Raw genomic sequence first — 118,130 nt, 5'->3', positions numbered from 1 at the left:
GTATTGTGTGTTTGAATTTAATACTTCGGAAATCTACGAGTGACAATGTCTCACTACAATATAGAGTACTGGGCATACTGGCCTTACCTGAGAGTCAGCTAAGAGGACAACCATTTCTCCTTCAAAACGATTGCACATTTGTGAGTAGCACATGGGTCCATCTCAGCAACCCACTGAGCTTTATTTTTATCACCTCTCCCAGGCTGTCTCTTTCTCTATATTTTCAATCCTTCCTGATTCCAAATACCAATGGTAATTTGAGATGGGAAGGGAAAACACCGGCTGATGTCCGTGTTCTACTTGCATACATTGCGTCTATTCAGATACACGAACACTTGATCATGGCTGGTATTTTTCCTTGTGTGAAACCGTCTCTGGCTCCTACATGGGGGAACAGAAGATCCCACGTGACTCTAGCATAAGTCTTCACCATGGTTCACACCACACTGAGTTGGGATAGAATGCTCACTCACTCACTAGTCTAGGTGGGGGAGGGATTTTACCTTAACTCATGTTAACTCTGACCCAGCATCATAGTATCTGTTTATACAGACACTTTAAAGGTTTGACGAGTGAATGTGTATAAACATGAAGAAATAAAAAAAATTGTCACTAGACTTTAGTTTGGTTATTATTCCTCAGCATCTCTTACCTTTGGTTTATGACTTACTATAGCCATTCGAGAATTATCAAAGACTGTCTGGGGTGTTATGATTCTCTTAAATAACAGACAAAATGTAATTTTATGAAGATTTAATGATTCAATATCATTGCCAGCTGGTTTTATCACTCATGAAATTTAATAGAAAACTTGTTAACATTATCTTTAACTTGTTTAAATATTTATAAACATTGCTTTCAAGAGAATTCATATCTTGGATATTGTTTTATAGAATTCATTTCAGTATAGTTTCAAATACTTGGTGGTTCATCTTGCATGATTAGGTCCTGATAGGATGGTCTGTGTCTGAGCAGGAATCAATTTGCATCTTATTTCTGCTGATGCACCTTTCAGGACCCCAAACTGAAGTATTGTTGTATCACAAAGATCTGTGAACATTCAGCAAAGCAGTCCTGATCACAGATCATCATCATCTGAGATGGAATCGAGATAATCTGTATCAACATATAGGAGAAACCCAGAGAATAAGCTGTCTGCCCATCCGGGGTCTGAGAAGAGGCCATTCTGGTCCGTGAAGAAGATCTCCAACCACACCTCATCTTCTGGCTGCAGGTAAATGACTGTGGACCCTGAAGCTACATCATGGTTTCCTGTGTTGGCGTCGAAGGTCTTTATTCTGTACTGCCCATTGTGGACCAGTCCTATGGCCAGGTGCTTGTTTGCCAAAGTGATATCATAAGAAAAGTAATAGATTCCTGGAAAAGCACAGATGAACTTGCCTGTGGTTGGATTGTAGTGTTCTCCCTCATTGAAGAGGACCTTGTTAAATACAATCGGTAGCCTTTCCTCTGGGTAGCTGGTCGTGATGCCAACAGAAAAGGCCGATTTGAGCACGATGCTGCCACATCTACAGACTCCAGGTGGCCCAGGGTCGCCATGCTCACCTCTGTCTCCCTTGAGTCCGGGAGCCCCAGTGGGACCCACCTCTCCTTTCTCTCCCTCTGGCCCTATGGGTCCTTTCTTGCCGGTCTCTCCTTGGTCCCCTTTCTCTCCAGCGAGGCCCAGGGGTCCAGTCTTACCTCTCAAACCTTCAAAGAGAGTTTAGTATTTAATTAATAGTTTCTCTAAATATAGAGTCAAACAGCATGTCACACAGTCCCAGATACACCCAAATTTCCCTTGTCCACAAATCTTCAAAGAATATGACAGATAATAATTGTTAAAAATTGAGACATTAACATGGAAGTAGAAAAATTTCATCTGGATTTCAAGAAAAGTTTCCAGATTACATGGAAAGTCACTAAAATCCCACATAATTAAAAAGCTACCACTTTTGTGATGATTCATCAGTCATAAAATTAGGCATATAGAGATGTTGTACACTACAGTAGGAATTCAATAAGCATGATAGCTTTATTCCCCAGAGTGAGGTAAGAGGATTGGAATTACATCAATCTTTGGAGGTTATTTAATCTCATACCTCATTCCATTTATATTATTTTAATTGGAAATAGAAGAATAAAATTATTTTTTTTAATTGGATTAGTTCATATCTATCAAACTTTTATAGTATACCATCAACAGTGCTTTATTTACATGCATTATCTTTATGTGTGTGTGTGTGTGTGTGTGTGTGGTGATAGAAATAGAAGTCTTCTGGAGTACAAAATGTTTGTTGAATGAGTAATGCATGAGTAGATGGATGGATGGGTGATGGACAGATGAATATGGGACTAAAACTGGCCTAAATGGTAAAATTGTACCAATTTGGAACACACTACATATTCTGAATACATGTCCATAGACATATCTTTAAATGGCATTTGAAACCACCTGATGAAGCAGATGACACTTTTCTAGTTAATTATATCATTGTTATTCAACCATGATATACATGCAGAATATCTCTTGTCCTGCTTATTGATCCACAGAAAAGCAGTTATAGCCAAGGCAACAGCCCAGTGCTTTTCAACATTTCTGTTCCTGCAGACTGCCTGGTGGACTGTCTGTGGACCAGTGGTTGAAGACTTTGGATAATAAAATTTTATATTTTTCCACATATTTCAATGGCAATGCAATAGGTAATAATAACTTATACTGGGTGCTTCTCACATAGTAGTTATTCTGTTGAGTCTTTTATTACAGACGGTCATTCATCTCCACCATCACATTTCCTACCCCAATTTACAAATGAGAAAATGGATTCAGAGAGTCTTGAAGAGTCTCTTTACCCAAGGATGCTAAATGATTGGAGAAGCCAAGTTTGAGTGTAAATTGTTATGACTCCGACACATGTTTGCATAACCACTACATTATTGCTTCCAGACACAGTAAATGAAAAGGGCTGGTAATCTATAACTGCGATACTATGTTATTACAGGATCAAGGATTTTTATGATCAGACACAGCAGTAGGTTGCCACTATTTGTATTGCCATGTAGAAGACTTTGCAAAGTAAAATTAAGCTCCAGTTGTTTGTAGATTTGATACTTACTGATTTGACAAGCATTTTTATGACTAATTTAGAAATAAATTACTCTCCAATAATTTGAGTGTAGAGTATATTGTTTCAAGGGAGACCAATAAACTGGGAGCAATGGATGCACTGAGACGTGTTTCTTAGATCTATTGATTTTTCCTTCACACTTCCCTGCCCCCCGCCCCAAATCTTACAACCACAAAATTAGTTTTTGGAGATTGATTCCAAATCACTTCCTCTTTTCTAGTCAGCACAGCCTCGCTAGAATTTCAGCTCAGTTATTCTGAGGATTGTAGAAACTGGCAAGCTTCCTCAGTCCTCTTGTTAATGGAGGAAAAAGTGAAAATTACTGAAGGATGAGGGGACAATTGTGTGCTGTAAAAAGCAGTAACAAATCCACTTTCCAGATGCTATGGGTCAGGTGGGAAAGATGCACTGGAAACTATTGTCATCTCATCTGGGGAAAGTAGCATCCAGAAGAGTCTTTTTCATAGTCTGCTGATAGTATGAAGGCAGTGCAGGACAACATCTGTGCTTTGTCTCCAAATTTCCTTATTTATTTTATTTGGAGAGATCTCCCAAGAGGTGCTCAGAAGACCAGGGGTCCCTCCTAAAATTCTCAGTTAGTCTGGCTTGAAATTCATTGTAGAGGCTGATTGGGGACATCCAGGTTTATAGCCAGCCTGCTCGGGAGATCATATGGTGCTGGGATTGGAGCAGCGTCAGCCATATGCAAATCCCTGGCACTAGCTCTCTATCCCCTTGGATCCTACTTTTTGCACCTCCTTAGTCTGTCCATCTCCCTTTCTGTCCATCTGTCCATCTAATCCCCCATGCCCTGGCACCGGGAGCCATTGCCTTCTCATCATCACAGCCCAGAGGTCACAGGCATTTGGCTTTGCCAGCTACTAGCAGAGACCATGACTAGCATTCACCATGGTTCATTTAGCCCTCGACCACAGGCTGTTCTTCTCTGTCAAGTAAGATCATGCCCACCCACAGCCTAGTCATTACTGAGTGCAATAAGAATTGAAGTGAAGAGTATGAAGAGGTACAGTCCATAAATACCTGTGATTGCTGAAGGTGTTCACCTGCAAAGGGATTTACAGAACGGGTGTCATGTAAATAAAGAAAAGGTGGAATTTTAAGGTGGGATTAGAAGAGGAGAGTTTACCAGAACATCATTGTTCATTACCTTCAGCCCCCTTTTCACCTTTTTCTCCTTTCCTGCCGTCTCTACCGTCACGTCCCGGAAGGCCGATCCGACCATGAGGTCCAGGAGAGCCATTGGCTCCAGGAGGCCCTGGAGGCCCAGGTAAGCCGGGAATGCTACAGATATACCTTGGGGAGTAGTTCTCCCCTTTGAACTGGGTGTTCCGTGACTGTCCACTTGCATAAATGGCAAAACTTGTAACATAGAGCAAGACGAACATCTTTGGCTCTGAAAGAGAAACACAAACATAAACATACCCTCCCAGGTGGGGGATTTGATATAATTGTATGCAAAAACAGGCCTTTGTGACCATCGTCTCTCGTACTCACATGTCGGTGAATTTATAGAAATCCTATCTATGCTCATAATTCAGGGAAGCTAATAGCAGATGATTGATTTATATTTATTTAGCAGATATTTGGTGCACTACCTGAAGGTTGTTCATGATGAAGAATTGATTCAAAGTCTTCTAAAATATGATAATTAATATCTCTATGAAGCTAAGTCCCTGAAATTTCACAATATTATAAACCAATGATAAGTGAACAAAAAGAGAAAATTACAGAACTAAAATACTAAAAAATTAATTATTTTGTTACTTTTTTTTTTAAATCTGGGGACGTGGGCTTAGAGCAGGAATGCCCCTGGGGTCACAGTCACCGTCTGTGGTCAGGGCCCCTGCCCTGTGCTGGCTGGCACAGACCCACGGGGAGCCCCCAAGGGGACTCGGATTCTCGCAGCGGCGGTTTTCTAGAAAGCGGCGACGCAGGAAGGGTTCTTTTTAGAAGCCCAGAGGAAGAGACAAAGATTCTGAGAGCAGCCTTCCCAGCCCTCCTCCCCTTTTCTTTTTTCCCCTCTTCCGAGAGCAGAGAAACCTTGCAGGGGTGCGGGAATCAAGTGATCCACCCCCGGACGGGGCCGGATTACCCTCACCCCCAACCTTCCCCTTTCATCCCAAGCAGCTTCATGGCAACACTTTCTTCTTCCAGGAAGCCACCAAGCATCACCATGACCACATTTGTTTAAAGTATAGACCCCCCCCCCTCAGGAGAGAGAGAGCCCAACCAGCTTCCACCCACTCCAAATATTAAGGTTCCGCAGAAAGCATCTTCCCACCCCCTCGCAAAGGGATAAGGGACCGCAGAAAATGAACTGTTACTTTTTTCTACAAGAATCAGTGAATGACTTTGAAGAAGATTGTTTTCTATTTGCAAAAGCAATGCATTTTTAAAGGACAAGAACAAATAAAATAAACATCAACACTATTTTTAGCTCCCAAGGTGTAATTTTGATAACTACTTCTTTCCACTCTATACCATGGAAAAGTTAATGTCATGTTTTTCTTAAAAATCTTAAACTTTTTTCACTTAACTATGTATCATGAACATCTTTCCATGTCAAAAAGTATTTATTCCAATAAAAAGTTATATTTGTCCTACTATATTTTAGGTACACTATTCCCTATTGGAGCCATATGTTTCCATTCTCTGCCAATATAAATACCACACTAGATATCTTTATGTCTCATGTTCTCATGTACTCATGATCATTCTTTTTAGCGTTTATGGGCTTTTTAAAGCAAGAGAAAGGAAATGGCATTTTAAAGAAAATCATGTTTTTCACTCGATAATCATGTGTTCTGCCAATTAGCGTTAACTGGAGTACTGTGCATGTCCGGGGAGGGTGCTCTCAAGCTTTAATTTAAAATCTGTGGGATATGGGGCCACGGTGTCCCATTAAGCCGTAAGCACTGGGGCTCAATTAGAGTTGAGTGAAATGAAACCCAGTATAGTGCCACTTACTCAGAGTGAAGCAGGCAAGAAACCTAATCTGACAGGATTTGAGGTCTTTTTTTTTTTTAAATGCAAAGCCCCAGCGTCTGAGAATGGTGTACCATTTGTTAGTGTGGCATTTAGCACAGAGGCTGAGGGGTGGGCGGCGTAGGCAGGGGACACCTGATTCTGCAGGTGAACTGGTCTTTAGAGTGAGAGAGTGTGTGAGTGAGCTTTCTGGGACGGTGTAAGTGGGCAATCTCTGTGTAGTTGGATTTGTGCTTTAATAAATCTGAATAGCGCTTGTATAGATATGCCTTGCACATGTTTACCCAAAAGAAATAATCATATAATGTTGGAAAAGCAGTTAGATCCTTTTTTTTAAGACTACCACATCAGAAAACTAGTCAGGTATATGTTTATGATACCCATGGGGTATATCATAACACCTTGGAATTAGGCCCAGAAACTTTCCCAAGCATCAGAATGGCAAAATGCTGAAAAAATACTGTACACATAGTTCAAAAATAAGACTTTTTCTAGAAGTATCATTAATGAAAAATTTAAACAACTGATTCAAATATAGGCTATGTATCTTTGACCATATCTCTGTCATGCAAATACTGTCTTCTCCTTTTTTCCCAACTCTAGAAAGCATATGTTGCCATGTACCATCTGCTTGATCTGTTGTAAGAGCATAAAGTGAAACTTAATGGTCCTATTGTTAGGATTGGGATACTTTCTGAAAATCCTAGTGGATCCGATCAAAGGGTCAGTACTGTCAAAGGCATGTTGAATGAAAGAAAAATGAAAAGAATGTGAAAAATGTACATCTACACAATCTAATTTTAGAAAGTTTCACAATTATAAAGATTTTCATATACTAGCAGTCACCCACATAAAATGCTTTGAAGGATTGTATTGAATTATGCAAATATATGTAGAATGTGCACTAAAATGTATTTATTCTACCTTTGTGCTCCTGCGGGGTTAGAAAACCAGAGCTTTGAGAAGTATTGTTAGTCTTGCACACATCTGTTCTGGATGCAAATTGTAAATCACTTTTCTATCCCATTTTCCTGTAGGGATTATGGAACATGCTTTTTATATGCTCTACATAATTACAGTGACACACCTTAGTTTTTAAAATTACTTTATGGTGCTGTAGATTGCAGAGCCGGTACATGAATATATTTTGAATCTATAAAGCAGTAATATGGTATATAGAGTTTTGTAGAATTTTCTTTATTCAGACAACCATTTGTTACTGCTCACTTATCCATGGAAAATACTTGAATGAATATATAAATCCAAAAATTATACTAGAAAATGTGTCCACTAATTGAGATTCTTACATGAATATCACATTTTCCCCTTCTCTTATAAGCAAAATGAAGTCATGTGCATTCTGTTAATTAATATTCAACAACAGATCCAGAAATACTCAACAGGTCAAGAATAATCTGTTTAATAAATGACACTGGGAAAACTGGATATTCACACATAAAAGAATAAAATTGGACCTTGATTTTACAATAATCAAAAAATATACCTTGAAATGGTTTGAAGACTCAAATGGAAGATATGAAATCATTAAGCCTCTAGAAGAAAACATAGGGGGAAGTCTCTGTGCCACTGTCTTGATAACAGTCTTTTCAGGGGGAGGTTTGGGCCACATCCAGTGTTTATGCTGGGTTTATGCCGGGCACTGTGCTTGGAGTGGTTGCTCACGTAACTAGTGCCAGGGATTCAAACAAGGGTTGGTGGATTCGAGACAGGCACCTTAATTTGTACTATCTCCCTTGTGTAACAGTTTTTTTTAGGGACCATTGTTTGCATATGACACCAAAGTGTTCATAAGAAAATAAACTCACAGGAGTATATCAAACCAAGAAGTATCTGCTTTTTTTGCACAAGGAATATTCAAAATGAAATGCAACTTATAAAATGGGAGAAAATATTTACAAACTGTGTATTCAACGTGCACTAATATTCAAAACGTATAAGGAACTCGAACTCAAGCAACTTATAGCCAAAAACAAAGAGTTCAGTGAAAAATGTCTCTCAAAGATGATACACACCAGAGATGTGAAAAATGTTCCGTAATGTTATTCATCAAAATAGGGTAATTCCAAACCGTAATGAGACAACATCTCTAACTGCGGTGACAGCTATTATTCGAGAGCCAAGAGGCGAGTGTTGGTGGGAGGGGGAGAAAAGGGAGCGAGCGTGCGTGTGTGAGTGGTGGCAAGGCCCATTTTGCAGCCTCTCTGGAAAACACGAGCCAGGTTCCTGAGGAAATTAAGACTAGATTTTCTACCTACTTCAGCCGCCTCCCTCACTGCTGAGCTTCTAACTTGGAAAAAGTGACAGCAGGGACTGAAACATATACAAGTGTTCAGGTCAGTGTCTAAGTCCGAAGGCGGAAGCAGCCCGAGTGTCCATCAATAAGTGAACTGGGAATCCAGGCGTGGTTGATAATCAGCCTTTGTTCACTCAGCAGAGTATCTGCTATCCTTAAAGGAAAGAACATTTTGAAGCTTAAGGTTATTTGTATTGTTTTATGTTACTCTGGTTTTGCTGGGAATTAAGCACAGAGCCTTATGCCACTTATGTCACTTTCGTCAAAGACATCAATTACTTAACTCCCACGGCACTTTGATGATGCAGGCGTTCTCTTCACTTTATAAGGCAAATGCCCTATGGTTGAATTATGTGGCCCCAGTGCTACTGCAGAGAAAATTGACAACTGCCACAAAAACTTTATGCCCTGGAAATAAACTAATCGCAAAAGAACAAATATGGGACCAGGGCAAGTAGGGTGTTTGCTTTGTATGCAACCTACCCAGGCTTGATACCTGGCATCCTATATGGTCCCCTGAGCACCTCTAGGAGTTATCCCTCAATGCAGAGCCAGGAGTAAGACCTGAGCACTGCTGGGTGTGGCCCCCAAACAAAATAAAACAACAAACAAGCAAAAAGCCCAAAACTAAAACCCAAAACCACAAAGGACAAATATTTGATTATTGTAAAAGTGTCTAAAGCACTATAGATATGGGGCTGGAGAGATTGTAAAATGGTTAGAGCATTTGCCTTGCATCAGCTGACCTGGGTTTGATCCCCGGCACCTCATATGGTCTCCTGAGCCCCGCCAGGAGTGATCCCAGAGAGCAGAGCCAGGACTACGCCCTGAGTCCTGCCATGTGTGACCCCCCCCCGCCCCAAATAAAAAGAAAATACTATAGTTAGAGAATAGACTGACTGTTGCCAAAGGGGAGGAGGATAATTCGCCGATAACCATTAGAATCTATGTTCAATGGATACTTGTTTTCTGTAGGAAAGAAGGAAGAAATCTGAAGTTGGGCGGTGGTATGAAAATGCTGGATATTGGGGTACTGGTAAATACTGGTGGTATCATGTACATTTTACCACAATGGAAAAATAGGCCAAGTATAAGACAATGGAATGGGGAAACACACAGGGATTTGAGTCCTGTAGCACTTATGTCAAAGGCATTAATTACCTAACTCCCACATCACTGTGACGATGCAGGGGCTGTTCTCATTACAAAGAAAAACCACGGAGATTCTGGGGTCCCTGCAATGTAGTTCATCATTGGGGTGCCTGCCCTACAGGCATGAGGAGTGTATTAGATCCCTGGCACTGCTTCACACAGAACCAAAGGAGGGGACCCTGCTGTTTGGTCTCCCTGGCATTACAGCCAGGTGTGTGCATGATGCATTGTGTACAAACAGCACAGCTAAAGGTACAAGGAGCCGGGGCTGAGACTTCTGGTGTTTTCAGCAACAACAAAGCAACCACAGAGGAAAGGAGCAAAACTGGAAATCCAAAATAAAGAAAAGAACTTGAACATGGAGCCTGCGAGCTCCAGCTCCACAACCAGACAGACGGCAGAAAAAGATTTCGAATGAAGTGCTTTTGTCTCCAACACTTGCATTTTCGCCGTATCGTTTGAGCGAAACTGTAATGTTCTCTTCATGACAAAGAGCTGGATTTGATTACAAAATTAAGTTGAAAAATGAGTGTTGCCTGGAAATTGTTATGTAGAGGCTAGGTGACGAGCAGCAGCCAAAATGAGACAGATGCTGGCGCGCTGAGGTGGACATTGCACAAGACCAGGGTTGTCCCTCACCAGTTGCTGAGGGGGGCGGGGGATTAGGTGTCCCATCCCTTCCACTCATGACTCCTTCCTTGGCTGTCCTGGTCTCCTGCTTTCCTCCTCAGAATGGCTTGTCCTCTTAACCAGGTATTCCGGAGCTTCCTCTAGGGGGACCCTTACAACACTCCTACATGACCACCAACCCTGTGGTACGCCATCTTCTAAAATTTGTTTTTTCTCCACCAAAATGTCAAGTCAGTGCCACCCATAGCAGAGATGCCACACTGGTCGAAAGCATTCGTTCATCACTTTTTCTTACCAACAACTCATGGTGTATAAACCCTTGACCCATTCATGCAAAAGGCTACCACAGCACGGCAGTGATCAACACATTTTCTAGTCTAAAGAGAAGACAGGCTACCATCGTCTTTCCAAAGACTGCTCTCTGGGTGGCAGGTTGGGCAGGGAGCTGTCCATAGAACTCGTGGTACTTGTCTTTGGTTACAGAATTGGGGTTAGGCCAGCGATTTAAAGCTAGGTTTTCCATCACCATCCATTATTTGTTTCACAAACTTAAAAATTGCCATAGTGAAGAAGGCATCGTATTCACATGTGCCAATTTTTTAAAATCAAAAGATAAAAAGAACAGCACCATACTTTGTCTGGGAAAGATGTGCTGCTCCAGAATTCTCTATCCACAAGAGAATAAGGGTCTTTCACAAATGCTCAGAGGAAACCTGGATTTGGTACCAGACAGGAAAATAAATAAATCAAACAGATCCAAGTTCTCAGAGGTTTCCAAATAGCTGTGCTAAAAAAAATTCTCCTATTAGTCCCCAGAGCCAGAGCCAGGGGTCCTGGAAAATATTCACCAGTGAGACTTGGTCCGGTGGGGGTGGGTTGGCAGCGGGAACAGATCAAAGATCAAAGGGTGGTTTTATTTGAGATAAGGCTCTAGTGCCTGCCTTTTCTAGCTGTTTGTTCAGTTTTGAGGCATCTTACTTTCTCCATGTTGTGGCCTCTCTTTCATATTTGTTTGCTTAATTGTTTTCATCTTTATTTTCTAGAGTGGATATTGTTGGGGATTGGAGGAATAAGCACTGGAAATTCAAAGTTAATTTAGAGAAAAGTGATGCTTCCTATTTGGCAATTGTCAAGATATTATCTGCCAAATTTTGACCGTTGGGTTGTTATTTCATAAAATAACATGGGGAAGTGTCCCTATTCTTGATAAATATGGCAGGAAAATGGCCCCTCATCCTATGTGCTATTAAACAAAAAAGGGTTACAAAAACTATCCTGATGTTTTCTTTGTTCTCTGCTGAATGGATAAGAGATTGGTTATTTTTAGGAGACTAATATGTCTTTGTTCCTACGGGGAACTGATCATAACAATTCAGAGAACAGAATGGTTCTCCAAACCCATGACTATTCCTCTTTGGTGCAATCAATTTCTTTGTTTCCTTCTGCTATATCTCCTTAGCAACAGCACTATATAATTCATGATGTCATTTATGGAAAATAAGAGACTGAGAAATCTTGTCTTTGTCTTTCCTTCTCCACCATTGTTCTCAGGCATCTGAGGCTCAGAATTGGAAGAGGTATTTCCAAAGTTAGGGAAGTAGACCCTGACCAGAAATTTGACCCAAAAGTTTTGCAAGTGCCTCATTCTGAGATGTTTTATTTTGCCTTAGTTATCCATCATCTCATATGGTAGAAATGGTCTTTTCAAGTTTGTTGATCACTATTTTGTGAAATCTGCCACAAAATAGTAAAAACACAGAAGAGAGGTATAGTTTTTGCATAGTGAAAGTAAGTTCTTTATCACAGAGAGTATCTGGGTTTTTTTTTTTGCCCGGCGATGCACAGGGGTTACTCTTGGCTCTGCACTCAGGAATTACTCCTGGCGGTGCTCAGGGGACCATATGGGATGCTGGGATTTGAACCCGGGTCTCTGCGTGCAAGGCAAACGCCCTACCCGCTGTGCTATCGCTCCAGCTCTGAGTATCTGGGTTTTTGTCCTTGGTTCTTTCTAAGCTTTCTCAGAGTTCTCAGTATCTGTCAACAAAATGTGCCCGTGTCTAATAAGATAGAACTCAAAATAATGATGTCAGTCGTTTCTTTACATGTAGGTAGAGATACAAGAAACACATATTAGGGTTACTGAGAAAAGTCACTCAAAGGATTCCAGTATTGCAGTGTATATAAAGAGGTTCTTAGTAAGTAACCTATTGAAATTTTTCCTCTGAAGGAACCTGAGCTGGAGAGGGGCTGAGATGGCTAGTTTAAAATATCTAGCAGCTTCTGTAAGGAAAGGAGTGAAGGGTCTAACTCCTCTACATGATACAAAGTTAGGAAAATTGATGGTGGACTACAGGGTAATCCTGGCCCCAAGCCTGCTGAGAAGAAAGATATTGTGGACCTATGATTGACAGATTACCTAGTCAATTCATCAATCATAGGTAATCTGAAGGAAAAAGCCAAAAGGATTTTGGCAATTGGATGGTTTCGGTGGATGAATGAGGTTGAATGCTTGTTTGTTGTTCTGTATTAGCAACTTCCTTTGGGAGGTAGTAGTTGAACATGTGGTAGTTAATGAAAAGGTCATTATAGCACACTTTAATTTGGAGGGAATCATGTGTTCCCTAGTCATGGACAAGCATTGACCAGATGAGACATGGTTGGAATTCTTTATTGTTGTCTTTTGGTGGCAGTTAACACAACCAGAGTGGACAATCTAATGTGTGTGTGTGTGTGTGTGTGTGTTTTCACTTCTACTGGCATTAGAAGAAATTACCAACCCCCTTCAAACCAAATAAAGTCCCAGAATCCTTTCATCATGCCTGGAGAGAGGATTTTTTAGTTTTATGACCAAAGCAATTCAGGTTTTTGATTTTTTCAATTTTTAAAAACAAACCCACTGTTGTTGGAAAAGTGTGTGCCTGAGACTCAACCATGAAGAGCTTTTAAACTCCGTAATGCACCGTGATTCAATAAGAATACATTCCATAAAGATTCAATAAGAATAATTTGGTCATTCACTGTGATTCAATAGGTATCATTTTCTGTGTTAGACAGGTGTGTAGTTGTGTGCTGGCTGGAGAGGAGGATTTAGAGCTTGCCTGAGCTATTCACTAGTAAAAGTCAGGAAGATCCTAGCAACTAATTGAAAGGGGGACTCTACTAGAACTTGAGTTGACAGAGCAGGTGAGAGTGTTTTCCTTAGTTTACTCCTAAAAGGACATCAGACAATGACTATTGTCCTTTGTCATGCGTAAAAGTCTTCACTGTCTAACTTAAAGGACATCTGCTTCCTCGCACTCTACACTGTTCTCCTAAAAGCTCAATTTGAAAACCAGTCTTTCTAAGTCCAATTTGAGACCTTTTGAATATGTTGGTTATTTACCAGTGATGACTGTTTCTTCGTCGCACTTTCTTTCGCACTCACTTTGGAAATAGAGCAATTCCTGTTAAAGAACTTGGATGCTTTAAAAAGTTGTTGGGGCTGGAGCCATTGCACAGCGGGTAGGGCATTTGTCTTGCACGCCACCGACCCAGGAATGATTCCCAGCATCCCATATGGTCTCCTGAGCACCGCTAGGAGTAATTCCTGAGTGCATGAGCCAGGAGTAACCCCTGTGCATCTCCACGTGTGACCCAAAAAGCAAAAAAAAAAAAGTTGTTGACTTATTGACTTTAAAAAGAGCTGGATATAGACTTCATTTCCTCCTTTTCCCTGACCAAGTATTGATGCCATTTATAGGGTATTAATTATTTTTCCATCACATACAATTTATACTCTATTTCTACATTTAATTTTCACAGAACGGACTAAGCATTGAAATTGCCTCTTTAGAGTATTTTTGACCTCATTGTAGCTTTAGTTCTTGACTGTCTATCTCATTTGGTCATTTTCACAATTATAGTAGAGACAGTGATGGGTAGAAAAATATGCTATGGGAGTATTGAGTGAAAAACTAGACTATTTTTACCAGCATTCACACACTCACACATCCTAATTTGTCTTTCTTGCATGGAACACTTTCCCCCTTTCAGCTTGTACTTTTTTGTTTTTCTATAGCCTTAACTCACTTTCAAATTAAATTCAGTTCCATCTAAGCCAATTTGATCAGTGTTCACAGAGTCTATAACAGTGCATTGGCAAAGTAGCTCTAAAAACAAAAAGTTCATATTTGCAGTTTAGTCCGTTTTCTTGGTGTAAATATACCCTTCATGGTGAATGTTGAATCACCCTTCAATGAATGCAAAGTAGGGAAGATTGAGGAATAGGCCCATTTTAGCTGGTCTAAGAGACTTAACAGTATATTAAAGATAATATACTACACTTATTTACATGTAAAAAGCCACTGGCAAGGTACTAGGATTATTGAAATAAAGAAGATTCTAGTTGTTATATAATTATATGGTAATGCATTGCATTCCATCATTGCTTGCTTTGATAAAATCTCTTGAAGTGAGGAAAGTTATATCTTCCTTTGATACATGAGAAATTTAGGCAGTTGACTCATTCATAGTGGACTCATCTAACCACTCTCCGTGCACCTCCCTAGGGTTTTGTTAAGTTAATGAAATAAGGTTATTGCATCCGAACAGCAAAAGCTAGGTAGATGAGAGAAATAGTAGAGCAGGTAAGTCATTTGCCTTGCATAAGGCATATCAGGGTTCAATCCCCTGCACCCTAATTGGTCTCCAAGCACCACCAAGAGTGATCCCTGCATTGAGAGCCAAGAGTAAACCCTGAGCACTGCTGGGTATGGCCCCTAGTAAAACATAACATGTCTTAATTTTTTTGTGCTAGGGCTGGAGCAGTAGCACAGTAGTAGGGCATTCGCCCCGCACACGGCCGACCTGGGTTTGATTCCTCCGTCCCTCTCAGAGAGCCCAGCAAGCTACTGAGATTATCTCGCCCGCACAGCAGAGCTACCCATGGCGTATTCAACATGCCCAAAACAGTAACAAACAAGTCTCACAATGGAGACTTACTGGTGCCCGCTTGAGCAGATTGATGAGCAATGGGATGACAGTGACAGTGACAGTGATATTCACAGACTTCCTTATAATACATTGCATGTTCTGAAATGTGATTTTATGTGGTTCTCAACGTTTCCTGGGAAGTTTTCTGAGGACTGGGGCAGCTCCCAGTGGAATTGTTACAGAGATTCCAAGAAGACTTGGCCTCGTGCAAGTCCTGTTTGTGGCCCGGGGACTGGGAGAGGAAGAGGGAGTGGAGCTGGTCTTCCATCCCACGGGAAGGGGTGAGGCTGCTGCCAAGGATCCAAGTTTTGTCTTTTACTAAAACCTGTGAGATCATCCTATGGTTGTTTAGCAAATACTAGAGTAACTGGTGCTCCCTGCCCCAACACACAGATATTTACATTCACTCTCACACGCCCCTTTCTTTCATTGACATCATTATTTACGTTACAGAATTTTAGCAGTTTAGCTTCATGCTTCTGTACGAGGATAGATTCACCAACACCACTTCCAAAATCCCAGTGCTTTCTGACACAAGATTCTTTTACCCATTCTTGTCTCACACCCACCCCTTGCCCTGCAATTACCAGCACATTTCTTACCAAATCCAGGAGTTAGGTTATTTTTGTTTTCATTTTGTTTTGGTTTTCAGGCAACACCCAGCTATGCTGAGGGCTTACTCCCAACTCTAGGTTCAGGACTTAATCCTGGGGAGGCTTGGAGGACCATATGGGATGCTGGGGATTGAACCCGGGTTGGCATGAAAAGCGAGTGCCCTACCAACTGTACTACTTCTCTGGTCCCTCTTTGCTGTTTTTTTTTTTTGAAACTTTATTATTATTATATTTTTTATGCATGGATGAAACAATTTTGTACTTGTATTTCTCTTCCTTAATAATTTTCTTGAGCAGAAGCACCTCAGAGTCCATCCATGTGGTCCTAATAAAGGGACAAAAAAAAATCAAACTAAGGCTTCCCAGCCTCCATGCCATCCCGCCTGCCGGTGCACACCATCCTCCAGCGCCAGGACTTTGCTCCATGTGCCAGGTTGGTGAAGGACCCTGGCTACCAACCCCGGGCCCACGCCTTGGGACCTGGAGCCCTCCCTGCCCTTGCATCCGGGGCAGCCATCCTGCCCAAAGGTGCAAGCCGTCTTCCCTCCAGGACCTGGACTTTGCTCCCTGCACCAGGTGGGGGACTCCCCGGCCCCCCAACAGCAGCCCAACTATAGTGCCACAGGGGACGTGGCCTCCGCAGCTGTGGGCGTGGCCTCGGCCGGGGGCTGCAGCAGTTATTTTCCTCTTTCCCAGCAATCTGAAGTCACATGTCAATCTTTATTACCCAATTCTGTAAGGAACATCCTAGCTGTCTTAAACACGATAGGCCAATAGTCCATTAGTCTATTCCAATTTCACCAGAATACTGGTGAACACAAGAAGTTGCACAAGCCCAATATAAAGGATCACATCCTCTGAAAGCTTCACTGGAGACCTTACATAAGTTGCAGAGGAATACCTGAGAGGAAAGACGTACTCTAGAAGGGGAAAAAAGGTGACCACCATCAACCGAACTCATCCAGAATCCTTTCTTGAAACAAGAGGGAACAGCGATAGTGAACTGGAAGGTCACACCGCCATACAATCACAACAACATGAAGAAACAGTGAAAATCCCTATAACAAGGAGAGGATGAAGAAAGGAGTCCAGAAGCATCAATAGGCAGTTCCCACAAAGAGGATCTCTCTGACAAAGAATTCAGAGATGAAGTGCTGAAGATGTTCAATGAACTCAAAGAAACAGTGGAACGGACAGCCAAGAAAATACAGGAAGAAGTGAGAGCAAAAATTAGTAAGCTATACACAGAAGTGTCATAAATAAAGGATCTGGTAAATGAAATAAAAAACTCACTTGATGCCCTCAACAATAGAATGACTACAACCAAAGACAGAATCAGTGAGCTTGAAGATGAGCTGCAGGAAGCTTATAGGCAACAACAAACAATGGGAAAAGAACTCAAAATAGCTCTAGGGTGGATCAGAGACCTAGGAGATGATTACAGGAGGAACAACATTGCATTATTAGAGTACCAGAGGGTCAGGGAGGCAACCCCAATGAAAAAGCCACAGTTAAAGAAATCATTGCTGAACAGTTCCCAGAGCTGGAGAATGCAGGCATCCAGATCCAAGGAACCCGAAGGGTGCCAGTTAAAAGAGACCCTAATAAAAACTCTCCAAGACACATTATAGTTAGAATGACTGATGTCACGGATAGAGACACAATACTGCAAGCAGCAAGGTCAAAGAAGGAAATCACATACAAAGGAGCACCCCTGAGGTTTACAGCAGACCTAACAGAGGAAACCCTCCAAGCCTGAAGACAATGGTGGGATATAGTGAAAAAACTTAAAGAAATGAACACTTCACCTAGAATACTTTATCCGGCTAAACTCTAACTCAAACTCAAAGAAATGATACACTATTTTATGGATAGACAACAGCTCAGGAACTTCATAAACACAAAACAAAACTTAAAAGAAGGACTAAAGGGACTACTGTAAGACAAGAAAAACCTCCACAAGCACAAGAAACCCTCACAAAAAGATGGCACAAAACCCCATGACAACAATCTTTCTCAATATCAACGGTCTAGATGTACCAATTTAGAGTGGCAAATGCATTCAGAAACTGAACCCAACATTCTGCTGCCTACAAGAAACACATCTGAACAGTGAGAGCAAACACAGACTAAAATTCAAAGAATGGAAAACAACCCTGCAAGCAAACAACTCCTGAAAAAAGCTGGGGTGGCCTTACTAGTAACTGACAACATAGATTTCAAGTTGAAAAAGATTAGGAGGGACAGAGAAGGCCATTTTTTTTCATTAATCAAAGGATATGTAGAGCAGGAAGAAATCACACTCCTAAATGTGTATGCACCCAATGAGGGACCAGATAAATACCCACAAGAACTGCTAAAAATAACCTTAAGAAGGACATTTCGAGCAACACAATAGTAGTTGGAGACTTCAACACCGCCCTATCACCTCTGGATAGATCAAGAAGTTTAGCAAGGAAATATTGGCTTTGAAGGAAGAAATAGAAGAGAGAGGGCTAATAGAGCTATATTATATATATATCCCCCCAAAAAGAATACACATTCTTTTCCAGTGCACATGGAACATTTTACAGAATAGACCATGTACTGGGCCACAAAACATACCTCAACAGAATCAGGAAGACAGACATTGTATCAGCTATCTTTTCAGACTATGATGCACTGAAAATAGAAGTTAATCATGTACAGACACAGAAAACCAAATCAAACACCAGGAAACTAAACAACTCAATATTGAGCAATGATTGGGTCAGGAAGGAAATCAAGGAAAAAATCAAAAGGTACCTGGAAACAAAAAGAATGAAGACACGAGTACCAGAACCTGTGGGACGCAGCTTAAGCCGTGTTAAGGGGGAAATATATAACTCTGCAAACATTTATCAGGAAGGAAGAAAGGGCCCACATAAATAACTTTACTTCATAGCTCAATATTTTAGAAAAGGACTAACAAAAGGAGTCCAAACCAGGCAGAAGGAAAGAGATAATAAAATTTAGAGCAGAAATCAACAAGGTAAAAATCCAAAAGACAGTCTGAAAGATCAATTAAACCAAGAGCTTGTTCTTTGAGAAAATAAACAAGATTGATAAGCCACTAGCAAGACTCACAAAGAAAGAGATAGAGAGAAATCTGATAAACCGAATCAGAAATGAAAAGAGGAATATCATAACAGAAACCAAATTCAAAAGATCGTCAGAGACTACTTTCAAAGTATGTATGCCACGAAACAAGAGAACCTAGAAGAAATGGATAAGTTCCTGGATTCCTATAATCTCCCAAGGCTGAATCAAGAAGATTAATAGTCCTATTAATATCAAGGAAATTGAAACTGTAATCAAAAGTCTTCCCAAAAACAAAATCCCAGGTCCAGATGGATTCACTGGCAAATTCTTCAAAACACTTAAAAAGGACCTGTTTCCAGTTCTCCTCAAGCTTTTCTAGGAATTTGAAGAAACAGGAACTCTCCCAGTTTCTATGAGGCACATGTCTCCCTAATACCAAAAGCAAACAAAGACACCACAACAAAAAGAAAATTATAGACCAATATCCCTGATGAACACTGATGCGAAGATCCTCAACAAAATATTAGCAAATAGAATCCAACAACTCATCATAAAGATCATACACCATGACAAAGTGGGATTCATCCCGGGGATGCAAGGATGGTTTAACATTTAGAAATCAATAAACATAATCCATCATATCAACAAAAGAAAAGAACCATATGATCATCTCAAAGATACAGAGAAAGCATTTGACAATATCAAACACCCGTTCATGATGAAAACTCTCACCAAAATGGGTTTTGGAGGAACTTTCCTTAAGATAGTCAAAGCCATCTACCACAAACCTATGGCAAGCATTATCCTCAATGGGGAAAAACTAAGGGCCTTTCTTCTAAGATCAGGGATAAGACAAGGATGCCCACTCTCACCACTTCTGTTCAATATAGTACTGGAAGTACTTGCAATAGTGGTTAGGCAAGAAAAAGATATTAAGGGCATCCAGATAGGAAAGGAAGAAATCAAACTCTCACTATTTGCAGTCGATATGATACTATATCTAGAGAAGCCTAAAGCCTCTACAAAGAAACTCTTAGAAACAATAGGCTTGTATAGTAAAGTTGCAGGCTATAAAATCAATACCCAAAAATCCATGGCCTTCCTATATGCAAACAATGAAACAGAGAAAATTGACATGAAAAAAGCAATCCTGTTCACAATTGTGCCCCAGAAAATCAACTATCTCAGAATCAGCTTAACTAAGGAAGTAAAGGACCTCTACAAAGAAAACTACAGGACGCTACTCCATGAAATAAAAGAGGACATGAGGAAATGGAAACATATCTCCTGCTAATGGATAGGGAGAATCAACATTGTCAAAATGGCAATACTCCCCAAAGCATTATACAGATTCAACACAATCCTTATAAGGATACCCATGAAATTCTTCAAAGAAATGGATCAAGCAATCTTGAAATTCATATGGAACACAAAATGCCCACGGATAGCTAAGACAATTCTTGGGAAAAAGACAATGGGAGGCATCACCCTCCCCAACCTCAAACTCTACTACAAAGCAGTAACAACTAAAACAGCATGGTACTGGAACAAAGGCAGAGCCTCAGACCAATGGAACAGGGTGGAATATCCCTAGACACAACCCCAAATATATGATCATTTCATGTGCCTTTTGGCCATTCAAATATCTTCTTTGAGATAGTTTCTGTTATCTTATCTTTGAAAGAAAGTTTTTTTTAATCTTTAATAAGGGAGCAAGAAATGTGAAGTGGAAGCAAGGAAAGCCTCTTTAACAAATGGTGCTGGCAAAACTGGACAGCTACATGCAAAAAAATGGGCTCAGACCTCTACCTAACACCATGTACAAAAGTTTGATCAAAATGGATTAAAGACCTCAATATCAGACCAGAATCCATAAGGTGCATTGAAGACAAGGTCAGAAAAACCCTCCGTGACATTGAAGCTAAAGGTATTTTCAAAGATGACATGTCACTGGCCAAGTAAGTAGAAACAGAGATAAACATATGGGACTATCTTAAACTAAGAAGCTTCTGTATCTCAAAAGAAACCGTGACCGGAATACAAAGACAGTCTACAGAATGGTAAAGAATATTCACCCAGTACCCATCTGATAAGGGGTTGATATAAAGGATATACAAGGCACTGGTTGAACTCTACAAGAAGAAAACATCCAACCCCATCAGAAAATGGGGCGATTAAATAAACAAAAACTTTCTCAAAAAAGATATTCGAATGGCCAAAAGGCACATGAAAAAATGCTCTTCATCACCAATCATCAGGAGATGCAGATCAAAACAATAATGATATATCATCTCACACCACAGAGACTGGCCAAAAGAACAAAAGTGACCGGTGTTGGCACAGATGTGGGAAGAAAGGGACTCTCCTTCACTGCTGGTGGGAATGCTGACTGGTTCGGCCCTTTTGGAAAACAATATGGACGATTCTCAAAAAATTAGAAATTGAGCTCCCGTTTGACCCAGCAATACCACTCCTGGGAACATATCCTGGAGATACAAAAAAGTATAGTCGAAATGACATCTGCACTTGTATGTTCATTGCAGCACTGTTTACAATAGCCAGAACCTGGAAAAAACCCGAGTGCCTGAGAACAGATGACTGGCTAAAGAAACTTTGGTACATCTGCACAATGGAATACTATGTAGCTGTTAGAAAAGATGAAGTCATTAAATTTGCATATAGGTGGATCAACATGGAAAGTATCATGTTAAGTGAAATGAGTCAGAAAGAGAGGGACAGACATAGAAAGATTGCACTCATCTGTGGAATATAAAGTAACAGAATGGGAGACTAACATCCAAGAATAGTAGAGATAAGGACCAGGAGGTTTGCTGCACGGCTTGGAAGCCGGCCTCACATGCTGGGGGAAAAGGCAGTTCAGATAGAGAAGGGACCACCAAGTAAAGGGTGTTTGGAGGACACTCTCCGGATGGGAGATGCGGGCTGAGAGTAGGCTATAGACTGAACACGATGGCCACTCAATACCTCTATTGCAAACCACAACATCCAAAAGGAGAGAACAAAAGGGAATTCCCTGCCACAGGGGCAGGGTGGGGCGAGGGAGGGTGGGGGGTGGGAAGATACTGGGATCATTGGTGGTGGAGAATGAGCACTGGTGGAGGGATGGGTACTCGATCATTTTGTGACTGGAACGCATGCATGAAAGTTTATAACTCTGTAATTATACCTCACAGTGATTCACTAATAAAAAATTAAAACCAAACCAAACCAAACCAAGATCAGATCATCCCAGAATCTGGGAACAGAAAAATTAACAGGGTGACAGTGACTTGATGATATGTGTGTGTGTGTGTGTGTGTGTGTGTGCAGGAAGAGTGGGTAGGGGCTAGGTGGGGGGCCTTAAAAGCAGACAGGTGCAAAGTGGAGCAGTTGATCCCCGCAGTGGGTCTCAACAAGGCTGCCTTACTCCCACCATCCCCACCATGGTACAGTCAGGAAAGAGAGGCAAGGCTGCTCAGAAAGTGACAAGCAGGACAGCACAACAAGGGGACCTAATCCTCTACCATGCAGGAGGTCTCTGGATGCAGGAGACAGATGGGCACAGTTGGGGAGTAGCAGAACTGTACTCCAAACCCTCTGCTCCTTATGCCTCAGCCATATGGCCAACTCCAAGGACTATGGTTTGGGAGTCTGTCTTCATGACATTCCGTGGCAATGAGCACAGGAAACTTCCATTAAAACGTGCTGTTCCGAACCTTAGTGTGGACATGGGGGAAGCAGGCTCAAGAAGAAATGGCTTCTCCTCCTATTTTCGATGCCAGAGGGAGGGATTTTCCCCTAGCATACCACCCTCTTACTTTTTCTACTCCAGGGAAGCAGGAAGGATGGCTCTAAGGGGCACTGGGAAGAATGCTTAGGCTTGCTCACTTCCGCTGCCTGGAGATGAAACGCTGCCCAGTTTCAGAGAACCCGGAATCAGATTGCCTCTAGGCCATCTAAGCAAAAATTTAAAAATTCTTTTAAGAAGGGGAATAATTTACAAAAAGGAAAATCCACTCTGGCTGTATGCACAGTTTCGAAGTTTGGGGCCAGTGTAGGAAGTTGTGTAACCATTGCCTAATAGACATGGAGCATTTATGCTTCCTCTACAGTGTTTTCCCCAAGTTTTTTGACACTTCCCAGGCCTAGCCACCAACATCCCTTAGTCTTCTATGTGGTCCGATAGTGCAGACATTTCCAGAATTGCAGGTAAGTGGAATCTTGGAACCCGTGAGAACTCAAGTCCATCTTCTTTCACTGAGCAGAATGTTTTGGACAGACATTTTGAGAATAATAATAGCAATAGAAAATATTTTCTTTATTGCTGAGCAGTGTTCTGTTTTTTGGGTGTGTCAGTGCCCTGTGCCTGGGAGCTCCCAGGGAGCTCAGGGGCCACATCTTTCAGAGAGGCAGACTTCCCTCTTCCGGATGTGGAGGGTAGTCTGTGTCATGTTAGCCAGACATGAAAATAGAGATGATGATAATAATAATAGTAATAATTACGTTAACTGAAAACTCCTAAAATTCCTTTACAAATTCTTATCTCAGGCCTCTTTGAACTGGTTGGGTTTTTCTGCATATCTACGTAGGTAGAGGGTAGAACTCTCATATTCTCTTTACTTATTGAACAAATTCTATGGAGGAGCGGGGTGGGCATAAGCCAATTTCAGGGTCAACATCTACCACTGGCCAACAAGGTAAACACTGAGCTGTAGGAATAACCTCTTGCCCATTTTGAAGAGTATCTTCCAGCCTTGTCAATATTCTTGACTCCAAAACAGTGGAGAAAGAGCTGAGATTTACAAATTGCTCATAGGGAGAGTGGAAAGAAACTCATCAGAGCAGTTTTGGCAGAAAGAAAGAAAGAAAGAAAGAAAGAAAGAAAGAAAGAAAGAAAGAAAGAAAGAAAGAAAGAAAGAAAGAAAGAAAGAAAGAAAGAAAGAAAGAAAGAGAAAGAGAAAGAAAGAAAAAGAAAGAGAAAGAAAGAAAAAGAAAGAGAAAGAAAGAAAGAAAGAAAGAAAGAAAGAAAGAAAGAAAGAAAGAAAGAAAGAAAGAAAGAAAGAAAGGAAGGAAGGAAGGAAGGAAGGAAGGAAGGAAGGAAGGAAGGAAGGAAGGAAGGAAGGAAGGAAGGAAGGAGGGGGAAAGGGAGGGAGGGAGAGAGGAAGGAAGGAAGGAAGGAAGAAAGGAAGGAAGGAAGGAAAGAAGGAAGAAAGGAAAGAGAGGAAAGAAAGAAAAAAGGAAGAAATAAAGAAAGAAGAAAAAGAGAGAGGAGACAATGAAATGTCACCATAATCTAAGTCATCAGGAATCTCAACATCTTCTGTTGTCCTAGGGTGATTCCTTGTGGCAGCAGGGGGTATAAATAGATTTCTGTTTTGAAGGTCAAAGTTTTCATTGATCAACCATCAATGAACTTTCTGAACTCTGTTAATCCCTTCAAGACATGGAAATTAAAGAAGTGCTCAAACCAAGACAGGTCATTATGAAGATGAACACCATGATGACTTTCACTGGCCAACTTTCAGGATACGATACTTATCAAAGGTTGGTTTCTGATGGTGGAAGGAGCAGTAGCTCTAAGTCAGTGTCATTTTACTCCCCTTTTTAAAAATAAATTTGGAATAATTTCCTCCTTCTCCTCCTCCTTCTCCTTCTTCTTCTCCTCCTCCTCCTCCTCTTTCACATTAAGCAATGTTTAGGGCTTACTCCTTATTCTGTGCTCAGGGATTACTCTCGGCAGTGCTCAAGTGCCAGGGATTAAACCTGTGCCAACTGTGTGCAAGACAAACACTTTACATTCTGCACTACATTTACAACCCCTAGCATTTACTTTCTTATTGGGGCTAAGGCATGCATGTCTTTGAAGATTAAGATTAGGGATTAAGATTAGGTTTACTCAATAAAATCTTTCAAAATCTCTGCCATACAATTCAAGAAACTCATTGTGAGGGAAAACTTCCAAGCAATTTCATGAGAATTGGAGGGTGATTGTGAGGTGCCCTATCAATTGGATGGAAGGTAGGGTAGACTTTACAAGCAGAGAGAACAGGATAGTGGGAGAAGGTGTGCAAGGTTGGAGTTGATAGAGCTGAGGAGGAACACTAGAGAGGTTAGTCATATGGCAACTCCATATGATGGGGTTCTTGAGCTTAATCTAAAGGGCAAGAAAAAGTCTGTGAAGAGGAAGCTTGGGAGTGACAAGACTATTTGCATAATATACTGGCAAGAGATTTCTCAGCCGGATGTGTGGAGAGGGATTTGAGGAAAGTAAGACCAAGGATTATCGTAGATAGTGCCTCCATTAAGGAGATGTAAGAAAACCACCCAACCATTGACAGTGACTCTAATAAAATAGAATTCTAATAGAACCAGTAACAGATTCACTCAGTGTTGAATTATCTCCTTCAATTACTTTTTCCTCTTCGGAGCTGACAGTTTTTTAAATCAAAGTATATATGCTGTTTCTACTTTAGCATTTATTTTCTAGACTCCAAATGATAAATATACTGTCATCTAGAATTAGTCATGTTTTATTTTAAATATGCCCCATTAAAGAAAATTTATACAAAAGGTAAATATAGAAAAGATAAAAGAATATTTATTGGGGCTGGGGCGATAGTACAGCAGGGATCTCTGGCATCCCATATAGCTCCCGAACACCGCCAGGAGTAACTCCTGAGTGCAGAGCCAGGAGAAACCCTGAGAATCATCAAGTGTGACCGCCCCCCCCCCCAAAAAAAAAAGCAAAAAAAAAAATAAAAGAATATTTACATTTATATCTCTCAGAAAACCACTGTTATCATCATAGCTATTTCTTTTGTTAATTTTTGTTCTGCACACATAGATTTTTTTTCAAAGATTTGTTTAGTTGGGGCTGGAGCAATAGCACAGTGGGTAGGGTGTTTGCCTTGCATGAGACCAACTGACCCAGGTTCGATTCCCAGCATCCCATATAGTCCCCTGAGCACTGCCAGGTGTGACCCAAAAAGCAAAACAAAAACAAACCCATAAAAAATCTCAAAGATTTGTTTAGCTATCTGTAGAATGTGTCTGCCAGCAAGAACTGTTTTTTGTACTATTGTATCACAAGCAATTCTTTGCTATCCACTGGAAGTATTAATGACCAGACAATATCCATTAGATAGTTATACCATAATTTAGTTAATCCCATTTCCTGCTTTGTTTGGACAATTAGGCTCTTCCAATTTTTTTCTATTATAAATGAGACAGAAAATTGAACAATTTCATGCATACACTTGTATTTAAGATTATTTCCTTAGGATAGCTTCCCAGAAATGGAGTTACCAGGTCAAAAGCTTTGAATGCTTAATATCTCTCTTAGTGCAAGCTGCCAAATTGTTTTCCAGAATAATGGTGTAAATTTATACGGCCCCATTCCTGAATGAATACTAAATCCAAGGGAAGCAAGCTTCTCAGGCCTCGGGCATCATTTTTATAGTGTTTAAAATTTTTTTTTCTATGAGAGAGAGGGGGCCAGAGATAGTATAATGGACAGGGTGTTTGGCCAACCGAGGTTCCAACCCTGGCATCCCATGTGGTCCGTCCCCTAAGCCTGTCAGGAGTGATCTTTGAATACAATAGCTAGGAGAAAACCTTGGTCAAAACTGGGCGTGGCTCCCCAACCAAAAACCAATTTGTTTTCTGGGAGAGACAATGAGTATATTTCTCTGGTCTTAAAGAATTGATGAATGCTACATTAAAAACTCACTCTACCTGTCAAAAAAAAAGCTTCCTGGGTGGGTGAAAAATGCATGAATATCTCTTTTTTAATCAATTATTTAAAAAAATGGAATCACCATGAGATTAAGCAGTCACAAATTTGTTCATGATTGGGTTTCAGTCATACAATGTTTCAACACCGACCCCTTCTCCAGTGTATGTTTCCCACCACCAATACGCCCAGTCCCTCGCCACCGCCCCACCGCCTCTATGGCAGACACTTTCCTTCTCTCTCTCCCTCTCTCTCTCTCTCTCTCTCTCTCTCTGGGCCTTCTGGTTTGTAAAAAAGATACTGAAAGGTTATCAGGTATATCCCTTTTCCTACTTTCAACACTCAGTTCCTGTCCAAAATGATCATTTCCAACTTTTATTTTCATACTCTTCCCTTCTCTGGTCTTTTTTCCCAACCAAAAAAAATATTGATAATAGAAAAGATTGCATTTGTTTCATTGTGTTTTCTTTCTTCTTCTTGATCTTCTTCTTTTTGTTCTTTTACATACAAGTTAATTCTTTTTATTCTTGTGCCAAATTGAAGCATTTTGTTAAACTCCTAAATTCCTTATTCTCTACTTTTTCATTGAAGAATTCAAAAGCAGAGTCCTGCAGTTTATACATGGAGGAAATGGCCAGAATCTAGAGTTTATTTTGTGAAAATATGTGTTTGTTCAGTTAAGCAAGTGTGAAGCAAAAGCTTTCAGAGAGTCAATTAATCTTTGCAGCCTGAGTGGTGTCAGGGTCTACTTGTTTCAGTCTTATGATGTTGGATTTCGTAAGAATGTGTTTGGTTTCAAGGCATTGGCCTCTGTTCTCTGTTGACTAGGAACAAATTTAGAGTATGGAAAGCATCTTGAATTTTTTCCCAAACCTACTTTGCTTTTTAATCATCAACGGGAACGCTGAGGTGGTGATGACTAACACATTTGTGAGTTCATGAAAACATTTGTTTTAATAGGAGAAAAAAGGCCAACAAAACAGCTCAAAGCCAGAATGTCCAATACTAGTTTTTGCCAAAAGATTCCTGGTGGAAGGTTTTAGTGAGAGACTTAGGATAACTGTTCCTATTTCTCACACTGAGAACAAAAATAATGGAGATATCTCTGTTGAGGACGCTCCTTTGAGACATTCTTAAAGGTAAAGAAATGGGAAAAGGGATTTCTAACAGGGCTGGTAAATGAATGGCTGATTTATCAGAGGTAGGACACAGCAGAATTCTCTGCTATACATACCAAAGTGAGGTTGCTAACATGCCTAGTGACATAAAAGTTGTATGTGTCCGCCAATAACCATATCAGAACATTCCTTAGACTCAATCAAACCTCAGAACACTGAAATGGCATGGGGAAATGCTTGTGTTTTTCTGTCTGAAGAAAAAGCCACAACATGAAAGTATGTGTCTATCATTTTGTAAGGAGAAAAACTTTGTAAAAGAGAGAAAGAAGAACCAGAGGGAAATATACAAAAATGTTTTATTTATTTTTTGGCTGTGATCCTGGAGAACCTGATTATTGCCTTCTACCTTTCTCTACTTTCTCACATACTTAATGATCATACATTACTTTTATATCATTAGAAAAACTCATTCATGCCTCCAACGCACAGGAGCCTATCACAAAGTTAGAGCTTCAAACACTGATTAAATGAGTTGTCTGTCATGAAGAAATTTAGTATTTTAGAGGAGAGAGACAAGTAGATGAGAAGTGAACAGCCGCCAGGAGAATATGTAGGTCAATCTATGAATTCTAACATCAGTGGCTATTATACTTAAGTGCAAAGTAAAAATTTTAAAATGATTCAATGCACATTACCATGATGAGAATGTCTTATCTACATGAAAAAATATCTTCCTAGCTGGAGAGATGGTACAGCTGAGAGGGTACTTGCCTTGCACATGGCCAACCGGGTTCAACTCCCAGCATCCCATACATCTCTCTGAGCTCAAGCAGCAGTGGCCCCTGAGTGCAGAACCATGAACAAGCCCCGAACCCTCCCCTGGACGTGGCTCCTAAAGCAAACGAAAATACTTTTTTGAGTTTAGATGATTCTGTCTTGTAGGTCTCAGAGGGTTTAACTAAAGCCTGAGATGGTCCGCTCAGGAGGAGGCTGAGTGAGGTGCACGGTGTTGGTTTTGGAGCTTTGAAATGTTCCATTTTCAGAAATATAATCACTTGGTCTCAGAACCCTGGTGTCCATCTGCAGACGCCGTGACTTACTGCTGCCTCTCTGGAATGCTCTGAAGCCAATAGAAGAGTGTGGTTACCTCATTCCTTGGAATTGTATATTTTAGATGGATCGTCTTCTCAATTTTATCTACAACTGAAGCATATCCATTATTACTCTTTTTTGCAGGAAGTAGAGCAATAGAGAGTGCTACAAATTGGTTAGAAATAGCTTTTTAAAAAGAGAACACGAGCTCTGGATTAAGTCTCAAGAGATTTTCCAGAGATAGTGCATTAGCTTGGATTCAGGGTTGCTTATTTTGGCTGTGGAGCAGTCCTTTGGGGATGATCATCCGTTTTTACCATCCCATCCATGTGGTAAGTGGTTCAGGATGCTTTGCTCATTAATTCTGCATCAAAGGAGTGTTACTCATTCATTACACAAACATTTGTTTACTAGGTGGCTGGCCTGCTCTCAGAGTTGGAATGACCACAGCAATAGACATGTTCCTTACTATGTAGCAAGATAGATAATAAGCCACAGACAAAATAAATTAACAAACAAACAAATCCAACAATCAGGAAGTAGTTCAAACTTCACTGCTTCCATGAACTATTTCCTGATTGTTGGATTTGTTGGACTGTGTGTAGATAGACAGCTCAGTTGGCTCATTCTGATCAACCTTGTTGTGAGGTTAGGACGACACTGGAATTTGAGGGCAAAGTCATGTGGATCCTCATTAGTGGCCTGAATCCTACTCTCTCAACTGGTTGTGTGATCCTGGGAGAGTTACAGGAGGAATCAGAACCTTGATGTTCTCACCTCTGGAGAGCAGAGACGCCCCCTGTCAGGACTGTGGAGATGAAATGAATGGAGATGAGAGGAGTGTGCACACCTGATTGGATGCTTAAGACGAGAGGGGTTCATAGATATTTTTATTCAATTTTTGTCTCCTGTTGCTGGCTTTGTTGGGATTCCTGGGATTCTTCACCGAAAGCTGTTCCCCTCTTTGTGTCCTTCCAGAAAGCAACCACACAGACCAACTTGTTTTTCTGCTTTCTTGACTTTCTAGGTATGGTCCAACAAGATGTGGTCTTACACCCTAAACCCCCTATTCTGACTGGAGATGTGCCACCTTGAATGGAAGTAAGTTAAGGGCTTGAGATGTCCCAGATGAACCCTAAATCCCATGAGGTCATCACGGTCCTCTGAGGCAGGCTGGAGGGCAGAGTTAGAGAGAAAAGGTGAAGAGAAGTCAAATAGGCAGATAGTCAGAGAAAGAAGATGCACTCAGATGACATCAAAGATTCAGGAAGGGGCCAGTAGCCAAGATATGTTGATGGCCTCTGGAAAGGGCAAGATCAATCTCCCTGAGAGCCTCATGCCAAAATGCCTCTCTGCCCGTACTGCCCACGTCTGCTCTGTCCTAGGTGAGTTGTGCTGGCAGTTGTAGGGAATGGATACACTGGGAGAAACTGAGCCTGCCTGAACCCTGGGCGGCTGCAAGATGGGTCTCCCATCAGGGAAAGGCGAGGATTCCCAAGCCAGCCTGCCTGGGGGGTGCTTGACTCCCGCCTCTATTCTGATCAGAGAGTCTTGAGGAGGAGATGGCAGCTCTGTACCTCAGTGCCTTTTAGAAAATGGAGATAAGCATCAGTGTTCCCGATCCCTATAAAGACAGCAGCCGGTGGTAGGAGCTCAGTGGATGTAAATTGCTTTGGAATAAATTTCGTAGTAGATGAAGGTACTGCCTCTCTGGAAGAGTGGGAGTTGAAGGAGTTGCTGCTGTCAAGATGCTGGTGGAAACTCACTAGACCTATCACTAGATAGTTGCGGAACAGTCCAAAATTTCTTTTTCTTAGCAACTATGTACAAAGCATCTCTTCCCCTTCCTGTTCCAGTGTAGAAAAAGGAATACAAATGAATGGCAGGTACTGATCCTTTTTAAACCTCTGGATTGGCTTTTGACAGTGGCTTAAAATTTATGCTGAAGCTGTAACACCCTCAGTGTATTCCCCTTCTAAACTTTTGAAATTTGGCTTGTCTCTGGTCCATCACAGGCAATCTTGTTTTTGATTTTAAAAGTTATCGTCCTGATCATTCTGAAAAGCAGGGAGAAAGCAAGTGCCTATAAAGCGGCTGCTCTTTCCTAAGTTTATTTTGTTATGGCAATATGCCCTCTAATGTAATTTTATATTTAAAAATACTACCATTTGTGTGAAGTTATCTTACTTCATAATCTGCTAAAAATATTTACACACAAAGATATTCTTTGCAGCATGATTAAAAACACCAAGAAGGGGGCTGGAGTGATAGCACAGCGGGTAGGGCGTTTGCCTTGCAGTGGCCGACCCGGGTTCAATTCCCAGCATCCCATATGGTCCCCTGAGCACCACCAGGAGTAATTCCTGAGTGCATGAGCCAGGAGTAACCCCTGAGCATCGCCAGGTGTGACCCCAAAACAAACAAACAAACAAACAAACAAACAAAAAAACCACCAAGAAGTTTGTCATAATAGGAAAAATATCTGCATTTTATGTGAGAAGTCAGGACAAAGTTGTGATCAATGTGACAAAATGCTTTAAAAGATTATTACTCATGGGGCCAGAGAGATAGTACAGTTGGTAAGACTGTGTTTGCATGTGGCCAACTTGGGTTAGATTTCCAGCAACCCATCAGTGCCAGGAGTGGTTCCTGAGCATAGAGCCAGGAGTAGCCCCTGAGTATTGCCGGGTGTGGCCCAAAAACCAGGAAAAAAAAAGGATTATCACTCATGCGTTTACAAGTTAGCATAAAATATACTGAAATATTGACAACCATTATGTTTAAATGGTAAATTAAAAAACCTTTAAAATACCACTATTTTAAAATGTGGTAAAATAGTGATATTTCTCCCTCTTGTTCTTCCATTATGTACTAATATAGTAACATTATTTCTGTTACACAAGGGGAAATCAGTTTTAAAAATAAAGCAAATACTCACCATTTCGAATTAGACTTGGAAAGATCCCAGGGAAGCATGAAGGTGCACCTGTACTATATGTAGAGATGTGAGTGAGTCTCATTCCTTAGCTTGGTGTTGATGGCAAGAAAAGCAAGATAATACCCAGAGAGATACTACAGCTAAGCTGACCGGTGTCCGGGTCCAAATTTCTGGAGCCTTCTTGGGATGGGGGAAAGCTGAGTGCCCACCCTGTTGGAAGGCCCAGCTCTCCACCTACACCTGCTTTCTCCAGTGTACAAACAGCCTTGTTGAGATGCTGCTGAATCATCTCAGTTCCATGGCTCCTGCAGTGCACAGCTGCACATACGAGCACACAGCATCTTCTAAGTGCACAGTACTGACAGTTTGGCAGGAACACAAGAATTAAATGGGAAAGTTGTGGGGCTGGAGCGATAGGGTATTTGCCTTGCATGCAGCCAACCTGGGTTCAATCCCCAGCATCCTATATGGTCCTTCTGAGCACCACCAGGAGCAATTCCAGAGTGCAGAGTTAGGAGTAACCCCTGAGCATCTGAGCATCACTGGGTGTGGCCCAAAAGCAACAACAACAATGGCATCCTCTCCACACAGCGCTCTGTGTTTTCCAGGACACATGTCTTATTTGAGTTTTCTAGTGATTGAGATTTCCCCCACTTTTAGAATAAGCACGAAAGTTTTGAAGTCTACTGGACTAACAGTTCTCTGTGTCTTCCTCGTTTGGGTTTGAGGTTGACATTACAGACGAGAACCAGTTGCAATAAACTACACAAGAGGAACAGGCAGAGGCTTTGGAGTAAGGCATCTTATTAGATCTGATCTAATTTTCCCTCTGGGAAAGTCATGGAGCCTCCCCAAGCTTTGATGTTCTTATGTGTAAAATGGGAGACTAAAGCTTAACTTTCACAAAAAGATTTAGTGAGATGACACGGGGACAATCCTAAGTGGTGTTTTGACTCTGATGGGCATTTTTTCAGATTTATATGCTACTACTAACCTTCAAGTTAACAGTGCCCATGTGTTCTCTCTGGCAACATTGGCACTTTGGGGCATGGTTGTTCTCATGCCCAGTTGACCTTCTTTAATATTTGCATGTACTTGCTCTCCTATTTCCCAGAATAAATCTCTGGGATTTAGAGTCCTAATTCATTTGTTCTAAAGTGGAAAAAGATTACACAATTAGTACATGTTAATCATAGAAAAGGAAGATTATAAGGATAAACAAAATGAAGAAAATAGAAATCAGCTGTTACTGGACCACCCAGAAATAACCCTACTATCATCCTGAGATCTACATTTGGAATACAAACTCTCTCTTTTTTTATAAATTGTGCAATTATATCCATTAATTTGGGGGGGGGGGTAAATTCCTATTGTTACTTTTGTTGCATTTTCACAAAATAAAATATAGTTTTGCTCTATATTTATAAAATAAAATTATATGGATATTTATCCTAACCAATTTATGGATATTATCCTAACCGATTTCCTCTTCTTGGATGATTTGCTGTTTTTAATATTCACTTTTGCCAACAACTTTGCAATACACACCCCTCTGGCAGAATCACTGTGCACCCTTTTCTGATTTGGAACATATTGTTTATGTTCTTCTCCCTTATCCATAACCCTGTGGAGGACCCTCCATGTGTATCTACTCTCAGCCTTGACTCTGAACTTGCTCCCCCAGGGAAAGTCAGATATTTGCTACCTGAGTTCTTAACTGACCCATATGCTCATACATTCAACACAGACAGCATTGTGAAGTGATGAATCTTGGCACTGGAGAGACGGTAAATTAGAAAGAGATAAGTCATGCTCACAGCATTGTAGAGGAAGACAGCAACCAAGGGGAACCCAGGGAACAAATACAATGATGATCATCGTTCACAACCTGTGCTAGGGAGACCAGAAAGCACTGTGGAGTGGGGCAAACCTTGAGGATATGGATTCTTTGCAGACACAACGTTGAGTTAAGATCCAAGGGACACAAAGGTGTGACTACTGCTTAGGGGAGGAGCAGAGGTCTTGGAAGGACACAGACAGTGGGAACAATCCAGGCTGTTTGCAGGACACCAGACAGATAAGACAGCTGGAGAGAGTGAGGGTGTTGGACACCAGCCACGGAGGGCCAGACACGACGGGGTCAAGTTGGGTCTTGAAGATTATGGGGTGAACTTTTAGTTAGAGTTCAGCTGGGAGTTCTTGAAGAAAGCAGGCAAGGGACAGGCAAAGATTTTTTTTAATTAACATGGTTTAAGTTTTATACTCAACAAAATTATCTAGGTGATAAAACAACATTAAGAATGATTAATTCTCACAGCTGTTGACTCAGAGGGGGAGATCAAGGTTTTCCGAGCTTTCCAGGCTCCTTTTGATGGCAGATACTATTATAAAATCAATATCCATTTTCCCCTCTACCCTCATAGCAGGAAACCTAATTTCAGTGGTAACAATATATACCTCTCTGCCCTCTCACCACCCTCCCCTCCACTCCTCCCCACCATATCTTTCCTTCAGTCTCCTTTGTAGGTTATCTAAGAGATGTGACACAATTCTAGCCAGTTAGTTTCAGGCAAACATCACATGTTGAATTCTAGGAAGGCTTTTGTTCTCCCACTAAAAGGAGACAGACAATTGTGCAGAGCTGTCCTCTCCTCTGGCCCTCACACTGAGGTGGTGATTCACAGCCATCATGCTACCATCTATTGACAAGTATGAGAATCAAAGGTATTGGTTAAGGATAAAATGGTGAAAGGAGAGAACACTCTGAGCTGTAGAACCAAAGCTGTGGCTCTGCCCAGAGTAAGCCCCCTCTAGATTAAGGCCCCTTTACGCAGGCACTGTTGACTGCAGCCTAAAACATTCTTAAAGGAACTGTTGATCGAAAAGTGGGAACTGAGTCTGTAAGTAAGCCAGAAAAACTCAGCAGATCATTCAGACTCAAAGTACCTCAGCGTGCATGACTCTGGAAACGATGGAATTGTTTATTGTGGATCAGGGCTCAAGAGCAGAGTGATGGGAGGATGGGCTATTACATCACCACAGCCTATTATCATGATTTCTGAGGGACTGTGAAGACATTCTGCTGTCACATATCTGGACAAAAGTGAGTTGTGTCCAAGTTTCAGCTGCAAAATACTGGGACTTTGTTTCTCTCTGACTGCTTGGTTCCCAGTGAGCATGACATGACCACCTTCTCCAGGAAGACTTGTTGTGACAAAGGCATGTTCAAGTCCCAAGGGTAGATGGAAGATGAGTGAGAGCAACAATTTCAGTAATCCTGCTCATGGTCTCATGCCAATGCCTTTGAATTTCATCATGTCTTTTGTAATAAACTTTCTGAGGTAAGTCACCATGGCATAATCCCTCTAAAATATAATTTCTAACACAAGCCTGCTAAATACTCTATAATAGGCACATCATGAAGCACTTTACAAATACTGTTTTATGGGAGACAGTTTTGCTGGTGCAAATCAAGACTCAAAAAGGTTAAGCCAATACCCCCAATTTATACTGATAAGTTGATGGACAAAAAAGGGGCATGTGCACTTGGTTCCTGACTAGTGTTCATTAGGGACTTTGGTGTGAGATCTCATCTAGGATTGATTGGTGCCATTGTGAGTGACAGAGGAACATTTCCACACAATGGGGGAACATTTCCACACAATGGAGAACATTGTCACACAATGGGGGAAGATCTCCACACACTAGGCTTCTTACATAATTTGGAGAATGATGATGGTTGATTGAATGGTGGCCCCCTAAAGTGCATTTTCCCCAAACCTTTGGAAAAAACAGCGATGCACAGGTGTTACTCCTGGCTCTGCACTCAGGAATTATTCCTGGCAGTGCTCAGGGGACCTTATGGGATGCTGGGAATTGAACCCAGGTTGGCTACGTGCAAGGCAAATGCCCTACCCACTGTGCTATTGCTCCAGCCCCTACAGTTTTTTTTAAAGAGTATTTTAGGTACAATTAAATTAGGAATCTTGAGATGACATTGTCCTGGATTAGGGTGGGCTCAAAAGCCTACATGTCTTTGGAAGAGAAGGCAAATGAAAAGAAAGAAGATATGAAGTTGTAGGCAGGCTTTGGGGGGAGGGGAGGTGATGCTTCCAGCAGCAAAGGTCCTGGGTCTACTGTGCCCACCAGAATGTAGGGGAGAGTTGTGGAATGAGTTCTTCTTTGGGGTTCTGGGTAAAAAGTTTTGACTCTGATCTTGAGCCTCTTCCTAGAATGATGAAAGAAGACACTTGTGTTTTCAGCACTGAGTTTGTGGTCTTCATTAGAATGACTACAAGAAGCACATATAGCGTTACTCATGCAAGAGAGTGAGATAGGATGAGGTGGTCCTCAGTTTCAGAAATTCAAAGCCCAGCAAGATGCATTGCTCCCTCCACAAAGGACATATTTCACTGGCCCATTTTCTCTCTGGGAGAGCTCCCAGTTGGTTTAATTGTGGGTTTGGAGCAAGCTTGGAGCTCATGGATATTTGGTAATATAAAGGTATAAGTAGGTGATATTATCACTAAAAGAATGTTTACTTGTAAGAACACACAGTAACGTAACATTTTATAAACATTTTAAAGAGTTTCAGTAAATGCCAAGCAAGATCAAACTTCCACCACTCAGAAACATCTTTTGCCAACAAGATGAGCATCATCCCAGACTTCTTCCTGAGCACTTATTTAGCCAGAAGCCTGGGAAGAAAAAATTTTACAAAAATAGATTTGTGCTTTGCTTACCATTTTAATAAAAAAATATTCAACGTAAGGTTACTTGAATTTAGCAGTAGGAAAATAAACTCTGCTAAAAGGGGGCCATGGAGGGGGGGTAGCTGAACTTCAAATAAACATTGGGTCATAGTAAGAAATATTTGCTCCAAAATATATTTCAAAGGTTAAAAGGCCACTATGAAAACAATATTATGAGTTTGGCTTATTTTGCTTCTTAAAAACTCCTTGGGGGGGCATGCTGGAGCGATATTAGAAGTTAAAACACATGCGGCTGACCACAGTTTGATCTCTGGCATCACATGATCCCAACCCCTAGCACCCACAGGTGTGGCACAGGATGTTGCAGAACCTTTTTGAGGTGACGAGGTTATGCCCCAGCACAGAAGGGCTGGGGCAGTCACCGCATTCTTGGATCTTGTCATTGAACTGCTAGACGGGTTGGCAAAGCATTGTGGGAAAGGACCTGGGCCTCCTCACCACGGCCCCATGCCCCATCCTCCAAATCCAAAAGCTTTTTAGACTTTATACAACACGTATTTACGGTTTGCCATGAATGAGGGGAATTTTTGTTCATTTCCTTTTCCCTATCCCTCCCAGTCTCTCCCTTCCTGTTATGCTATGATCTGTGGATTCCTGGAAGGAATAACATTTCTATTTTCTTCTGTCACCTGCTTTCCACGGATGCTGAGCCTCAGGTATCTGTTTATATGGACCCAGGGTTTCCTTAGCGAGTGCTTGGAAGTTGGATTTGTGCTGCACGTACGGATCTATACTTTGTGAACGCAGTCCTGGGAATCTGTATGCTTAAGAATGCCTATTTCTTTCACAGCTGCAGCTCAACTTGGCAGCACAAGGCAACTCTGGATCGCCCTTTATCCCTTAGAATTCCGCATGCTCCGCATTGGACACTGCAGCGGGGACTGAGGGGATCTAGTCAGTCGCTCCACGGGAATCCCATTTTCTGCACATCTCACAGTCTACGCTGGTGTTTTATTTAGGCAGTGTGTTTTTTTTTCTTGCTTTTTGGTCACACCCGACGATGCTCAGGGGCTCCTGCTGGCTCCGCATTCAGGAATCCTGGCAGTGCTTGAGGGGCCGTATCGGATGCCGGGGATGGAACCTGGGTCGACCCCCTACAAGGCGAACGCTCTACCCGCTGTCCTATTGCTCTGGCCCCAACTTAGGCAGTTTCACTTCTCTCTTTTCCTTTTGGGATTTGAAGCAAAAGCAAACTTTAAAGCCGGAGATAAGTAGCTGTCTTAACTTTGAGAAACTTGAATGTTCTTTACAGTTCCTTCTCTTCTTTTTCTCTTCCTGTTCAAAATGCCTGTGCGGGCCCCTCCCTTGGCCGTCTGTTCCTGCTGTAGAGTGTGTAATCGTTTTTTATCTTATTGTTCCTATTTCATTTCATATGATTTCTAAAACTTGGCTTGTGCTGTCCGCAGCATTTATCTATTTTCTGTTGCTTCTAAGTTGACTTTCATCTCTATAATTGCTTTATTTTTATCTTCCTGAACTCTGCCAACTCACTTTTCAATTGGTTTTCATATTTCTTCCTTTTCTTTCGTTCTTCTTCTTTTTTTTATCAGTTCCATTTCTTCTTTGAGCTTCTAAAATCCATGCTGTCAATTTATGACTGAAAGAAATCTCTTTGTTGTCTGGAAATATATATATATATATGTGTGTATATATATATATATATATATATATGTGTGTGTGTGTGTGTGTGTGTGTGTGTGTAAATAAACAGTTTTGGGGCCATATCCAGCTGTGCTCAGGGCTCACTCTGGGCAGGTCAGGGGACCAAATGAAGTACCAAGGATGGCATCTGGTTAAGCTGTGTGCAAGGCCACACTCTACCCATTAATATCACTTCAGCGCATATCATATATTTTAAAATATATTCTTGGGGGTAGAGCACTTGACAATATTCAAGAGCTTCTAGCTCAGTGCTCAAGAGATCCCCAATACCACATGGTCCCCTGAGTACCACCAGAAATGATGTCTTGATCTATCTGCTTTTTATTTGCCTCTCCTTTCTTCCAAGAAATAGATTTTTAGAGGGATACTCTGATTTATTGAACTAAGGAACACAATCATTTCCAGTTTAATCCTTTTCTGAAAAACACCCCTTTCTTTCCTCTCAAAGTGAGGCACAGACAAAATAATTGCTTGGGTTGCAACACGAGCATAGAAGTAACATGAAACATAGAAAGACTTTCTCTCCTGTCCTTGATGTAAGTAAAGTGCAAAGGCTGCAAAGTTCTAAGTATGCTCAGATCAAAAATGACAGAATCCACAGTGCCATTATTGCTACCAGTTTTCTGGGTGGTTAAAGTGAACAAGTAACCGAGGGGCATATAGCTGACGGATGCAAAGTGGGGTGTAGTGGGGGAAGGGAGAAGCAAGTGGCTATGATCATTACTACCTTGTTACTTGTTACTTGGTTTTCAAACAAGCCCTATTGGTTACCCGGCTCACTGCCTTCTTAGGGGTACACTCTGAGAAGGTGGGGTAAGAAGATAGTGTCTCTACTGTGACCCCAAGTTAGGGGGTGTAGCAACATCAATAAGTATCAACACTTCCATGTAACAAGACAATAAGACATAACATAAGCCTTTGCTCTTTGAAACCCCTGAGATTTGGGCTGTTTGTTATTCTTGCATCACCTAACTTCTAGGCTATAAGCAAACCCAATAATTTCTGTAGCAAATATTAGGAAAGCTGGGCCTGAGGAGGTCAGATGGCTCTCCGGATGGGCGTGACTCAGCAAACTATCCATCATTTGTTCCCATCCCTGGCAAGCTTCAGGGGATTTCCTAAATGTTGCAGGAATTTTTTGTAGAATTGTCCAAAGTAACGATTTGCTGTTGTTGTTGCAGAGAGTTACAGACTTCTCACCAGAAAAATGAAACATGAAACCCAACCTCCTAGGATTCTGTTACTTTCCATATAACTTGGCAAGGGCCAAATTGAGTGTTGTTGACTCGGCAGATCTAAGGTAGGTTTCTGTTGATGCATTCCCCTCTGAATCTACTAATTTCTCTCCATAACTAAAAAGCGCATTATCATAGATGTTTTTCTAAGAAAGAAACCTCGAATCTTTGAATAACAATGGAGTCTAGGGCAGCTGAATGGGGTCTTTGCTCTCCGTTTTGCACAAGCTTTTTTGCAGAAGCAGTGGAGCTGTTTCAACCTTTTTTCAAGGAATAACAACAAAAGGCAGCAACTCATTCAGGTCTTTCCTTCTTCTCTCGCTGGCCTTTAACCTTTTAAACAACCTCAAGAACCGAAATTCTGTCTGAAGTTACATTTTGGGAGGAAGGGCACAGAAAACACAGTATCTTGTTGATTCTGAGACCCCCTATTTTTCCCCAAGACTTTATTCTTGTTTGTCCTGAAACCTAAATCACATTCCCCCCCTTAAGATATAGACAACAATATAGATGTTGGAGAGAGAGTACAGGGGCTTAGGACCTTGGATGTGCCTGACCCCCTGCTTGATCCCTGCACCCCACATGGTCTCCTGGGAACCCTGGGGCATCACTCCTGAACACAGAGCAAGGACTACCCTTTCCACCACAGGAAAAAAAAAGACAAGATAGAAGATTCAAGCCTGACCTCTTACCTATATAAAATACATATTGAAATAAAGGGATAGGGAAGTAAATTCGAGCTCTGTTTCTGTCCCCACCACATTCCAGAGTGTAGTAAAGGGGTTTCCCTCTTGCAAAAGGCTACTTGGTGGTATTTAACTTTCTGGTACCAGATAGCTTTGGATTTTGCCTCAAGTCTCATTTCCCTAGAACGAGCATGCCCTTTAGCACTGACATGTAGATTTCCCAATAGGGATCTCTCCCCCAAATCAGAATATTGAGGCATATATCTCTGCCTTGCTAACCAAGTGATGCTGCAGTGTGGGAAAAGATGGATACATTTTCTAGTCTTATTTTCTGGTGTCAACTGGAGCGATAGCACAGCGGGTAGGGTGTTTGCCTTGCACGCAGCTGACCCAGGTTCGATTCCTCTGTCCCTCTCGGAAAGCCTGGGAAGCTACCGAGAGTATCCGGCCCGCATGGCAGAGCCTGGCAAGCTACCCATGGCATATTTGATATGCCCAAAACAGTAACAAGTCTCACAATGGAGACATTACTGGTGCCTGCTTGAGCAAATTCGATGATCGAGTAGCTACTATGCTATTTTCTGGTGTAAAACATGATCATTGAGGGATACAAAAGCCATCTACTGCTACATCTACTACTATTTTCATCGTAGAGAGAAGCAGATGAGCATATATGTAGAAATTTCTGGAGCAGTGCCTGGGCCCAAGTAGGGAGTTGTTACTTGAATGTAACAACTTGAATGTACCTTAAAGATTTTGTGATAGTTCATGTACTTATCATCTATAATTATAGTGACTTAATTCATGCCTCAGGAGGTGGTGGTCAACCTAAGGTGAGCATGAAAATCACGTGTGCACCTAGACTAAGATAGCAATAGCTAGCAACAGGTAACGTGTGAGTACTTGCTATATACTCGGGGACTTTATCTTTGCATGTGCTGTCTCATTTAATCGGTATAAACAGCCAACAGACATTGCCTGAGTGTCCCTATTCTGGACAGGAGGCAACAGGCAGAGATAAGTCACAGAGTTGTAGACTAAGGAAGAGGCACTACAGACCATGTGAAGGGAAACACATGTGCTTAACCATTCTAGGGGAACAGGAATCTGCCACCCCCAAATACATCATTTTGGCAAGCGATTCATATCACAGCTGGGGCTCTGACAGCTAGGTAAAGATTAGCTTTTGTTAAAAAGACAAATTGAAAAAAAAGTCTTTCCTATACAAAGGAGACTTTTATTTGTAAGAAAGTCTCTGTTGAGGTAAAGGGATATACATGATAACCTTTCAGTATCTGTATTGCAAACCATAATGCCCAAAATGGGGGATAGGGGAGAGGGAAAGGGAGAGGAAGGGAGAGAGTGAGAGAGTGAGAGAGAGGGAGAGCAAGAGAGAGAGAGAGAGGAGGTGACTTCCATAGAGGTAGGCAGGGGTGGGAAGGGGTGGCAGGAAGGAAACTGGAGATTGGTGGTGGGAAGTGTATACCAGTGAAGGGACAGGTGTTGAAAAATTATATAACTGAAACCCAATCATGAGCAACCTTGTAACTGTGATTCAATTAAAAATAAATGAATAAAAAATCTTAAAGAGAAAGTGGTAAACTCTAGTATACTTGAATGATCAATGCAGGGTAAGACCTTGTTCATATCTTGCTGTGAAAATCTTAAATTCTCTCTTGCAGACAGGATATAAAAGGTGCTGGCTGTGGAACTGTTTGATGAGTTTGAACTATGAATTTTATCCAAGTGTCTGATGCCACACACATACAGAAGAAAGTCTTTGGCTGGGAGGGTTTTGCTCTCCTTAACTCTTTTCAATGAACAAGGCAGAAGTTAAATCTGCCTATGCCTGCCCTGGTAGCCTCTAGTAACTGACCCTTCCCTTTGCTTCCTCAGCATCTTCGTCTCAGTTTGAGGGTATTAAAAATTTTCCTCTGTGTCAAGAGTATGAATGAGTCAGCCTTACTGGGCTTCTCCGTGTATAAAGGGGTATACAGATCATTAAACTTCTCTTTGGCACTTTAGTCTCTGACACTAGCATTTTATAATATCTCTGATATTAGTTTATTTGACAGTCTATTAGAACCCTGAAGGAAATTGAATTATTAATTTTGCACCTTAATATCACTCTTGTGACTCCCTCCAGAGGTATTCAGAGGAGCAGAAAGCAGCCCAGTGCTTCAAATGCCTGATCATGAAAGAATTTTGGAACACAGTATGTCCAAGCTCCACCCTGAAGTCTGAACAGAAAAAGCCCATTCTGAGGAGACCCAGGCCTGAGAAAAGAATATCCCAGAATAGAACTACTGGGCAGTACAGCATTTATGAAGAAATGTGTGGGAGGAAAAGGTAGGAATCAGCTCAAGAAGCTGAGCTCTCAAGGAGCTTGAACGCTGATGGAGACCAGTGATAGATGTCAATTGCCATGTGGCTCTATCCCTACCTAGAGCCACCATAGCTGAGAGAGTTCTTCTTGGCCCAGACCTCCTCAGAATCAACTCCAGAGAGACCAGCATCCGCCCAGGTGCAGACCAAATGTAGGAGGAACTAAGATTTAAATCTGGAATCACACAGACTGATTTCCTGATGACCTGGAGTATTACTTGGGGGCAGCCTTAGTCTACCTGAGTTCCTGCCTCACAAGCCTATTGGGGCCAGTATATTTGGTGGTCTGTGCTGTTCAACACAAAGGCCTCCTTGCTTTTCAGTGGCTGTTAAGTCTCATGGGGGTTGTGGCCTATTCTTTGTCTCCTTGCATTGGCCCGGATTCCTTCTTTATTCCCCTTGAGTCCAGCCCATCATGCCTCCTGGAAGAGAATGTGTGAGTTTTGATCCAGACTCCCAGAATCTGTGTTTTCTAAGCTTCTTGATCTATTTTTACCTATCATTAATGGCAGAATCCATCATTTCCCCCTCATGGTTCCATTTCCAGATTCCCAATGCTCTGGTATTTACAGTCTCACCCATCAGAGGGCTTCTGCTAACTCCCAGAGGTGTGGCCAATTTTCAGAAGTAGCAAAAACCTGGGCTGGTATTGCAGCTTTCACACATGACGTCTTCCAGAGACCAGGCCATCTTACATCTCTTTTCAGACTCTCCTGTGGCAAGCCAGGAGTCACCCCATGCTAACTTGCCACTGAGCTAGGGATGGGACAGCTGAAGACAGTGTCTATACCAGAAGCCTCGTGAAATATTTTAAAATGGTCCATCCTAACTCTTTTTTTTTTCGCTTTTTGGGTCACACCCAGCGGTGCACAGGGGTTACTCCTGGCTCTGCACTCAGGAATTACTCCTGGCAGTGCTGGGGGACCATATGGGATTCCAGGAATCAAACCTGGGTCAGCCGCGTGAGAGGCAAACGCCCTGCCCGCTGTGCTATCGCTCCAGCCCCCAAGTCCATCCTAACTCTTAACCCTTCTTTCCTTTCTTTTGGGAAATAGAATGAAGGGGTTTGTGTTTTCTCACTCCTTTCTGCTCTCTGATCTAGCCAGGTGTGTTTTCTTGTGACTCTGGGTGTCATGTTCTAGCTCATTCTGGGCAACTGTGGCAATAAAACATAAAACATAAATTTTGAACCTTCATTCATCATTGGTGGGAATATCTGGTTCAGCTTCTATGGAAAGCAGTATAGAGACTCCTCAAAAAAGTAAGAATAGAATTCCCCTACAATTCAGAGATTCTATATCTTGGTGTCTACTCACCAAACACAAAACCATTCATTTAAAATGATATATGCCTGTCTATGTTCTGTGCAGTGTTTAGTATAATAGCCAGGTTAAGGAAACAACCCAAATGTCCAAAACAGATGGATAAAGAAGGTGTGTGAGATGTATACACAGTGGAATAGCAGGCAACTTTAGGAAAAGATGAAATTTTGCAGTCCACTTAAATGTGGATAGAACCAAAGGGTATCGTGCCAAGCAAAAGGAGGACAAGTACTGGGCGATCTCACTCATCTGTGTATTATAGTGAGACAGATAAAGGAAAAAGGCAATGTCAAACAGTAAGGAACCTTTGACTTTGGATCACAAAACTGATTACAGACTCTGTGGGGGACGAGTGGGGAAGAACAATGGCGAGGCTAGAGGTGACATAAGGACACGGAGGAGGGACATGGGCACTGTGGTGGTGGGGAGGGGCATATCTACTAGACTAGAAAGTAAGTATATATATCAAAAAGTGATTTAGAAGCATATGCAGTCAAATACGATTTCTTTCTACTCTATCAGTTGGAGATTCCTGAATTCTGAATCCTACCCCCTCGCGATTCTGTGGTCTGTCCTGAATCTTCTACTCTACAGAAAAATGGGCACATGTTCTTGAACAAATGAGATGCAACCATCAACCAAATCTGTTTTCTGCCACGTGCTTTCCCCCTTCCAGATGACAGTTTCACCCCACTTGCTGTACTATCTCTGTCTCTGGGTGGAGAACCTTCCCTGTGGCTTCAGAGATTGCCAACACCCCACCCCAGAATCTGTCCTCAGCCCTGACACCCTCCCCTCCCCCACACCTGCTCCCCCTTTCCCCAAGGAGGCCACATGATCTGTCTTATATTCTGCAGATTTCCAAACTCACTCCCACCCCAGGCCCTTGATCAAGGGGCTTCTGTTTGCTCCCTCACCTCCTTAACGGCCTGATGGACATCACCTACTGGTCAGCCCTCTGGGAGCCCTGTTGGACAGACACCCTTCCTACTGCTTCCCTCAGCCCATCCCTGCATGGCTACAGCTCATGGTCTTCCTCCCTAGAAAGGCAGGATGGGAGAAGAGTTGGTTTACCGTGTGCTTTCCTGTCTGGAACAGAGCCAGCCCCCTAGAAGACCCTCAATAACCAAGCGTGACCAGGCCTTGGTGTCCTGAGCGCTCAAGTGTCACAAAGGCCATGCAGTGTGAGGTGGGGGTAGGGGCTCGGTCATTTTAAGGTGGAGGGAACAGGAGCAGGAAGGGACCTGGCCTGGCCCTGGGACACACAAAGAAGGCAGCTCTCTGGAATGGTGGCTCTGGACCTAGCTGGCCCACCACATGTCCAGGGCATCTTCTTAAGACCACAGATGTCAGATCTCCCCCCCCTCCCCGCCCTGTGCTCAGAGTCCGGACCTGGAGGTATGGGAATAGCTGTGCTTCACCTGCTCCCATGGAATTCAGAGAGAGACCAGGGCTGGGAACAGTGGCCGGCTGTGTTTTCGTTTTCCTGGGGGTTCTGGTGGCTGCCTCCCTGGAAGTTTTAGCAGCCCAGGTGCTAAGGGGCCATCACATAAAGGGCTGTGAGGGAGCAGCATGGGACGTACAGTGTTCTCAGTTATGGTTCCTGTGTTTCCTGGGCAATCTCATCTGCTTCTGTACTTCTATTGTAGTGATTACAGCCACTTCCTCGTGGAAAGCTCACAGTTCCCGGGCTGTTAGCACTCACCTACATTCCTGGTTATCTTCTTACCTCTGGTTATCTCTGATTTTGCTCAAATCCAGCTTGAACAGCCCCTTCATTCTTCTTTTGAGGGGATAGTGATTGCTGCTTATAGCTAGGAGGTGGGGAAAGGGGCCGAATCACAAGGAATTACTGACTCCAGCACATCCTGGACTTCCCTGTGGGTGGCTGAGAGCCCCCAGGATGCACCCCAAACTGTGAGGATTATGATCATCAAACTGGGTCCCCGGGGAAACTGAGCTGGGCCAAATGGAGGAGGACCTGGAGCAAGGCAGAGCCAGCACGTGGGCTGGGTTTGCTCTCTTGGACAGATGTCTGAGGGTGGCCGGATAGAGCAGTAGGACAGTCAAGGGGGGATGTCGGGTTCTCTTCTGACTCTGCACTCACTGGTCTTGTCTACACTGAGAGACAAATAGATTCATGCCGGGACTAAGAGTCTTGCACACAGGCATGAATCACGAATGGTGTCAGTGGGATGACGGGATCCCAGTCTCCTGGCAGCAATAAGAGGGTCCAGTGTCTGGATGGGGGATGAATGGGAGCTTAGGGATGTGCACAGGAGAGCGCTTCAATCCAGCTCGTGCCATGGGGCATTTCTAAAAGAATTTTATTTTTTTGTGCTGGCTGAAATTTTCTCTAACAACACCATTTAAATTAATATCTTCAAGCCAAGACCAATAGAATATTCTAGATTATTCGCTTAACTCCTGCTTAAAATAAATACAGGTTTAGCACCTGGATTTATAAGAATGCTCTTCCCCATCTTCCATCCTTTCAATTCTACTTGTATTCTTCCTTCTATCCCTGCATTTTTGAGATACTTATTAGAGCATAAAGAAACTTTTTTTTGTCAGTTCTAAATTCTAATCTTACGTTATCTACTTAACTTATGTATGCACTTTATTATTATTAACAATTATTATTATTATTATTATTATTTTGGCTTTATGGGTCACACCCAGTGATGCACAGGGGTTATTCCTGGCTCTGCACTCAGGAATTACTCCTGGCAGTGCTTGGAGGACCATATGGGATGTTGAGGATCAAAACTGTGTCGGCCATCCTGTGCAAGGCAAACGCCCTACCCATTGTCCTATTTTTCCAGCCCACTTATTATTTTTTTAATCCAGAGAAATGGAGAAGAGAATATCTACTGGATGCATATGGCTTTAGGGACAAATACCAACAGTTACTATTTTGAGAACACAGTCTATTCCTGACATTTTCCCTATAGTAACATATTTCATCTCCACAGTTCTCCAAAAAGGGAGATGCTAGTATTATCCCATTTTACAGACGAGGTAAATTAAACATTGATAAGTTAAAGGACTTGACCAAAGTCAAATTGTGAGAAAGAATACATCTTTTTTTTTTTAAATTTATTTATTTTTAATTAGAGAATCACCGTGAGGGTACAGTTACAGATTTATACACTTTTGTGCTTATACTTCCCTCATACAAAGTTTGGGAACCCATCCCTTCACCAGTGCCCATTCTCCACCACCCGTAAACCCAGTGTCCCTCCCACCCTCCCCAATCCCATCTCCCCCCCACCCCACCCTGCCACTGTGGCAAGGCATTCCCTTCTGTTTTCTCTCTCTAATTAGCTGTTGTGGTTTGCAATAAAGGTGTTGAGTGGCCGCTGTGCTCAGTCTCTAGCCCTCATTCAGCCCGCAACTCCCTTCCCCCACATGGCCTTCGACTACAATGTAGTTGGTGATCGCTTCTCTGAGTTGACCTTTCCCCGGAACGTGAGGCCAGCCTCGAAGCCATGGAGTCAACCTCCTGGTACTTATTTCTACAGTTCTTGGGTATTAGTCTCCCACTCTGTTATTCTATATACCATAGATGAGTGCAATCTTTCTATGTCTGTCTCTCTCTTTCTGACTCATTTCACTCAGCATGAAACTTTTCATGCCCATCCACTTGACTACAAAATTCTTGACCTGCTTTTTTCTAACAGCTGCATAGTATTCCATTGTATAGATGTACCAAAGTTTCCTCAACCAGTCATCCGTTCTGGGGCATTCGGGTTTTTTCCAGATTCTGGCTATTGTAAACAGTGCTGCGATGAACATACATGTGCAGATGTTGTTTCGATTGTACTTTTTTGCCTCTCTGGGATATATTCCCAGCAGTGGTATTGCTGGGTCAAATGGGAATTCAATATCTAATTTTTTGAGAGTCGTCCAAATTGTTTTCCAGAAGGGCTGAACCAGTCGGCATTCCCACCAGCAGTGAAGAAGGGTCCCTTTCTCCCCACATCCTCTCCAACAGCGGTTGCTTTTGTTCTTTTGGATGTGTGCTAGTCTCTGTGGTGTGAGGTGGTATCTCAAAGTTGTTTTGATCTGCATCTCTCTGATGATTAGTGATGCAGAGCACTTTTTCATGTGCCTTTTGGCCATTCGTATTTCTTCCTTGGTAAAGTTTCTGTTCATTTCTTCGCCCCATTTTTTTATGGGGTTGGATGTGAGAAAGAATACATCTTGACTTTCATTATTATTTCAATTTATTCCTGCAGACAGGGAATTATTCTGAATGAAAGAGATTGCCTGCATTGACCACATTGGCAAAGCAGAATCAAGCCCTTTACCTGTGGATACTTGAACTATCAAACAGGGATACAGTGTCCTGCTTTCCTCTCACAGCACAAACTCCAACCTCCCTCAGGGATAAAGCAATCACTGTGTCTTCTCTGTACACAAAGTCAATCATTTGCAAGGCATATTTGCATGTAACTCACACTTGCATGTAACTTACCTGAAGTTTAATAGCTGTTTTACCTGAGGCACAGTGACACTGTCATTGAGACACAATGACTGTTTCTACTGCCCTTTGGAGATGAGGGAATGAAGCCCCACAGGACGGGCAGGATACCCAGCGGAATTCTCACCTCTATCTGCCTTGCACACTTTACTGCATATGAATTATGATGTCAAAGGCACTCATGTTTGTTGTTGAGCTAATATTACTTGACTCTTCTAGAATCATCTCTTGATTTTCCTTGGGGAAATCCGCTCTCTCTCTCTCTCTCTCTCTCTCTCTTTCTCTCTTTCTCTCTCTCTCTCCCTGTGTGTGTGTGTGTGTGTGTGTGTGTGTCCCTGTCTCTGTCACACTGACAGTGAATGTTCAGGGGTTACTTCTGGCTTTGCACTCAGGAATTACTCCTGGCAGGCTCAGGGGACCAAATGGGATGCCAGGGATTGAACCTGGGTTGGCTGCTTGCAAGGAAAGTTCTCTATCTGCTGTATTATCTCTTCAGTCGAGACTCTTTTCTCTCTCTCTCTCTCTCTCTCTCTTTAAATCTCATCGTTCAGGTGTCTGCATGTGACTCCCCTCTCCTCCCCCACCCATGCTTCAGTCTTCTCAAGGTGTTCTGATCATAATGATGCATCAACAGGAGGTTCAGTGACCTAAAGGTGTGCAGAAGCTCCACTTCAGCACATTTCTGCCCGGATTGTCCTCAGGCTGCTCATGGGACTAGAAATGTTGGTAATTCTTTCAGCCACTGCAGAGAGACATAGCCAGAAGTGAAGAGAACAAAGGAAAAAGCAGGACTAAGAGAAGCGGGGAAAAGGATCTGAATTCTGGGCAACCTGAAACCAGCCCTGGCCCAGACCTCAGTTCTGAGCAGTTAGTATATTTTCTCTCCACTCGACCCTCTTTAGGCTTGAAGCTGCTTAACTTGGGAGTTCTGTGCTTTCTAATGAGAAGAATGCTAATGACGGACTCCCCAAATAGTCTTCTCCTTGAGGAGGGGGTAATTATTATTTTTAACCTATTTTTACTAGGATGTTGGACACTGATTAGGCACCCAAATATCTGCCAATTCATGCCTCATGAATTCAGTGAAAGATGGGGTAGTCACTGGGAATACTGAATTATTGCGTTAAAATCCTTGCACATGAGACAAATATTTCCTTTCTTGAGATATCCATCCTGAAAGTTGGAATAACTTTTCTTTGGGGCTCTTTCCAACTAGTTTTATTTCCCATCGAGACCAATTGTAATTCACATAGATTTACACTGGAGAAGGTAATATTTTATTTTTAGTACTGTTTGCTCAAAGTCTATACTAAGCATTTTTGCTGCTTGAGCGTGAAGATCTGATCTTTTTTCAAATTTAAGATGGATCATCTTTCTCCTCTCTCTGTAATACTACCAGATTCCTTCATGAGAGATGCTCTCAGGCATGGGTCTGTGTAGGTCCAAGGGAAAATACTGGTTCTATGATTAATTTCAAGCACTCACTTAGCTAGGTTCCACTCCCTAGCTTTTTGTCAGAGGTGCTCTCTGAAGGTGTTCCACAGGTGTAATTAAAGTCCGGGTATTCCATAGGTGTAACTAAAGTCCATCATCAGTTCACTTTTTAAAAAAATTATTTATTTTTAATTAGTGAATCACCGTGAGGGTACAGTTACAGATTTATACATTTTTGTGCTCATGTTTCCCCCATACAAAGTTTGAGGACCCATCCCTTCACCAGTGCCCATTCTCCACCACCGGTAAACCCAGCATCCCTCCCACCCTCCCCAATCCCATCTCCCCCCAACCCACCCTGCCACTATGGCAGGGTATTCCCTTTTGTTCTTTCTCTCTAATTAGGTGTTGTGGTTCGCATTAGAGGTGTTGAGTGGCCACTGTGTTCAGTCTCAAGTCTACATTCAGCCCGCATCACCCTTCCCCCACATGGCCTCCGACCGCATTATACTTGGTGATCCCTTCTCTGAGTTGCCCTCTCCCCAGAATGTGAGGCCAGCCTCCAAACCATGGAGTCAACCTCCTGGTACTTATTTCTATTATTCTTCTTTTCTTGGGTGTTAGTCTCCTACTCTGTTATTCTATATTCCACAGATGAGTGCAATCTTTCTATGTCTGTCTCTCTCTTTCTGACTCATTTCACTTAGCATGATACTTTCCATGCTGTTCCACTTATATGCAAAATTCGTGACCTCCTTTTTTCTAACAGCTGCGTAGTATTGTATTGTATAGATGTACCAAAGTTTCTTCAACCAGTCATCTGTTCTAGGGCATTCGGGTTTTTTCCAAATTCTGGCTATTGTAAACAGTGCTGCGATGAACATATAAGTGCAGATGTTATTTCGATTATACTTTTTTGCTTCTCTGGGATATATTCCCAGCAGTGGTATTGCTGGGTCAAATGGGAGCTCAATATCTAATTTTTTGAGAATCGTCCATATTGTTTTCCAGAAGGGCTGAACCAGTGGGCATTCCCACCAGCAGTGTAGAAGGGTCCCTTTCTCCCCACATCCTCTCTAACAGCGGTTGCTTTCGTTCTTTTGGATGTGTGCCAGTCTCTGTGGTGTGAGGTGGTATCTCACGGTTGTTTTGATCATCATCAGTTCACTTTAACAGTGTTCTCCTACATACTCTGGGTGGGAATTATTCATTTAATTTTAATTAAAAACACTGTGATTTGCAAAGTTGTTCATTATACAGAATTTCAAGCACTTAGTGTTCCAGCACTAAGTGACCTTTCCTCCCTCCACCAATATCCCTAGCTTCCTTCCTAATCCCAACCCGCCCCTTGAGGCATAGAAAAATTTACTTTATATTACTTATTCCAACAAAACTTTAGGAAAAGACAAATAGAATGATCAGAAAATAAATCAGCAAGAGCCAATTTTTGACCACTATGTGATTCTGACCTATGTAAATAAGAAAATTAAAAAATGTAATATAATAAATACTTATTCTCATTTACATATGAGATTTCAACTCTGGAATCTAAAGTATATTATATTCCATTTTACTTTATACTTGGATCTCATTATGGTAATAATCATGTCTCACTTGTCATTACTGAAACTGAAAGCAATTCTTCATTAATATATTTTGGAGTTTACATGGAATAGGTAAGGCCTACATATGTGAATTTTCCCCTACACTTCATATAAACACTGTGATATACAAATCATGGTGATTTGTTACAGGCATTCAACATTCCAACTGGGTGGGAATGATTTAATCAATTAAGGACCTGAAGAAACCGATACTTCCCTAGTGAAAAAATTCCACCTGGATGCTTGAGCAGGCCCACACTTCCAGCCTGCTCTTGTAGGAAGTCTTCTACAGAATTTGGACTCCCCAGACAGTTTTCACAATAGCATACTCCAACTCCTTACAATTTAGCTCATTATACAGATGTCTTATTGGGTCTACATATTCATTTCTCTATTCCTCTCTGCGCTCCCTCTCTTTTGCCTCTATTCATATCATCTGTTCCAATGCCCTTCAACCTTTCACACCTATCAACTGACACCTATCCTGCAGACGGGTCCATAGACTGGAAGTCAAACCAAGGTGGTAGACAAGTGGTTTTCAACCCTTATACATCTCTGGACTGGCACTGGTCTGCTGATGGCTGGTTGAAGAGCGCTGACCTATACCTCTATCTATACTTAATTGATTAGGAACCATGATTCCTCACTCTAAATCTTCATTAGCTGGTTTAGGCATTAGACCCCAAACCCCCACCTCTCAAAGAATTCCGCGCTCCAAGGCCAGGTCAGGCAAAGGTTATAGCTCAAGCTGTGCTTCCAAAGACCCGAGGAAACTGCCAGAACCCCAGTGAGTTGGACTGGGGCATGGGCTCCTTCCTACTTTCTGGGGGAGAATGTACTGATTGCCAGGAAAGACAAATCCAGGGAAAATAAGGACAGATGGCCTTTTCCTTTGGTTTTCAGGTCTGGTTTTGAACATAACTGTCTGGTATTTGAACTTCCTGTCTGGTAAAATAAGACCACAAAAAGAAACGTCCTTATCCAAATTAATTGATTTTATTACAGTGCTCTCATCTGGTTTATCTGTCTTCAAGCAAAGCAACACAATATAAAAAGTAAGCTGTAAGGGGGACCGTTGTCAGACTTTTTGGGTCTGTCTGTTTTGCTTTAGCCTTTACATTTTTTAAAAAAAATCAAGTGTGTCTGCCATAGCTGCTGAAATCACCTAGAAAGTTAACTGAGGATAAGGGCAGAGATGACTGACTCCATCTAGCCTGCCCTCTGATAGCTTGTTTCCTGAAGAGCAGTTAGAGTGGATTTTTGGAGCTTAAGTCAGGACCTGTCAATCACTCTCTAGCTCAGATCCCTGGGTGGGGAAAGAATGGCCCCCAAACCCACCCAAGGCTTTGATCATCTTTCCCCTGTTAGCTCCACGTCATGCATGTCATTGCAGCCACCTGACACCTCCCTGAACTTGCAACTCCCAACCTTTCGGTCCTGCTTGCCCTTCTGCTCTTCCCTTGCAGCTGGAAATGTGTGTCTAGATGCTGTTGCTGTGGCTCCTCCTGTTGGCTGTTGTGTGAGTATCCTTTTGGTCGGGGGCACTGAGATAAGAGACGCGAGAGAAATGAGATTTTTTGGAGAGGCTCCTTGCTCTTTTCCGGCAGCAAAGTGACGAAGAATCATCCCACACCCCCTTTTATACACTATCCTACGTACTCATATGAACTCAGTACAAAGAAAGCATTAAAGGGAAAAGGGGTGACAGGAGGGTATCAAGACAGCAAAGCTACATTGTTCTTGTCATGTTTGCAGCCTCGGAGAGGAATCCAAGGCCAAGCAGCCTGGCACCATGAGCTGCAGCCCCTCGCACCTGGAGTGATAAGGGGAGGCGGGAGAATGTCTGTATTCCAAAGCTGAGCTGGGGGAGGGATCTGTGAGAGAGGGAGGACTGCTCTATGCAGCACCAAGAGCTAAAGGGCAGCTGGAGGAAGAGATGGTAACCCTGTCCAGACCAGTCTGGACATGCGACTCATGGCTCGCCCATTTTCATGGGGCCTGTGTTTCTGCCCGTTTGCGTTCCGTCTCCACAGGCTCATCCTAACAGTCTGGTTGGGCACCAACATCCTATTTTGCCTCTGCCTAAATATTGCCTTTGCTTGACTTTGAGGCTTCCTGTACCTTCTGTCTGTGGCAGCACACCTACTCCTCCCACCCCACTTCCTGTCTATGGCAGCACACCTACTCCTCCCACCCCACTTCCTGTCTATGGCAGCACACCTACCCTCCCACCCCACTTCCTGTCTATGGCAGCACACCTACTCCTCCCCACCCACTTCCTGTCTATGGCAGCACACCTACCCTCCCACCCCACTTCCTGTCTATGGCAGCACACCTACCCTCCCACCCCACTTCCTGTCTATGGCAGCACACCTACCCTCCCACCCCACTTCCTGTCTATGGCAGCACACCTACTCCTCTCACCCCACTTCCTGTCTATGGCAGCACACCTACTCCTCCCCACCCACTTCCTGTCTATGGCAGCACACCTACTCCTCTCACCCCACTTCCTGTCTATGGCAGCACACCTACTCCTCCCCACCCACTTCCTGTCTGTGGCGGCACACCTACCACTCCTACCCCACTTCCTGTCTATGGCAGCACACCTACCCCTCCCACCCCACTTCCTGTCTATGGCAGCACACCTACTCCTCCCACCCCACTTCCTGTCTGTGGCAGCACACCTACCCTCCCACCCCACTTCCTGTCTATGGCGGCACACCTACCACTCCTACCCCACTTCCTGTCTATGGCAGCACACCTACCCCTCCCACCCCACTTCCTATGTATGGCAGCACACCTACCACTCCTACCCCACTTCCTTCTTTGCAGTTCTCACCCCCTAACCTGCACAGTTATTCATGGGTTTTGGGTTTGCCTGTCTGTCAACTGACTGAAGACCAGTAGAAGGAAGTTTATCTGTTTTGAACCAAGGGCTGGAACTGTTCCAAGCACTTTATGGCTGCTTCGTCTTCTTTTTTTGGGGTCATATTGGCCTTGTGGGTGACAAGAATTCCTAGAAGTCAAGCCAAGGAGCCCAAGTATTTTCTTACTTATTTGCAACATGAGAGCAAGTGCTAACACAAGAGTGAACAATCAGTATTCAAGAGATACCAACTCCTTCGTCCTTTTTTGTCTCTCCTCCTGGGCTCTCTAAAGCATTGAGGAATATGGGCCGGTCTCATCCAAATCTATGGTTCTCTTCATTGTGGGGTGAGTAAGGGAGAAGAAGAAAGGGAACCCTCAACTTCCCCAAGGCCCCATTCCCTATGGCTGATTTGCCTGTTGCCCTGCGAGTCTTAGCTTGAAACCTTGCTAGACTGACCTTTCTGATTTGAAATAATTAAAGGAAGACTGAAAATATGAAACATTTGGAAGCTAAGAAGCTGCTTTGGCCCAGGAAAGCTGATGCTTATTAAAATCTTCAAAGGACAGACATGCAAATAGTCTGTGTTTTAGATTATCTTCTTCTCATTTGTCATATCTGGAACCATTTTTGTAACACTGAAAGCAAAGCTCCAAGTGCTGAATTTTCTTCCTGTACACACCTCTTTGCTGGCAAGGATTCAGAACATCGTCAGGTTCGTGGATTAGGAAATGAGACTGCGCATGCTTAAAGGGTTTCTCTGAACATGCACTTGGGCCAAGTTATTTTCAAAACTGAGATGAGTTTAAAAACCCTAGTATAATTCAGAGTTTGAAATAAGGGTTTTTTGAAAGCTCACATGTTTTACTTAAAACATAACTATATAGGTGGTGCCTTCGTGGCTATTTTTATAATGGTCTTTTGTAGAAAAATATTTTCTATAAATTTCAATGTCACTGGTGAAGGAAGTGACATAGTATTTTTCTAGTTTGAACTCTATAATCAGAGCTCACAGTACAAATCTGATCAGCTCATTGTCCAATAATTCCAGTTTAAACCTGAATTTAAACCTAAAGAACAATGCTGTGTGATCCAATCAATTTCCCTTCTAGCCTTACTAATTCCCATTCCCATTCTTCTACTCTTCGCCAACGTGTCTCAATGAACCCAGGTATTTAGATCATGTTCCCTGACCTCACCCCATGGATATCACTAGCTCCCTCTTCTCTTGCTTCTGTGCCATTACCTAATCCAATCACCTTCTCTCACTCTCCAGTATTTTTAATTTCTTTAAAAACATCAGATTGGGGCTGGAGTGATAGTACAGCTGGTAAAGTGTTTGCTTTGCATGCAGTCGATCCAGGTTCGATTCCCAGCATCCCATATGGTTTTCCCGAGTACAGCCAGGAGTAATTCCTGAGTGAAGAGTCAGGAGTAACCCCTGAGCATTTTTTGGGGGGTGTGACCCCCCAAAAAAGCAAAAAAAAAAAAAAATAAAAACATCAGATTATCCTCAACTTGTAGAGGTATTAAAGTCTCTTCTTTCTAAAACTACTTTGGCTCTGTTCCCTTGACTACCCTCCAACAAGTAAGCCTTTTGTCCTTCTAAGGAAAATGGGTCTTGTAGAATAAAGGCAGGAACAACATGGAATAAAGGGGAAAAGTCAGAGTTTTCCAAAGTTGCTTCAGAACCCATTATCTGAAGCCAGTTAGGTGTGACTGACCATTCTGTGTCTGGGAGTAGACGGTGTTATTTCCAAATGACACTAGTTTGAAAGAAGCAAAATTTTAGACAGATCTCATGGGTCTCATTTGTTCCTAATGTGCCGCAGCTAAGAATAACTAGAAGTTGGAAATCATTAAGGATAAAGAACATTGGAGGAAATCCATGTCCAATGTTGGCTATATGAAGATAACCAACAGCGGGAAGACAGGATGTTTTCTCCCTTATCAGTATACTGCCCTTCTCAAGGTGGGCACGATGAAGGTGCAGGAAGAGCTCTGATTCAGATTGACTAGCAGAGTGACTGTGGCCTGAGCTTCCTGCACACATTTGGGCTCAACGGAGCTGCACTTGGTGTACTTGGGGAAAGAGCTCAGAGAGAGGAGAGAGGGTGATGCTGGATTCCTCATGTGTGGCTGTCCTTACCAGCTTGCCAAGGCTGTAAGGCCAGAGCACTGACACGTAATTTCCAGGAGGGCAGGGATTTTGGTCTGTTTGGATTAGTCTTGAGTTTAGGAAGCACTCATAGACACACTCTCACACTTGAGGTGGATTTGGCTGTATTCTATTCTAAGAGAAGATGGGCAATCTATAGAACACTGACTAGAATCGAGATAGAATTCAGGAGGAAGAGTTCAGACTGTGAAATTCAGACTTAATGATTTTGGAGAGAGAGAGAGAGTGAGAGAGAAAGGGAGAGAGAGAAAGGGAGAGAGAGAACAGAGCAATGGCTTCTTGTTAGGAAATCTTGACTTTATAAATAAGGCTAGATGTCATATGGGCTTCTGGGAGGTTATGAGATTTTTTTTAATGCTCTACAGTGTGGTATGAACTGTATTACAATACATGAGAAAAACAAAATAGGCTTAATTTACGCTTTGTTGTTTTCAATGGTGCATCTTGTACATTATCTTGCTGATTGCTGTATAAAGCAGGTAAGAAAGAAGAGGAAGTTATGCTATTCTTTTTTCCCAGTTGAGCATCAAGAGAATAGGTTAAATGGCTAGAAAAATGTCACACGTGTGAAAAGGAACTCGTGGCTTTAAATTGAATTCTATAATTTTTTAACCTTATCATAGTACATAAATGAGATTTTTCACTTATGGATAGATTTTGACTGCAAATCTATGGACTCTTTTCAGTTTGTTTCCTCCTCCCCCATGCTTTCAAATTTTTCAATGCTGACGATAAGGTGATAAGCTTCAAACATTCATATCTGACTGGAAAGGTTGGAATGACATGGGGAGATAATTAAAATGGAAAGAAATCCAATTTAAAACCTGGCTTTGTGGGTTAAGATGCAGATAACGTATTGAAACAGCTGAGGGTCTCTGGGAAGGCTTCATTTCACATCTTAACAACACAGAACAAATTGCACAAATTCTAGGAATTATATCCCTTGGTAACAAACACTGAAGTCACTTTTTAAAATGTCACCAAATGGCTCAGTTGACTCTGTTTTGTAACAAGTTACAAGCAGATGGCACTTTGAAGCACATGAGGCAGTTTGGAAAACAAAATCGCTTAGACATTTTTGTCTGGTTTGCTAAGATAATGTGATGAAGCCCAAAATGAAAGAATCTTGGCGTGCTTAGAGAGAGAAAGCCTACACACCATTCAGTGGATTTGTTTTAATTTCTTGCAATCAAAGAGTTGATTCTTCAACTGTCAGCTTGGGCTGAGGAGGGTTTCATGATGGTTTATGCATGTGCTGAATAAACTGCACAAAGACGGAAGAGAATTACTATTTCTTGAAAGCCTATTATTATGCCCTAGACTCTTTATATGATATATACAGATACATCTTATTTCACTCTAAAACAATGGGTAGTTATTGTTGCCCATTTGGGGGGCATTGGTGAGAGTGGGTGGGCATGCTTGACCACGTGCAAAGCAAGTGCTAACCTGCTGAGCCAACTATCTCTCCAGCTCTATAATCTATATTTTAGTGTAAAGAAATTGAGGTTCAAAGACACTTCTCTTCTAATTTGGCATAGAAATGGTCCTCAAGTCCTGCTATCCAGATTAATTTCTCCCCCCATTCTATGGTACATCAAGCTGAATGACATTCCTACTTGTCCTTTATCACTTGTTTATACATATTTTTATGTTCACAATTATATATTAAAATATATAATTAAATATAAAATAATTTAAACATTAAGTATAATTTAAATATGAAATTTTAAATATAATTTAAATATTAAATATATTAAATATATATTAAAATAGATGTAGCTGGGAAGTGTTTATACAATGTCGTCCTATTTAAGAACAAATTCCAATTGCTCTAAGAATTAAAAATACTATTGCCCATTTTGACAAGTACTGTAGCTTAATATAAAACACCATTCCAACCCATCTCTCCACTGCTATTTTCTTTCTCCTATACTCATTTTTATCATGATATTCTACCTCAAAATAGCAATGGGTTAAGAGGTGCAATACACTGCCATTCTCTGTATTATAGCCTGGGAAGCAGAAACATGCAAACTTTCAGATTTCATTGCAGCCAGGGATGGTCTGGGACAGAATTTGGCCAATAAAGATGCACGTGGGGATGCCTGAAAGCAGTTTCCCTTTCTAAAAAAAAAGGCAAATCCTAACAAGGGGGAGGCTTTTACATTCTTCTGGAATACGAATTCAACATCTGGAGTCATGGCAGCTCTCTCGTCACTATAAGGAGGAAAACCACGCTCTAAAGCTGGAGCAGCAGGAAGACAGAAGGAGCCAGGGTTCCTGATAACAGCTGTAACTCATGCCGTCCCATCCTTGGATCACCTTGTCTAGGGAGTCTTGGCATGTGAGCAAAATAAACCCCTGCCAGGTGAAAAAAACTGGGATTTCTGATACTCACTACTGTCGACCATCTGAACTCAAACACCTAGTACCGAGGAGTCTGAAAGACAGTACCACTCTTTGACTGTGTTCCATTTTATTTCATTTTGTCAATTTGAACTTTGTTTTATTTTTATAAGGTTGTACACAATACCTGATTACATTTAATATTCAAACACCAATCCCACCACCAATACACCTTCCCACCACCATAATTTGAATGTTTCCATCCTGAACCTCAAACCCTGCCCCCAAAGCAGAACCAAAATAATTTATTTTGTATTGCTTGTTATGAATAAAAATAAAATAATAAAATATCAATAAAAATGATCCCAAAAATTTGCCTCCGTGCTTACTCCGTGCTCACTCTCCACATGCCCAAATGAGCCTCACTCATGAGTGAATCTATCCCTGGACATCTCATACTTTATACCACTGATATGCCAAGAGTAGCAGACCACAGTGGGTGGGGTTTAAAGTAGAAGGCAACCAATCTTAGGGGAAATATATTTATAAATATATATATATATATATGTAGCACACAAGGCTCAATCTTGAAAAACATGTTTGTAATCTCTTATAGAAGGGCTTAATGGCTCCTGGGTGATATACAACAATCTTCACATACTCTCCTCTAAGAGACCGTGTTCCATTTTATCCAGACTTTTTGTTCTGTTCTTGGCTCACACCCTACTGTCCTCAGGCCTCTTGGCTCTGTGTTTAGGTAACATACATAGTGCCTGGGTTCGAACTGATATCAGCTGTCTGTAGACAAGAGTCTTGACCGATTTGTAGTTTGAAACTCTGTATATACAGTTTTCAAATTAGAGTACAGACTCCTAGAAATGGTGCTTGTTTTGAAAGGCACAATGAGGATCTGATTTGGGGTGGGGCGTCTGGTCCCTGCCTGGTTGTGGGAAATAGCTGACAGAGCCCACAATCTGTGTGGCTTTATTTCTTCTGGAATAGAGATGGGGAATGTTGGTCTAATGGGAGATCCTGTGGTTGGCCCCATTTCTGTCGGGACAGACGCATGTGTTCTCGGCTTGTCTGCCTGTGCTGTGTGGCCCACAAATGATGTTATAAATAGCTAAATCTCTCTTGGCAGAAAAAAAAGTTTTCTCACACCCCAGGGAGGCAAATGGGTTAGTGGTGGGCACTGATGGAGGGAAGTGGGCACTGATGAAGGTATCGGTGTTGGAAATGATGTGCCTGAAACCCAATTATGAATAACTTTGTAATTTAAATAAAAGAATGTATTTGTCTATTTGGACGGGAGCGATAGCACAGCGGGTAGGACGTTTGTCTTGCGTGCAGGCGACCTGGGTTTGATTCCATTGTTCCTCTTGGAGAGTCTGGCAAGCTACTGAGAGTATCTCACCCGCATAGCAGAGCCTGGCAAGCTACCCGTGGCGTATATGATATGCCAAAAACAGTAACAACAAGTACCACAATGGAGACGTTACTGATGCCCATTTGAGCAAATTGATGAACAATGGGGATGACAGTACTACAGTGCTACATTTGTCTATTTAATTTTGGTCTTTTTTTTGGGGGGGGGGTCATACCTGGCGATGCTCAGGGATTATTCCTGACTGCTCTCAGAGATCACTCCTGATGGTGCTCATTGGACCATATGGGATGCTAGGGATTGAACCTGGGTTGGCTGTGGTCAAGACAAATGCCCTACCCTCTGTACTATCGCTCTGGCCCCTTAAATTAAAAAATTGCTAAAAATTTGTTTTCTCACCCCTGTTCTAGGAATTCTAGGCATAGTTGTGGCCAAAGTGAACAAAAGGAATCCTAGAGGTAGAGTTGGGTGGTGGAACTTCCCAAGTCATCCCTGTTTTACCTTATATGGATACAAACTGAGCCTTTGATGATAAAAACTGGGAAGGAACCATGGAATCATTTTGTCCCTTTCCACCTTGGGGTAGGACCGCATAGAAATCATACCAGACGTACATGGTCTGGTTTTAATAGACCTCCAAAGAAGTCGGCTCCTTAGCTCTATACCTCGGAGGCTGTCTCAACCATTCAAAAACAGGTGGCATTAAGTTCTGTTGAAACGCTTCAAGTAGGATGTGTTTATTGCATGTGCTGATGGAGGGGTCCTTTATCTTTCTAAGGCAAGGTGATAGAGAACCTTAGTGGATTATGAAGTAGGGTGGTTTGGCTCCAGCTTTCATTTCCCCATTTCTTAGCAAGTATGAGTTTCAGATATTCACCAGTAGCATCAACATAAAAACACACCACATCTACATACGGAGCCACTGTGTGCTACAGGCAGGGAATATTATTGGCCGTTAAAGTAAGTGCATTGTCATGATTCACTTTCCCCATCATTTCCCGAACCCCCAATCTCAGGTTGAACTTACTTGGGCTTCCCCAGAGTCTCAAAGAACCTTCTTGAATTCCACAACTCTCCACTATCAGTCAATTGACACCAAAATCCTAATATCATCTTGAATCTATTTTTCAGTCCTTGGATCTTAACTTTGGACCGTGTTCACAAGACATTTTTTTAAAAATGTGTTTGTTATTTGGAGATAGTGAAAAAAATTTTTTAACCACTAAGTGAAAAAAGATCAGTCTTTGAAAAATGAAAACATTGGTATGCACCTCATTTTATGTACACAAAATGTACGCACGTGAAATTTTCACTCTTGGTGGTAGATTGCTGATTGAGATTTATACTCTGGTGATAAAAGCAAAATGGAGTAATGAGACAAATCATCTAGAGAGCCAAGAACATTCTGGCTGCAAATATTTGGCTGATAAAGAGAGAGTCCTTAGGTACGAGTTATCTATCTACTTTGTGACCTTCTGTTTGGACAAATGTTGCCTCAGACCAAGTGAGATCTGCCGCCCCCAGAGTAAGAAAGGAAACATTTCCGATAGGGGATTGTTTTCTATAGACGCACTCAGGACTCTTGGCTAATGGAGTGTTGGATCCGCTGACTTCTGGCAGTTTTTCATGCTGGCTGCACTGACATATGTACAATTTCAGACTCGAAGCCACACATGAAGTCATTACGAAGCTACACAACTCATCCCTAAAAACATGCCATGCGGGGATCGTGTCTTCTCCAACAATGTCATTTCTAAATGTTGTGATGACTTGAGCTTTTAAAAAGGGTCATCAGTAAATCTTCTTGTGCTGAGAAGCTACTAATTTATCTTTAATGAGAAAGAACATTCTGAAAACTGCAGCCAACATGAAGCAATCATAGCATGGTTAGGTTCAGAGATTGTCTTCTGCCTTTCATACTATGACTCAGGGCATATGGAAGCAGGACAGTGAAAGATGATGAAACCCACTTTGAGGGCTCGCTGAAACCCCAGAGGTTTACTCTAAATTGGCAGTTTCATTTTGTTTGTTTGTTAGGGCCATACCTGGTGGTTCCCAGGCACTGTTCTAAGATTGGTGCCCAGTAGTGGTGTTCTGTGAACCATGGAGTGCTGGGAATTGAACTTGGACCTCCTGCAGGCAAAGCGTGCACCCAACCCACTGAGCTATATCTCTGGGCCTAACTGCAGTTTCTAGATGATGAAACTGAGGGCTGAAGAATGCAATGACTTTTCCAATGTCATATGATTAATGTCATATGATAAATATGACTTGTTAGTGGCTTTCGTGTTTTCAGGAAGATTATAACTATGCTAAATGAGACCTCATCAATGATCAATTCCTGACCACCATAGCTACAGAAGCAATCTTCCCTGCTCTGCTGGCTCCTCTCTCTCATTCCTCTACATTTTTTGCAGAAAAATTAATAGTTTCCTAGAATACATTTTGGTTTATGATTCTCTATCTCCTCTAAGTGCCAACCATAGGAAGTCAAAGGAAGTTCCTGATTGGTAGATCTTATTACATGAGGGATGACAGGAGTTGCTTTATGCTTGGTGTATATCCTTGAGGGATCAACGCCTTCCCTAAGTCTGGCACTTAGAGTGAAGTGAAGCAGCGTTCACGGTCAGGGATGCTTTCAGCTTTCCTACCACAGGAAATGATTCCCATTGTTGAGGCCACCACGCCGTCTTGGATCATTTCCCAAGGTATCTGGAATACTCTCTGTGTGCTTGGGTGTTCCCCCTTAGGCTGGTATCAATGTATGCCACAGTTGTGTGTATCTCTGTGTGTGGGGGGGGGTTGAGGGCGTGTGTATGAAATCAATCAACTGTGTTCTGTTCAGTAGAGCAAATACTTCATGCTGTTGGCTCTCGGTGCTAAGTGTATTGAGCCACTTTCTTAAGTAATTGTTTACTTTGTTCTCATAGGTGACACAATCCATTGAAGTGTACCAATTTATACTAAATAATAATCAATAGCCTCCAGAGAAAAATCTACCCACCTGCTCATCCTTGAAGCCTGACAAAAAGCTGAAGGTGATAAAAAGTTCAGATCGCTCTTGGGTGTTAGTCTCCCATTCTGCCACTTTATATTCCACAGATGAGTGTGAGAGTAGTAGAGATAAGAACCAGGAGGTCTGCCCCACAGCTTGGAAATTGGCCTCACATGCTGGGGGAAAAGGCAGCTCAGATAGAGAAGGGAACGCCTAATAGAGAATGTTGGGAGGACCCATTCGGGTTGAAAGCTGCATGCTGAAAGTAGACTATAGACTGAACATGATGGTCTCTCAATACCTTTATTGCAAACTACAACATCCAACAGGAGAGAGAACAAAAGGGAATACCCTGCCGCAGAGGCAGGGTGGGGTGGTGGGGGTTGGGTTGGGGGTGGTGGGAGGGATACTGGGAACATTGGTGGAAGAGAATGGGCACTGGTGGAGGGATGTAAACGAAATGCAAACATGAAAGTTCCTAAGTTTGTAACTGTACCTCATGGTTATTCACTAATAAATTTTTTTTTAAAAAGGTCAGATCGCTGTAAGGCTTAGAGAGTGACAAGGGATGTCCCATATGGAAAGAAAGCTCAGTGTCCAACTTTTATCCTCCTTTGGGTAAGATGCATTAAACTTAACCTTTCTCCGCTCAATAGCACCCCATGCCCATTAAGGAGAGTAATTATCAAACTTTGATGGAATCTAAATACTCTGAAAGTTCTTATGACCTTCAGTAACTCCCTGGTTTGGTTCATACTTAAATGAACTCAAATGTCAGGCAAAGAGGGGCACTTCACTTCTCTGGCTCACTCTCCTTTTGCAGGGGACAGTATGGGCTTGGCCCCTTACAAGCATAGTGCAGTTGAAGAAAGGACAGGGCTGGAGTTTGAAACCCAGATTTAACTCTCAGACTTGCTGGTTTCTAGGCGAGAGACTGAAGGAGTTACCACATGTTCTTGTGATGGTTGCCTTGTCTGAAATCTGCATGGTCAACTGTCAGTAACAATGACCTAGCAGGTGGACACAAGCTACTAAGTTCGCTAAAGTTAAGACTAACAATTCATGTGGTCTGGAGCATTTTCCAGGCATCAAGTTGGAGGATGCAAGGCCCATTCAGCTCACGAATCAGAACCAAATGTAAGACACATATCAAAATATGGGGTAAAGTGTGAAATACTGAATCCTTGCTCACTACAGCCATATGTTCTTGATGCAATACCCTGGGCAGAAGGGACACTCAAATTTATAAAGAAGCCTAAGAGTCTCATGGGGCGAAGGTTGAAGAAATCAAAGTTAATCAAAATTAATTATTTTAAATAATTGTATTCCCCAAATTACTTCCTAGGCACCAATCATAATCTGGCTTGGAAAAAAATGTGTTGTGAAAAAAAGTTTTCTTTAGTACACTGCATTATTTGTGAAATTATGCAACCCATTCACTGAATTGCTATTAATAAACCCATCACTTTCCTAACAAAATATGCTCCCATATTGCGACGCATGTATTGTTGCCTACCATCGTCAGCTCCGTCGAGTGATGAGCACATGTGTTTAATAAAATAATGAATCAGCACCCTTAATGAGAAATAAATGGAGCCCAAGACTTATGCTACTGCAAGGAAATCATGTTCGCCTTTGTGTGCATATTTCCTTTAATGAAGCCAACAGCAGAGCATGATGAAGGGAGCTCCTTCCAAACCGAGTCTGAGGGCACTGAGTGGATAACTGCGCCATTTTTCAGAGTGAGGCGATGGAAGCTTCTCTGTTGGCCCCAGTATTCTTGTCGGTCTCACAATGCTCCTGATTATGGATTTCTAGTCATGTTCACAGCATCAGGGTCAGAGTCAATAACAGTTTTCAAAAGGAGTCTTCCCCCAACAAAGCCAACTTAGTTGACTTACACTTCCTCTCTTCTCTGAGCTAAAGCATTCCCCAGAAGAGATATTTTATGAAGTCTCCGTTGGTAATAAAGTATCTCATAGATAATAGCTCACCTGAAAATCTCATAGAAGAACAGAGAGAGAAAAACAAAAAAAGGTCAGCCAGAAGTTTCATTTCTGGCAGGAAGAGCGGTCCAAAGAAAGAGTGGAGAGGAAGGTGGTTTACTTATATTGCTTGTAAGACTTTCTAACAGCGGGACTCTTTGAAGTCTACTGTACACAAAGGGGGAGCTTCCTTGAGAAGCCCCCCTTCCTTGAGCAGTGAGGAACACTTATAATTAGGGCTGGGGGCGGGTGTAAGATAAGTAATTCCTTGATTGTTTTCAAGGAAATCTCCAAGCTTCACACAGTGATGGGAGAGAGGGGACCTTTCAGATCCCAACAGGTGACAGGGCCAGTCACCAGTACCGACATCCTCGTTGCTTGGTTGAGCCCATAAGAAGCATTTGTTGTCCTCATGAATCAAAACAAATATCCCCTTTTATGTGTTGGCTTCTTCCTGAGTCATATTTGAGAAGCAACATAATGAGTTTGCACCGTATGTGTCCTAACATGCAAAATTAAAGATTTTTCCTTATTTTTCCTGCTGGGGAAATCCCGGTACCACTGCCTGGCCATCTGGGTGAGTTTTTTTTTCTTCACCTGCCATGTTAGGGAAAGTTTTCAGCAAGCATGCACGTCAGACCCTGCAGTTTCACAGTTGAAGGCAGTGAATTCCAGGACATACAAAGCTCCACCCTGATCACAAGGTGAGTGGGCGGCAAGAACCTCTTGGCTGTCAAACCAGAATTCTGACCATACTGGGAGATAGACACATATGTGAAAGGTCAGAGATCTGGCTCTGGAGCTCTATATATCCCTGGATGAGATCTTTCATATTTCCAAGTCTCAGTTCTGACAGTTAGAAGATGGGTATCATAAGAGTTACCTTTGCTGGGTCAGAGAACATGGAGATCTCGGAGAACCAGCCTCATCAAGAGGAGAGGACCTATGCCATAGGGCGGGCTTTTGACCACACATAACAATATACATGCCTCTCCTCTTTTTCTAATCTTTTATTCCTTTCAATATTATTTTCTGTTCTGGAAAAAGCCATCAAGGGACTCTCGTGGGAGACAGGAAATACTGATAAAGAAATGGAATAAGAGGGAGAGAAGCTTTGGAAAACTGGAAGACCAAGGTGAAACACAGTAGAGTCTGGTTTACGACTTTCCCAGAAAGGAAATCAAAAGCCAAGACTTGCTCACTGCCTCCAACACTCACCAGTCAAGAGAGACCCGTTAAAAATTCCAAGTGACACTTATCCTTTTAAAGATTAGAACCCCCTCAGGCTGGGCTCATCTGCTTTTGCTGTGGTGTGGACCAAAGGAAGTGTTCATCCAGGGAGGGCTTATCAACACTTTGCAGGCCACGAAATTGCAGGGGAGTGTTTTCCAGTATCCAGGCACACTAAAACTCTGAAAATTGGTGGATGGGATAGTACCACTTCAATGCTCATTTTATCCTTGGCACCAGTTCAAATCCCTTAGTTCTTCTGTGTTCTTGGTCTTTTTCTTTATAGTCTTTTAATTTTTTTGGGGGGGGCACACCTTGCTGGGTCCAGACCTTAGCCCTGTCTCTGCATTCAGAAATCTCTCCTGCTAGGGCTTGGGGAACCATATGCAGTGTTGGGGATCAAATCCTGATTTGTTATATACAAGGCAAGGACTTTACCTGTTGTACTATCTCGAAGGGTTGTATTTTGACTTTCCCTCTTGCCATCCCATCTCTTGGCACTGTTTTCTAGTGCTCACCACTCCTGTTTGTAATTTTTTTTACAGTGTATAAGTGTTTTTCTATTTGCCATGCAGCAATAAGAATTAAAAAAATGAGAAAATACTTTTTTCTACCACTTTGAAAAGAATCCACAGAACTTTGACTGAGATGGGCTATCTTTATCCTAGGAGAGCCACAGACACACCTTGAATGAGCTGAGATCAGTACTAACATCTGAAAATGCTCAACTTCCAATCCAAATCATATTTATTCCATTTGCTTCCATTGCTCTCTCATCAACTTATTCTCTAAACATATTGCAGTTAAAATTTGCACATTCTCATCAGTAAGAGCAATTTCCTAGTTGAGTCTTGTCTTTGCCTGGGCTGCCATAGCCAAATAGCAGTGACTGGTGATTTAAACAGAGAGAGTTATTTTCTCATGGTTCTGGAATCTGGAAGTCTGAGATCAGGGTGTCAGCACCCTGATGGAGAATTTCTTCTTGGCTTGTTGATGGGCGACTCTTGCTGTGTCCTCACATGACAGCACGGGAAATATCTCTCTCTCTCTCTCTCTCTCTCTCTCTCTCTCTCTCAAGTCACAGCTTTGTTGGATTAGGATCACTTAGTGAGTGATCCTATGAAGTAGCACAGTGGGTAGGGTGTTCGCCTTGCACGCAGCCGACCCAGGCTCAATTCCTCCGTCCCTCTCAGCAACAAGTCTCACAATGGAGACATTACTGGTGCCTGCTCGAGCAAGTTGATGAACAATGGGACGACAGTGCTACAATCCCCTAAAGATCCTATCTCCAGGTTCATGTGTTGAGCCTGTTGTTAAGGCTCAGCACATGAATTTGGGGGAGACACAATCCAGTCTCTAGAGCATCCGGAGAAAGTGAGGAAAGAGATCTGACATTTGCTGAGTGCTCACTGGTGCCTGTGCTCCTTTGTGTGCATAAGAACCACAAGTGCAAAGACAGGGACAGGGCAGACGGACAGACAGCTGTGTTTAGAGAACCAAAAGAGCATAGCTTGATGGATGGGATATAAAATATGCATGAAAGAGCTAGATAAGTTTTAAGTGTTTCCATTATTATCTGTCTCTCAGCATTGTTTGGTGGACCAAGGCAAAAATTTATGTATTTGTTTCATAGTCTGAAAGATACTACAAAAATTAGATTTTTAGAAACTCTTTAGGATAAAAAAGATTAGATCAAGGAAGTAGTACTGTAGCTCTGCCATCCCGTTGTTGCTTATTGATTTGCTCAAGCGGGCACCAGTAACATCTCCATTGTGAGATTTATTGTTACTGTTTTTGGCATATCGAATACACCACGGGTAGTTTGCCAGGTACTGCCCTGCGGGCGGGATACTCTCAGTAGCTTGCCAGGCTCTCTGAGAGGGATGGAGGAATCAAACCCAGATGGGCTGCGTGCAAGGCAAAAAAAGCCCTACCCATTGTGCTATCGCTCCAGATCAAGGAAGTATATGAGAAAACTTTGTACATGAAAACCATAAACTAAGACTCAATTTAAGAACCTTTAATAAGTTATAGTATCCATTGTATATAGTGAACTGAGATAAATGTTTTCAATTCAGCATTTTTGGGCCTTCCAACATACTCTCAGATGAAGGGCCAAAGTTTGGAACTACATTTCCCAGAATGCCTTGCAGGTTGGTCCTTTGAACCATCCTCAGGACTGTAGAAAAAGGTGCCTGTCAAGACGGTCTGGCTGGCATGGGGAGAGGGGAAGGGAATCTGAAAACCTTAGTGAAGAGAAGTTGACACTAGTGGTGGGATGGGTGCTGGAACATTGTATGTCTAAAACAACTATGAAAAGCGTCGTAAATCATGATGCTTTAGTAAAATTAAATTTAAAAAGAAATCGTGTTCTTATGGTTGTCTGATAAGAAATAAGTACTGTAAAAATAGCTCTCATATATACCAAAATAATCAAATGAAGAATAGAATTATAAAAAAACCCCTAAAATTCTGGTATAAGCAAATTAATGCAGGCTTGTCTGCAAGAAGCTAAGCAGAGCTGGTCTGAACTCAGGGCTACTCTCTCGTGGGTCCCTGTTCAACTCTGTGCGGAGAGATCACACAGCCTTGGGAAAGCTTATTTTTCTCTACTCTGGTTCTTCTTCTGACTCACTAACTACGAGGGACAAGAACCAGCCTAGAAACAAACTCTATAAGCAATTCTCTGACCCTTCCTAGCTCAGACCATTTTCCTCCCAAAGTGGCCTCATTTGCAGAGACGCCTCTGACTCAAAATGACATTTGCTCTTTATAATACTGTACTTACAGCAAATAGCTACTTGAAAACACCATTAATCAGAGGGAGTTCTTGCTGTCCGTGCTCCACAGTGCATCTTCCTATAATAAATGGCCTATCTGCTCATTAGAATACAGCTGATCTCTTTTTATTTTGCTCAGCTAATGTCCTACAAAAGGGATCCTGACTAATGTGTGTCATGGACTGGCACTGTTCATTCTGTCTGGAGAGTTTCTTTATCGATCCTCATAATGATATGGGTAGAAAATTGAAGTTACCCAAGAAGCCAACCAAAAGGTAGAACAAAAATAAAGAGCAGGAAGAGAGCACCAAGCCTTTCCTTCACCTCTCTACAATATATTGCTTTTCCTGTAGGTGATAATGATTACAAAGATTTAGGAAACATGAGGGTCTGCCAGGTAGTTGGGGTCTTCTGGACACTGCTTTGCACGGACCTCAATAAGCGTCACTGGTTGTGTTGACTTCACTGGTCTCATTTGAAAAGCAAAATTTGTTGAAAACATAATAGGTAAATAAGTGGCACAGGTGGCACCCTGGGATGATAAAGACTGTGAAAGTCTTTGTGAAGATCTTGATACCCCACATATAAGACCTGAATCTTGATTTGTGGAAAATCCAAATGCGGTGGAAGTTCAAAGTAGCTGACCCTGCCTTGTGCATGGAAACCTTAATGTAAAGGAACATTTGGATTTCAGAATGAGAGAATTCCTTAGAACTTTAGCACTGTAATAAGGACAGCCGAACTCACAGTACTCCCCAAAGCATAATTCGGAAAACTCTGTTTCTCCTAATGCAAATGAAGCCTTTGAAGACTAGAAATGACTTTCTAATTTCATTTAAAGATTTTAATTGAAAACATTCAAATGCAGGCCTGGCTTCAAAGCATAGTTTATAACCAAGAAGGATTTCCTGGTTTACATTGCTTAATTAATGATAATATTGATTTAAAAGAAGAAAGAGTTCCTAAGGCTCAGGAATTTCCATTATTAGTAGATGAAACTTCCATGTAAACAATTAAATCAAAGTATCCCTCAAAAGAACCCAGTCCTAAGCTCTTCCAATCTACTTACTTCACAATCATCACCATCTCTTCTTGTCATCCCCCTTCTGCTCCCCAAGTTTTCCATTTTCATCCTTGCCCAGCAGGAGGGCAGAGTTCTCAGCCAATCTAGAGTAATCACACATATGCTTGTTCCTTTCATCAATAGGGCGAGTACTTACCTGGTGAGTTTTCTAGGATAAATATATTTACTGAGACTGACTTGATTTGCTCAAACAACTTGCAGCAGCTCCTTTGGAAGACAGTTATGTCACCGCACTACTGAAAGAACTGCCAGCCATCCTCCTTTGAAGAGATAGCTAAGGCACATTTTCTTTCAAAGGGAACTATATTGCCAGGAAAGAAAATTAAACAGAAACAAAAATACACATGAGAAAATCAGGGTTGGAAAGAAGAAAGGAAGAAGAGAAAGAAGTGAACGGAAGGAAAGGAGTAAAGTAGAGGAAAGAGAAGCAGAAAGAAACATGGGGTGAACAAAGAACTCAGAAAGCAGAAGGGTGAGTCCGGCGAAAGAGATAGATCTGGCCACTGTAAATGAAATTACCCCGCTCTTTTCATTTTTCCATGTCCTGTTTATGGTTTGGGGTACACCATACCACATTGTTCTTCTCCTGATGCAAAATCTATTAAAGGAACTTGATAAGATTGTCACTGCTGCAAGATTCCCATTTCAAAGTACCATTTTGTATGTGTGTGTTTGGGCAGTGATCATAGTTGACTTGCACTGAGGGACTTTTCCAGATGTGGAACTTTCTTTTTTTTTTTTTTTGCTGGGGGATCACCTGGTGAGGCTCTGCACTCAGAAATTACTCCTGCCAGATTCTGGAGACCAGGTGGGACGCTGGCAATTGAACCTGGGTCAGCTTCATGCGAGGCAAAAGCCTTCCCCGTTGTTCTTTCTCCCTACCTCCAGATGTTAAACTTTTTAAACTGAGGTCATTTAGATCCACCAAGAGGATTTGCCGATAGATCTGCACTGAAGAGTTTTCTATGTATGAGGTAGTGTTCGCACCAGAAAACTCCTGGCCAATTAGGAAATGCAGTCACCTAGTCTTTGGCTAGAAACTAAATTTTTCCTCTGATGTTCTTGAGCACTGCATAGGAAACTCTCTGATTAGCTTTAGCAGAGCCTCCACATGCTAAAATCTGTGTTACACATGTGCAAAACTGTCATGTTCTCTGTTCTGGGATGTCTGTAATCCCACTGTTCTTTGGCTAACTCCCTCTTTTGCTCATGTGATTCTAGCAGCTGCTGTGCTCAGAGTTTTACTCCTGCCACCTTCTTTGAGGGTTTGGAGAAAGCCCCCCTGGCTAGGCCTAGAAACCCCTCAATCAAGAGGCAGATAAATAACCCAAGGAACACAAGCTTTTTGAGAGAGAAGTCCCCTGTGCTAGAGTCAAGCATATCGTTGGTGATCCTCGTAGCTATGCGTGATAAATTCAACAGGCAGGAGAGGAATCCAGAGCAATTTCTTAAACTACTACCTTTCCTTCTTTCTTCCCTTTTTCTGCTTTTTTAGTTTTGAGGATCCCCCAAAGCTGTGTTCACAGATTCCAGGGCTCACTCCCAGCAGTACTTGGCCAACAAGGCTGGCTGACTCACAGCCTGGGTTCAGCGATGGTATACTCTTCAGACCCCAGGTGCTGGGGACTTCCAGGGCCATACCCAGTTGCGCTCGGGAGTCATCCCATACCCAGTCATGTTTCACTGGGGATTGAACCTAGGGTCTCGTGCATGTAATGCATGTTTCCCTGAGTGAAGTGCTGTCTCCCCGGCCACACACTCCCTTTCCTTTTAAGCTAGTGAGTTTAGTGTGAGCTGGATGATAGTCGCGTGCAAAACAAATGAAAAGTTGTGACTAGTCAAACTTAATCTTAACCTACATAGACTTAATTTTAGTCCTTTTGGCTGCAGAGAAGGCAATTTCATGTGGTTCAACTTAAGTCATGTAATTTTCATTTTATATACTAGCGGAAAAAATGCAGTGGCCAGAAGTATGTTGCACATTTATTAGATAGCTAACTTAGAATCAACTCCAGGACCGTAGGATTCTAAGGCACATGAGTGCAATTCCAGTTGTTTGTGGTGCTTGAAAACTCTTGAGTGCTCTCCTTGGCTATTTGGCAAGTGCTTTGAAAAGACACTGGTTTCTGACTCCCACTCTAAGGTACAAATTTGCATATGCCTGCCAACACTTGTTGCTTTTGAAGTTTCCACTTCATTGATGCCTCAAGAAAAGAAGTCAGATACATGAGTACACAAAGTAAGATGGAAATCACATTTCTATCCTGGTGAGCAATTTACATGTTGGTCTGGGTAAAGTTCTGGGTATCATAATGTCAGATTTCCAAATTTATGTCAGTTTTGGTTTTCATTGACAACAGATGCAAATTATGCTTCATAGAGGAATCATTACACATTCCACTCACTTGCTATACAGAGAAATAGTTTAATTTCCTTCCATAAGTCAACCCAGCACACTTAGACAACCAGATACACAGCTGCTCCAGTGAACACACCATCTGGGTATTTTCTGTGTTCCCACACATATCCCACGTGCTTGCCCACGGATGTAGCATAAAGATTCTTTTCCAAAAAACATTCCTTTCCCAAGATGGTGTTTTATACACGCTGTAAAAATCTCAGGGTATGATCTGGAAGAAGTTCCTGTATCATTATTTGGTGTTTGTTTTACTATTAATTTAGTATTTGTTTCATAGGTGGGTTGGAATTCAAGATTCCCTTAATTTAAATACATGCTAGAGAAACAATGTGTCTCATTATAATTTAATACTGTTTTATAGAATATGCTTCTTGCCATTTTCTGCTGAGCATCCCTTTTGCTTGAATTTCCTTTTTCTACTTCGTGATTGATAGGTTATAGTCATTAGCAACAGCATCTACCACATTAAAATATAGCAAACATCTCCCACAACTCAGCCACTTGAAACAATCAGCATTTAACTTTTCTTCACTGAGGACAGATTATGAAACTTGCTCAAAATCATGCAGCAGGTCAGTGATGAAGCTGAAATTCATTCATTCAAAATTACTCTGAGGGGCCAACTAAGGTGAAGAAGCTGATAAAATCTAACAAAATCAAAGACTATTAAGGTCTAGTGGGTGAAGTTAAAAAATGAAAGCAAGAGAGTTAATCTCTAACTCCATAACAGAATCATCATGCAGGAGAGACCTGACATGATCTAATAAAGTCAACAAGACTCTGTTTTCCAGGGGCAGGAGCATATGGATGTTCTAGCCAGATGAGAACTACAGTTTTATCATAAAAAATGAAATGTAACATGTATAAAGGTTTTGCAAGTGGAAGTTTAAAAAACATCTATAATTTCACTTGAGCAGGAGGACAAAGAGAAGGGAATTGCTTGAAACCGTTTTTGAGTGTCTAGTATGTGTCAGGAACAGTCTTCTGAGAAAAACCACTAGTAATCTTCTACAAAGACCCCATTTTATACCTTACCTTCTACTCTAGGTACCATTTTCTCAGGCAAGGAGACTGTTGTTTTTAACTTAATATTATCTTTGTTGCTAATACCTTAGAAAGAGCTTACATGATTGGCAATTTTAGGTGGGGTAGTTAATTGCTTCTCAGTGTCTGTCTTGCACTTCTGAATCATAGAGGCCTTGTTTGTTTGGGAAAAGACATAAATACCTGACTTCCCAGATTCCCTGTGACCACAGAAGGTCACCGGACCCACGTAGGTGGGACAATAAAAGGCAAAAATTCCTGAGAAGGAGCTACTCTGTTCAGATTCTTGTGTTTATTTTGCCATTCACCAGAATTAAGCTGTAACCATGAAACAGAACAGATGTTTTGTGAACACCAGTAAGAAGAAGAGGAAAACAGTCCGCTGTTCACCCTTCTTCCATCATGAACAGCCGAACAGCTGGAGATGTGAAAGGCTGCCAGGAACAGAATGCTACCATGGGATGCGGGAGGATAGGCCTTGAGATAATCCCCCGCCTAATGACCAGACGATGGGTTTGGAGAGTCCTTGAAATGGTGCTGACCTTCCTCGGCAAGTAATGCTTAGGAATTTCTGCTCTGAACTGTCCTGCCTGCTGCCTGCAAATGCCCCTTCCTCCCCCGCTGATATTCTATAAGAAACAAGCTTGTGCTTTTGCTCTTGCCAGTCTCCAGGATGTGATCTGGGCTGAGTCCACCATGTGAATAAATCCTGCTTCTAAAGCTTTGAGAACGAGCGTTTGGTTCTTCCCAGTCTGATCAGGCTGCCTTTGGCCAGCAAAGAGAGAGGCTTTCTTCTCAAGCAGAAAGGTAGAAGAAATTGGGTCTTTGATGACACTGCAAAGCCACGGCTCCAATTATTGATTGCATATCCTCAAGCTGACTTCTTTTGTGGTTTTTTTTTTTTTTCTTTTTTGGGTCACACCTGGCGATGCACAGGGGTTACTCCTGGCTCTGCACTCAGGAATTACCCCTGGCGGTGCTCAGGGGACCATATGGGATGCTGGGATTTGAACCCGGGTCGGCCGCGTGCAAGGCAAACGCCCTACCCACTGTGCTATCTCTCCAGCCCCAAGCTGACTTCTTTTAAGGTAAGAAACATCATCTCAGGTCTGAGTGAAGCTCAAAGAACTGGAGCACATGCATTACATGCCAGAGGTCCGGGTTCTAGTCCTTATATTTCATGGTCCCCTGAGCAATGAGGGGTGTGATCCTAAAACATAAACAAAAAGGAAGTGCTTCCTGTGAAGTCAGAGAGCTAATGCTGGGTGTCTGCTATGTGAGGTCCAACATATTCCTTGATAGACCCAGTTCTGGTCCCTTTCAGTAGGAACCCTTTCAGATCTGTGTAACCCTGTCTTTCCATTGTTCATCGATTTGCTTGAGCGGGCACCAATAATGTTTCCATTGTGAGACTTGTTACTGTTTTTGGCATATTGAATATGCCATGAGTAGCTTGCCAGACTCTGCCATGCGGGCAGGATACTCTCGGTAGGTAGCTTGCCGGGCTCTCCAAGAGGGACGGAGGAATCGAACCTGGGTCTGCTGCGTGCAAGGCAAACGCCCTACCCACTGTGCTATCGTTCCAGTCCTGTGTAGATTTCCTAATTATTGCAAAGATTTGGCTTCTGGTGGAATGAACTTTCTGGAACAGCTCATAATTGTTTTCTACATGAGGTATTATTTGGCCACAGTTTAACAAAATTCTACTTCAAAGAAAACACTAATTAAACATATTCCATTTTTTGGACTCGACCATCCAAGACATTACAGCTTATAGAAACAGCTCCAACCTGACTGGACAACTGTGGTCCATCTCCCCATCAGAGCCACATGGAGAAAAGAGAAATTAGAGCTCGAAATGCAAAAGAAGATCCAACAGGAGAAACGTAAGTTCAGATTTGATAAGCCCTCTTTAGAAGTTTTCACTTTTTAATCCTATAATGTTAGCAACAAGATTTGGTTGAAAAATGCCACAGAATTTCAAGGCACAGAATCCATATTCAAATCCCCTCTGAGTCATGTACCAGCTGCAAAATTTGGGGCAAATCTTTTCATCTGTTTAGGTTTTAATTTTCTGCTCTGCAAAATGATGGTGATGATGATGATTATGATGATGATGATGATGATGATGATGATGATGATGATGATGATGATGATGATACCACCAAATTAGAAAGCTGATTTGAAAAGTAAGTAAAGGACTGCATATGAGCGAGATCTGCAAATAATAAAATATGCAAGTTTTCACTGCTGTTGAGTGAGAACTGAAGAGCTAGATAGCATTGAGTTTGTCTAGGTCTTATCTGGCACAGACGCATGGTTTAGAGATGCATTAAAATAAGATGATGGATATACAGCTCATAAATATTTTTTCACCAATTGAGGGCTTTCTTGATTTTTTGTTTATTAGAAACATAGGAATCAGTCATTTATGTGGGTGGATGGAAAAAAACTCATTTTTTCAAGCACGTATTATGACATATTTGTTTTGTGAGGGGAGGGTTTGGTCCACACCCAGCAGATCTTTGGGCTTACTCCTGGCATTGACCTTGGCTGCTGCTCCAAGACATGTTCAGAAGAACATGTGGTGCTGGGTACAGATATTCCATCACTTTCTTTGGCTTTTGATATTCTGTGCAGTGGACTGCTCTAACTTGGGTCTCTCTGAGCTGGTACCTTTTGAATCTCCTGAATCTGGAAGTTTCCTGGTATTGAACAGGAGTGAAGGTGAGCACCTTGCTCCTATACTCGTCTCCAGCTCCTTTTGACAGTTCATTTCCTTTACTTCATTGAAAATATGATGCTACATCTCCGTAGATGCTGAGGATTATGTTGGTACTTTTTTAAAAAATTGAATCACCATGAGAAAGAACATTACAAACCTGTTCATGATTGGGTTTCAGTCATACAATGTTCCAACACCCATCCCTCCACCAGTGTACATTTCCCAGCACCAAAGTCCCTAGTTTCCCTCCCCTCACCACCTCAGCCTGCCTCTATGACTGATACCTCTCTTCTCTCTGTCTCTGTCTCTCTGTCTCTGTCTCTGTTTCTCTCTCTCTCTCTGTTTCTATCTCTCTCTCAGCTTGGGCATCATGGTTTGCAATATAGATACTGAGAGGTTATCATGTGTATCCCTTTACCTATTTTCAATACGCAGTTCCTGACCAGAGTTATCATTTGCAACTATTGTGGTCATACTGGACCCTCCTCTATCTTAACTACCCTCTGCGTCCCCCATCCCCTGCCCCCCCCCCACACTTATGGTGATTTCCATGTGTTGGTACATTTTTATAAGTGGAGTTACCCTCATATAAAGCCTGGCTCAAGACTCAGTTTATGTCTGTAATCTAAAGTCAGCTAACTAGTCACCTTGGAGAATGAGCACCTCTGCAGCAGAGTATGGAGACTCAGCCCTGTAAATCTGGAGGAGAAGAAGAAAGGAAAGGAAATTCCTGCCATCGGAACCTTCACGACCTCTTTAGTTGCACACCTCTTTGATGAAAATGAGGATAAACATTTGGCTGTGTGGCCGGCTGTGGTGCTAGGCAATGCCCTATCCCTACAACCACCCTGTGAGATGCTGTGACCATCACCTCTCATTTGGAATGTGGAAACTGAGAGAAAAGTGACTTGAAGTGACTTTCCCCAAGCCATCTAGAGATCTGGTCTGAGGCCCTTGCCCTTCACCGTGTGGTTGCTGTGCCCCAAGAGGGGAGGAGCAGAGCAACACATGTGTCCTACAGCTGGGTTATAAATCTGCGGACTCAGCACCTTAAAAAACCTCCTAAAAGTTCATTTGTTTTCTTCATGAAAGAAAGGAAGACTAGCCCAGGGATACTTTTAGCTGTTCGGTGAATTAAAATGTAACCATCTACCCCTCTCTAATATCAATGTCTCCCCTTATTCTAAAGCTAGAGTCAGGGATTTGGGAAGACATCTGGAATATATTTAGGACTCTTGGGTCTTGAAATTCAATATAGAATTCTTAGAATGAAATAGAAAAAGAAACTCCAAGAAGACCCCATAAGTGAAATCGGACTGTCCAAGGCTCGTGGTATTTGCAGAGGGGGTCTGAACGTTTGGATAAATATTGCTCCAGCTACCCTGGGCCATTGTGCTCAGAGAGGAAAAGCACACTTCGGGAATGATTTAATCATCGGATTTATGACAAGAAAAATGACTCTATTTCAAGATCTTCCCCCCCAACAGATAATGTAGATCATGTTTTTTTTATTAAAATTTTTTTTATTAAATCACCATGGGATAGAGTTACCAAGCATTCATGATTGAGTTCCAGTCTTACAATGATCAAACACCCATCCCTCCACCAGTGTACATTTTCTACCACCAATGTCCCCAATATCCTTCCCACCGCGCACACCCTACACCACCTCCTGCCTCAATGGCAGACAATTTCTTTCTTCATGTAAGTGTTGTTAGCTTGCCTTGGCTGAGAAGAAAAAAGTCACCAAGATAACCAGCAAAGTCTCATAATAACCATCCCAGTTTTGCACTCTGATTCTAGGGAGTTTGGGCCCCAGAGACAGACAGATTTGGACTAATCACACCATGCTGTTCATTGTGTCATTTTGAAAATTTCTATAAACCAGTTTCTAAACCTATGATTGTTCAAGATGAAGAAGGTGGAATATGGTGATGCAAATGGGGAAATTATAGGTGATTTGTTTTGATTCGTGTGGGAAGTTCTGGTAAGAATGTAAAAAGCAAATATTACAGAGATAAAATATTCAAAAATTTTGTGTCCCAAGCCAGGGTGCTGTTTTTCCTGAAACAGAAAAGCACTAAAGAGTCATTTTAACTTTAGGCCTTTTTACACTAACAAGATTGTTATTCTTCTTTATTACAAAAGTAAAAGCTATATAAAAACGTGAGAAACACATTGATTCTTGTGAGCCAAACTTAGTGAGCTACTGTTAAACTTTGGAGAATGTTTTTCTTAGTTGTAAATGGATGTTTTAATAAAAATTGTCACCATATTGTACCTACTTGGTACATCTTCTTTTCTTTTCTATTATAATCACATACATGTTAATGTCAATCAATGTAGCTGGAGTCACGGCATCTTGATGACCATAGGGCAATAATAATAATGCACCATACTTTCCCCCCTAGTTTTTCTTCATTATTTATTTATGCACTGCAATTCCTATAATGTTGTTTTATTTGTGAATATGTCCCTTACTTTGACATGTTGAAATAATAAAGAATCTTGTAAAGAATATCCTCGCAGCTAAATTTTAGAACATGCTCATGATTATTGTTTAGAATGCACGTTAAGCCACAGAAGGATCTGCTTATTCTAAAGTTCCATGTGTATTATCAAATTACTCCCCAGTGAATGTGTGCAAATTAGCTGTTTCGCAGCAGAATTGGTGAGTTCTCATTTTATTCCAGAGCCTAAGGTGATGGCAACTATTTTCTGACAGATTGGAACGTGATCCCAGAAAACAGCAAACATGGTGAAATTGAAGAAATTACGAGGGGTGGAGATGATGGGCATTAGTAGCAAAGTGAAAGTGTGGTTAAATATCTAAAAAAAACCCATTGTACAGAAGAAAGGCTGACCTCTGCAGTTCCAAAGGCACATTGGGATCAATTTGTAAATGTCCCAGGAACAGTCTGCTTTAAAAGAGAGATCTTACATCAATGTAAAGCTAAAAGATAAAAGTGGTTGTTGTAGTATCTTGGAAAGATGTCTCAAGGATAATTCCATTTGGAGATCTATGTTCTCTAAATAAAAAAATATCTGATCTAAACAATAGATATTAACAAAAAAATTTTGATAACCCTGGAATCCTTTAGGTTACTCAGTTCATGTAGGTGTTAGATATAAACTAAGGACATACAATCAGACCAGGATCCTGTCAGGCTCAGTTCAAGGATCAAAAAGTTACATCCAATAGGTCTGAAACAACTTATAGATACAGTCCTATTTGTGAATTCTGCTATTTGTAACTTAACCAACTTGCTGACATTTATCTATGGTCTCCCAAATCAATACTCTTGACTTCATGGTCATTTGTGAATATTCAGAGAAAGGAAAATGTGAGTCTCCCATACACATGTTCTTGGCAGAGGTCAAACAAGATGACACTTTGTCTGTTTCCAACTCTCATAGTAGAAACAAGCATTCTTTTCACAGACTGTGGGTGCCACGGATTTTTACACTTGCTGGTTTTTGAAGATGGTGTTTCTTTTAAAAATGGTCCTAAGTGTGGATATGCTCTTTGGTACCCCGAAGCACAAAAAGGCTGTGGTGTGACTTATGAAGAAAATCTGGGTGTTAGAACAAGCTCCGGTCAGACATGGCTTACAGTTCTATTGCTGTGAGTGCAATGTCAATGGGTTAACAATAAGCATTGAATAAAGTATCCTTAAACAGAAACACATGTAAAATTAGGTTATGTATTGATTGCTGTGGAAAATGTAACCAGAGTCTTGTAGGAACCTGACCTTGTACTTTACCTATGAACAAAGAGTTGAGTGTTTGCTAATTCACTTTATGGATCAACTAAATAAAATAAAACTATGATTAATATGTTGAAAATTCTGGTATGCAGGTTTTACAACTGAAATCTCCAGGCTTTCTCTGGCCAGGATGGACTACCTCCCCTCACCTCCCTGTACTTCTAGAAACCTCAGCAGTCACATCTAAACCCCAAACCTGCCACCAACTTAAAAAGTTACTCCATCCTTACCGTCCTGATAAAGATGCTGAATGTCCTAAATGAACACAATGACGTTTTAGTACCTGTAGTGTAAACTGTAATGCACAAAAGAAGAGAGAGAAGGAAGAAAAGTGCCTGCTATAGCAGGAGGCTGGGGTTGGTGGGGGACTGGGGGACAGTAGGAGGAAAACGGGAACACTGGTGGTGGGAAATGTACACTGGTGGAGGGATGGGTGTTGGATCATTGTATAGCTGAAACTCAATCATTAACAGCTTTGTAATAGTCTATTTCATGAATATTCAATAAAAAATAAAAATAAAAAAGATTCTCAAAGTAAAAACCAAAGCATAACTAAAATGACTTATGAGAATCAATTCTGTCTTTGGTTGGATTTCTGGTTTGGGGGTCATGCCTAGCAACTTTTTACTCGGGGATCACCCCTGGTGATGCTGGGAGATCATATGTAGTACCAGGAATTGAACTGGTATCAAGTGAATGTAAGCACAATTAACCCTTGTTCTATCTCTCTGTCCCCAAACAGAGATCGAAGGATTGCTTTGCCTAGGGAACCTGACTCTAATGGCCAACTCACCTGCCCCGATCCCTAAGTCATGGTTATTCAGAAGAAGACTGGAAATCTGAGTGAAGCCCATGGGCTTGATGACTGCTATTATATGGTTGTATGATTGCTTTTGCATCTGCCAGACCCTTGATGGATAAAGGTAACAAGCATGTGAGTGATCGGAAGGCTACAGGATTCTAATTTTGTTGTGTCCTGTGATGAGTTATTACATGTTATATATCCCCTAATATCAGGGCCTACACTTTATCATATTTTATCTCCTTTGACACAGAGTTGTTTTGATTGGCCTGAAAAATCATCTTGGAAGGTGAGAAGCAGAGACAAAGAGATGAACCTTAATGGAGCCTTAAAAATACCTGTCTTCATTTATTGAACATTTTGGAGATAGGAACTGGAGGGAGGATTTTGTTAAAGCTTTCAGGCCAACGTGTTGCCCTCTAGACATCCCTGCAGACAAAATTAATAGGCTGCTGTCTGTCCCTCGCACTCCTCCATATCCCACTCCCCCGTGAACAGTGTTGTGCACCTGGACACATGAGTATCAGTCCCAAATCCCAAGGCTTAGAGTGGACATGAGACCTTGAGACTCACGGTTATATTTATTTTCTGGTTAATCTTATGATATTTATCACTTTACTGACAAGCATATTATGAACACTCCATAATTTCTATCTCCATCTCCAACTTCAAGTACTTTGGCTTCCTGCCATGTTGTCCATGGCCCCTCTCCCTAGCCTTCTATTCCTGCTTGCTAAATAGGAATCATACCAACACGAGTAATTGAGGGGATTTACTTAGAGAGAATTCCCAGCACCTAATCTATGAAGTCCACAGATACTAGACCCACAGTGGGATTTGGGATCTGGGATTTCAGACCCTAAATACCCACCTTCTTTTTCCTTTATCAGGCCTTTTGTTATCACTTTGAGATATACTTTCATAAACACTGGAGTCAATTTGGTCTGAGACACCAGCTTTATTTAAGGTGTTTGTATTTTTGGGTATCGATTTTGGGTGGGCTGGAGCAATAGCACAGTGGGTAGGCCATATGCCTTGCACACGGCTGACCCAGTTCAATTCCTCCATCCCTCTCAGAGAGCCTGGCAAGCTACCAAGAGTACCCCACCTGCACGGCATATTCGATATGCCCAAAACAGTAACAAGTCTCACAGTGGAGACTTTACTGGTGCCTGCTTGAGCAAATCAATGAATAATTGGATGACAGTGCTACAGAGCAGTGCAGTATTTTTGGGTGTATCAAATGAGCTCTTTCAAATTTTTGCTAGATTAACTTCCAAGGAAAATCTTCAGATAATAGCTGAAAGAAATATGTTCAACTGGTCCTCCCTTTTACGGGCATGTTGGTCATTTGTCCAAACTAAACAGTCTTACCCAACTTTATTCGGAATCTAACACTTGTCCTAAAATGACCTTGTTGGCCAGTATTTTTTTAAAAATTATTTCAGGCACCGTGATTTACAATCTTCATGATGGCAGGTTTTTCTGTGTAAAACATTCCATATCACAGCATCCACCAAATTGTCAGCCTCCCTCCACCATTGTCCCCACATTCCCCCTTCCTCTCACCTTCCCTTGCAAGTCCTATTTCCTGAGTCCCCTGACAGTGATATGCTTCCTACGAATGACCAGCTTTTAGTTTCTCTTGCCTTTGGGTACTTGTTTCTGTGCTAGGTTTCTTCACATCCCACATAGGAGCGAGATAATGCTGTATCTGTCCTGCCGACTAGGCACTCATCAGGATATACTCTAGATCCATCCATGTAGTGGCAAATTGCATGATTAGATCTCTGGCCAGTACTTTTTAAAGTACAATGTGGGAAAAGATACCAAGCCGCGGAATCTTCTCAGATAGATTGCTCTCTGGGCTGAAAACTAGGGCCTTCTTGGAACGGGGAAGGCACACTCTCCTCCCTGTTGGAACACCTAGCAGGCCCCATCCACACCCACCATACCCCGGGATATAAACAGCCTGACTCCACAAATGAACCTCACTACACTGCCAGGCGACCAAATCATCCCATGTCCGTGCTCTTGGAGTTGGCAGCACGTGACACCTTCAAATTTCACAGCACTGACAGCACAGTTGGAGCACAGAAAATTTAGTGTTAAAGTTTCACAGAAGCCACCAACCTCTGTGAGCAAAAACAATAACACAAAAGGCTCAACTTGTACCAACCAGCTCAATAAATACTCAAACAATGACTTTAGTAACACCATTGTGGGATGTAATAAGAACTATGAAGCAAATTTGTTTGTAGCTGCTAAAGGATTGGGCTGGAGGTGGGCGGGTGGGAAACGGGGACGCTGGTGATGGGATTGGTGTTTGGAACATTGAGTGCCTGAAACAACTATATTATGAACAACTTAGCAAACCGTTATGTTTAAGTAAATAAATGAAGCAAATAAATTAAAAAATAAAAATGCAGCATGAAATGCACTTTCTAAAACATTTAGTACTAGATGTCACTGGAGCATCAGCAGCTTCCAGGCTCTTTGATCTGAAGGAAGAGCCGTGTTTTTCTCATTCCTCCTCCTGAGTACAAAGGCTAGCATAATGCACAGAGATGGCAACCCAAAGAGAAACCATCTTTAGGATGCAGGTTAGCAGCTCCTGGGAATAAATATTATATTTTGATTAGGTTTTATTCTCCTCTAAGCTAATCTTATAGAACTCAAAGCAACCTTCTGTGCCATATATACCTGGATGTACTAGGAGGAAAATATTGTTTGAAAAGGGATAACTAATCAGTTATAATTCAGGAGTAATCCAGGAACATGAAGATTGCATTCCAGCAAGAGAAAGTGGCCAAATGAGTTGGCATGTGTCGGATGATTTGGCAGGCTGAAGTCAGCAAGGACTGCATGTCCAGGGAAGGAGGGAAGAAAGGGCAGATGGTGAGGCACAAGAGCAACCAGAGCAATCATTCCTGGGCAAAACCCCATGCACCTGAGCTTGCCCCAATGCTGCGATTGCTGATTGGTCCTTGGTGAGCAATCTCACTTCTGATTGCTCCTATACTGCCTTCCAGGGCATCTGTGTCAGTGACGCCAAGGCCTTGTGCCCAGCCTTCCCTAAATTGCTTGTACCTGGGTCAGACACTCTGGCAACCAAAGCAGGAGCTTGAGGAGCTAAAATATTCTCACTTCCTCATTCATTTCATTCAGAAGTCTTGATACTGAAATATTATCTTGCAGGACATAGTTTTATCATTCTGCAGGTTTCCATGGAAGCATGCAACTCTCTCAGGACTGAATTTGTGTTTTATTTAAAGGCAGAGAAACACAGAGGGGAGAAAGAAGCACAAAACAAACAAAGAAACACACAAAAAAACCCAACAAATAGTGCACTTTGGGGTCTTACAGACTCAACTCTATATCCTGGTGTGTTACTTAACTGATTCTGGACAAACTCTCAGACCTTTCTGAATCACATTTCCTCACGTGGAAAACTTTCTCTATAGAATGGGAAGCAGCTACTTAACAGAATGTTGTGAGGCACTTTACAGAATTTTGTGAGGCTTAAGATCAAGCGATATGTTTGACACACAGCAGAACATTTTACCAATAGCAGTTAACATGGAATGAGAAGTAAGGCATAAAGCCACGAGTAGAGTTGGTCATAACCGTGTGATGAATTTGAAACTATCAAGATGAAATCTACTGGTGCATGCAAACACTATTCTTCACTATTTACCCAAAATTAACTTGCATGCATATGAAATCAGGTTTATTCATCTTTGACTAAAGTTTGTTCAGGTCTTCCCTATTCTGAAAACAAATTATGTAGTCAAAAATTCCTAGCCATTTGCTCCTTCCTTGAACAGGCTCACCTGTTTCCATGGCTTTCTTTAGTGTGTAAGAAGTTCTTCATGGACTCACTGCATGCATACTGCAAGTCGCCTTGTCAACTCTGCAGCTTTCCATTTCAAAGGCCACTGCTTCCTCTAAAGCAGTGATCTTCAATCTTGGGTGCACATTAAAATCATTCAGGAACTTAAAAAATCATGTGTTGGTACCATACCCAGAGATTCTGATGTTTTAACCCTGGCATTGGGAGTTTTTCAGAGTTTCCTCATTGTTATAGTAAGGTTTGGGTGACTGAGAACCACAGTTAAAATTCTCTGTCTCTCTGTCTTTGTCTCTGTCTCTGTCTCTCTCTCTCCCAGAGGAACAGAAACCAATCTCAGAACGTAGCGGCTGCTGGCAGATACACTCCTGAACTAAGCTACGGCCCTGTGCAGCCCCGGGAGTGGAAGGGTTTCTGTCCCTTGGCCTTTCCCCTCCCCCCCCGGACAGCATGGTGATTGCCACCGTTCAGAACCAATTAGATAGAGAGGTAGGTGTTTGCATTGATCGGATGGGATGCATGGGGAATCTTGCGATGGGGGAGGCAGAGCCGGCCCTGCCTCCTGCCCAAATGAGACCCCGAGTGGTCGCCCATGTAGAGCTCCTCCGCTCCTGAACAGCCATGATTCCGGCGCCACAGAAACCAATCTCGGAATGCAGCGGCTGCTGGCAGAAATACCTCTGGACTTAATACCAGAATTCCAAATCTGGGAGGCCGCTTTGGCGACCGTGCAACATCATATGCTTTTTTTACCGACAATAGAAAACATATAATCTAATGATGCCATTTCGACAGGTCCGACTGTTGGAGGAAAAACTCCAAATAATGGTAGTGAGTTTCCTGTCGAAAATCGAATGTAATCAAAGTAAGAAAAGAGTAAAGTGAAAATCATCTGCCACACAGGCAGAGGGGGAGCGGAAGGGGGGGTATGCTGGGGTTATTGGTGGTGGAACATGTGCACTGGTGAAGGGATGGGTGTTTGATCATTGTATGACTGAGACTCAATCCTAAAAGCTCTGTAACTTCTCATGGTGACTCAATTAAAAAATAAATAAAATAAATAAAAATAAATAAAGTAAATAAAACATTAAAAAATAAAATGCTATGTGCATAAAAATTCTCTCTCCCTCTCTCTCTCTCCCACCCTCTTTCTCCTTTATTTACATATTATTGCAAAGCTTTGTTTCTCCCATTTGCCAAACACTTCTTCTGAATGCCTTTTAGGGTTCCTTGCAAATCCTATTTAGAATGTGGTTTTCTGGGGCAAAGGTTGAAGGAATTTTTAATTAACATTGTTGCTAATGGAAATTTGCAATTTTTTAGACCATCCACGAGCATAGCTTTATTTTAGGTAAGGAATCAAATTCATGAGTCTGAATTACATCTCCTCAAGAAATTTGTAACTAGTGGTCAATCAAAAAAATGTTCTGATTGCCAATTTGAGAAATTGAGGAATGGTTTTGGACAAAGAAAAGGAAGGACAAGACAATTTTATGTTCTATGAGTTAGAGTAATAACCCATGTAGCTAATGTTTTCCTACCATTGAAGTTGACCAAGCAGTGGTCAAGTGGCTTGGGAGTCATTGCCAGAAATTCTCAGTCAACTAGCAAGTGGCTCAATACTAGTCTCTGAGGATGGGGTGATGCTCTGGCTACGTGGTGCCGGAGACCACCAGGGCACCAGAGACCACCACCCGTCCGGTGCTTGGGGGCCAGTCGTCTGTGGGACTCGGCTACAGTTGCAATGCTCAGAAGGATGTGCAGTGACCGCATGGTTTCTAATCCCTGTTATTTCTCTTCTGCCCTGTTTCCAACACTGTCCTGAGCATAGAAATGAAACATCCTCACAAAGGCTGTGTTTTGTTCTGCCCCTCACCCCAGTCTCTTAGAACAGATCACACACCCTGATTGCATATAAAGAATAATTGTGTGTTCTGCCCCAGAGTAGGAAAAGCTGATAGGACACAGGAGACAGATTCAGGTACTTAAACACCTCAACAGGTAGGATTTACCAAGCAATTCTCTAAGCATTGGCATCCATCACATAGGAGTTTAACTTTAGACCTTAGGGAAAATTAAGGCTCTGACAGAAATATCCTCAGTGACTTGATTCATGTCATTGAAGATTTTATTCCATTGTCAAAGGAAACAAAAAAGTAAAAACAAGACTATATCAAATTAAAATGTTTTTTTTTTCATGGCAAAAGAAACTCAGGCTAAATGAAAAGACATTCTACTGAATGGGAGAAAACATCTGCACGCAATTCACCAGATAAATGGCTACTGTCTAATATAAATAAACCATGCACAAAGCTCAACAGCAGTAGAAACCAATAATCTCATCCAAAAGTGGGGTGAGATGCCAGATATTTCTCTAAGGAAGACTAAGGGTGGCAAACAGGCATGTGAAAAAAATTCATTGTCATTGTCACTTATTATCAGGGTAATGAAATTCAGAGCAATAATGAGCTATTGTCTCACACTAGTGAGAATGGCATCTATCAAGAAGAGTAGAAACAAAAGATGTCAGTGGGGATATAGTGAAAAAGGAACTCTTGTTCACTGTTGGTGGGAATATCACCAGATTCAGCCTCTATAGAAGGTAGATTTCTCAAAAATGTAAGAATAGAACTCCCATTTGACCAGTAATTCCATTTCTTGGCATCTACCTCCAAATACTAAAACATTAACTGAAAAGATACAGCCACACCTATGTTCACTGCAATGCTTCGGACAATAGCCCTGGCATGAAAATACTTCCAACGACAGGCAAGTGGATAAAAAAGTCATAGTATATGTACCACTGTATCACTGTGTTACTGTTGTCTCGTTGCTCATTGGTTTACTCGAGTGGGCACAGTAACGTCTCCATTGTGAGACTTGTTACTGTTTTTGGCATATCGAATACACCATGGGGAGCTTGCCAGGCTCTGCCATGTGGGCGAGATGCACTTGATAGCTTGCCGGGCTCTCTGAGAGGGGCAGAGGAACGAACTTCGGTCGGCCATGTGCAAGGCAAACGCCCTACCCGCTGTGCATACTATATGTAAACAATAAAATTAAGGGGGAATTGGGGAGGAATAGTGACTGGAATAGAGGTGACAATGGAGATATTACTATAAGATTGTAGTACTTTGATGGTGTATATAGTGACTTTGGTATATAGTGACTTTGTATATCAACACTATAAGCACAAATGTTACTATAACCACATCACCTGAATTACAATAAGACTTTACTTTTAATTGAGGCTCTGTCAACTTCTAGGCTTGTGTGGTTAGGTTATTAATTCTCCAAATCTCTACTTCCACTTTGTAAAAAATGAGGATAATAGTAACATCTTGTGAAAGTTTTGTGAGAAAATATTTACAAAATGTTCACAATCAGCAAATATTCTTGACACGTCTGTTCCAATGCAATAGGGGGACAGGAAGATAACACAATGGTTGAGGTAGATGTACACAAGATGTACTACAAGTTCGCAAGCCTGGTTCAGTTCACCACAAGGTTCCCTTGAGTGGAACCCTGTGGGGCCCTGAATAACCCCTGAGTGTGGACCTGGTATTTCTGGGTATGGGAGGGCCCCGACAGCACCACATTCTTGGGCCTTAGTACTGAACCACCAGAGAGGATGGCTAAGCATTGAAGGGAATGGACAGGTTCCCTGAGCACCACTTGGGTGGTCAAAAACAAAGGGTTAGAATAAAGTGCTAGATCTTCATTGAGAGGAATCATCTGAGAGGAAGATACGGATGGATCTATAGATGTCAGAGGGTGGGTGATTAGTGGTAGGAAAAAGGAGCAATTTTTGTTTAAGGGAAAAGGATGAGAACTGAAGGGGGAAAGTAAACAAGGATTCACATAAGCCTTTCCTCCCTCCTTCAGCCTCCCACTCTTCCTCCTCTCCTTCGTCTGGTACTTTCCCCCTGTTCTTGCCAGGTGTAGTTGGACTGGTTACGGTAGACTTTCTGATGGATCATGGAATCTCTTTAGCAACAACCTAGCAACAGCCCCAACCACAAATTGCCTTAATTATAAGATTGGCTTTTTTGTTTTGACTATACAAAATAATACTCTGAATAGGAGTTGAATGAGATTGTGACACAATGCAGCTTAGCTAGAGATTCGCAGAATGTAGGAGAGGAAGCAGAAAGAGTGGAGCATAGTTCTTCCAAGAGAGGCCCTGGGTCAGGGTATGGAAGAAAATTCCTTCCCCTACTGCCCTTCAGCAGTAACAAAGACAAGGGTCAATGTGAGTGTGAAAAGATGGGGGCTTGGGCCCCTAGGAAGTAGAATTTTGTGTTCAATCACAGGAACAATTTGGTACTTATGGGCCACATATTTTGTTTCTTCTTTCTTTCTTCAGAGTATTAATTTCCTGTTTCCACTGAAACTGCTCCATTTTGGACATCTCGTATCATTTGTCTTTGGTTCTGTGTCGAAAAGGTATCCTGACATTTGGGGGTGGGGAGTTCCCATTATACTCCAGGTGCTGTGCTGAGCACACCAGTTGTCCTGGGGTGGGGTTATGAAGATTGGGCATAGTTCTTTATTTTTTTAATTTTTTTATAAGACCTCTTACATGATTCCAGGGTACCATCTAGATCCAATTATTTAAATACAAAATGTATCTTTTTTTTAATTTATGGAATCACCGTGGGAACAGTTACAAAACTTTCAGGATTAAGTATCAGTCATACAATGATCAAACACCCTTCACTAGTACACATGTTCCACCACCAAGAACCCCAGTATAACCCCCTCCCACTCCCCATCCTGCCTGTGTGATAGATGATTTTCACTTTACTCTCTCTTCACTTTGATTACATTCAATTTTTGACAGAAAACCCACTATTATTATTAGGAGTTTTTCCTCCAAAAGGCATAGCTCTTTAATACAAAGCAAGGGAAATATCAGTGAGACTTTTTGGGGTGTGGAAAAGAAGGCAAAAATAAAATTGAGAGGACAGAGAAGTTGGTGCATGCTCAGGGTGAATGGTAAGGGCAGTAGAGAGAATATTGGAGAAGAGAGTATAAACTAGGGGTGGGTATAGAGAAAGAAGTGTACAATGAAAGAACTCCATGGCATGAAGATTGGGGTAGCAGGAGGTTCATTGAAGTAGGTGGAAGATTGGAAAGGGAGAGAGAGGCTAAAGTTCAGAAAAGATGGACAGCATGTTTTCTTCTGGACTATAAACTCCCCCTTCCTATTGAAGCCCAAAACCTCCACGTAACTGTATTTGGACTCAGGTCTTTTACAGAGAGAAACACGGTTAAATGAGGTCATGAGGGTGGATTCTATTCAGTGGGGCTGATGAGGTCTCTGGGAATAAGAAACACCAGAGCAGCTTTCTGTCTCTGTCCATGTCTGTCTGTCTGTCTGTCTGTCTGTCTCTGTCTGTCTCTCTCCCGTGTAAGGACACAGAGAGAAGACAGCCATCTGTCAGTCAGGAAGAGAAACCTCACTTGAAATACTGCCAGCACCTTGATCTTGAACCTCCAGCCTTCAGTTATATGATTAAATAGACTAAATATTATACAATCTTGAAATTCCAGCCTCCAGATGTATGATAAAATGGATCATATATCATGCAAGCCATACCATTGATAGAATTAGTATTACGGCTGCCTCCGTGGACTGATACAAGGCATAGGGAGAATGGAAATTTACTTCAGAGGGGCAGGAGAGATTGGACAGCAGATAAAGTGCTTGTCTTGCATTCAGTTGATCCAGGTTTGAGTCCCCAGCACCATATTTCGTACCCAGAACCCCACTGGGAGTGATTTTTGAGCAAAGAGTCAGGAACTCAGCTAGGCGTGGTCCCCAAACAAACAAATAAAATTTCCTGAAGAGGCCAGAACTATGGTCGCCTAATTTGCTCACCTCTAGGGAAAGGGGCTGTCACATGTACTTTCAATTTTGTCCTCAGTTCAAGAGACATAAAGACACCAGGATTATATACTCATGTGCAGAATGCTGCTACCAACTGGTGGGGGGGGGCTTTAGATGTCATTTGTAAAGTAGGTATAAAGAAATAAAATAAGAATAATTACAAGGGTGTTGGGAGGAATAAGCGAGGTCTTCTCTACATTGGTACCTTCTGGTTAGGGAGATGCACACTCAGATATTAGTAGAACAGTGTGTGTTTACATTTATTCCAGAAAATGGAAACTTTTTTTGTCTCAAATTATACTAGGTTGAGTCATATCAAATTGCCAGTGCCACAGGCCAATGACATAGCAAGAATTTTGACATTATGAACATTTAACATAGAAATCCAGGCCTGTGTATTATCCTGCAACAATCTCAAGAGCTGACACCATGAAACCATTTTGTCTCCTGGCTACTCCCTTTGAGTGGGTTGTGCCCATCCACTCTGGGGGGCAGAGGATCCAGGCACAATGCATTCTGAGCATGTAGCCACATTTGAACATTTTCCTCTCGACCCCCAGAGAGAAATTGATGCTTGACTAATAGCGTACATTGAATAATGGCAATATTTTCTTTTGAAGGCAAAACTGCAAAGATGATATGGAACTTTGTGTAAGTAAAAGACAAGCACAAATCATCTCTGATAAAATCTCACGGGCCTCAAAGGATCCAAGCCAGCAGGGAGACACACCTGGAATTTGCTTTGACAGCGTCATGGAAACATGCACATCTGGGTTGATGTGTTTTTCCTTGCTTTGTCCTTATTCACATGCAAGTGCTTTCACTGTGTATTGTGTATATTCTATCCCCTTGCCTGTATGTTTTTCTGAATCCCCAACCAGGTATCAATTTGTCCAGATGGAAGAAATTCCCTGGAACACAGAGGCTGAGGAAAAGATTAGCTGGATGGCGATACATATCAGACTTCCAACAAAAACTAGCATTTGTACATTACCTTCTAAGTTTCCCCCCCTACATAATATCTCCTTTACTATGTCCAGTGATTCCAGTGGGAAAGGCCTATGTTATTTCCATTTTCAATCAGGAACAAAAGGAGACTCAGAGAGTTCAAATAAACTGTAGACCACCTAATTCAGGAAAGGTTAGGGCTAAAACTGGCAGGCAAGAAGACCATAGGTCCAGATATTTCCTTCTTTGAGTTAACTATGAAGACCAGCATCATAACATGGGCTAAAATAGCCTTGATAGGGGCTGAAGCAATAGCACAGCGGTTAGGGCATTTGCCTTGCACGCAGCCAACCCGGGTTTGATTCCCGACATCCCATACAGTCCACTGGGAGTAATTCCTGAGTGAATGAGCCAGGAGTAACCCCTGTGCATCGCCGGGTGTGACCCAAAAAGCAAAAATAAATAAATAAATAATAAAATAGCCTTGCTACAACCGAGTTTTTAAAAATAGCCTAAGTGAGTTGGTCTGTTGAGGAGAGGGGACAGTGGCAAAGGTGCAGTGAAATTAGTGTTGCTGGAAAGTGAGTATTTAAACCCAGGAACAGTGACCTCTTGTTTCCAGGGTTGTCAGAACACCCAGCAGGAAGAGCAGCTATGAAAAGGGGCTTCTTCATTCGACATCAGTAATTGGGCTCTGTGCCAATTCTCTGTGAAACCGAGGTTGGGTCCAAATTCTTTTTCAGGGAAATCACTCTCCACCCTGGGAGGGTGACATGGATTTGACAACCATGTGAAATGGACCTGGAGATCACACCCAGGTGTGAATGTCTATTTCAAAAGAGGCCATGGAAGTCACGTGTCCAGGAGTGTATGTTCATTTCAAGAGAGACTTGGGGACCCTCAGTGGCCGAAGGGAATAGAGGAAAGGGTTGGAAAGGCAGATGACTCCAAGTACTTAAAAGATTAGAGGAAAGTTGGAGACTTCTTGGAACTTCTAAGAGCAGATCATGGGCCAATAAAGAGACATTGGTAAGGGCTAGATTCTGGCCTAATAAGGAAGCTTCTAGTGACTGAAGTGCTTTATCATTAGAAGTTACCTGAGTAAGTCTATGATTTTGCTCCTACTGGCTTCAAAGCTGAAGATAAGGCAGGTAGATAAATTGTCAAGGGCTGTTTGGACACCATTCCACCTTAAAGTCTCAGAAACGATCAGGAGGATGATCAAAAATTTCTATTAAGTATTAAGGGCCTGACTTGTAAATTGTCTTCAAGAAATGAGAATTTTCCTCATTTCAGATCATATTGAAATGGAAAAAAATTGCCATTGTTAATAATAAAATTGTGGAAGGTTCGCAGCTTCAGATTTTGTTGTCATCTAAGAAGCAGGATTCAATATTCCTCTCTGCTCACTCACAGATGAATGATGAACTGGGGTGAACAATGATTTTTATGGGATTATGACTGCTTAGATGAATGCAGTCATAATGTTGAGATTATGCTTGAAATCTGTTCATTAGTCTTAGGGGATTCAAAACTTCTCCCAGCACTAAAGACAAAGCCTGTCAAGACTAAAAAGCATTTAATGTGATGTTGTATAATATTTTCACATGCAGTTCTTTAAATCTTTTTTTACCCCTACAAAATCTTTAAGTAAGGCCAGGATAGATTTAACAAATGGACTTGGTAAGGTCATGTTGTAAGTCATATTGCTAAAAATCAATAAGGGCTGTAAAATCTAGAATTGTCCCATCTTAAATTATAAATGTTAAGATTCTGAGATTAATAGAATGTAAATCATTCAGTTATTCAAGTTCATACCTTAAAAAAGTTTAGAAAAGGGTTTCCATCTATTCTAATATTTAGTTTTCATTATCAAATTTCTAAATTCCATTTCTCGGTTGCCAGGACGTAATAATCATTTAGACTTTTGACTTTCAATACATTTATTTTTGAGATGTACCTTAGGAGCTATAGCACAGCAGGTAGGGCGTTTGCCTTGCATGTGGCCAAAGCCAGGTTCAATTCCTCCGTCCCTCTCAGAGCCCGGCAGCTACCAAGAGTATCCCGCCTGCACGGCAGAGCCTGGCAAGCTACCCGTGGCGTATTCGATATGCCAAAAACAGTAACAACAAGTCTCACAATGGAGATGTTACTGATGCCCGCTCGAGCAAATCGATGAACAGTGGGATGACAGTGCTACATGACTGCATTGAGAAGAGTCATACTCGTTCATGATTGGACAATTCTCCATGGAGAACAAGTATTAAGTAGAAATGACTTAATTTCTACTTAATTCAATATTCCTCTCTGCTAGTCTTTCAACAGTTAGTTTCAATAACTGTTGAAAGACTAGAAATGCCCACAGGACTCCAGACATCACAGGAGCGAGATTAAAAGAATTCTTTCAAAGTCAGAGGGGCAGGGTGGAAGGGACTGAGTTTGGAAGATGGGCACAATTTGGAGGTTATATACTCGCTCCATCTCTTAGTTCTTGGGGGGCTTCTAATAATCTCTCCTGTCCAGTGGGGGAAAATGGGAATATGCAGACAGTATTTGTAAAGTATTTGTGCTTACTGGGTACTTAATACAAACTCTCTTAGGTTGATCATAGTAAGACTTCTGTTGGTGGCAAAGTGAGCAACTTCGGAGAAGTTAATTCCAACATTCTGGAGACATGCATTTCACTGACATTTGTTGAATTCTTACAGGGTGTGTGAGAGAATAACTAATGGGAATATTTCTTTGCCTGTGTTCTCCACCATAACTTATTTTAAGAATGCTGCCCAGCCCTTTGGATTTCCTGTTTCAAGGTTAACAGAAAAAGAATCAAGAGTTTCTTGAAAAACAGCACTTCCTTTCCACAGCCCCACCCGAAAAATCAAGGTTCAATTGCTAAGAGAAAATCTGGGAAGAGTCTTTGCAGGAGACGCTTCTCCCTGGGAGGCAGGGGGCTGGGGGCTGGGGCTGGATGTTTCTGGAGGAAGTGTTATCCTAGGGTGTAAGCAGCTCTCCAAAGGGAGCAGGCAGGCCTTCTCAGGGTTGCTCAGACACCAGGTTTTTGGCCTTCACAGTAATTCCACGTTCTCAAGTAAGGGTGCAAAAGCAGGACCCACAACCATCAAAGGACACACTTGGTGTGAAGGAAGAAAACCTTGTTAATGGGAGGTGGTGAGTAGAGGAGTTTGATATTTTCAGAAAGCAGAAAGTTCCTGCTGGCCTGGGTTCATGGAATCAGACTCAAGTTGAATTGAAAATATTCAAGAAATGTGACGTTTCTTCCATAACCGTTTGTAGATTAGTTCAGACCTGATTTTCAGTGGTGGAGCTTCAGAGAATCTAAAGAAAAATGAATTCCTACTCTCCTGAAGCTTGCTACCTACTTGAGGGCTGGCGGGAGTCACGTAACATTTACAGGAATAACTCTCGTGAAGCAGTACACGATCTAGGCGGTGGAGGAAGAGTTCTCAGCCACAGGAGGCAGAGAGCTGGAGAGTGCGAAAGGCAAAGAGCCAGGAAGATGTATAAAAGTTTACCCTGGAGGAATATATGAAAAGACTCCCTCCCCCCATCATTTCATGCCAATACCATTCTTATGTAATCGCGAGAGCTGTAAACTCATAAAACTTTTGTAGACCCTAAAACCCTTTTGGATACATGCCTACTTAATATGAAGGAGGAGTTTGAAGCCTGGTAACTGAATAAGAACTGGTTAATGGTTTCCATAAAAAGGGCTTAGAGTTTTATTTTCATGGAGCTTCAGAGTAGGGCAAACCTCCTGACCCTTTCGCTTCCTTTTCCCTCTCCTTACACTAGGGTGAATCTCGATTGACTGAGACCTCATAGTAGTTTAGAAGGGCAGTTTTGACGGGCAAGACCTTGTGTGGGTGGAGTAGAAGGTTGGATCGATGTTTAACTCTGCCCCTTAACTACCATGTTCTCACCGAGATAAATCCAATCTCTGATCTGGTAACTTAGTCTCTGCCTCCCCATCTCTCCCACCCTCCAACACACACACAGCACAAAACAATCATCTTAGGTCCTGCACTCACCTTCTATTGCTTACTAACTTTTATGAATTACTTTATGAAAAAAAAAAAGCCCACACTTTGTGTTTTGGTTGTTAAGGTTTGCTATGTTCTGATTCTAATCAATTCCTTGGAGATCTTTTCCTTCTGCTCTCTGAAAATGCACTTTGCTTGCTGAATTTTCTGCATGCGTCCACACTGTTTTCTCTCAAGTACTGGCTAGCATTTTCCTGGCTTCCTGGAATGGCCCTCCCATCAATCCCTACCCGTCCTTCTGGCAGGATAACATCTCAACTTCCTCTGAGAAGGCCTTTCTGGGTTCGGAATGCAGAACCTTAGTTGGACGTGGGTATGAAAACATCAAATCTCTTATTTCCTGGAAGCTTCTAGGTAGGTTACTCCCTTTTCTGGGACTTAGTTTTCTCATCTGTAAGATGGGCTAGTCTGCACCTATCCTGTGCCTTGTAAAGTCTATATATTTTAGTCATTTTGTAAAGTACTTAGTGGCAAAAATAAACTTATTACATATTACTCTTATTTCAAAGACCTGCACTTTCTTCTTTCTGTGTCCCAATCACTCCAATCTCTTCTTAAGTTTTCCTAGGCTCATCTAATTTAGGGTTAGGGTTAAATATCAGCATTGTAATATCTGACATTTACATTTCATATATTGAAATGCATGCTTTATTTCCCCTGGCCTATTGATTGTGCCTTGAAGCTAGGCTCGTTTTTCAGTCCATATGTCTCCTCTGTATTGTCCCTTAGCTATAAACTATAGCTAACATTTCACGTGCTAAATTACTGGGCAAAGTTTTTTTGCTGAAGCTCCTCTCATTGTTCTCAAAGTTCGTGTTTGAGGTTGATAAGAAATTATTTAACATTAGTTTAAAATAGTCAACTCCCTTAGTTACCAGAACCCAGTTGCTATGCTTGTCTTTCATAGAAATATTTTAGACAATATGGAAATTAGCTGGTGTAAATTGATATCGTTCAGTTAAATTTGAGAAATTTAATTGTTTGAGGGTCAGCTGACCTCTATTTACTATGTGCATTCAGTCTCTCCTTTTTCTTAAGACAATTTCCTTGGGGTAACATTACATAACATGAGTTTATATGTTTAGGGGTACAATGCCACCTTATCACTTCTACTGCCAAAGCTTCAGTATCTCTCCACCTCACCTTTTCCCAGTGTAGTACTCATTGCATGGTTTGTGAGATTCTCCTTGGGGTGGGGTGGCACTGTAGCACTGTTGTCCCACTGTTCATCGATTTGCTCGAGCAGGCACCAGTAACATCTCCATTGTGAGATTTGTTGTTACTGTTTTTGGCATATCAAATATGCCACCGGTAGCTTGCCAGGCTCTGCCGTGTGGGCAAGATACTCTTGGTAGCTTGCTGGGCTCTCCAAGAGGAACAGAGGAATCGAACTGGGGTCGGCCGCGTGCAAGGCAAACACCCTACCCGCTGTGCTATCGCTCCAGTCCTGGGGTGAGGTATTAATATCATTACCTGATGAGTTTAGCAAACATTAGATTGTATGACCCAGTCGTGAGACTGAAGGTATTTAGATTGGCGAAGGAGTGTGAGAATTCCTGTAGTGAAGAAACCAGCACTTAATTGCTAGGAAGAATAGCTAATTTTCACTAAACTCTAATTCTCTGCCATGTTTTGATAGTAGGCCTTTTCATGAACTCTTGAATTCCATCCTCAAAGTGAACCTCGAAGATAGAATCATTATCATCACTTTGATGCTGGAGAAACTGATCCCGGAAGGGTCCAAGCTGGCCAGCAGACCAGGGGCAGTGCTGGGATTTCAAATATGACTTATGAGATCTTAGAGCTTTGGTTCTGGCCATTTATCCACAGCCCCAAATTCCCCGACCTGGAAATCTTGTGCCAAACTCTCTTACAAAAAACCCAACGAATGCCAAATACCAAGGCAGGGCATGCCAAAGATATCCAGATTGCAGACCTTAGTCTAAGTAAGGTCCCCTGTGAAGAATCCACGTGTCCGGAGTCTATTGCTTATAAGGCTAGGATAGAGTCACACTGTAACCCAACAAACCTCATACATATCTGCTCTCTGCCTGGAACTTGACCAACACTCTGGCACGGTCCCCCACAGGAGACCCAAGAGCAAGGGGAGCGTATGGATGGGGCCAAAGGGGGTAATCTTGCAGCTTGACCCACTGATCACATAGGAGGGTTCCCCTAAAGTCGCACTTGAATGCGACCCCGATGGAAGGAAGTATAAAATATCACGAGCAAGGCCAGCGAGAGCAGCGCATTTGACAGAGCTGGTGAGCCAAGGCGGGGTGGAGTGAACACCGGTTCGTGGCTGCTCTCCCTGCGCCAAATAGCCCGGGGGTGTCAGGCTGCACGTCCCAAAGGGCACCTCAGGGTTCATGGCTCATTCTTCAGAATACTTGCAAACCTGTGCTGGCCTTACCATTTGGTAAGGGCTTCGGTGGAGTCCCAGGCGGAGAGTGGACGCAGAGGAGAATTATTGCATTACAGGGCATCTCTTTCCCAGCCCTGCGCCCACAGCCGTGGGGCCTGACACCCCTGTCACCGGGCGGAAGCCTGCTTCAGGCCGGGGCCCTTCATTGGCTGGTGCTTCATCAGTGAGCACGTTCCCCCCGCCCCTCGGTCCCTCCCAGATGTGGTCTCTCTCCCAACCTCTCAGAGGTGAGAGGTAAGAGGCCCCATTAGGTCATTCCGGTGTGGCTCGTCAAGGTCCTTTAGGGTCAGTCCTGACCTGTCCTTTCCAGGGTGCTCTCCAGGTTGCCTGACAAAGCCTGGGCCTCTGTGAGTCAGCTGGATTGGGGTTTCACTAGCAACCCGAACCGCATTTGTGTTGTTTTCCTCCCCGGGGTCTCCTTGGACCCAGAGGTGGGGCCTGGCAGATCTGGCTTCCAGCCTGGGGAACCCGGGGATGGAACAGCACCCTCCTCCCCCATCCCACCCCGCAGCCACACTGCGCATGCTCGGCCGCACCCGTCCCCGGAGTGCACTCAGGGCCCTGAAGTCTGCGATGATGTCATGGGGTGGGGTCCTGGAGACCCCTCTCCGCGGGTGGGGGCTTCCCGGTCTGGTTTGGGAATGGGCCGAGCGCCGAGGAGGCAGAGACGGGGATCGCAGCTTGTCCCGTGGGTCGCCTCTCCAGGTTACACGGGCCTGCAGGCATCCAGGAGCACGCGGGCACGGGACCCACGCGGCCTCCCTTAGCAAGGACGGGTGGAGAGAGAGAGCACCTTTCTCCTGAGCACCTTGCACCCTCCCCTCCCTTCCCTGGCATCTGCCCTTCTCGGGGCCACTCTCCTCCTTTCCCCGAGACGAGCACAGGCCCAAGTCGCAGCAATCCGCTTCACGTCCTTAGAGTTCCACCCCCCATCCAACCCGGGAAATTGCAGAGCACTCTAGCACACATCACCGGAGCACGGCTAGGGGGCTCCGAGACCAGGCAGGGGCCCCTGGAAGCCAGCGTGTGCCTGCCCCCGCCCCCCAAAGAGAGAAGGCGCGCGCTGTGTTTCTGTCGCCGTGCAGTTCACCAACTGAGCTCGGCTCCCCAAACCACTCGCGCCAGCTCAAACTCGCGGGGCTTTGTAAAAGCCTCTGTGAGGAGTACTTAGCTATTCACGGAGGGATAAACGTGGAGCTCTGCTAAGGTCCAGGCCATCAGGATGAATTTGCAGATCTCCGTGCATAGCTGGGGTTTGGCACCTGGAACTCGGCCGGCAGAAACCCCAGATAACAGGACCTACTCGGGGAAATAGGAGCATCGCAGCCCACACACCTCCACCTAAAACCACAAGTGACTTATGATCACGCAGCTTAAGGTCCTGCCAAGAAGGCAAATCCCTCTGTGAGGTAAATAGCATTGTCCTTCCGTGCCTCGCGACTTCACTAGCCGACCTGAACTGCCTTTTCCCCCCTCACAGGACCCAATCTCTGTAACATCCTCGCTTGGTGTTTCACAGAAAAAAGCCAAATGATTTATTTCACTCTGAGAACCGTATTCTGCCAAACGAGTTTATGAAGATTATAGGAACTGTGTTTTTTTAAAAAAATCGGGGGAATGAGATTAAAAACTTCTCCTGGGAGTTTCATTTCAGAGTAAATAAAAAGTCCGGAAGTCAAGTTTGCCTATGTCAAAATAGAAAAACACAGAAAGTCTGACCTTGGCAATAAAGTAGCCTACCACCACACCGATGAATGCCAGGCACAGCCGATGGGACACAATTTCTAAGAATCATGACATTTTTCCTAGAGCCAAAGACAATTCACAGAGGCTCATGGATCAAGCAGAGTAGAGAGTAGCCGAAAACACTGCCGCTGAGGTTTTCCAATCTCTAATTTAGCAGTTGTTGACACATGAACATTCTACAATACAAGGCATTTCTTTACAAGTAGCTGTCTTAACTTCTTCCAGTAAATATTTATGTCAAAGGCAGAAAAAAGAGAAAGAGAGAGAGAGAAACCACAGAAAGAGAATGGTACTCACCTTTTCTAGGCAAAGATGTCAAACTTTCCCCCGAACATGAAGCTTTCTGGTTTTAGCTGTCCCATGGAAAGCTTCAAAAATTTTCAAGCAGAAATATGGTTTGCGTCTTCAAAGCTGCTTTAAAGCAATCCAAGGAAAGAACTTGATGGAAAAATCAAGTGCTCTTCTGAGCCTGAGGAAATGTGTGACGCCGAGGGCTCATGCTATCTTTCCGAGGGCTGCCACCGTCCTTTGCAGTTGAAACAGTCTCCTGCTCCTCCCAGGCTCTCGCCAACTTCTATAATTTAAAGCAACTGTGATCCTTCCCATAATACTCACATTTCAAAGAGCTTAATCTATACTCTCGTTAGGAACGGGTGTCATTCTTCCACAAGCTCCAGACTGAACAGGGAGCAAAGGTTTCCGGTATCCAAATAGTTGTGTTTCTCTTTTTCATCTGTTGCTCTTCTCTCTTGTGTCCCTTAAGTTGCGTTTGCCTTTTAAAGTGATGCCTTGAGACAAAACAGCATCGCTTCCCTGGAAGCAGGGCTGGTGTGTAGGGAAACTTATGTCCGTCTCGACAGTGGAACAGTGAGTAACTCTGTGAAATTATGCTTCAACATCAAACTTGTGAGCACGGGGATTGCCATACACGTCTTCTAATTTGTCTATTGGAAAATTTAAAATGAGTGCAGATTGTTTTCATAGGAGAAAATATCTAGAATATTTTTATATTAGATTTATAATGTAAATCTAATATTTATATTATTAGAAGGATTTTTTTGCATGGATTTTATTTAAAACTTTCTTCTATATATGAATATCACAAACTTTGAGAAGGCACTAATTTTGACAATCTGTTCACTTGGCAGAAACACCTTAAAATTTAGCCTGTAAATATTACAATTCAGGGGTAACAGTTTTACTGTTTCCACCCTCCTTCTTCAATTCTGTGGTCTTTGTTGTCGTCTCTCTTAAAACACACACATATTTAAGTTTAAATTTAAGTGTAGTCTTATACTTAAATATAGTCAATTGAAGTGGCGTTTACATATTTACAATTTTTAAATAGCCTACTTAAAACAGATATTCTGGGTATCTGGTAGATAATTGTGCTATGTGATCACTTAATGTATAAAAGCATGGCAGGGGGTTGACCCATCAACAAGTTCTGATCATTTTGATTTGCTTGTATGTTTTCACTAGGGAATATTCTATGTCGAAACTTGCCCGGCTAATAGGACAGTGTGAGCCTCTGCCAGAATTAGTGTATAGCTGTGATAAAGCTGCACTCCCTACGTGAAATAGGAAACATCCATTAAATAAATAAACCATGTGACTTATTTATTATTCTTAAAAATGCTGACACAGGCAGCGCCTATGAAAGAGACTCACAGTGGAAACTTAGGCAAGTTGCAAGACCCCAGAAAACTCACATGTTATTTCAAAAAGAGTCATATTTTCTGACATGGGTCCCGAATCACCTAACGGTACAATTATGCTATGGGCAAAGCACCAAACCTCAGATTGGATGAGAGAGAGAGAGAGAGAGTGTGTGTGTAAATCTGGGAGGAGATGGGCAGGTTTCAGGCAATTTTGCTACAGCAGCAGAGAAGGGAAGAAATCTGGTCCTGCTCTAACTCCCAATGAGGAAACATCTGGAGGTAAAGTACATGAGTTGGAGCTAATGCAGTTATGTGACCTTAGAAGTACTCATTGCTAGACTCATTGGCTTCCTTAATTGTCAAAGATAAAATACAAGTATGATTTTTATCTACAATATTTAATTTTTTATCTACAATAGAATCTTATTGCAGAATATTCCTAATATGCATTTTCAACAAACATTCACTAAGTGCCTCACTATTTGCAGATTCTTAGGACTTAAATTTTGAGTCACTGATTTTTTTTATCACAGATGCTAGTATTAGTCTCCCAAACACACACACACAAACTTAGTTCAGAGGGGTTGTCAATGTTAATTAGCGCCAATAAATAATATTAAAATATAGTCTCTTGCAGATAGGTGGTACCTTAAAAGATTCTTGAAAGATTAAATGAGATGGCATATGCCAAGAATGCAGAGCATGGTCTTTCTGACACAGTACAAACTTCTCATCAATGAGATTTATTTTTATATTAACCATACATTCCCACTTTTTTGCCCTTGCAGCACAAATATAGCTAAATGCCTGTAGCATATATTTCTATAACTTTAAGTTTTACCAATATTGCCCTAACAGGCTAAATTAGAAGCCATGGAAAAGTGAGTGACAGAATAAATGTTGCTTTCTATCCTTAAAAATATATTCATTTTAAAAGTAAATTTTTTAATCAGCTGATGTCAGATTTTGCAAAGCAAGGGATAAAGAACATTATAAACCCTGAGTTAACACTTAAATATGTTTCTTTGATTTTTTAAACTATTGTAATCTCCCCTTACCTAAACATTTACTCTAGTCCATGTACAAAGCAAAATATCTGGCATTGATTGCTTTGGAGTGATCCCAATAGAAGTGAGGTAAATAACTCATTAATGCTAGTTGTGTACTAAATCACCTTTTATGATTTGGTGTATGTTTTTCCTTCTGGCTTTGAACTATTCAAATCAGAGTTACCAGAAAACTGCATCTTATTTCTACTTCATATATTTTGAGAACTATTAGAAATATGGTTTCCTTTATTTCATAAACTTTGAAAACAACTAGACCTTTGATTTAAAATTTTTTTCTTGGTCAAGATAGTGATTTTTGTTATAGTCTACACAATATGGCTAAAATAGTGTTAAACGTTTTTTATGTTGTGATAGAAGTACTTGTGTTTTTCGTTGTTTTCACTTTTTTAAATTAAATTACTATAAAATACAGTTACAAGGTTGTTCATGACTGGATTTCAATCATACAATATTTCAATATCTCTCCTTTCACCAGTGTACATTTCCTACCACCAGTGTCCCCAGTTTCCCTCCCACCACTATCCCTACCTTCTCCCCACCCCCAAACTGTCCCCTGCCCCAGCCTGCCTCTCTGTCAGGTACTTTTCTTCTTTCCCTTTCTCTCTCTCTCTCTCTCTCTCTCTCTCTCTTTCTCCCTCTCTCTATCTCTCACTCTGTCTCTTTCTTTTTGGGCATTATGGTTTGCAATGTCAGTACTTAGAAGTTATCCTGTGTATCTCTTTACCTCCTTTCAGCACTCAGTCCTTTTTCAGAGTTTTCAGTTTTTTCATTTCCAACTAGCATTGAATCAGACCTTTTATTTTTTGTAATTGTAAAAGTCATGCCATAATAATGTAAACACTAGTTGAGCACTATCTATGCACCAAGCATTCTGTAAGTGTGTTAATTCATTTTATATTTTCAACAGTTGCATGAGATTGAGGCTAAATAATTTTATTGCAATGGATGGGGAAGCTAAAGTTCAGAGAGGTTAAGTGATTATAACAAGATCACACAGGCTATATGTAAAAAAGCTGGCATTTGAATCTAGGCTGTCTGGCTCTACTACCTGAATTCTTCTAAATGATTGTTAAAGCACGTTATTCATGTCAGATGAAAAAGTGCATATGCTAGTACCATATGCATTTCTTGGCTTCCATTAGATTGGAGATAAGTGTAGATCATAAGTGCAGAGGCTGTAGCTTATTACTCAGGAAAACATGTGCTTCTATCTGAAATAATAATGAAATTTATTTTCTTCCCACATATTAAGCTTTGTGTTCTCGAACTTTATTTCTTCTCCTTTATATTTGTGCAACAGCCAAGTTTCTAATGATACACTGAAACTCTGGCTACTATCTGGATTTGTATTAATTAATTAATTTGTAGCTTGGAGGCCACAGCGGTAGTGCTCAGGGCTTGCTTCTGGCTCTCTCTCTGCTCAAGGATCATTCCCAGTTGGACTTGGTGGACCATAGTTACTGCTGGGGGATTGGACCCGGGGTGGCCTTATGCAAGAAAACCACCTTACTTGCTCTACTATATCTCTGGCTTGACTACCTGTTTTTTAAAAATTAATTAATTTTTTAATTAGTGAATCACCGTGAGGGTAGTTACAGATTTACACATTTTTGTGCCTGTGTTTCCCTCATACAATCTTCGAGAACCCACCCCTCCACCAGTGTCCATTCTCTACCACCAATGAACCCAGTATCCCTTGCACCCCCCAATCCCATCCCCTCCACCCCACCCCACCTCTGTGGCAGGGCATTCCCTTTTGTTCTCGCTCTCCTTTTGGGTGTTGTGGTTTGCAATGGGGGTATTGAGTGGCCATCGTGTTCATCGACTACCTGGGTTTTATAATAAAGACTTTGTTGGATTCTCTCAGTTAGCATCAATGACATCAGAGCAGAGGCCCAAAGAAAAAGGGATCTTGTTGAGAAAGTTTACTTTCCCCTAGGAAGATATTAGTCAAGTTTGAAGGTTGCACATCCGTGAAGTGGTTTTTATTGAGAGTGGTAAAAAGGATCCAATGTGGCCTCAAAGGGAAGCCACTCAGGGGTCACTGACCCTTCTCCAAATGGTCAGTCACTATTCGGAGGCCTGCTGTGTACTCATCACTGCTGGGAACTCCACAGAGGAGAGGCAGAAGCCTTTCTTTGAGTTTAAAGCCTTATGTTCACCTGCCACAGATCTTTGTCATGGCAAGCAAATCTGAAGGCCCCTTTCTACTTTCTTGTTGCGTTAGGGTAGCAGATCAATGAATTAATGGCCAACTGTCGCTGTTCCTGGGTGAGGGTCACGGCCTGCCCATGGTGATCTGAGGGGCCCCTTGGTGCATGCAGGGCCAATCACCAGCCCCCTGCCTACTGGCTGATGGCAACAGATGAAGGAAAGAGGGAGAGGGGACCTCCAGGCTGGGTGGTATTGGTGGCTGTTTATTTGTCTCACAGCATTAGTTTTAGAGAAATCATGAAAGATTGGGGGTAGCAATTACACATAGGTATGGTAGGACATTATCATAAATAATGAACTGATATAAAGCCCTTCCTTCAGGGGAAGTTCTTCTAAGAGATTAACTCAAGGACAAAATCCTATCAGCATCCTAGATTCCTGCTAGGAGATCTACCCATGGGCACTAATTCCATCTAATGATGGAATAAGGTATTCCTTTCCTTATCCAGTACCCATTTAAACAATCACCTTAAATTTACTTCTTAATATTTCTGGTGGGATGGAGCAATAGCACAGCGGCAGGGCATTTGCCTTGCATGCAGTTGACCAGGGTTTGATTCCTCCGCCCCTCTCAGAGAGTCAGGCAAGCTACTGAGAGTATCTTGCCCGCACGGCAGAGCCTGGCAAGCTACCCATGTTGTATCTGATATGCCAAAAAAGGTAACAACAAGTTTCACAATGGAGACGCAACTGATGCCCACTCGAGCAAATCGATGAACAATGGGATGACAGTGACAGTGACAGTGAATATTTCTAGTCATCTGCGATAGCACAGCAGTTGGGCTTTTGCCTTTCATGCGGCCAACCGTGTTCGATTCCTCTGCCCCTCTTGGAGAGCCTGGCAAGCTACTGAGAGTATGGACCCCGCATGGCAGAGCCTGGCAAGCTACTCGTGCATATTGGATATGCCAAAAACAGTAACAATAAGTCTCTCAATGAGAGATGTTACTGGTGCCCACTCAAACAAATTGATGAGCAACGGGATGACAGTGACAGTGATGGACACTATAAGGGATATATGAAACTTAAAAGGGTGGCTCTTCCTGGGGACCCCTCTCTATATATCCCAGACTACAGTCCTCAGCCAGGTTAGTCTTTCCTAACCCCAGCAGGGTCCTGACTCAGTTTCTTCTTTGTGGGTCATGAAAGTTTGTTCCATGACCATGCTCCTAACTTATTATAAATTTTATGCTCTTAGTTTATTCTTTTTTGATGCCAGGATATCTTATAGCTTACCCTCAGTCCATCCAAATCCCTTGCTGGGACACTCCTTTTGCCATATTAGGAACTAAGGGCAACCAAGGCTTAGGTACAGTAAATATGATAGATGCCTAGAAGTAAATATTATTCTGATTCAATTAACTCCTAAGTTACAAAAGTATAGCATTGTCTTCCTGTGTCTATACAAAAAGGACTTTGCTCTAAAATAAACAATGCCAAGGACATAAAGAAAAGAGAAAAGCAATATTCCACATACATGCACAAAATCCAAAGCCTTCAGAAGTATTTGACTTTACAAGTTACAGGGTCTTATTTGGGGATAAGTGATTAAAAGAGGAGGAAGAGCTCAAAGGACAGATTAATGATAAACACAGAGGATTGGGAGTGCCTGATGGAATTGAGTGTTTCTTGGGAGCACTGTGGTGGGAGTAACTCAATAAACCTAAAAATAAACCTAAGCTCCCTGAAGGGAAAGGAAGGACAAACTAAATGTTAAACCTAAAATTTTTAGAACTGTAATCCAACAACAAACAGTCAAACCTGAAAGGAGATGACCTCTTTGTAGACTGCAGGATTGATAATTTAGAAGACTGGAGAGAGTTTATATTCACTCTCTAACTCAAATGATCTCTACAGGGCCAATTCCATCTCTGCAGAGCACTCTCAGGGAAAAGGGCCCAACTTCACTAGGTGTAGAAGAATGTTCTAAGCAGTAGTCTCATTTCATCTTCAATACCCCAAAGTCTGAACAATATCCAAAGGCAACTCCTGCAACTCCTAGCCTTCTGCCTCCCTCAACTTCAACTTCCTGCTTTCCAAGTTCCAAGATTTTTGGCCCTCTCAACTGTTCTTCTTGCAATATGATTTCAATTAGGCTTTCCTCTTGGTTGGTTGCCCTCGAGTGAACCTATATCCAATCAATGGCTCAGTGACTCATGGGCATGGTGGTAAGGTCACCAAGAAATCAAGGGTGTGAGTTAGAGTCTCAACTCTGCTTTGGCCTTAAGGAATCATTTTCTTTGCACTCTGGCTTTTGGCCACGTGGTCACCTATGGCAGCACGTAGAGGCTCCTCACGTGGCCCTTGCTTATCTTCCCACTCAAGGATTTTCTTCCAAGTGAATTCATCCTTTGGCGTTTCGAGTATTTTTTAGAACTTATCTAACTCCACCCCTGGACTGACTCTTGTTTTTCCAATGCCCATAAGATCTTACTTCCTGCAAACAGTCCCCTCAGGTTTAATAACTCTAGAGGGAAACTATTTTTCCCTAGAGCCACTCTTCTGAGTTGTATAATTCTTCTTCAAGACAACAATCCTTTTAGGTTGGCATCATTTTAAACATGTGTCATGGCTTCCACTCCCGCTTCTATTTCCCCCAAACATTCCATCACATCCTGACAGGCTTTTTCTTTAAAAAATTATTTCTAAAAATTTGATATGTGAGGTAGTTTTATGAAAATGTATGTACTCAACGGTTCCCTGGCATGTTGTCAGTGATACCATATTCTGAAATGTTCCATGGAAAGGAACACAGCAGTAAAATAAGTTTGGATGATAGTTGATATATATACATATAAAGGTCATATATAATCATTTAAATTAGCAATAACGAAATGATTATATGCATATACATGGCAATATCTAAAGAAAGCCTAGGATTTGTTTTTGGATACATACATATGTGATTATATGTGCAGCACTGTCACACTGTCGTTCTGTTGTTCATTGATTTTCTCGAGTGGGCACCAGTAACATCTCCATTGTGAGACGTGTTGTTACTGTTTTGGCATATCAAATGTGCCACAGGCTCTGCCATGTGTACGGGATACTCTCCGTAGCTTGCAAGCTCTCTGAGAGGGATGGAGGAATCAAACCTGGGTCGGCTCCTTATAAAATAAATATTAGAAAAAGGACATGTGAATTGAATACCATTGTTTATCGCTGCACTCAGTACAATAGCTAAGACATGGAATCAACCTAAATGTTCAATAACAGATGAATGAATTATGAAGATGTGGTGTATACATCACTGTCATCCTGTTGCTCATCGATTTGTTCGAGCGGGCACCAGTAATGTCTCTCATTGAGAGACTTATTGTTACTGTTTTTGGCATATCCAATATGCCATGGGTAGCTTGCCAGGCTCTTCTGTGCGGGCTCGATACTCTCGGTAGCTTGTCGGGCTCTCCGAGTGGGTGGAAGAATCGAACACGGGTCAGCCGTGTGAAAAGCAAACGCCCAACTGCTGTGCTATTGCTCCAGCGCGGTGTATACATACATACACAGTGGAATACCATGCAGCTGTAAGGAACAATAAAATCATGAAATTTTCTGCAACCAGGCTAGAAATAGAAGATATCATGTTGGGGCTGATAGCACAGCGGGTAGGGCATTTGCCTTGCACACGGCTGACCTTGGTTCAATTCCCAGCATCCCATATGGTCCCCTGAGCACCTCCAGGAGTAATTCCTGAGTAAAGACCCAGGAGTAACCCCGTGCATCTCTGGGTATGACCCAAAAAGGGAAAAAAAACAGATATCATGTTAAGTGATCTAGCCAGAAGAAGAAAGACAAACAATGGATGATCTTCATTATCTGTCATATATAGAATACTGGGTGAGGGAATGTATTGTAGTAAATGGGGATGCCTAGTTCATCCTTGACCCATGTTCAGAGAGGATAGAGAAGGAGAGAAATTGGGGTGGGAAGGGAGAGAATGGGAAGTAATAGGTGAAACAGGCAGCAAGGTTTCAGTTACACTGATGATATTGGAGAGTGGTATAACCATACATCCAAAACACAGACTCAACATCACTGAAAACATAAGATCTAAGCTGTAACTACAGGAACTCTGAAATGCACCTGTGAAGTTGACAGGTGGAGACGGGGCAGGGATTTGGGATGGGGAGGGAATATGGGAAACACCGGTGGAGAGAAGTAGACACTGGTGGTGGGATTGGTGTAGAAATATTATATGCCTAAAACTCAGCTATCCATAACTTTGTGAATTACAGTTTAATTAAAAAAAAAAAAAAGAAAAGAGCTTTCGGCGGCTGCATGAGCTCGACCCCAGAGGCAATTGAACTAATTTGAACACGAGCAGCTCCCGGAGAGGCCTCCAGGCTGTGATGGGAGCCCCTGGCCCATGCTCTCCAGGCTTCTCCATCATATGAGCACCACAAAAGGGAAGTAAAAGCTTGCAGGGATGCAATTACTGGCAGAATTTTCCCTGGACCTCATACAAAAAAACCAAAACCACGAGGTCGCAACAGTGGCCACGCGACCTAATATCTATTAATTGCCAGCAGTGTGAAACGGTTCCTTTTTAGCAGGTCTGACTGTGAGGGGAAACTCCAAACAATAATACTGAGTTTTTTGTTGAAATATTGAAAGTAATCAAAGTAGCAGCCACTTCTCTAGACTGTGAACTAAGCCATAGGCCCATGCCGGCCTAGGACGGGAAATATCCTTTTTTCTCGTCGGGCAGCGTGGTGTCAGCCATAATTTGAGGACTATTTATTAAGCAGGCATGAACTTGGTGGTGCAGGAAGGAGGGGAGAAAATTCTATATACTTGAAACAGTGGGACTTCATATCTCTCCAGTCTTAGCAATGGAAAACTAATTATCAAATGCTTCATTGGCAGTAGGGCTATCTTTCTTGGGGTAAAACTCCAACAATAGTGAGTTTTGTGTTGAATTATGGAATGTAATCAAGGTAAAGAGAAAATGAAGTGAAATTTATCAATTATGCAGGTGGGGATGGGGGCTGGGGGGGCAGGGGTTGGGAGGTAGACTGGGGTCTTTTGTGGTGGAATATGGACACGGGTGAAGGGATGGGTGTTTGACTATTGTATAACTGAGACATAAGCCTGAGAACTTTGTAACTTTCCACATGGTGATTCAATAAAATAAATTAAAAAAAAGAAAAGAAAAAAGTTGTTACTAGTGTTTGGGATTCACCTCACATTGTCACAGACTGACCCCTAATGACCCTCCAACTTCACCTATCAGAACCCTCGCTGGAAACCAACAGCTTGCTTCATTCATACGGGTCTACTCAACACTCTTAAACCATACCACAGACACTCTATTCACACATCTAGATTTCTCATTTCGGGAAATCTATTCCACATACCCGGTCTTCTATCAATATTAGTTCATTCTTAAGCAAAATACTTGAGTTTGAATTATACCATTTGAGGAAAATAATGTGTAAAGGCAAAAAAGTTTCCAAAAGTATCATAAATAGCCATAAGATGGACCAGAAACTGAGTCCAGTGTCCATGGTTATTCTCTGCAGAACACCTTCTCGACTCTTAAATTGAAGCTGACCAATCTAACTTATCCTTGACTTTGAAGATGAGGGTTTGCTCCACATGTTAAGGACTTTCTGCACCATTCAGTTCGCTGTTCTTATTTGTCTCTTGTTTATTTGTGATTATATACATGAAATGATTATATACATTACTATATGTTATATGTATATATCAACTATCATACGACTGAGCCTGGCAAGCTACCTGTGGCATATTCGATATGCCAAAAACAGTAACAAGTCTCACAATGGAGATGTTACTGGTGCCCGCTCGAGCAAATTGATGAACAATGGGACAACAGTGCTACAGTGCTGCACATATAATCACATATGTATGTATCCAAAAACAACTCCTAGGCTTTCTTTGGATATTGCCATGTATATGCATATATATGGAAACACAGTCACCCACTTTGGTTGTCATAACAAACTATTATAAATTTGGAGGCTTATACAATAGACATTCCTTAATTACCATACAGTTTTGGAGAACATAGTGTGAGATGAGAATTCGGGCACGGACAGTTTTTGGTAAAAGAGCTTCTCCTGGTTTTTAGGGAGCTATTTTCTCTTTCTGTTTTTGTAGCAGTGAAAGTAAGAGATCCAGTGTTCTTTTTAAAAAAGGCATCATCACAATCCTCAAGATATTTAGGTCCAATTATATTTCAAGGCTCCATTTCCATATACCATTGTATCCATGGTATCACTGTATCACTATCATCCCGTTCATCATTGATTTCTCAAGCAGGCCCAGTAATGTCTCCATTCATTCTAGCCCTGAGATTTTAGCAGCCTCTCTTTACTTGTCCTTCCCAATGGTGCTGCATTAGAGGCCTTCAGGGTCAGGGGAAAGAGACCCATAATTGTTACTGTATTTGGCATATTAATACGCCACGGGGAGCTTGCCAGGCTCTCTCCCGTGTGGGCAGTCAACTCTGGGTAGCTTGCCAGGTTCTCCAAGAGGAATAACTAGCCTATCAGCTTCCAGGAGCTTGGTTTTATAGTCTCTGGATGTTGGCCACTGATGGGATTACACAGCGCCAGTGGCTTTTTCTGGGTGTGACTGCCTAGCTACTGGAAAATGGGGAATCTGGGTGTAAGAGTCCCAGTCCCAATCCGAGAAGCAGTATCCATGTTAAGACGTCAATATATGAATATAGGGGGGCTTCTTTCACAGCAATCTCCAGGAAGGCTAGGCCCTTTTGTTGGTTCCGTAGTACAAAAGGCCTGAATGACTTAAAATAGCACCTAATAATTATATTCATGGATCTTGGGATTGACTGGGTCTTTCTACGAATCTTGGCTATGCCTAGCATCATCAGTTCTTTCTATTTTGACAGGGTTGACCCGTCTGTCTTATGGTATGTTGGATATTGTCTCATTAAGGGTGGGGTGGTCTTAGCTGGGCAACTGATTCCATAGGTCTGTCTCCAGAAGGACAATGTGCGCATGTCCCCAGGCAATCACAAGAGTCCAAAACAAGTGTGGAAAGGCTTAAATGCTTTTGTTTTATTTTGGTTGGTTTATGCTGTGTGTGTGTGTGTGTGTGTGCGTGGTGGTAGAGTGGGGGCACACCTGATGATGCTCAGGGGTTACTCTTGGCTCTGCACTCAGAAATCAGTTCTGGCAGGCTCGGGGAACCCTATGGGATGGGATGCAGGGGATGGAACCTGGGGCAGCTGCTGGCAAGGCAAGCATCCTACCTGCTGCACTATCTCGGGGGCCAATTAAGTGCTTTTTAAAAGTTTTTGCTTGTGTTTTGTTACCAAAGCAAGTCACATGCAGGGGTGCAAGGCCAGTGTGAGATGGGCATACATAGAACAAACACAACTAAAAGCATGAGAGGAGATAGGGTGGGGCTTGGGGGAGTTGGTGGGAGAGAAACTGGGGACATTGGAGGAGAGAAGCTGACACTGGTGATGCGATTAGTGTTGGAACACTGTGTGCCTGAAACTCCATGAATGAATAACTTTGTAACTCACGGTGCTCAATAAAAAGGCGGGGTTGGGGCACAAGAAAGCATGGGTAAAATAATTTTTCCATGAAGGAGAATAAGATTTAGTTTTTCAGAGTTATGCTTGATTGAAAAAGCGTTTGTTTTGAGGTTCACATGATGCTATTATACAAAGTATTTTCAGGAAATACCTGTTCTAAAGAAATGGCATTTGAGGGGTGAAGAAACATTTTTTATTTTTTGCTCATATTTCATCATTCGCCTATAGGAAAGAAACAGATAGCATAATTACCTGGGAATGACCTGTCTCCCTTGGGGCTGGGAAAGGAAAATCTAATGTCTATCCTTTAATACCTTATACCCAAGGGAGGGCAAGTGTGATTCTCAATTTCTTCCAGTAACGGGAAGTCATCTCCCCTCAAGGTGGGTCCACCGTTCCTTCACAGTTTTAGATCTTTGGTCCAGATGGTGAAGTAAATAGGTTCAGTGTTGGTTTAGTGGATATGGAAGTGAAAGATAAGGAACTACACAGCCGATTTGAATTCCAAGTAAAACTCTTGTTTTTTAACCCAAAGTATCTGGTAAGATAAACTTTCTTCTTCCTCACAAGGCAGTGATATGAATGGGCACTTAAAAAGCTTTCAGGCCTTACTTCAAGCCCTCAACTGTAGTACTGATTGTAGCATGCCAAGTTCTCATGGTGTGGCAAAGCCCTGCCTATAAGGATGCTCATGATACTTCTCACTTTCTGCTTTATATTATAGTGAAAGTTGTATGTGAGAAGCTTTTTCTTCCTACTAAGACATAAGCTTCTCATATATTGGAATTGAATTTTAACTTTCTTTAAAACATTTTATTATCTGTGGTGCCTCCAACACATAAACAATATTGTTTATGTTCATGTACATACTAAAAAATCATAAATAACCAAAAACAGAAACAAAAATAATTAAATAAATAAAACTACATAGAGGTAAATTATTTCAAATTTAATATAAAAATATATTCAAAGTTTGGAGGCAAATTAAAGATATGCATGCGTGCTTTCATCCATTTGCAAACATTCATGAAAAGCTTCTGAATATAATGGAACATTATGATGTGAATTCTAACAAGGAAGAAGACAGACTTGAAGTTGAAATTATAGTATTCTAATGGTAGTTCATGACCAGAATGAAATGGGAAGTAGAACAGAAGTCAAGAACACTTTTTTTTTTAAATAAAAATTTTATTTTATTAAATCACCATGTGGAAGATTACAATGCTTTCAGGCTTAGGTCTCAGTTATACAATGCTGAAACAACCATCCTTTCACCAGTGCCCATATACCACCACCAAAAAAAAAAAAACAACACAGTACACCTCCCATCCTGCCCCCCCACCCCCCACCTTGTAACTGATAAGTTTCATTTTACTTTCTGTTTACTTTGGTTACATTCAATATTTCAACACAAACGTCACTACTGTTGTTAGGAGTACCCCACTAGATTCAGACCTACTGTGAAGACAAATGAGGTTGTGCGGCCGCAGTAACGGCCACGCGGTTTTGAATTTCTGTACTTTAACAACTAAGTCCAGGGAGATTTCTTCCAGATATTGGATCATTGCAGGCTTGAAAACCCAATCTGTGGTCGTCATAATATGGCGGACACCGCGCCCTTCATCCCCGGAGAGAAAGAGGCGAGAGAGAGAAATACCTTTCCCCTCCTGGGCGGGCACGGGGCCGAGGCTTAGTTCTCAGGCTGGAGACATTCTGCGAGGAGTTGCCCATGCCGAGAGAGGTTTTGCTGGGTCTGGATTCAAGCTCTTGCAGCTGCGGAGAGGCCGTACACGCATGCGGCCCCCGGGATCACATCTCAGCGGTGGGAGGGGCCGGTGCCTCCCACCTTCCCAAGAGCCAAGAACACATTTTTACTTGGATTTAGTTTCAGGGACAGAATCAGCTGGTTCAACTTTGATTTTATCCTTGTGGATAAAACATGTTCTCGACTATGAAGTATAGTCATACTTTCAGTTCACAAAGGACAAAAATAAAATTATGCACAATCCTTTTAGCCTGTTAGAGGATGAATCTTCAGATTTATTTTGGGATTGGTCAGAACTTAAAATAATATATATTGTTGATGATAGCATTTCTTTAAATTTTTAGTGTGCTTTTTGAATTAAGAAGCTTAATTCTCCAAATGAAAGTAATCAATTGAAAGAAAACACATAGTTTAACAATATGATACATATAAAACTACAAGCATTAATTCACGGGGTCTCATTGGCTAATCTTTGCTCTAGTTTGTACCTGACAAACACAAATATAACCTCAGAGTTATCAATGAAACAATCCAATCAAAAGAAGAACTGAACAGACATTTCTTGAAGGAAGAACTAAAGATGAACAATAAGCATATGAGAAAAATGTTCAGCTTCACTCAGTGTTAGGGATATGCAAGTAAAATGTAATGAAATATCTTATACCAGCGAGAATGGGATATATAAAAAGACTGGAAACATGTTTTAGCAAGAGTGTGCAATAGAAGAATTTTTGGTATACTATTGTTGAGAATGTAAACTGGTACAACTTTATGGTAAATGGTATGGGGACACCTTAAATGGTATGGGGAACAAATATATGACCCTGCAATATCACTCCTAGATATTTATCTAAGGAATCGATCTAAAGATGTGTCACCCACACCCCACAGCTGCAGCCATGTAAACTTATTGGCCCAACTTCACAGATTCACAACCAATCTCGGAAGAGATGTAAACCTTGCTGCTAAAATTCATGGGTACACCAGTCTTCTGGCTGATGACTCCGGGGTGCCCTTGGGAGTATGGGCAGATTGGGTCCCTGCCCTGCCAAACCCTAATGCCCTGGAAGCTATACCCACACCCCACAGCTGCTGCTATACCAATGACCCAACTCTACTGTTCCATGACTAGTCTCTGCAGAGATGCCAAAATGATGAAAATTTCAAGTACATCTGTTTCAGGCTGAAAACTCTGGGCTCTTCTTGGCATGAGGGGAAGTCTCCCTCTAACCCAGCAACCACACCCACACCACTACCAGCACCTAAAAGTTCCATATAAACTCATTGGCTTCGTTTTACAAATCCTGGAGTTTCCTGGGGTGCATGACTGTGGACGTGGCTGCCCAACATCTCCAGACTCCACAATCCTGACAGCCTAGTAGGAGCACAACAAATTTGATAGGAACTTAGCAGAGAAGCCAACCAGGCTCACCAAACAAAAACAATAACCAATGCAGAAGGCTCAGTAGCAGCAAACAGCTTAGTAAATCCCGAGACAATGACTTAATGACCCATGGTGAGATATAACAATTTCCACACATTTGATTTCACTGAAGTATTTGTCAAATATTTCGTTAGCCATTTGGTTATAGTGAGAAAAATCTTATTTTTAAAAATTTAAACAATTTAGGAATTTATCCTGAGAATTTCAACTATTCCTACCAGTTTGCATATCTTCTTCAGAAAATGTAATTCTACAAGATTAAGGCAAAATTACGACCAAAATTGTTGGTATTCAGACATGTCTTGAGTTGTCTTCTATTTATTGTACTCTAGATATATGTTTGATTATTTCTAGAAAATCTTGAAATGTACAGTGGTTTGGCACTTGCTTTGAAGCATGTAATAAAAGATGATCTTAATTTTGTATGTTTATTTTCATTTATATGTTTATTTTCATTTACTTACTCATCTAGGCACAACGTTCTAAACTAACAATCCTAAAATTTGTTGATTTTAGTCTTCTTTTGGGGGGAATTATTTTTGCATTGTCCTCTCTCCCCCTCACCATATTTTCATTTAAGCCTTCCACGGTCAGGGCACTAAATGCCCCATACTACGGGATATCTAGCTTGGAAGTAAATATGCATCATCTTAAGCGAGAGTTGGTCATTAAATTATCCAAACTTCAAGCTGCCAATCCAACTCAGGGGATGGAGCCTGGCATCTGGTGGCCAGCTGTTTGTACTCCTGTCTGAAAGAAAATAAAAGGAAAGATTTTAAAGGCCTTCCAAATGCAACAAAGAGCTCAGGTGGCATCGTTTAACTTGATGACATGACTCACTAAGCTTCAGATACTGTGTCCCCAGGAGTTTTACACTTGAATTAGATGTCAAAGGCGAATGGTCTGCAGTGGACAGCGAGGACTCCGGGTTCAGTGACTTATGCAGGACTAAAGTTCCTAGGTGACAGTCACAGCTATGGACTGTCCCTGGCATTCCTAAGCCCAGTTGTTCCCCAGGTCTCATCAGAGAATGTGCAGGAAGTAGCCAACAACAGTTTCTCCAAAACTCTCTTCTTGTCCCCATCGATGGCACCCACTTTCTTAGACTTTGCTCAGTGGCTTGGATCCAGCTTCCTCCCCAGCCCTTGGGGTGAGAGCAGAATGCAGGCTCCCCAGATCTGGGAAACTGTCCAAGGGTTGCTTTATAGATATTCCTTCCCTTAAGTATTCATGACCCTCCCTTGGCTTCTCACAGTTGTGCCTAGGGCAGCATCCCTAAAAATAGGCACATAGACTTAATTTACCAACATGAACTTGGTTGGTTTTTCAAAACTCAACCAAGGTGTTTCAGATCAAGACTCAGAGCTGAAACATGATATTCCCAGTGGCAGCTCCTGATACCAGGTGATGAGCTTCTGCCTGTTGCTGGAACCTTACACACACATATAATAAACGAAAACCCTCTTGAACAAAGTAAGATTATCTATCTAAATAAAACAAAATAGCTATCTACCTGTCTGATCTTTGGCTTTATTGTAATAAAGACACATAATGGAGGCATAGGGATTAAAACCTATAATGGAAAATGACACAATCGAGGCATTAGTACATATTAATTATTTTCTTTAGCTCAAATCTCTCCAGGTCACAATAAAATAGAGCAAAAGGGAGCAGGAGAGTTCCTTAGGGATTTCTATCATTATTTCCCCTTATTTAGTTGGATTTGTCAGTGACATATATTTGTGACATAGACATGGATTTGTCAGTGACACCACCCTGGAATAGAGGGTCGTGGTCAAGATTAAGAGGGTTTCAATTGTACTTTTTTGCCTCTCTGGGATATATTCCCAGCAGTGGTATTGCTGGGTCAAATGGGAATTCAATATCTAATTTTTTGAGAGTCGTCCAAATTGTTTTCCAGAAGGGCTGAACCAGTCGGCATTCCCACCAGCAGTGTAGAAGGGTCCCTTTCTCCCCACATCCTCTCCAACAGCGGTTGCTTTTGTTCTTTTGGATGTGTGCTAGTCTCTGTGGTGTGAGGTGGTATCTCAAAGTTGTTTTGATCTGCATCTCTCTGATGATTAGTGATGCAGAGCACTTTTTCATGTGCCTTTTTGCCATTTGTATTTCTTCCTTGGTAAAGTTTCTGTTCATTTCTTCGCCCCATTTTTTGATGGGGTTGGATGTTTTCTTCTTGTAGAGTTCAACCAGTGCTTTATATACCATTGATATCAACCCCTTATCTGATGGGTATTGTGTAAATATCCTTTCCCATTCTGTGGATAGTCTTTGGATTCTGGTCACTGTATCTCTTGCGGTGCAGAAGCTTTTTAGTTTAATGTAGTCCCATTTGTTGATCTCTGTTTTTACTAGATTGCTTAGTTCCGTGTCACGTTTGAAGATACCTTTATCTTCAATATCGTGGAGGGTTTCGCCAACCTTGTCTTCAATGTACCTTATGGTTTGTGGTCTAATGTTGAGGTCTTTAATCCATTTTGATCTGACTTTTACAACATCTGCACATGTATGTTCATCGCAGCACTGTTTACAATAGCCAGAATCTGGAAAAAAC

At 42.0% G+C, this 118,130-nt stretch overlaps 1 protein-coding gene across 1 annotated transcript; it reads right to left on the bottom strand.

Moving 5' to 3' along the window:
* Positions 1-752: 752 nt before the first annotated feature.
* Positions 753-100,589, bottom strand: C1QTNF7 (C1q and TNF related 7). Its single transcript, XM_004619125.2, has 3 exons — positions 100,171-100,589; positions 4,297-4,542; positions 753-1,710 (listed from the first exon to the last, which is right to left on the bottom strand). The coding sequence occupies exons 2-3, from the start codon at positions 4,532-4,534 to the stop codon at positions 1,079-1,081; spliced, it is 870 nt and encodes a 289-aa protein (XP_004619182.1). The 5' UTR covers positions 4,535-4,542; positions 100,171-100,589; the 3' UTR covers positions 753-1,078.
* Between the last annotated feature and the right edge of the window lie 17,541 nt (positions 100,590-118,130).

Source organism: Sorex araneus, chromosome 5 (genome assembly GCF_027595985.1).
Source record: "Sorex araneus isolate mSorAra2 chromosome 5, mSorAra2.pri, whole genome shotgun sequence".
Classification (NCBI taxonomy): Eukaryota; Metazoa; Chordata; class Mammalia; order Eulipotyphla; family Soricidae; genus Sorex; species Sorex araneus.
Note: the sequence above shows the minus strand (reverse complement) of the source record. Positions and strands in the feature narration are given on the sequence as shown.

Excerpts from the sequence above, each read along its gene's own strand:
- C1QTNF7 (XM_004619125.2), bottom strand. The coding sequence starts at position 4,534 with ATGTTCGTCTTGCTCTATGTTACAAGTTTTGCCATTTATGCAAGTGGA. Across the intron at positions 1,711-4,296 it reads AGGTGAAAAGGGGGCTGAAG|GTTTGAGAGGTAAGACTGGA; the intron begins GTAATGAACAAT and ends CTCTCTTTGAAG.